General features: G+C 38.0%; 3 protein-coding genes across 6 annotated transcripts; 2 read left to right on the top strand and 1 right to left on the bottom strand.

The window, feature by feature from the left end:
- The first annotated feature begins 23580 nt into the window (after nt 1-23580).
- CALB1 (calbindin 1) lies at nt 23581-43473 on the top strand. Its single transcript, XM_045842180.1, has 11 exons — nt 23581-23822; nt 24231-24307; nt 28450-28524; nt 35414-35497; nt 35605-35661; nt 38559-38636; nt 41090-41145; nt 41235-41274; nt 41404-41457; nt 42236-42307; nt 42609-43473. Exons 1-11 carry the CDS (start codon nt 23744-23746, stop codon nt 42720-42722), a joined length of 786 nt encoding a protein of 261 aa, XP_045698136.1. The 5' UTR covers nt 23581-23743; the 3' UTR covers nt 42723-43473.
- An 8184-nt stretch (nt 43474-51657) lies between these two features.
- Nucleotides 51658-84355, bottom strand: DECR1 (2,4-dienoyl-CoA reductase 1). Of its 3 annotated transcripts, none has more exons than XM_045842178.1 (11): nt 84232-84343; nt 69343-69471; nt 66541-66743; nt 63941-63998; nt 63735-63821; nt 62704-62851; nt 58788-58887; nt 54561-54633; nt 52619-52765; nt 51913-51975; nt 51658-51812 (listed from the first exon to the last, which is right to left on the bottom strand). In XM_045842178.1, exons 3-11 carry the CDS (start codon nt 66660-66662, stop codon nt 51753-51755), a joined length of 858 nt encoding a protein of 285 aa, XP_045698134.1. In that variant the 5' UTR covers nt 66663-66743; nt 69343-69471; nt 84232-84343; the 3' UTR covers nt 51658-51752. The 3 variants fall into 3 exon arrangements, with proteins under 3 accessions (XP_045698134.1, XP_045698135.1, XP_045698133.1); XM_045842179.1 differs by lacking the exon at nt 84232-84343 and adding an exon at nt 70916-70932; XM_045842177.1 differs by lacking the exon at nt 69343-69471 and having other exon boundaries at nt 84232-84355.
- A 3424-nt stretch (nt 84356-87779) lies between these two features.
- Nucleotides 87780-141418, top strand: NBN (nibrin). Of its 2 annotated transcripts, none has more exons than XM_045842212.1 (16): nt 87780-87937; nt 88816-88946; nt 89666-89814; nt 90219-90378; nt 92762-92865; nt 97141-97258; nt 97828-98018; nt 99900-99997; nt 109310-109439; nt 110688-110957; nt 112605-113043; nt 120580-120651; nt 122072-122227; nt 125058-125171; nt 134120-134169; nt 141234-141418. In XM_045842212.1, the coding sequence occupies exons 1-16, from the start codon at nt 87901-87903 to the stop codon at nt 141262-141264; spliced, it is 2250 nt and encodes a 749-aa protein (XP_045698168.1). In that variant the 5' UTR covers nt 87780-87900; the 3' UTR covers nt 141265-141418. The 2 variants fall into 2 exon arrangements, with proteins under 2 accessions (XP_045698168.1, XP_045698170.1); XM_045842214.1 differs by lacking the exon at nt 87780-87937 and adding an exon at nt 88073-88286.
- The last annotated feature ends 2761 nt before the right edge of the window (nt 141419-144179 follow it).

The raw sequence follows: 144179 nt of genomic DNA, 5'->3' as shown, positions 1-144179 counted from the left end.
GCACAATTTACAATAGCCAAGTACTGAAAGCAACCTAAATGCCCACCAGTAAATGAGTGGATAAAAGAACTATAGTACATTTACACAGTGAAATACCACAAAGCAGAAAGAAAGAAGGAGTTTCTACCCTTTGCAACAGCATGGATAGAACTAGTGAGCATTATGCTAAGTGAATAAGCTAGGTGGTGAAAGACAAATACCATATATCACCTATAAGTGGAACCTAATCAACAAAACAAACAAGCAAGCAAAACATAACCAGAAACATTAAATTAAAGAGCAACCTGACAGTAACCAGAGGAGAGAGGGAAATTGGGGAGAAATAGGGGAAGGTCCATGAAGAAACATGTATAATGGACACATGGACAAAGCCAAAGGGGGTAGGCCCCAGGGTGGGAAGCAGGGATGGGTGGGGTGGGATGCTGAGGTGAGAAGAAAATGGAGACATCTACACTTGAAGAACAATAAAAATAAATAAAAACATTTACATTACATAAAGGCCAATGTCTTCTTTTTACCTGAGGATTATTAAATATATAAAAATTATGTTTGAGCTAAATATTAGAGATATTTTTATTTGTAACTGGTTATGGAGTTCTGAATATGCTGAAAACAATGTAAATATGCTGAAGACATGGCCTAGTCTCTGGGGCTCCTGAAGCTACTTGGATACATAGCCTGTGTCTGGCCAGTATGTCCCACTCCTCAGCCTGCTGTGGGGTCTAAGGACCACCATCCTCACTGGGCAGTCCTGTCAAAGTGGCTGTTTTCAGGACATCACAGAACTTCATATGGGAGCAGAATTTGCTTTCATCCTCAACAGTCATGGTACAGAACATCTACCCACCTGCAGAGACTGTATTTCTGATTGGTTTTTACTTTGTTTTTCCTCAAATTTTGAAATCAAATTTCCCATCCAGGTGTCTTCTAAGGTAACTTTTTTTTTAAGGCAGGAAGACAGACATATGGTGTAGGACATTGTCAGTGCTCAAGAAGCCAACCACCTAGAAACATCAATGGGAGCAGAAAAAAAGTCCCAAGAAAAATCTGCCCTCTCCAGTCCAAGGGTCAAAAAAGGGGGTTGTTTAGCAAAACAGTAAAGTTTTAGACAATAACCACCAAATTCAAACAAACATCACAAACTATGCCCCCACATCTGACTCCTACCCTGTCCTGTGGCCCACAGGGGCCCACAGGGTGGTGTCAGTGGGGGTCAAGTGGAGGCAGGACTCTCCTCCCTGCCTGGTAGCCAGCCCCATAGAGTCAGGGCAGGCAAGGGGGTGATGGAGGCCAAAGGAGAATCCGCACTTCCACCCCACCAATTGTAGTGATGCTGTACCCCACTGCCCAGAGGCTTAGTGTCATGAGAGGCCATCATACCACCGATGGCACACCACACATTTGGCCCAGAAATGGGCAAAAGGAGCTATGGCTCAGAGAGCACTTTCCTCAGTGGGCTTTGTGCCTTTGCTAGCCCCTCCCCCATCCACCCTCACTGCCTGCCATCAACCTCTCTCCTCATTAAATCTCAAATATCCTTCACATGCAGGCCCACACCCACTCCAGCACCCTTTTATCTCTATGCTTTTGTGCATGTTGTTCTTTCTGCCTAGAATACTCTCTGCCAACTCCTTATATCCATAACCATCACTAGGCCCCCAGGTCCACCTCCAAACATGCTATTGCTCAGATAATTCCTCCCTCCCTGTACTGAGATACCAATACTGTCTCTCCCATGAACCTTTCCCTGTCCCAGCAGACTGAGCTGGGGACATTCTGAACTCTCCCATAGTAGTTGGCATCATCCTTTTACAATGTATAACACATAGTGTTAAAATTATTGTTTTATTCTCTTGTCTCTAACTAAAGGATAAACCCCTTAAAGATAGAGAGCTTATGGTTTAGTGTTACATCCACATTAATTATTGAAAATTGTTCTGAAATAAAAATGTTATTAACAATTTCCAGACCAGTATTGGTTTCTCAGCCTCATTATTTTCCACAGAAAACACTTCTAATTTCATGAGGGGCACAGGTTGGAAAGTAGGATTTGCTTTAAGGAGAATCACTTTAAATTTCCCTTTAAAATGATCTGTTTCTGGAAAACACACTCACCAAGGCACTACAATATGATTTGTTTTTTGACAGGGGGATTCTCTTTGTTTGCTTTTGCTTTATTTGTTACCAATTATCTTCTCTTACCCTCACTTTCATGGAGTCCTTAAAACACTCCATTTGTTGCCCTGGCCAGTGTGCTTAGTTCATTAGGGCATAATCCAGTAAACTAAAGGGTTGTGGAGAGTCAGAGATCCATTCCCAGACCAGTGCGTGCAGGAGACAGCCAGTCAATGTTTCTCTCTCACATCAATGTTTCTCTCCCTCTCTCTCTCCCTCATTTCTCCTCTCTCTAAAATCAATGGATATGTCCTTAGGTGAGGATAAAAAAAATACTTTTTTCATCTTCCATGAAAGCATTTTGCCCAGGAGATTTATTGATTTTATGTCATGGCTGATTGAAAGAAGACACCCTGAGTCATTGAGGATGTGTTTAGCTTTAATAATCACTAAGCACCTCAAAAACACCAATTGCCTCATCATCACCCAAGGAGCTCAACAACTCAGATTCACATTGTTGTGGCAGGAATTCAGGAGTCAGGTCCCTCAATCAGCACCTCCAGCTAACAAGTCATGATCCATGAGTGGGAATTAACAACAGCCATCCAATAATCATGCAGCAACAGGTTGCATGGAATTTGCCATCACAGTGGGTATGGGGATGGTGGTTCCCCAGTCAATGATAACAGATCAGTATTAGATATAGCTTAAGATATGAATCTTTGATTTATCTGACCACTGACACATACTAATCTGAAGAGATGTTTATAACTGCATTGATCACTAACTTCTTGACCCAGCTAGCTCCCTACCAGGTACTTTCCTTATGATGTTTTTAAATTTTATAACACTGTGAGACAGATATTGCCATTTTACACATTGTAGAACTACTCTTAAACAAGGTCACAAAATTAAAAAGTAGCAAAATCAGGATTTTAAATAGGTCTTCCTCACTGCAAATCCTGGGCTTTTCCTATTATCCTATGGCTCCTAATAGAGATAATCTATTTTCATTGAGTGAATAACAGAATAGCAGTAAAAGAGGTTGATTTTTTTAATAAACTACCCATATACTCAAAAAAATTGATTGTCATACCAGATAAAGAAAGCAAAACCCAATCATATAGTGTCCAAAAGAGACATACCTTAGATTTAAAAACTATAAATAGATTGAAAGCAAGGGACAAAAAAACATATAAAATGCAAACAGTAACCATAACAGAGCTGAAATAGCCATATTAACATTAGACAAGTAGGTTTTAAAATAAGAAATATTAAAGAGACAAAGAAGAATATTTTATAATAATAAAAGCATCAATACACTAGGAATATATTATAATCATAATAATTCTACATGTATACACATTTAAGAACAGATTATCTAAATATATGAAGCAAACACTGACAAAATTGTATCCTTTATGATCAATTGATTTGCAACAAAGGCATCAAGGCAATTAAACAGGAAAAGGAAACCCTGGCTGGTATGGCTGTGGATTGAGCACTGGCCTACAAACCACAGGGTCACTGGTTCAATTGCCAGTCAGGGCAAATGCAAGCTAGGTCAGGTCCCCAGTAGGGGGCATGCAAGGAGCAACCACACATTGATGTTTTTCTCCCTCTCTTTCTCCCTCTCTTCCTCTCTGTCCAAAAATAAAACAAAATCTTTTAAAAAATAGAAAAAGGAAAGTATTTTTCTTTAATGCTAGGAGATTTTGATATCCATACATAAATGAATAAACTTAGTCCTTTAACTCACACAATACACAAAAATTAACTTGAGTGCCCATCAATAGATGAACAGATAAAAAAAGATGTAGTACATATATACAATAGACTATTATTCAGCCATTAAAAGAATAAAATCTTCTCATTTATGGCAATGTGGATGGACCTCAAGGACAGTATGCTGAGGGGAAAAAATCAGACAGAAAAAGGCATATAGAGCATAATCTCACTTACATGTGGAATCTAAAAAAAAACAAAAAACAAATGCTCATAGAGTAAAACAGAATGGTGGTGATTGCCAGAGGGGAAATTGGGGTAAGAAGTGGAAAAAAATGGGTGAAGGGGGTCAAAAGATACAAACTTCCATTTATGAAATAAATAAGTCCTGGGATCTAATGTACAGCATGGCAACTGTGGTTAAAATTATTGTATTGCATATTCGCAAGTTGCTAAGAGAGTAGATCTTAACAGTTCTCGTCCCAAGAAAAAGAATCAGTAGCTATGTGAGTTGATGGATGTTAACTAGCCTTATTTATGGAGTTGGTAATTTTGCAATATATACAAATATCAAATCATTATGTTGTACACCTGAAATGAATATAATGTTAATTGTCAGTTACATTTTAATAAAAAATTAACTCAAAAGGGTTATAGCCCTAAATATAAGAACTAGAGTTTAAGAACTAAAAGATAATTTGGGGAAAATTTTTATGACCTTGGGTTAAGCAAATATCCCTCAGATACAACCTGAAATATAAGCCTTAAATTTTTTAAAAAATTATAAACCTCATTAAAACATAATACTTTTGTACTTCAAAAGATACCATTAACAAAATAAAAAGGCAAGCTGCAGACTGGAATGAAATATTTGCACATCATATATCTCTAGTGACAGACTTACATACAGTATAAAAAGAAAAGTGAACACTTAACAAAAAGACAAATCCAACTCACAAAAAGACAAAGGCTAAACAGACATTTCATCTAAGCAGACACATGGTTGACTAACAAGAACATGAAAGACATACAATCATTATTCATAAAGGAAATGTAAATCATAAAACCACAGTGAGGTTTTTCTGCTTAATTACTTCACCTTTTACACCCAACTCCCACCCCCATCATTATAGTGATTACCAGAGGAAAAGGGGGAGTGGTAGAAGAGGATAAAGTGGGGAGAAATGGGTATGGAAGGAGACTTGACTTTGGGTAGTGAACATACAATAAAATATACAGATTGGTGTATTATAGAATTGTGTACCTGAAACTATATGATTTTATTAACCAATGTCACCCCAATATATTCAATTTAAAAAAAAGCAGAGGAATGAAGCCTTCTTTTGGCTTACCTTATATCTGCTTTTTATACAAAAAAGAAAATGACGCTTGTACAAAATTTGTTTATATAACTAATGGTGGTACTGTTCTTCATTTGAAAATTTCTATGTGGGCTACATGGGGTCATTCAGGGTTTGGGGAAAACTGCCTGTGAAGAAGGAATCTGTTATTCCAAATTTCAAGACAAAGCAAGCTTTTGCAGAGGGTACTATCAATGGCTTTCTTTTCTAGGTCATGAGTGCGTCTGCTTCTTTCTATAATTATTTAATACAACCAGTTTTGTGTGGGGTTTATGGTCTTTAATTTATATATGAGGGGATACCCAAAAGGGCAGAATTTATTTATTAAAAATTGTGTATTTATTCTTACATCTTTAGACTTTAGTTACCTTCAAAAACTCTCCACTTGATGCAATACACCTATCAAGACGATTTTACTACTACTCTAAACAGTTTTTGAACTTGTTCATTTTGAGGCCTTTTAGTGCTTCTGCTGTTTTTTGTTTCACCTATTCCACATTGGCAAAATGTTTCACTTTGAGCCCTGGTTGGTGTAGCTCAGTGATCTGAGCACCAGCCTGTGAACCAAAGGGTTACTGGTTTGATTCCCAGTCAAGGCACATGCTTTTGTTGTGGGCCAGGTCCCCAGTAGGGGTATGCAAGAGGCAACCACACACTGATATTTATCTCCCTTTCTTTCTCCCTCCCTTCACCTCTAAAAATAAATAAATACTTTTTTAAAAAAGTTTCACTTTCAGTAATTTTTTAATCAAGGGAAACAACAAAGAAAGTTGTTTGGGGCAAGATGGAGTGAACGAGGAAGGTGGGGTACAGGGGTCATGCCAGTGTTTGTCAAAAACTGCTGAACACTCAGCACAATGTAGGCAAGTGTGGTCATAAATCACCCATCATGAAATGGACAAATGCATTGAAAGAGTCTTCACAAAAAATTCACTGAAGCCAAAAGCAGCCCCTCACAACAATGCCAGCTGTCACACTGATACAGGTGGGTTCCTAGAACACTAACCTAGCAGGGGAAGCCTGTACTATAAAGGGCTTGTCCTCCAGAAGATAGTTACCATTTTGGGGCCCCCCACATCTCTATTATGTGTATAAATATGGGCTGACAAGCAAAATTATTTTAAAAGAATGCTTTATTTTTGTATTATCTTTTAATAGTAAAATCCTGGAATTCAAAAAAAAGAAAAAGAAAAGAAAAAAGGACCACAAAAATACAATGAAATACCACTACACACCAATTAGAGAAGCCATAATCAAGAAGATAGAGACAGACAACTGCTGGTAAGAATGTGGAAGAACTACCATCTTCACATTGGTAGTGGGGGCAAATGTAAATTACACCACCACTTTGTAAACAGTTTGGAAGTTTTTAAAAGTTAAATCTATCCTATAATTTTACAATTCCATCCCTGAGAATCTACCCAAGAGAAATTAGAACATATACCCACAGTGTAAGTGAATGTTCACAGCTGCATTAGTCATAAAAATCAATAACTGGAAACAACCCACATGTTCATTGACAGGTAACTGAATGAATAGGTATGCTGTATCTGACCACACAATGGGATGTTACTCAGCAACAAAGAAGAAGGGAATATTGACACATGCTATAGTATGGATGAACCTCAAAGCATTAGAAGCAGATGCAAAAATACTACACATATTCCACTGATATGAAATATCAAGAAAAATGAAATTTGTAGAGGCAGAAACAGATTGCCAGCTCCCTCTGGCTGGTGGAATGTAAGTAGACTTTTACAGCAAACAAGCTTAAGATAAATTTTGGAGGTAAGAGTAAAGTTCTGAAATTGTATTGTGGTAGTGGTTTTACACTCTATAAATGTATAAAAATTGCTGAATTATGCACTACCAGTGGGTGAACTTTTTGCTATATTTCAATAAAGCCATTAAAAAGTACTAAGCAGGCAGGATTCCTCAACATTGGTTGCATATTTGAATCACCTGGGTACTCTTATGATACATTTATGTCTGAGGCTCACTGTCCGATATTATGATTCAATATTCCTGGGTTCTGGGCATCAGAAAAATTTTTAAGGCTTTCCAGGTGATTCAAAGGTGCATTCATGGTTGAGAGCCAATGCTGTGAAGGTTTGTTCATTCTTGAAGCCCTTGACACATGGTGTGATGACCCCACCGTTCCAATTCTCTGTTAATATATTCAATAATTTACTGAATATTGATTGTATGCCGGCATGGTGTTCAACACTGAGGAGTAAAAAATAAGGAAGACCTCATCTCTGTCTCCACAGATTAATGGACCATAAACAGGGACAATCCAGTAAGTATAGCACTGTAATATTTCATAACAAAGTACAGGGTTAGTGAAAGTACAAATAAGGACTTCCAACCAAGATGGAGGCATATGTAGACACACTGTGCCTCCTTGCACAACCAAAAGAAGGACAACAACAAATTTAAAAACTAAAAACAACCAGAACTGACAGGAAATTGAACTGTGTGGAAGTCCGACAACCAAGGAGTGAGAGAAACATTCATCCAGACTGGTAGGAGGGCCAGAGGCCGGCAGCTAGGTGGAGAGAGGACTTGCAGCAAGGTGGCAGCTGGAGGACTAGGATGGCAAGGCAGTGGCTAGTGGACTCAGTGTGGTGGTGGCTGGAGGGGTGGGCAGTCCCATATTTGCATGAGGATAAACTGGGAGGAACAACTGGGGAGTGAGATAGACTGCACAACCCATGGATCTAGTGTGGGGAAATAAAGCCTCAAAGCCTCTGACTGAAAAAATGTGTGGGGGTTGAGGCAATGGGAGAAACTCCCAGCCTCACAGGTGAGTTCACTGGAGAGACCCACAGGGTCCTAGAATGTACACACACACACACACACACACACACACACACACACTGGGAATCAGCACCAGAAGGGCCCAATTTGTTTATGGGTAGCAGGGGGAAGTGACTGAAAACTGGCCAAGAGTGAAGCAAGTTGCATTGTTCCCTTTTGGATCCCTCCCTGACATACAGCATCACAACATAACCACATGGGGTGCTCCACCCTGGTGAACACCTAAGGCTCTGCCCCTTATATGTAATGGGTGTGCAGAGACAAAAAAAAAAAAAGGCCTGAAGGAAAGAACAGTTCAAAGCTCCAGAAAAAATACAACTAAGTGACAAAGAGATAGCTAACCTATCAGATGCACAGTTCAAAACACTGGTTATCAAGATGCGCCAGGAACTCACTGGGTACTTCAACAGCATTAAAAAGACCCAGGCAGCAATGAAGGTTGCATTATGTGAAATAAAGAAAAAGCTACAGGGAACCAACAGTGACAGGAAGGAAACTAGGACTCAAATCAACGGTTTGGAGCAGAAGGAAGAAGGAAACATTCAAGCAGAACAGAACAAAGCAACAAGAATTTTGGAAAATGAGGACAGACTTAAGAACCTCCAGGACAACTTTAAATGTTCCAACATATGAATCATTGGGGTGCAAGAAGAAGAGGAAAAGCAAGAAATTGAAGACTTAATTCCCATAAGACTTCCCATAAGACTATTAGCTGATTTCTCAAAAGAAATCTTGAAGGCAAGAAGGGGCTGGAAAGAAGTATTCCAAGTCATGAAAGGCAAGGACCTACATCCAAGATTACTCTATCCAGCAAAGCTATCATTCACAATAGAAGGGCAGATAAAGTACTCCCCAGATAAGGTCAAGTTGAAGGATATCATCATCATTATCAAGTCCTTATTATGTGAAATGTTAAAGGGACTTATCTAAGAAAATAAGATAAAAAATATGAACAGTAAAATGACAACAAACTCACAGCTATTAGCAACCAAACCTAAAAATAAAACCCCAAAAGTACAAATAAAAAAGAGTACCCAATTCTGAGCATTTAAAGAAAAGGTTAAGAATAGCTTAAAAGAGTGATTCTTAATCCTGAGTGATTAGAAGGAGAGGAAATGACAGCAAAAATATACAAAGCAAAGCATATTGGAAGAAAACCAAGTATTCCAGAGCAGTTGAAAAACTGGGAAACAAAAAAGACAATTGAGAGCACCTATGACAGAGAGCAAAATGAAACTGCAGAGGGTCTCAGATAGCTTGTGATGGGTAGCCACTGTAGGTGACATGGTCACATATGTCCTTGAGCAAAAGCTCCTGGCAGAATTGTGAATAAGGAATTAGAGGATGTTCCCTGAAGGCCAACATGGAACAACAAGGACCAAATTCACACACACACATATGCCCCTTTTTTTGAAAACAGAAAAAACTGTATAAAAGATATAAAACCATAGTTTTCAGACACTGGCAATCAGGTAACAGTATACAGGAATCCCAAGACAGGAGACAGGGAGGTGAACTCAACTACTGTTGTGGTGAGTGCCTGAAAAGCTCCCAGTTCATGGAGCAAGTAAGAGGAATCCAGATGGAGGATAGCAGGCATTCGAGTGGAGAGGACAATGCCAGAAGTCTGAGGAGAAACGAGGTGGCTCTAATTTTGAGGCCACAGTCCTAGAGAAGAGAAAGTTCTCCAGAGAGAAGACTAGAAACCCACAGAGGCTTCTTCTAAACTTTTGAGGTCAGTGCTGACCAGTCCATATCCACAAGAGGGCCAGATAAGGCCAGAATAATGCCGATTCTCAGAAAGCAGCCCAGAAAAACCTTGCCATTCATGAGGTAGCATCCACAAGAGGATCATATCTTAGTGCTGGGGAAGATGCAGCCTCACATCAAACACTAACCTGTCCTCAACTACAAGTCTTTAAAACAGGATCCCAACAGAGCAAAGAGCTTTCATGATCTTAGCTGTGTCCCACAACAATGATTAAGGATGCATATAGAAATACAGAAATATGCAACGCTTGATGAGATAAAGTGAATAATGTCTGGAATCCAATAAAAATTACTAGACATGGGAATAAATATGCAAATATTATCCATACTGAGGACATAAATCAATTTGTCAAACTAACCAGAAACTGACAGACACTAGAATTGGAAGATGAAGACACTGAGACATTTATAACTCTACATATATAAAAAATTAAGTAGAAACATTGAAAATATAAAACAGTCCCACTGAACTACTAGAGATGAAAACTACTACATATAAGATAAAACATACACAGATAACAGTGGATTAGGGATTGCAGGAGAAAAGATTAGCAAACTTGCATGCATAGCAATAGACAGTAAAAAAATGAAACAGAAATAAAAAGTAATTTTTAAACTAAACAGAATATCAGTAAACAGGGGAACAAGTTAAAGTAACCAATGTACATGTAAATGAGTTTCCAAAAGGATGGGGTGGGTGAAGAAATAATGATAAAAATTTTTTTGGATGGCAGAAACATAAGTGGAAGATACACTAACCTCCTCCCAGGACCAATCTGGAAATAAACTAAATTGTAGAAAAAGAATCCTGAATAACCCACTGAATACTAGCTGGAGAGAAGTCTTATAACCAAGGACAGGCAGAAGAAACCACTTAACTAAAAGACTGGTAGGGGGTGTGGAGGAGGCATGTGCTGAAGCTCCGGAGGGATATTTCAGTAGCCACGGGTTTCCCTCTGTGAAGTATGGGGTCTAAATCCCAAGCTGGGCTCCCCAGCATACAGCATGAGAGCCAGAAAGGACCCTAGATAACATCAAGCTGTGAAGAGCAGCAGGGGTTCTATTGGCCAGGGAGAGATGGCTGGCGATGCAGAGAGCCTCTTAAAGGGCCAGCACAAAAATTTTTGTCTGCAGCCACTTACCCTGGCCTCTGGCAGAGAGAAGGCAGAGTGGACTAGAGATGCTTGAAGAGAGTCTGGGGATAGTGGCCCTTGGAAGAAAACTGATAGAACAGCCACCAGGATCCCTGAGCTGTGTCATTCCCCATACTACAGAAGCCATCTTTCTCAGGAGAACACTCCTCTGCAAGAGACTTCAGCTTGAGGAGAAGTAATAGCCCCACCTGTAGGATTACCCTGCCTCACCCTGTGGTGCTTAAACTGATTACAGCTTGATTAATTTAACAGCTGATTAGTTTAACAGCTGATGCAGAAAATACAAAGAAACAGCCAAAATGGGTGGAGACAGAAACAGAAACAGACCCCAAATGAAAGAACAAGAGAATTCTCCGGAAGAACAAGATGAAATAGGGGCAAACAATTTATCAGATAGAGATTTTAGAATAATGACTGTAAGGATACTCAACAGCATGAAAAAGGACATAGAAACCATGAAAAAGGACCAGAGATAAAGAATGCAATATCTGAAATATATAATACCCTGGAAGGAATAAACAGTAGGTTTAGATGGAGAAGAGGACAGTATCAGTGATTTGAAAGACAAGGTAGAAAAAAATATCCAATCAGAGCAGCAAAAGGAAAAAACAATTTTTTAAAAAAAGAGAGAGCTTAAGAAATATTTTAGACAACATGAAGCATAATAACAACTGCACCATGGGAATACCTAAAGGAGAAGAAAGCAGGCAAGGGCTGGAGAACCTATCTGAAGAAATAATGACCAAAAACTTCCATGATCTAAAGAAGAAAAAAGATACACAAGTCCAGGAAACTCAGATATTCCAAACAAGTTGCACCCAAAGAGGCATACATCAAGACAAATCATAATTAAAATGACAAAGCTTAAAAACAAGGAGGAGATCCTTGTATTTAAAATCTATCATTTAAAATTGAAGGAGAAATAAGGAGCTTCCCAGATAAGAAAAAGCTAAAGGACTTTGTTAACACCAAACCAGTACTGCAACAAATGTTAAAGGGCTTTCTTAAGAAAAAGAAGGAAAAGGAAGAGGAGGTGGAGAAGGAAGAAGAAGAAGGAGAAGGAGGAGGAGGAGAAGTTGAAGAAGGGGAGGAGGAGAAGGAAGGAAGGAAGGAAGGAAGGAAGGAAGGAAGGAAGGAAGGAAGGAAGGAAGGAAGGAAAAGAAGAAGAAGAAGAAGAAGAAGAAGAAGAAGAAGAAGAAGAAGAAGAAGGAGGAGGAGGAGGAGGAGGAGGAGGAGGAGGAGGAGGGAAGGAGGAGGAGGAGGAACGGGAGGGGGAGGAGGAGAAGAAGAAGAAAGGGAAGAGGAGAGGAGGAGGAAGAGGAGAAGAAAAAGGGGAAGAGGAAGAAGAAGAAGAGGAGGAAGGGGAGGAGGAGGAGAAGGAAGAAGAAAGAGGAGGAGGGGGAGGAGGAGAAGAAGAAGAAGAAGAAGAAGAGATGAAGAAGACAGGAAAAGAAAACAGCCTAACAATACAATGGCACTACATACATATCTATCAAAAATCACCCTACATATAAATGGTTTCAATGCTCTAATGGAAAGACATAGGGTAGCTAAATGAATATGAAAACAAGCCCCATATATATGCTGTCTCCAAGAGGCACATTTCAGATCCAAAGATACACACAGACTAAAAGTAAAGGGATAAAGATATTTCATGTAAATGGAAAAGGAAAAAGGCTGGAGTAGCAATACTTATATCTGACAAAATAGACTTTAAACCAAGGCTATAGTAAGAGACAGAGAAGGGTACTACATAATGATAAAGGGAACAATCCAACAAGAAGATACAACCCTAGTAACATTTATGCAACTAACATGGGGAACCTAAATATGTAAAGCAAATCTTGATGGACATAAAAGGAAAGATTGACAGAAATAGTTGGGGATTTTAACACCCAATTAACTTCAATGGGTACATCTTCCAGGAAGAAAATAAAAAAGGAGACAGTGGCCTTAAATGACATACTACATCACATGAATTTAATTGTTATCTGCAGAGCATACTTTTCAAGTGCACATGGAACATTTTTCTAGGATAGACAACATGTTAGGACATAAATCAAGTCTTAATAAATTTAAGAAGATTGAAATCCTATCAAGCATCTTCTCTGACCACAATGTTATGAAACAAGAAATCAATCACAAGAAGAACACTGAAAAACATGCAAAGACATAAAAGCTAAAGAATATGTTATTAAACAATGAATAGGTCAACAATGAGATCAAGAAAGAAATTAAAAGATATGGAGAAACAAATGAAAATGAGGACACAACATTCCAAAATCTGTGGGGCGCTAGTAAAGCAATCCTAAAATGGAAATTTGTAGCATTACAGACCAATCTAAAAAAATAAGAAAAAGCTCAAATAAAAAGCTCAAACAATCTCACTTTATACTTAAAGAAACTTGAAAAAGAACAACAAAACCCAAAGTTAGCAGAAAGAAGGAAATAAAGATAAGAGTGAAAATAAACAAAATATAATCTAAAAAAAATCAATGCAAAAGATCAATGAATCCCAGAACTGGTTCTCTGAAAAAATAAACAGGATTGACAAAATATTTTTTTAGGATTGACAAATTTTTAACCAGACTCATCAAAAAAAGAGAGAAAGGACCCAAATAACTAAAATCATAAATGAAAGAGGAGAAGTAACAACTGACACCAAAGAAATACAAAAGATTATAAGAAAATATTATGAACAATTATATGCCAACACACTGGACAACCTGGATGAAATGAATAAATACTAGAAATATACATTCTTCCAAAACTAAATCTGGAAGAATCAGAGAATATTAATATACTGATCACACCTAGTGAAATTGAAACAATATTCAAAAAACTTCCGACAAACAAAAGCCCTGGACCAGAAGGCTTCACAGGTAAATTTTACCAAACATCAAGATAACCAACTCCTCCCCTTCTCAAATTATTTCATAATGTTCAAGAGGAGGAAAGGCTCCCAAACTCATTTTACAAGCCAACATTATCTTAATTCAAAAACCAGATAAAGACACTACAAAGAAAGAAAACTATAGGCCAATATCCCTGATTAACATGGACACTAAAATCCTCAACAAAATATTATCAAACTGAATACAGCAATGCATTAAAAAGACCATACACCATGATCAAATGGGATTTATTCCAGGAATGCAAAGTTGGTACAACATTTGCAAATCAATAAATGTGATTCTCCACGTAAACAAAATGAAGAATAAAAACCACATGATCATATGAATAGGTGCAGAAAAAAAGCACTTGATAAAATCCAGCACCCATTTATGATAACAACTCTCAAAAAGTAGAAATAGAGGGAACATATCTAAACATAATAAAGGCCATATATGACAAACACACTGCCAGCATCATACTCAATGGGCAAAAATTACAAGCACTCCCCTTAAGATCCAGAACAAGACAGAGATGTTTGCTTTCATCCCTCTTATTCAACAGAGTACTGGAAATCCTAGCCACAGCAATCAGACAAGAAGAAGAAATAAAAGGCATCCAAGTTAGAAAGGAAGAAATAAAACTGTCATTATTTGCAGATGACATGATACTGTACACATAGAGCCCTATAGATTCCATCAAGAAACTACTAGAACTAATAAATAATTCAGCAAAGTAGTAGAATACAAAGTTAATATCCAGAAATCAGTTGCATTTTTATATGCCAATAATGAACTAACGGGAAAATTAAGAAAATAATCCAGTTCCCAATTGCTTTAAAATGAATAAAATATCTAGGAATAAGCCTAACCAAAGATGTAAAAGTTCTATACAAAGAAAATTCTAAGACACTGAAGAAAGAAATTGAAGAACATACAAATAAATGGAAGCATATACTGTGTTCAATGATAGGTACAATTAACATCATTGAAATGTCCTTGGTACCCAAAGCAATCTATAGATGCAATAAAATTCCTATTGAGACTTCAATGATGTATTTCACAGAACTAAAACAAATATTTCAAAAGTGTATATGGAACGACAAAAGGTCCCACATTCCAACAGCATCCTGAGAAAGAAAAACAATGTTGGAGGAACCACGCTACCTAATATCAAACTATACTATAAAGCCATATTAATCAAAACAGCATGGTACTGGCATAAAAACAGGCACGTGTCAATGGAACAGAGTAGAGAGCCCAGAAATAAACCCACACCTTTATAGTTAATTAATATTTGACAGAGGAAGCAAGCACATTCAATTGGCTAAAGAAAGTTTATTCAATAAATGGTGTTGGGAAAATTGGACAGATAGGTGTGAAAAAATGAAACCAGATAACCTTCTTACACCACACACAATAATAAATTCAAAATGGATCAAAGACTTAAATGTTAGCCCCCAAACCATACAAATCCTAGAAGAAAACATAAGCAGCAAAATCTCAGACATCGCTTGTAGTAATATTTTACGTGATGTATCTCCCCAGGCAAAGGAAACAAAAGAAAAAAATAAACAAATGGGACTATATTAAACTAAAAAGTTTTTGCACAGCAAAGGAAATCATCAACAAAATAAAAACAGAACCCACAGAATGAGAGAACGTATTCCCGGATATATCTGATATCCAAAATTTAAAAAGTACTTACAAAACTCAATACAAAAAAAAATTTTTAAATGGACAAAGGACCTGAATAGACACTTCTCCAAAAGGACATGCAGATGGCCAATAGACATTTGAAAAGGTGCTCAACATCACTAATCATCAGAGAAATGCAAATTAAAAACATAATAAGATACCATCTCACACTGTCAGAATGGCTATCATCAATAAATCAACAAAGGGAATAACTAACAAATTGATAGTGACCAGAGAGGAGGGGAAAGGAGATAACAGGAGAAAAATGGGGAAAGGGCAAGCCAAGGAACATGATTAGAGGACTCATATGCATAGACAAAGGGTGGGGATTGACTATGGGAGTGAGGGCATAGGGGTGAACAAAAGGGGGAAAAGCAGGAGAACTGTAACTGAACAATTAAAAAAGAATTTAAAAAAGGAAATATCTGCCAAAATTCAAAAAAGATTAAAGAATAAAAATATGTATTTGTACACTTAAATAAATAAATAAATAAATAAACAAACAAACAATATGTGTTATCAAAGATACAGAGAAAGAGGAACACTTTTACACTGTTGGTGGGAATGCAGACTGTTGCAGCCACTGTGGAAAGCAGTATGGAGATACCTCAAAAAATAAAAAAGGGATCTGCCTTTTACCCCAGCAATCCCACTTCTGGGAATATATCAAAGGAACACAAAACACTAATTCAGAAGAACATAAGCTCCCCAGTGTTCATTGCAGCATTGTTTACAGTCACCAAGATATGGAAGCAGCCCAAGTATCCATCAATAGATGAGTGGATAAAACAACTATTGTACATTTACACAACAGAATACAGTCATAAAAAAGAAAATTTTACCATTTGTGACAGTATGGATGGACCTGGAAAACATTATGCTAAGTGAAATAAGCCAGTCAGAGAAAGACAAATACCATATGATTTCACTCATATGTGGCATCTAATGAACAAACTAAACTAACAAAGAAAATGGGGACAGACTCAAAGATGGAGAGCAGGATGACAGGTAGTATGGTGAAGGGGGTTAAGGGATGGAAGGATTGAGCAAAAAAGAAAAAGGACTCATGGACATAGACAACAGTGTGGTGACTGCTGGGAGTGGTGGGTGTAAGGGGACTAAAAGGTAATGTAAAAAAATACAATATAGATTAAATTAAAAAATAAAGTTAAAAAGGCAAGTGAGAATATAGTGGAGCCAAACAAAAACATAACCTATAAAAGAATATATTGATAAAATAGACTTTATCAAAAGTTCTGATCTTCAAAAGACAGTGCTAAGAAAATAAAAGAACAAGTAACAAACTGAGGGAAATATTTGCATATCTGTGGCTTGGAGTACTGAATAGCTATTAACAAAAATGTGAATAAAGAGCACACTGGGTGAAGTATGGTATGAGTTGGTATAATGAGTTCAATTTAAGTGTGAATTGGGTGAATTTCATAACCCAGAGTATTTTCAGCCACACTCTCACATCCATTTGCTTTAATAAGTTTTTACGTTTATGTTGAATGATTGTGCCTTTTCCCCTAAACTTTTCTCCCTACCCTCTCCTGTTCATCCTCTCTACCATCAGAAGTTAGAAAGGCAGAACACAATTTTAAAAAGATAAGACCTGCACTGAAGGTTCAGATCTATAATTAAAACTCATTTTTAAAATATTTATTGATCATGTGCTATGTGCCCAGCACTTATGGAGCAATGAAGGAAATGACAGACTTGGTCCCTGTCCTCATAGAACTTAGAATCTGGTGAGAAGAGATGTTACCAGTTAGAGTGAAGAGTATCATTGTGCAGGGTGCTGACCAGGAACAAGGTAGGCATCACTTAGGAAAATGTTCCCTGGAAAAGTGATGCTTAATTCTATTCCCATGTGATGGTTAGGGGTCAGCCCAGCTAAAAGAGGGCTTGAAGAAGCTCCTGTGAGATGGAGCAGGTATGCAAATTCCTAGAGAAAAAGGGGCCAGTACAGACAGGCCACAGAATACAACAGGGCCACCTGCTGGAGAGGGCTCAGAGAGAAGTCAGACACCAGATTTTGTGTCTTTGATCCTTGAACTGTACTACTTATTTCATTGATTAGCTAGCTAGTCATATCAATTTCCTATTACATCTTTAAAGATTATTTTTAATTCATTACATGTATTGATGAGAAATTTCCACATTGTGTACTTTTAAATTTCATAAATGTCTGTTGGGGAAAAAAGTACAACTATAAATTCAAAGATATTAACATATAATGGCTTTTTTTCTTGTCAGGTATTACCTACAATAAAAATCAAGATGTGAAAAATTTCCTGCCATTTATTAGCCAAATTAGTTCCCAAATATAGTCTCTGTTATCTGGGCCTTTAAAACCATTTTATAAATTAATTGCATAATTCAGTTGAGACGCCATACAGAAAAGACAGAGAAGCTCAAGGTACTCAGAGTTACTGTACAGACAGAATCTCAAGCTATTTGGAGTTACTGTACAGACAGAAGCCTTATCTCCTGGGAGAGACCCAGAGTGTGGTGAGAGCTATGGTGGGCAACATGGAGGAAAACATGGAGTGAAGAAAAGGCAAATTTCCCAAAGAAGAGAATGACATGAGCAAATACATACTCAAATATATAGGTGGCTCAGATCTGGAGTTGGGTACTGTGGGAACAGTGTTGGAGATAAGGATGGAAATACATCATGCAGGTCTTTAGATTCCAGGCTGAGAGATTTAGATTCTATTCTTCATGTAAATGGGTGGTACTCAATGAAATTTTTGAAGGTAACTAATTGTTTCCATCAGAGTTAAAATGCCATTAATTTAAGATATGTAATTGCAGAACACAAGTTATAAAATGAATCATCTCAGTATCAGAGACAGTAACATGAGAAAAAATAGAGTTCAGAATTCTAGAAGCTGTTGTCAATTTCAGAAGTCTAATGACTTTAGCTATCTACCCTAAAAGAAGATAATTTTTATATCTTTTTCTCTCCATAGATCAGAGAATTCTATGTCTTTAAAAAAGTGAAAATATGGTGAACATAAATGAAAATATTTGTAACAATGTTCACTAGTGTCTATAACTCAGGAGGCAAGATATGGGTTTAATGAGCCTAAGGACTTCACAATTATCCTAAGCTGGCCAGTTAGTCACCAAGAACATAATTTTCATTCAATCCACATTCTATATTTCTCACTAGATATCTATTTTTCAAATGCATACAAATACTTCTAACAAAACACCAGACCAAGTAGAATCACAAAATTGAAGGGTTGGAAAGGATCCCAGAACTTATAGTGAAATTGCCCCTTGTCATAGCCTGCAGTCAGCCTCCACTCAGTAGCCCAATGAGAACAGAGATTCTGCCTTGTCACCATGTGGTCCCTATGCTCAATAAATACTTGTGAGCCAGTGAATGTGTGTTCTTTGAGGAGAATTGTACCGCCCATACAACTCATCTGTGTGGAAGAGCTTGAATTGGTGAAATTGTTTAAACCAAACTAGAAGCCACTGAACTATCCACTAGAAGTAAACTACACTAGGGCCTTCTTATGATGTCTGCCCACCTTCCACGTGCAGACCTTGCAAATACTTGCAGGAAGTTTCTTCTCCAAGCCAAACACATATTTCATTGCACAATTTGCCACATATCTTTGTTTGCAAAACTTTCTACTGTATGCTATATGGGCTATATCTGGTCAGTTCTAAAACTTGTGTTACCCAGAATAAAATACACTTCTACCCTATTGTTGCCTACCAGGACTAGAATGGACTTTTCTGTGACTAAATTTTTCCAAGTCCTTCACACTCTTGAAAATTACTCGTACATCAAATGGTAGATGATGCTGATGAAGCCACACAGTAGGTACCACAAACTTCTCCCAGAGTCTAAATTCACCTGTTAAGAAACCCCTGTGAGGGGCTAGGATGTGGAAAGAGAGATTCATTACATCCCTCATACAATTGGCCCCACAATAGAACACTTCTGGGAGCTGTCCTTGAGGGATGCTGAGTAAGCATTCATTCAGTAACCTAGGAAGTTCTGCCTCCTACTTTGCATGGTGAATTGAACCACAGTAGCCTGACTATGAATGCAGACTTGGTAACTCAATACCTAAAATCTGAAATGAGAAATGCAGTTTAATTGCCCCAGAGATTTTTTTGTTTGTTTTGCAAATAAATTGCTTCTACTTTTATGGCAATATTTCATCACAAACCCATTCACCTTAATGTTGGGTAATGAGGTTGCTTTGCTTGCGATGTTATATTTAGAAACTCCAATCTGGGGACTTCCAGCCAAGATGGAGGCATAGGTGGATGCACCATACCTCCACGCACAACCAAGATTGGAACAACAACAATTTAGAGGTAGAATAACATCCAGCACTGACAGAAAATTGATCTCAATGGAAGTCGGACAGCCAAGAAGTTGAAATAGACCTGTTCATTCAGATCAGTAGGAGGGATGAAGATGAGCAGCCAGGAGCGGGTCTCGGCGTGGAGAGCAGAGAGAGTTGGGCGCATAAGGCATCCGGGGGCACGTAAGGCATCTGGGGCATGCAAGATCGCAGCAGGTGGACCCTGAGTATGCAAGTGGCAGCTGGCAGGCCCAGTGAGGCAGCGATTGTGGAGCAGGGCAGAGCACGCAACCCAGGATCCCAGAGAATGGACTGAGGTCCCACAGAGAACGGAGCTACCGCCATTGTTCCCTCTCAACCCCGCCCTCACATATAACGTCACCATCTAGTGACTGGGGTACCCAGCCTCAGTGAACACCTAAGGCTGCACCCCTCACCATAACAGGAGCAACCAGTCCAAAAAAAAAATACAGAGAGAGAGAGATGGCTCAAACAGAAGCACAAATCAATGCCCCAGAACTCATCCTTTTAAGTGACTAAGAGATAGCTAACCTATCAGATGCACAGTTCAAAACACTGGTGATCAGGAAGCTCACAGAATTGGTTGATTTTGGTCACAAATTAGATGAACAAATGCAGGTTACCATAGAAGAAATGAAGGAAAATGCACAGGGAACCAACAGTGATGGGAAGGAAACTGGGACTCAAAATAATAGAGTGGACCAGAAGGATGAAAGAAACAACCAAACAGGAAAGAATGGAGAAATAAGAATTAAAAAAACTGAGGAGAAGCTTAGGAACCTCCAGGACATCTCAAAATGTTCCAACATCCAAATTATACGGGTACCAGAAGGGGAAGAGGTAGAGCAGCAGATTGAAAATGTATTTGAACAAATAATAAAGGAGAACTTCCCCATTCTGGCAAAGGAAATAGACTTCCAGGAAATCCAGGAAGCTCAGAGAGCCCCAAAGAAGTTGGATCCAAGAAGAATCACACCAAGGCACATCATAATTACATTAGCCAAGGTAAAAATGAAGGAGAGAATCCTAGAAGCAGCAAGAGATAAGGGGACAGTAACTTACAAAGGAGTTCCCATCAGACTGTCAGCTGATTTCTCAAAGGAGACCTTACAGGCAAGAAGGAGCTAGAAAGAAGTATTCCAAGTCATGAAAGACAAGGACTTATATTCCAGATTGCTTTATCCAGCAAAGCTTTCATTTAGAATGGAAGGGCAGATAAAGTGCTTCTCAGATAAGGTCAAGTTAAAGGAGTTCATCATCACCAAGCTCTTACTATATGAAATGTTAAAGGGACTTATCTAAGAAAAGAAGATAAAGAAACATGTATAGTAAAAGGACAGCAAACTCCCTGTTATTAACAACCACACCTAAAGCAAAATCAAAAGAAACTAAGCAAACAACTAGAACAGGAACAGAACCACAGAAATGGAGATCACATGGAGGGTTAGCAACAGGGGAGTGGGAGGAGGAGAGGGGGGAAAAGGTACAGAGAATAAGTAGCATAGATTGTAGGTTGAAAATATATAGGGGGAGGGTAAGAATAGTATGAGAAATGTAGAAGCTAAAGAACGTATAAGTATGATACATGGACATGAACTAAAGTGGGGGATGTGGGTGGGAGAGGGTGTACAGGGTGGAGAGGAGTGAAGAGGGGAAATGGGACAACTGTAATAGCATAATCAATAATATATATATTGACAGTCTGGGACATACACCAATAATAGTTTCAAAAATAATTTTTCTATAAAATTATATTTCTTCTATTAAAATATATATGATAAAACTCTATCTTAAAAAATTAAAAACTAAACTTTAAGAAATAGTAGTGAATACAAATTAAGGGAAAATAATAACATATTTTTTTACCTGTTAGATCATACAGGAAAAAAATTAGATTATTGCCTTTTATACAAAGTTTAAAAGGCAATAACATTCATAGACTATGAGAATAAGTCACAGTCAGACTTTGTCATTTGAGGATGAATTGCTACACAGTAGAGGAAATCACCTGGAAATGTGCACTAGAATGTAAAATATGCATACGTCTGAACTAGTGATCCTACTTTTTGTATGAAGGTGTTTGTTGCAGCATTATTTGTCAAAGTAAAAACCTGAAATAACTGAAATGTATATAACTATGGCTAAACAATGAAAAATATTATTTGACTGTAAAAATATATAAATTAGATTTATATATGTTGATGTTAATACTGGAGGGATGACCTTGAATTAAAAATAAAAAGTTACAGAGTAATATAAAGACTATAGTCTTTTTTTCTGCAAAAGCAAATAACCTCCAGAACAAAAACCCCATACATGTGTAATTTTATGTTTGTTTGAGCATAAGCCTTTGATGCTGATTTCCTTAGGATGGTGAAGGCTCTAGATCTCCCCAATCAAGAGTCTCTCCACATAAACATAAAAAGAAGTAAAAAGAGTACTTGCTACTTGCACCTAACAGCAGTACAAATAATTTGTGCAGTGCAGTGTTATGGAAGAGAGAACACTATTGGGAAGACTGTTGAGACAGACCAGCTTTGAAATGATGGGTCTCTGAAACAGGATATGTATAAGAAGTTCCTCAAATCCACTACTTGGAGAGACATAGTCTCAGAAACACAAATTTGTGAGTCCTCATCCTCAATTACACAAGGATAAAAAACAGAGCTTAGTGAATTCACTTTAATTTACTTTAAATCTATATTGGCTATATTTGGATTATCTCTTGTGCCTCCACTTTGCTTTTGTACCATTGTAATCATAATATACATGTTCAGGGGACTTCAAGTTCTCAAAATATTCAAAATGAAATATTTCTTTAGAAGTATTTATGTAAAGAAATCATGTTAATATATCATTTATTATATTAGAATACATAACATGTATTTACTTAGGTGTTTTTTTCCAACTCTGATGGTAATTTCCAATTTTTGAAAAGTTCTTTAACAAGGATTGCTCAGCACAGAGAGAAGGAGTCCATGTGCTCATCCACTGACAAGGCCTTGGCTGAGTCACTAATCCATGTGGGCCACTAATCCATGAGTTTGGGCCGGATGCTTAATTTCTTTTTGCTTTATTCTCTTTCCAAATTCAAGGAGGTAAGCTGTAGGTCTTCCACATCACTTTCTTCTCTAACATTTTAAGATTTTATCACCTAATTGTATTACTTAACAATTATAATTCCACTTCAAGCAGAAAAATAACATAATCCTCTATCCCAGGTTAGCACAGCTTGTTCATATAAACCAGTTTAAGGAAAATTTATGTGATGGCCTCACAAGCACAAATTAGAGTGGGTTACTGATATAAGTAACTTCATTGTATTCATTAATCAGATCAATCTAAAACTTATGTAGCTTTCTTCTGACTTTGTTCAAATAAACACTTAAATGTCTTGGGGAGATCACACTTACACGCACACACTCACTATGAGCATTATTTATGTGGTTCCACCCTTTATCAGCTTGCCCCCTCCACCAGATAATCAAAACTTGTGCACATACATTATTTTACTAAAATATTCAGGATAGAGATGTTTTCTGGAAAAAGTGAATGTTGGGGAATGAGTGCCTGAGCTGAGATCCTCCTCCCCACCCCGCCTTCCATCCCCCACCCCACCCCACCCCCTGCCATCCCCTGCCACCCCCTGCTGCTTCCAGGGAGGGGAGGGCAAAGAAAAGGGTGATGGGCGGGCAATGGGCGGGGCAGGCAGTGGGCGGGAGATAAAGGCTGGACCAAGGGCACGGAGCTAAGCTAAACTGCTCTGGGCTGAGCAGCACCGTGGACAGCGCCCGGCCTGGGGCTCCTGCGCACTGACAAGCTCAACCTGACACACACTCCGCTGCACAATGGCAGAGTCCCACCTGCAGTCGTCCCTCATCTCAGCCTCACAGTTTTTCGAAATCTGGCTTCACTTCGACGCTGACGGTGACTATGTCCTCTCTTACCTATCTAACACCCCCGCCCCTTTGTCCCCTTCTCTGCCAGCCTCTGATCCCATTCCCCTGCTTCTTTTCTTTATTTCTCCCCCACCCCTCAGCTCCCCAATCTTACCTCCCGACTGGCGGCTGGCGGGACTGTCAACTTGGAAGTTTATATATTGCTTCTACGTTACCCTAAACCTTAAATTTCTTTCTCTCCAAGAAAGTGGAAGGGAGCAGGGATTAGGGAACACTGCTCTCCAAAGGTCCTGTGGCCATACTCAGCATCCCCACCTCTGGGTAATTCAGGTTCCAGCAGGAAAGAACTTCTGTGGTGGCCAGAAAAACAACTTTCCTGGACACTGAATGGGAAAGGGACTGGGATGTCTCACACCTGGTGCCTCTGTCTTTGCAGGAAGTGGGTACCTGGAAGGCAAGGAGCTGCAGAACCTGATCCAGGAGTTGCAGCAGGCACGGAAGAAGGCTGGGCTGGTAGGTTCAAGTTGCAAAGGAAGAGTATATAGATATTCTACCCTCTCATAAAGAGCCAGGGAGGGTCCAGTTGTTTCCAGGGCATGTAAACATCTATTGACTGAGAAAGGGTCCTTCCAAATTGTGTAGGGGAAAGAGAAGGAGAGACATACAGACAGACAAAGGGAGACAGGGAGACAAAGAGAGAGGGAAATAGAGGGTGAGAGACACACAGAGAGAGAGAGAGACAGATACAGAGAGACAGAGAGACATACAGAGAGACAAAAGGAAAGAGAGACAGAGAGAAAGAGACAGTCAAAGAGAGTGAGATTCCCTAAAGAGAAAAATCTTGCAATCTGAAACCAAAGCATTTAACAGTCCAACTTCTATACTTGCACTGCTTTAATGGTGCATAAGAGGAAAGTGTGTGTGCTGGATACCTAGCAGGTCAGCACCCCTGGGGCTGTGTCAGATTAGGTAATTTTTAACTTCTCTTTAACTGCATGAGAAGCAAGGGGGTAGAAATACATCTCTGCCCCTTGATGGTCAGGAAGCAGATCTACAGATTGTGGATCTTTTTCTATTGCTGTTTATTAGTGTTGTGATGTTGATGTGGTTGAGGAGACTGGAAGATGTCCATCTTGATCTTCCTCACTGAGAGAAAGCTAGACAACTTGCACCATGATAATAAGCAAAAATTTAACAAGAAAGGTGTTCATTTCTGTCAAAAGGGAGAAATCCAAAAGTTAGAAATGTAAAATGTAAAGCAATTGTAACAATTCAATGTTTTTAAAAAGTGATACTTTGATAATAAACATTTAATGACATTTTAAAAATAACTGATATTTGTAATTTAAGTCAGTTAATTAAACAAATGACAATTCCTACTAATTCTAAATGACTTCCTTTGGTCATAAATTAACCTGTTAAGAAAAGACGTTGTCAGCATAAAAATAAAATATACCCAGCTTTTATCATAGATGAGGTGATTGTATAAAGGAAAATAGGTTAAGAATTTTATTAATCTATTGGGATTTATGTAAGACTGCATTTCAGAAGCAGTGATGAATTTGGGCTAGTTAGATGTTAATCTTTGGCTCTTTTGACTATCATTAGAAAGAGGTTTTACATAACAAATTATGTATACAGAGTGTGGCAAAAGTAGGTTTACAGTTGTTCATATGGAAAATAAAATAACAATAATATGAAAACAAACTCTGCATTTCATATACTTGCAAACTGTAAATCTACTTTTGCCCCATTTAATGGGTGTGTGTGTGTATATATATTTATTTGTGTATATAATTTATTTATATTATAAATATATATTAAATTATATTAAATTAAATTAAATATATACTATAAATATATATATTTATACATACACATTTGGAGGAAAATATAGGTGTGTGTGACCTTTAGGCAATCATCACATTGAGTTATATATAATTATAAAATGTTATATATATATATATATACACACACACACACACACACACACACACACAACTACTAGAGATACATTTTGTTTCATATTTGATACACATCTTTGTCTAACATATTCAAAACACTCCCAGAGGACTTGAAAATGTAATGCATTACAGAAGTATTAGTTGCTAAAATCATTGACTGAATCAATATTAACCAGACAATGCTCTGGGGATTGTTTTACCCAGATTTAATATTATATAAATCTGAAAGTATAATTGAATGGGATCAAATAAAGTAGAAAATGTTTTATATATTCTTTCTCTTTACACCCTCCCTCATCTTACATGTCACCATGTAAATAAATTCATGCAATAATATCATTATAGCTCTATGTATCTTTGACTAATAAAACAAAAACAAGTTTCTTTGTCATTTAAAATATCTGGTTGAAAAACTCTTACCTGTTAAAAAATTTCAAAGTGAAATCTCGTAAGATGTTTCCAGCAGCTAAATGATTATATTTAATTTTTCTAGAAGTTATTTTAATATTGAGATTTATTTTCACCTTAGAAAATCAAATATTTAGAAACTACACATTTTTCAGGTTTCTCTTTTCCTCTTCACATTTTAGTATTTGTACTTTTTTGTAAATAATGATTTTATGTTAGGGTTTAAGGATTATAGACCTTAATTATTTTTTCTACTGCCTAGGCTCCAATTTTAGAATATTGGAAACTCTAATTATTAGATCATAATCCAACAATACCAAATCTGAGCACAGACACAGTATTATATAAAGTCACCTAGTAGCTTGATTATTGACCATTTTCTGGATTATGAATATAGTCTTTGGATAGTTAAAGTCTAAATAATGATCTGAAATGAGAGGTTCATGTACCAAAAAATAGTTCAATGTGCTACTGGCCTCATTGCAATAAACCCATTTTTATGTATTTCTTCCCTTTTTACCTTAGAACATAGATATTGACCTTATGTACAAGGTTTCCTTGCATTTTTGGCCTTAGGATAATGGGTTTTGCTGTATTAATGGAAATGTTGTTTGGTTCATCGTATGAATAATGTGAAATTTAAAAAATTTCGCTAATATTAACTATAATTAAATATAATATTTATGAAGTATAACAACCCAATGTATCTTTTACCCTTTTATACTACACATTGTATTTAGTCCTTATATCTCATTCATTTTTAAAAGCTTTAATTTATTATTATAATTATTTTCATTATGTTTTACACTATTTAAAACATTGATTTTGACATCGTTATCATCCACAAAGCTCAAAAACTAAATGTCATTTCTTCTAGTTAAGCTAGTGGTAATACAGGATTTTAAGATTTAAGAACAAATGCCTTGCCTTCTGTTTACTTTAATACACAATAGTTTGCAGTAGAACTTCCCACTATTGCCACTTTCACTTTCTTACAGTTGTTACTATAGTAAAATTTAAGAAATGCAAGTTGAAACTGATTGATACTAGAAATATTTTTTAAAAGACTGTGTTATAATTAAATTGTTTAATTACTATGTGCTACCTCAGTTCTACACACAATATTTAATTTAGCTCATAAAGGATTTTGTAAAACTTATAATAATGATATTCAGCCTCAATATAGCCCTTAAATCATACTAATCAGTCTGTCTCTGGATCGAATGGCTGGTAAATACCACTTTATTTTAGTTATGACAATAACTGAGACCTTAATTTAGTCTGCAAGGACATAGAACAGGATATTAATAAAGGCTGACCTACTTTAAACAGGCTTCAGTGAATGCAAAAGGGCTGTTTTAAATGAGCTGTGCTGGACACCACAAGTCTACATTCAACCTCCTGAATACTAGCCCTTTGTTCAGATCACCACTTCATAGTTCATAGATCTCTAACCTGTCAATATGGGGAGATATTGTATATGAAACAGAACAGATTGGGGGGGGGCGCGTAAAACCAAGTGATCAAAGAATTCACTTTATCACTCTTAAACATGTCTCATTAAACTAAAATTCATGGAAGAGAGAACATCATCTCAGAAAAAAGTGGAAAGAAGGAAACACTGGAATACTATACATGTAATCAGTGCCCTAAAATAAGATCATCAGTGTTGTCTATCTCTAATAAAAGTACAAGTTGTTTTTTTATCTGACATATTTTCTGATGTTTAATTTTTTTACTTATTCAATTAATTAATGCCACTTTTATGGTGTAATATTCTTTGCTTACAAAGTGAGTCACACTTTAATGCTCACTTTTTTTGCTTGTCTGAACTGAAAACATATATTATTACCTTCCACAGGTGAAATGTGTTAAACAAGGACAATGTTATAGGACAATTAATATAGAAATAGAAAGAATTTCTTCTGAAGCAATGTTTAAAAGTACATTAACAGTGATTATTATATTTAAATTATCTAAAGGTTGTAAACTGAATAATCCTGATGCTATTTTAAAGATAGTATATTCTCAAAACTAATAACAGAAGATAAATCATAATGACTGATTCAGAAATGATCATGATAATTATAACTCCTTCATTGGAAACCAGCAAATACTGTATATCAGTTGTCTTTAATTTTCATGAACCTAGTTAATCAACATACATAATTCTAAGGGTTCTAATTCTGGTTTTTCTTTGCAATAAGGTATTAACACCATCACAAACATAATTTGATTTGGGTTTTATTTTTACAAATTTTTACTTATTTTATCTAATTTTAGGAGTTATCACCTGAGATGAAATCTTTTGTGGATCAGTATGCACACAGAGATGATGGAAAAATAGGAATTGTAGAGGTAAGAAACATGCATTTTTCTGACACAGTTTTTATAAATGAGCTTCATTTTATTAAACTCAACTCAAACATGATATGGCAAGGCCCATTTGGAGACTCTTATTTTGCTTAAGTAACAGGTTACATTCTGTTCATAAATATAAAATAAAAAATTGTTGAGAAATTAAAGGGATCCAAGAGTTTTCAGAGTCCAGCCTAAGTTTGGCACAAGACACTTGAAACCTGGATGAGTGAAGGGTTTTGCCGGCACAAGCCAAGTGTCCAGCTCCCAGGTGCACACCCATCCCATGACCTAACCTGCCTCACTCAGTACAACACCAGCCATGTGCATGTTTCACAAGTGTTTTTTATCATTCAACAGAACAGACTTTTCTGTTAAATATAAAATGAAATGTTTGCAGTCCCTATGACAACGTTAGAGCCAAAAGCTGAGTCCTGGTTTCTGAAATTCTATGTTAATTTGTCTGTGAGCCTTAGTGAGTGAGTATGTTATGGTCTGTTTAAGGTCTCTAAAAGTTCAAAATGTGAATGTCAAATCTTATCTTTTGATGATGACTTTTGTCCATGAATCAAAGGCCAAAACCATGATCCCATATTAGTGCTTCCATATTCCCTCATTTCCAGTCTTTTAGATGCTGGTGTCTCAGCTACTCCTTAAAATCCCTCCACCTATTTTTATCTCTATTTCTATTAGAGACATTGAGTGGACAGCTTTTAGAAAAATGAATAAATTCCCATTTTAAAATATGCTGTCACAAACATAATTATGTTCTTTATATAATGTATGTTATACACATTGCATTAGTGTATTAGATTGTGACATATTTGGGATATTAACATGTAGTCACAATCTACCTTTAATTTAGAGATTGACCTTGTTTACAAATAATTAACCTAATAGGACAGCTGTGATATCAATGTGAAATACACATACTTTTAAAGAGCTACTACAAATTAAAGGACATACCATTATTATCTTTGTAATTAAAGTATTTCTCTGGAGTATGCACTTTCCTTTTGCTTATGTATAACTCATTGCTATATACAAAAATAAATTTATAATAATAAGACTTACAGATTAAGAAAAAGACAAACTGATCCAGATGTGGAATCATGGAACATAAGAAAGATAACTTTCAGATCAGCTGAAACAGAAAAGTTAAAGGGAGAGAAGTGAGGCATATAAAATGGATTGGAAGGCTTAGGTATTCCATCACATGGAACTTTTGCTAGATGGGATATCTGAGGAAAACTAGCCAAAATTCCTCATTTTAATTATGATAAAATTGAAGCCAGAAAGGTTGAATGACACATCGAAGTCCCCACTGATGGGGGTGAGAAAACCTAGATCTGACTCTGGCCCTGGAATGATTTTCATTAATCTGAGTTCATCAGCCCAGGATCAGGAGGTGGGGGTGGGGTGACAGGTGGAGAGGAGAGAATCAGGAACCTGGTGGTGGAAAGGCAGGACAGTAGGAAGGGAGGAAGGGAGGACACAAGAGAGAGAGATTACTGCAGTGGTACCTGTGAATTTCCATTTGTCCAAGACAGTTAAATCAAGGTGAAGAGAGAAGGGAGACTGGGAAAAAGACACTGAAAGTGCCGAATCACAGGAAGAAAGTGGGTTGGAGAATGGGAGCACCTACACTTACAAAACGCCTTCTGGTGTCACAGGGATGTAGTATTAAATCAAGTTCATCTCTTCTGTTTTTCAACCTGTCATAAAATGTCACCTGCCAAATAATCCAATATATAGCATGGGACACAAACACAGATATCCCAGCCAGCTATGAAGGGAAGGAAAATCTATGTTATCCAAAATTAGTACTTACCAACCCAATCACATCTTGCACCATGAGTCTGGTGTTCATAGAGAAAAAGTTGGATTTGTCTAAATGTTATCCCCATTAAATAGGTGACTTGTGGCTCATCAAAACCTAATCTGAAGCCCTGACCAGAGTAGCTCAGTTGGTTGAGCATCATCTGACAAAGCAAAAGGTTGCCAATTTGATTCCTGGTCAGGGTACATGCCTGGGTTGCGGGCGTGGTGCCCAGTTGGGGCATGAGTACAGACAACAGATCAATGTCTCTCTCACACATTGATGTTTCTCTCCCTTTACTTCTTCCTTCCCTCTCTCTAAAAATAAATACAATATTTTAAAAATAAAATCTAAATAGACCCAATGACATTCATGCAGCAGTCTGCTCTCCTGATGGGAACAGGCCAGACTGATTAGCTCTAACTGAAATATGTTATGGAAAAGATCGGGAAGGATAGTGGTTAATTTTCAAAGTTCTGTTCTGGTGAAGATGACTTGATACTTTTCAACAATGTGCTTTTCATACTTGAAAACACATACAAAGAGTGCTTTTTTTCTGAAGTTTTTAATTTCATATGTTTAAATAAATTTTAAAATTCACACATGATTAAGTAATAAAGAGTTTGTTAATATGAAGTCAAAACAGGAGAATTTAAATTCTGAGATAATTTAACAAATACCATGACAGTTAAAAATGCTCTAAATTGATGGAGACTAATGGCTCTATTTCAGAGAAAGCTGATTCAAATAATTCAAGAGGAAAATGAATGATTTAGCAGATAATGGAAATCCTCTCCAGGCTCACATTAAGTGTAGGTACTTCCTTTGGTGGGATGTAGAATCCACAAGCTTTCACCTGACCCCAGGGCATGAGTGGGAACCCACCCACCACCACTCTGCTCCCATTGTGTCTATTTGTGCAGGTCACTGAGTCCACTGAAAAGATAGACCTAAAAGCCATTTTAATCTCAAAACAGTAATAGCCTTCCCAGAGAAACAGGAATTTCCCTAGACTTCTATAGTGGGATATGACCATGTAAATTCAGACACAGTGAATATAATTTTCTGGCAGATTCCTTTTATATCTGTTAACTTGGAGAAATAACAGACAATGAAATTTGATTTAAAACTACATTTGGGATAGATTTTTTAAGTGGTAGATTAGGAAAATTTTTTTGATTGAAGGTTTTAACTGAAGGTCATGGTGGTAAAGAAGCAGGGTCTCAAAATCAAGAAAGTCAGGCTGCCTAACCTCAAATCTGGCTCAAACTAAAAGCTATGTAGTAGTAGCCCATCTGTCCTCAGAGCCTCTGTCTCCTTGGCTGTGTACAAGGGTGACATCTGAGTATTGACATCAAATGTGACAATACATGCCAAGCAAATAGGTAAACTCTGACACATTGCAAAATGCAATAAATATATTTGCTATTATTATTTAAAACAAAAATAATTCATTGGAAAACCTACTGCACTCTTCTGAATGCCAAGCTGTTTCCCCTACATCTTATATAACTTGTCAAATCAAATTGTTAAATTCAACTAGACTTAAATGTATATGAGCTGCATTTTCTTCCAAATTTCCTAGATCCCCTTTTCATTGGCTAGGAAAATCCATTTCTCTGGTTCCCAAATGAAAATTGAATACTTTGCCAATCCTTATGGAAAGAGGTCAACACACACCAGGATTGTCTTAAACATTAGGGTTATACTCTGTGTGTGCTTTGCTGTATCTCGTTCAGTCACTGTTTCTAGTGAAATTGTCCTTCTCCTTCCTGGTACTTAGAGCTACTTAGAGCAAGATCTACTCTTGCTCTATCTACTTCCTGCTCTGAACTTGTCTGCCTCCTTGTAAGATTCTTCCTAGGGTAACTGGGTACCCAGACTCCGGCACATGTTTACAGTACAGCTCCATGCCACAGCAGGGATTTCAGTTGACTCCAAACATAAAGCAAAGGTTCTAGTATATGACAGCCACAGAAGAGGGAAGTAGAGACTCACTGCAGGGCCAGCTCCCTGGGAAGCAGGCCTGCCCTAAAGATGAGAAATAAGGAGTTTTATTAGAAGTACTCTTGGGATCAGTACCTGTCAAAGGGAAATGGAAAGAGCAGGACTGGGCAGAGGGAGACACTGGGTTGTGATACAGCCCCTCAGAGGCTTCAGCAGACCCCACAGTGTGTTCAGGCTGGGAAGACCCTTCAAACATGTCTCAAGTTTTAAGTGAGAAGGTTGGGCCTTTTTTGTCCTTGTGTCTTTGGAGACACAGTTCTTTTCAGCCCAGGTCACTTCCTAGAGACCTGAAAGCTGAGACCACAGCAATGCTCCCAGCCCCTGAAAGCAGCTCTGGATGGTATGTCACAGTGTGCACCCTGCCCCACCCACAGCTCAGTAATGTCTGCAAAGGAACTGTACTTCATTTACATTAACTGTAACAGGAATCAGCAGCCTTCACTCAGTTGGTCAGTAAAATGTTGACTGAAAGGGTAGAAGGTGCTAGGCAAAGAAACAGTAAGCAAGGAACAGACCCCGTCCTCCAAGCTTGTACAAACTAGTAGGGCAGTCAGGCAAGTGGGATGTTTGCTTCCCCATACTCAGTGACAGTCCACCCATGCTCACAGATGAGTCTCTGTGTGGCCACATCCATCTGCCTTCCACTCATTACCTTGACATTGTTCACCTCATCTCCAGCCCATGAAAATGTTTTGGAGTTCATAAAAGACTAGAGAGGCAGCCTAAGGATTAAGAAATCACTGGTAATCTTGGGACAAGCAACAGGACACTTGTCTGGTCTGCAGTAACCTAGCAAATCTGAGGTAAGGCAACACTGCCTAACACCTCTACTGAGAGACCCTGCACTTCGCACATATGTTCTGAGGCATGGGGACATCATGCTGAGCAGCACACCTGAAAAAGGTGGTGTTCATTGTCACTGCAGCCCTGTGCTATCTACACAGTCACTGCTTCTCTCTCAATGGCCTGTGTCTTTTATTACCTTCTACATGTTTATGATGTCTAATGTCTACAAAATAGGGTGGTACTGTACTCAGTTTAACATGAAGAGTTCAGTGAAATTAAAAGATAGAATATGTTGTATGTAGATATAATTTTTTTAAATAATTAAAACAAGTAGGACCAAATGGCATGGGCAAAAAAATGTACACTTACACAAAAATTAAAAGCAATTTTGCCATCTCTAGGTCTGACATTCTGAAGATCTCTGAACTTCATGTGAGTTATATTAATTTTAATTTTTGAAATAAAGATGGTTAAAATTTTCCTAATTTACCTTAGGTCATTGCTTACTAGCTTATTCTTTTATTTTTTCTGTTTTCATGTATTTGGTGGATTTTGATAACTAGAACTTAAGAAAAAGTATTCCTTTTTGTTCAAAACAATGCACAATAATTATGCAAATCCAGCATAGAAAACTACAATGAGCATAGGAAAAAATTATTCACTATAAATCATGTTAAATGAGTATCTTCATAAAGTAAAAGTATCAACCAATCCACAGCATCTATGTCAGGCACATAAGGTGCTAAGTGCCCCATGGGACATTTAGGGGATGGAGATCAAGAATGACATCTGCCCTCCTGAAGTGAATATGGGGATATCCACCAAAACCTTGCAAATATATCTCATAAGTCCCATACCAACAAATACAGGAAGAATTGGCATTGGCTAGTTCCCATTTCCTAAATGAATGCTTATGTTAATGCTCAGCCAACCAATGGCCTTTGTTCAGAATAAAAAAACAAATATTTTCTGGCTGAGTCACACTAGACATCCTTATAGATGTTTGTTCCCATTCATTAGTTTCAATCCTCTTTGTAGTGTCAATAAATAGAATGGTTCTAATTTGAGATGTTATTTTAAAAATCTAAAAACAAAGTAAGTTAAAGGACCTTCTATATAGGCATAAAAGAGCTGAAATTACTTGCATATAAGGTAGACTAATACATTTTACATTAAATTTTAAATTTTTTAGTGGACCTAAATGGATGAAAATTGGAAAAAAAGTTGAGTGTCTTTTTGATAGTTTATTAGAAATTTTGAACATACACTGACCTTAAGGTTAATCTAGACCCCAGGTTCTCAGTCTGACATCCAGTGACCAGAGTCCATGCCTGAAGTTCAGGGTTTTTCAACTTCTGGAAGTTACAGATGTGGTGTGAGTGCATTCTTTAATGGTGATGATGTAGCCATTCAAATAGATTCTCACAGTCTTTTTGCACTCACTACATTTAAGAGACATTGGATTTTATGTCAACTCTTTTTAGTGGTGAGGATAGAAATAGCCCAGGGAGTTGCCAGGACCACAGCTAATTAGCAGCTGAGCCAGGAATAGAACCCAGGCTTCGGTGAGGCCATCAATCCAGTTCCCTCCCTCCATGCACACAAGAAATAAATTATATTCATCTTAGAAAGGGAGCTGGAGCCCTTTTTTCTCAAAAAAATAAAGGAGGAATTTAAGTTATGAAATGAGATCTAAGGAGACATGTTACAGGGTCACAAAAAGGAGTCTAAATTAAGCCCAAGTCCTGAATTCAAGCAACAGACCCTATCACTCCTCAGTCCCCACTATTGATCAGAGTTGTCTTCTTCACCTGTGTCCTGAGCCTTACAATTGTCTTGGGATCATCTTCCTCCTTGGACTTAAGGATGTGCTTCTCCCTAGGACCCTTTCCCCTACATTCATACTACTATTTCTTTCTTGCCACATGAAGTGCATGACCCTCATGTTTTGTTCTCTGTGCCTGAAAGGAGCCTGTGACATAGAATAGAGGGAAGGTACAAGCCACTGGCAAGACTGTATGATGTCAGAAAAGTGGAGTGGCCAGCTGCAGCCACTGCCCTCACCAGGGAACAGTCCAACATGGCAGCCAGGCTGGGAAAACCACGGCTCTCTAGGAACAAAGTATCAGGAAGGGAAAGTTGAGTCTAAACTGTTTCCTCTCCTGGTTTTCTAGGCAATGAAACTGCCCCCAAAGCACAAGTTCAAGTAAAACTGAGCAGCAGCAAATTCCACAGATTTGTTTTCAGGTTCTCAAACACTTTCTAAATCTTTTGCAGTTGGCTCACGTGTTACCCACAGAAGAGAACTTCCTGCTTCTGTTCAGATGCCAGCAGCTGAAGTCCTGTGAGGAGTTCATGAAGGTAAGAGACAGCTGTCACTGGGCCGAGGCTCAGAATGCTGCTCCTATTAGGCAGAACGTGGGCTTTGTTGTAACATTTTGGTTTTCCTTGCCCACAATTACTTACAGACATGGAGAAAGTACGACACTGACCACAGTGGCTTCATAGAAACAGAGGAGCTGAAGGTAAGCAAGTTCTTCCCTTGCAAACACAATTCTGAACTTTGCAGCTTTTTATAAACCTCCCACAAAAGAAACTGGTGTTGAGCAATGGCACATTTTCACTCACATTTTCACATTGTTAATGAAGAACCAGATCAAAAAAGAGTATTCAAGTACTTCTTCAAATTCTGTTTAGCAATGCAAGAAATTAGCAATTTATATAACACAAATTGTTATATAAAATAGATATAACAAATACTAAGCAGAATATGCCACTCCTTTTCATTGAAACTTGATAGTTATTTTATAAATTAAACAACTATATAAATAGATTTCTCTTTCAAGAGAAATAAAAATTAACAGTAATTGGATACCTACTATCTGCCAGGTACATTATATATTACTGTGTCTAACGTCCGAGTGAGCTCTGTGAGATCAGTTTTACCCCCATCAGGAAAAGGTAAGATGTAGAGTGAGCTCCTGATGGCCTCTAGAAATCAGAAGCAGGACCAGTGCATAAACCCAGCTTCACTGGTGTCATAGCCTGGACATCCATACACCCAGCCACATCTCAACAATAAAGTCCTTATAAGTATAACATATGTAATTGATCAGACTGTTGAAAAATACTACTTTAAAAATGAACATATCTGTTCATATCCACAGACTAATGAGCTGGGGAGAAGCAGGGGTATATAACAGAAAGGCCAAAAGATCTGAAATTGTTGGCCCCTGGACAAATCTTTGTATCATTCTGTCTGATTTTTACATCTGTACTATGGAGGTAACAGTACCTTCTTCTCAGATTTATTGTAAAGCTCAACATGTTGCACACAAAAGATTTTGTGAAATTCAAGGTAAAATAAATTCTACTACTCATGAACTCAATAATTTACTAGCCTTTCAGAAATATGGAAGTATCTGTTTTTTATTTCCTTATACTAATCCTAAGACTTCTCAGTCCAGGAGATCCTATTTTCACTATCTTTAAAATATAGTGATCGAAAGGAAACACATTTATATTTACTGAGCACCTACTATGTGGCAGGAACAGTATGAGGTGCTTGAACTGTATTTTAACATTCAATGCTTACAGAAAATTTGCCAAGCAGGTGTCATCATTCCCATTATACAAACAAGGAAACTGAAGTTCAGGGATATTGGATAATTTTCAAGATTACACAGCTGCCTGGGAAAAGAACCACATGTAGACCCAGAGAGAATATGAAATGATGTCCCAATATTTTTACCACCACTGGGGGCCACACCTCGCTCCTGAAAGCTGCCTCCTCTTGAGCTATGGGGAAATACAAATATAAATGCACATTCCTGGTCATGTTGGACATGGTTCAAGTGACACCTGGAACTTGGACCATTTTAAACTGCTAAGACATATTTACCTATAGCTTCTTGAAAATGTAAACATTTTAATGTGAAATCACCAAAAACAAGGTCTTTGATAAACTTGCAGTTCAGCAATGAAAAGCCCACAAGGTGACAGCTAAGCTACTGTGTTTTTATCCCATTGAACCAAAAAAAATTCTTTTGAAAATTACTTCAAGTTTATAATGAAAAGTTTAGCTCATTTCCAACACCCGACCTCAAAATATTCTAAAAGTCTCCTTCTTTGTTCTAAATTTTGTTCTCAGGAAGAGATTCTAAATAAAAGCCCTCCTCTCTGGGGATTTTGAAGATAAGTTGGCATTCTTTTTTAATGGATCTTTCAAGAAAGCTAATTTTAAGATCTATAATAGAATAAAACATCGCTTGCTCTCAGACACAACTTCAAACTTCAGTCTCGAGGTTTCTCCCAGGCTATTTTTGTGACCACCATTTTTGTCTCTGGTGAGGATTTGTAACCCAATTAATCTCTGACAAAAGCCTCTCATAAAATTCACTGCTAACAGATAGTTTTAAGTTTTCCATGCTTACTTTGGATTTGAAGTAGAATGTTTGAAGTGAAAATAAGTTTATCAACCCCCACCCCCAAATGTGTCCTCTTGCAAAAAGAACGAAGTTACATCACCCTGAAGAACTGGTACATTTGGGAGGGACAAAAACCTCTGCAGAACCTAAGATATCCTATCCTTCCATAACATCCACGCACAGATATGCTTATATTCCACAACAGCATTAGTCATTTTCCGAGAAGGAGGCAAGAATGAACTGCACTAGACAAAAATGAAAGACTGGGGTTTGCTTTTGTTGTTACATTGTCATTTCTATGGCAAGCTTTTATGAAGCTTTTACGTCTGTTTCAAAAAATTACATTCACTCTTAATCTCCAGCTGTCAAATTAACAGTCATCTTTTTCATCCTCTCCATGTTAATATTATCGCATATCCTCCAGAGATGAGAGGACATCTCTGGTGCCCAAATGTGTTAGAACCTCCTGGTGCAGTGACGACAACCTGGAGCTAATGACTATCCTCTGGAGAAAGGAACTTCATGCTGGCTGTAAATGATATACTTGAAATTAGGATTCACTGATAGTCTCTCACACAAGGTATGAAGTATAGATAAGGGCCTCATGTTCCTGCAGAGTCACTCAAGTATTGGTGAGGGTATCGATATCTAGAAATGCATCCATGGAGGTGGCTGAGTTCACAATTACTTACTCAGATTCCTACGCAGTGTACAATTCAGATACTCCATTCATTGAAACCATAAAAGCAGAGTGTCGCACAGAGTAGGACAGAGCAGCTCAGGAAAAGACAGACACCATACCTGTCAAGGGCAGCATCTCTGTTGGAATGCCAGGAGGACCACATGGTCTCATCTTCTTTCTAACCTCTTCACATAGCTCCACCCTTGAAAAGAGATTTTCTTTGCACTCTGCAGATGGTATGCTTCATAGCATGTGAAACGGAGGCCCACTGTTTGTTTCATGAAATTTACCTGAGTGTTCTCTGTTTTAACAGAACTTTCTGAAGGACCTGCTGGAAAAAGCAAACAAGACTGTTGATGATACAAAACTGGCTGAGTATACAGACCTAATGGTAAGACTGATCCTGAAAAGACTGTGGCCAAGAGCCTTGTTTATTCCCAGGCTGCAGAGAATGAAATAAATAACCGATGGTGTGGGCACCACATCGCATGGGTCTAATTTCACTTGAAAAGCTAAATATGTAAGGATTCCAAGGCTCCCTTGCAGGTTCCTTAAGGGTTAGTGCTACAGACTCAACAGAAGAGCACTTCCCTTCCTGTAGAGTTGGTAATTTTATCTATCCAAAAATCACTTGTTTTTCTTAAAAGCCAGTGTAATTATGTCACTCAATTCTATAACTTACACATATGTGTTCCATTATAGATATATAAATTATATCACTAAAACCTCATTTATTATAGAAGTTCTGAATCAATTTTATCATTATGTGGGAAATCAGAGATTTTGTTAGAGTTTACAGAGAACTTATAGCTACCTTACTCATTGAGAGACTAAAAACAGGTATTTCTACCCCTTACTCCTAATTTTTATTTTTTTGAAATATTATCTTGGTGCTTTGGGTGAGGAAATCCAAATGTAGCCTTATTCTGATATTATAGTGAAAAGTATAAGTGAGATCTATTGTGGAATGTTGAAAATAGAGCCAAGAAAACTGCTCTACACCTTGACATTTAATATTTTAGGAATGAACATCAAATAAATTTATGAAGACCCAGGTAAAATCATTCCATGATTTTGAAGTTAATTAGTTTCAAGTGGATAAAGTTTGTTAACTTCAAATGCATAAAGTTTGCTAATTTTGACTCAGGATAGCATTAGGACTAAGAGGATTTTTCCTAAACTGATTAAGCTAGTATTTTGGCAACATTATTTTGTTTACTTTTTGAAATTTAAAGTTTTATTATTCAGATCAGTACATGTTTATATGTCCATGCTTTAAGGACTGTAAAGTTACAGTGAATTCTTACCTCCAGGATTTAAACAAATGACCCAGAAAACAAAGTGCTTATATAAAAACTGTGTTATATTACATTGATTAGTCACCCTGAGAAGTAATCTTATAAAAGATTTGATTATATTTGACTAAACTGAGGTTCACTTTCAGCATGTCAGCCTATTTCGTGTGGAGAAAAAAACCTCTAGAACCTAACTGTTGCCTTATTCATTATACAGTGATATTTATTATAAAGTGGTAAGAAAGTGTCCTCATCAAAGCATCAGCATACAACTGTGTCACAGAGGGCAGAGCTAAGTGCTAACTTTTGGGAAAAGGACAATAACCTACATTTACCAATTTTCTGTATTGCACCAATCTTAAGGGATATCTATTTAAAGTAATGATTCCTTTCCAGGTAGAAATTTAAAGCAACCTTTTTAAAACCACTCAGATGGGAGTTTTCCCCTGTTGGATTGGCCTGGCATAACTGATTAAATGTCATAAACCAGTTCAAATCTGGGAAGCAAATTAATCAAGAACTAATTAAAATTTAAATATATATGTGGGGAAATATTTCCCTATGGACACTAAATGTGTGATCTGGTGTCCAGTTTCTTAGTACTGATATTAGTGTAACAATGTTAGAACTGATGATCAATGATTTATAAAACGTGTCAGTATAAGACCATGAACAAATCTGCCTCTCACCACAGAATGCCTACAGGCCCCATTCTGACCATGATTGCATTCTTTCATGAACAAAAATAATGTACTTTTTCACATATTTAGTATACATATTTGATACATTTCACACATAATTCTTCTATCCAGTATAGCATAGGAGTATTTCTACCTGCTTCCCAGTGAGGATGTGTGGGTGTTTACATCAGGTGTGTCTGGTGTATGTATGTGCCGTGGGCAGATCGGGGGCTTTAGTTTCCTTTGTCCAGCATCCAAGGGAAACCAAAACAATTACACATTACTCAACACTTCTATTCTCTAAGAATTTGTTCACAGAATGTGCCTTGTGCTTCTGTGTGTACTCTATTATGCTCTAAAAGAGAAGAACAAGTACTTATTTTTATACCATTGTTTGGAGAGTCAGGATGTGCTGTACATTGTTAGACAGCATCTTCCCCACATCTTGATACACACAGGAGTGGGTAAAAGTAGGTTTACAGTGTGAGTATATAAAACACAGAATTTATTCTTGTGCTATTATTTATTCTTATATTAGTTATTTGTTTTTTATTTATTACAACAGTAAACCTACTTTTTCCCATCCCTGTATATGCACATATTTGCAAGAAAAATAAATGACAGTATTCTATAAGCCTAGTTAATATCACTACTCATTTTGATTATTCTAAATTTTTCTGAGAAACTTTGGCAATTACATAAGTTATAGAATTGAAAATTTGCACTGAAAGTATAATAAATGCTATTTTCTACAACTTTGATATCTATATAAGTAGTTGGTAACTCAAACTGCTTTATTTTGTATTTTCTTCTCCTTCATGTAATAAACTATTCTTCAATGGCTATAATAATGACACTCTGTCTTTCAGCTGAAATTATTTGATACAAATAATGATGGGAAGCTGGAATTAACTGAGATGGCCAGGTGAGTTTAGGAACTGAGCAAATATTATCATCATAAGCTGTCCTTGTCAAAAAATCTAATCTATTAATGTTATGTTTTTCTCTCAAAAGATTACTACCAGTGCAGGAGAATTTTCTCCTTAAATTTCAGGTATTTCTCATTTTTTCTATCATAAATAGTATTTTTCTTGAACAGTTAGAATGTGGGAGAGTCACTGAGAAAAACACAAATAAAACTTACTAGCAGCATTTAACCTTTGCTTTCTTCTCTATCTTCCAGGGAGTCAAAATGTGTGGGAAGGAATTCAATAAAGCTTTTGAGCTATATGATCAGGTAAAAGTTTGTTATTACCTATAATTCTTTAGACTTTGGAAAATGCTGACTGTGAGGGAAAAAGCCTCAAATTCAAGGTTCATATTAAAAGCAACATGATCTATTAAAATCACCTAGTTGATTCATTCTCTTCATAGGAAATGTATTGTGGTGTCCCAAATTAGGCAAGTCTTGATGCTAATCCCATGCTATGACTTACCTGCTATGAGGCTTTGAGTTGGATACCAAACTCCTCTGAGCCTGTTTCCTCACTTGTAAACAAGAGATAATAACACTCACTCTGCAGGTGGGATGAGGATTAATCTGGATGAACACATCCAGTAGATTCCTCTCACCTAGTGGAAGGCACCACCGTGTGTATGCATGTGTCTGCACATGTGTATGTGTGTGTAAAGGCTTTTTGCAAGGCCACTAGTTAACCTCTGTTATTTGCTCTAAAGTCTGTACTCTGGACCAAACCACTGTGACATCAGTCCAGTCACATGGCTTCCCCAGGCCACTCATAGGAACACGGGGTAACCACTTACTTCAACAGGAGATGTGAACATTCAGTGAAGCACTAAATATGAAGTTCTTTGAGAAATTCAAAGTATGTTACAACTGTAAGGTGTTGAATGTGAGGCACTTCAAATCTATTCTGGAACCTCAGAGCAGGTCTGACAGAAGGGTTACAACACTGCCCAGGATGCAGGAGGGGGTTTTCTGAGCATTTCAGTTGTTTGCATTGCCTTTCATTGCGAGCAGGTTTGGGCAACCTGCTCTATTTCTCCTTCCTCAGGATGGCAACGGATATATAGATGAAAACGAACTGGATGCTTTATTGAGGGATCTGTGTGAGAAGAACAAACAGGTAATTAGTTACCATGCACTTACTTCCTAGGTAGACTTTACTGATCCATCCAGGCACACCACACACCACTTTTGGAACTCTTAACATTTGCAGAGGAGCAGATTCCAATTCTTATCCTGATTTGGTAACTGATCAAAAGATCTTAAAATCTTGTGATTACCCACATTTGCATAAGAACGTAATCCAGCTCCTCTCAATAGATCAATGTGAGGAAGGGTTTCCATGTCACATTTTTTCACTGGGCCTTGGTTACCTCACTTCCACATGTAACTGGACCACATGCCCTCTGTGTTCTGTGCAGGATCTGGACAGTAACAATATCCCCACCTATAAGAAGAGCATCATGGCCTTGTCGGATGGAGGGAAGCTGTACCGGACTGACCTTGCCCTCATTCTCTGTGCTGAGGACAACTAGGGTTGTGACCAAAGCCACTCACTAGTGATACACTGTGTCTAAAAATAACTGTGCACTATAAGGGAGTAGTCTGTATTTCCTTTTATATATGTAAATTTAACTGCATATAGATAACTTATCAGGGTGTGTGGCACAATCTTTTCTGCTTGTTTCTATACTGTTTGAAATGTACAGATTTTGTAACCACACTGAAAAGGAAATTGTCTATGCATAGGCCAGTCAATACAAACATTTAAAAAATAATCTGACGTATTCTTGCTTTCATACATAGACCCGGAGAAGATTTCCCTAAAAATTCCACCAGGATTATTCTCTAAAATTCTAGTCTGATGTGTTCATACAAATTTTTCCCTGAAGCATTCTTATTTCAGACAATCATAGGTCTATGCCACAAAACAGTTCTAAGTTATATTTCCAATTATTAGGAGGAAGTGCTTTTGCATCTAAAATACTTTAATATCTATCCATAGTTAGTTAACTGTGGCTCTGTGACAACAAGACTTAGTTCATCAACAACACAACTCCTGCTTGCACCCACACCCATCTACTGGTACAAGGTGATTTGGTGACAGGACAGTGCTAGACGATGCATAAATATGTCTGATTCTGTGTCTACATTTCCAATAAGCCCATTGTCAAAGAGTATGGCCTCAATCCATTTTGAAACTGTTTTCATGTGTTACAGCTGATAATTATTCTAGTAAAATGTGGTTTTGTCATATTCTGCATCATCTCTGATTAAAATATATGTGCTGAGTATCTTGGTGTCTCATTTGTGTCCTTCCTGGATTTTCTTTCCACGCAGAAGTATTCATTTCCACCAAGCATCTCTGCTGCCTCCAAAATTACTTTCTAGTTCTAACAGCTCTTCTTTTTACTACATCACTGAATCCTAATATAAAATCCACAGCACCCTGATTGATGAGTGTTACATCAATAACTGTGTATTCTGTGAATTCTCTATTTTATGTTGACATGAGAATTCAAAATAATGGTATCTCTATCTTCAAATAGTTTCAGATAAGTTAAGAATAACACAGAAAGAGAAATGCTAGTGTAACCATTCATCTTGTTTATAAAGGGAAATTTAATACATCCCTTGACCCCCAACTCACAGTCTGTGTGTCTGTTGCTGGAAGGTCCTACTTCGGGTGAGTCCCAGTGAAGGTTGTGACTCTCCCGCTGTGAAAGTCATCACATCCAGGAGTCTGCAGTCCATGGTTCTGCGTCAGCTTCAGTGACTCAATTCAAGAATTCAGTGCCAACCTTCTTAATTCATAGAAGTAACAGTAAAAAAGTGATGTGTTTCTTTTTCCTGAATGAACAGAGAGTACATCTGTCCAAAAATGGAATTTAAGAAACCATGTGGGTGGTAGGAGCTTCACTGCTGGTGAGTGAGCACTAACAATAAATAAGGAGAAAAGTGAAGCTAATCTCTTGTATTTATGTTGAAAATCTCAGTGGCACTCATCCACTACAGAAACACCTGCAACTGTGAGCTGCCAGTGCTTCATGGAAGGAGATAGGAGCCTCCAACAGGGAGGGTCATACACAGAAACATCAAATGTCCAAATATTTGGAGATTTTTATCCAGCTTTAAATGTTTCTTCATGAAGGGTTTTTACAGGAACAGGAGGAACACATAGCTTCCTCCATTTCATCACCAGGGCCCGGAACTGTCACCAGGAGGCTATGTCATAGCAGAGAGGACACGGATGGGGTGTCTGTGCTCAAGGCCCCTGTCACCATCATCTCTGGCCAAGGTGACTGTCACTCCTGAACTAAGTCTGCAAGGTGACCACAGTGATCATTACTGCACAGCTGAACCAGCACAGTGACCACCGTGACCATCACTCCCAGGCTGAGCCAGCACAGTGACTGTAGTAACCATCATTCCTGGGCCAAGGTGTCAGGCTGACTGCAGTGACTGTCACTCCTGGACAGAGCTGGCAGTGACCTCACGGACAGCTACTCACCAACAGTGACAGAGACAAATGAAGCCAGACAGGTTCACACCTGGAGCACTGTCTACAGAGGCAGCTTGAGCTGAGATGTGACCATGTGAGGGGAAGGTGCTAAGTGGGGTGAGTATGCCTGTATCCAACATGGGGGAGGCAGGTTCAGGTCCAATCAGGGAACCAAAGCCATGATGAGGGCATCTGTGCAGAGGCCATATTGCATCTGCCATGCAGTCCTTTTATTTTCATACCTTCAGCTCCCGAGGCTGTGCCCTTGAAAACCACTCTGGCTATGGAAACCTGGGCAGAACCCACATTCCACAGCTGGGAGCCTGCAGGACACCCATTGCTAGTGCAGCTCCAGTTCACTGAGGGTCACTCTCCCCTTGTGATCTCCAACAACTTAGAGCATATACAGCTGACAAAAGCTCATGTCCAAAGCATGTGCATATCACTCCACAAATTACCAAAATGCAACCAAAGGAGAAGTGGTTAAGAAAGCTGGCTCCCCACAATAAAAGGATGTCCAGGTGTTTACAGACAATGGAAGTCACTGAGGTTATCAGGGACCAGGAGAAACCGATCCTGCACCCATCACAAAGGCCAAGATTGGGATTTGGGCACTGAGGATGGTGCCATCGAGGCACAATGACACAGCCTGCTCCAGGGGATATTAGATGGGGAAGACACTGGACCAGGCAGAAGAACCTTCTTAATCTGAAAATACATCCCTCACACCAATGTCCCTACAGGTCATCAGCCCAATGGGCAAGGTAACTATATCCTGCACTCACACTGGGAGGTTGTAACAAAGAGGGTGCTAAATGAACTGCTACACAGAGAAAAGGCAGAAATGGAGAATACAGTGTGATTCCACTGCCACCGTGTTGAAAGCAGCCAGCCCTGCTGTCAGAAACAACACTGCTTTGTTTCAGGGATATAAGGGTGTTGTTGGGACACAGCAAGGCTTTGACTCCTGATGGCATTTCTTCCCTGGGCAGTGGCAACTCACATATATTCATCTTGTAATAATTCATTATTTATATTCTTTTGTTTTCTCCTATCAAGCAAAAGGTTAAACCATCCATGTATGGGACCTGCATGGAGGGGACAGTGTGCCAGGGGCAGAGCTGTCAGTATCTTCCTTGAAACCACATATTCCACATGTCCTGTCTTTAACCCAACAATTATTTATCTCACAGTGTAGAAATATAAGATCTTAGAACAAACTAAGGGACTGAGGTTGAGAATGAATCTATGAAAATATAATCATTTTTACATTTAGGGGATAAAATAACATTGATCCAAAAGAAAAATAATAGGTTTTTCCCCTGGAAAGATGTTTGTAATAGAACTGCATCTCATGAAGACCCTGTTACTTACTCTTTGTTGATTTAAATCAAGATCCCAAGAAATTGGTCCAAATGGGCAGGAGACATGACCTTGACTAACTGTGACTTTGGGCAGTCACACCTGTGGTGGTCTCAATTCACTCAACTATACAAGGGGTTGATCATAGTGTCTTCCAGGCCTTCCCAGCTCTAGAATTCTATTACTCAAAAATCACTTAAATTCCCACTGACTTAGTTTTCAACAAGAACCATAGTGAAATATCTGTTACTCCATACCTGAAACACTTCCTGGAGGTAGTTTTGTACATTAATTGTCAGATGAGTGATATTGTTACAACAATCCTTAATGTAATTTTCTAAGTATTAACTCTTCCATCAGTTCAGTAGAAGCAGGACTCTTAGCAAAGGTAGTAACTAACTGGAGTGACAAAGTTATTATTCTTAAGGTGAACACTGACATGGTTACATTCCAAAGGTGGTATGTCACAAAATACAGTGGCTATGCAAAATGTTTCTCTTTCAGACTTCTGAAGAAATTTCTTTTTTAGGGACAATTTTCAGTCAATTGATATCCCATTATCTCTTTTCTGTTTTCTCCATGCTTGTAAGCTTTGCAAAGTCATTCATCATTTGTAATAACAAATAATGAGGCAAGTGCTAAGAGATGATTAATACAAGAAAAAATTATATACAAACTCAGACAAATCAAAGTTTACATTACCACATTAAAACCCCAATAGGTTAAGAGAGGTATTCAATAACTAATAAACAAACATGTTGGAAGGAACTGTCATTTTTTACTCATAAATTGGTAGTTTGAAAGTGAAAAGATTCCATATATGTAGGTATTTGTTGAAATTGGCATTATCACATAAGCTCAGGGTATTTTAAATCCACACAAACCTTAGGAATAGCAATTTGGAAATGTATGTCAAGGGTCTTTAAAAGCTTCATAACCTTTGATTAATAATATTACTTCCAGGAATACATCATGAGGAAATAATTTCAAGTTCTAAAAATGTTTTATGGACAAGGATTTTATATATTACACTGAAAAATAAAAAATAACCTAATTCTAAAAATTTAAAGAATTAAAATATGATAAATATAAACAATAAAATATGAAAAATCATATTTATGAAAAAACAAGATCTGACATCATGCAATCTCAAATGTTCAAAAATAGAAGTTACAAAAATATTGGATAAAAACAATACTTATAAAGTTAAAAAATATGAACACAATAGTAACCAAAATAGGGACATAGCTACATCTGTAAAATTAATGGCAGGGAAGTGTGTATATTCTAGGGGAAAACAAAACAGTTAAAAGAGCTGAAGATGGTTACTATGAGAAGAGACCTTAAGAGCAGGCACTACAGAAGTACTTTTGCATAAATTATACAAATGACTTTTATATAAATACAAGTTAAATTAAAAGACAAAAGCTGAAAACAAATGTAGCAAAGTATTAACAGAAGTCTTTTTTAGAAAGTTAGTAATTAATCTTTCCTATTCTATTATATTCTCACATTGTCTACGATAACTGTGTCTCAGGAAGACAGGTGGACCCACCTTTTACATGTATGTTTTCCATTTTCCATGGTGTTTTTACTTCTTACATCTCACTTAATCCTCATAAAGAGTCCCATCAGGGGAAAAGGGGAAGGGTATACAGGAACAAGTATAAAGGACACATGGACAAAAACTGGGGGGGGGGTGGAAATGGGAGGGAGGTGGGGAGGGATGGGTGGCTGGGCTGGTAGGGCAGTAAAGGACAGAAAACTGTACTTGAACAACGATTAAAATAAAATTTTTTAAAAATCTAGCAAAAAAAAGAGTCCCATGAAGCAGACATTATAGTCCTGAATTTATAATAAAAAAAAAACAAGTGAGGTAATTTATACAAGGTCTTTTAGATAACTACTGGCACTGTATTTTTCCTACACCACAGAGGTATCTATAATTTAAAGAGGAACGATGTATACAGATGAATGTTGGAGTCCTCCCTGCCTGGTTTCAGGAAGCTGTAACCCCACTGTGACTTAAGCTAAGTGAGAGACCTCCGAACCAGGAGACACTAAGGAGACAAAACTTATTTCCCTGGCATGAACGCTGTCTGTTCTGTGCCTGGCCTCCTATGCTTGATCAGTTAGCCAATGATGGGTAAGATTTCCCATGGGGGGGAATTGTCTAAGACAGGCATGATCACGTGGAGGCTTCAGGGAAGACACTCAGGCCTGCGGAAATAACAGGGGCAGTGCAGCCCAGACCAGAGTCGGGGAACCCTCGGGGTAACCAGGCTTGGGACATAGAATACGCAAGATCCTGTGAGATCTGCCTGCTGGAAGATGCTATTGAATTAGAATTTGAAGGCACAAGCAGGAAACAAGACTAGCCTTTTAGGTCCTGTAGTGATAAAACCCCAAACTTTGCCCAGAATCCCAGAAGGAGTTCTGCCAGCACCTTTGAAAATTACCTACTTGTGGACTTCCAGCAAGATGGAGGCATAGGTGGACGCACCGTACCTCCACGCACAACCAAGATTAGAACAATTTAGAGGCAGAATAACACCCAGAACTGACAGAAAATTTATCTGAATGGAAGTCCGACAGTCAAGAAGTTGAAATAGACCCGTTTATCCAGACTGGTAGGAGGGGCGGAGACAAGCAGCCAGGAGCGGGGTCACCACGCAGAGAACAGGGCGCATAAGGCAACCGGGAGCACATAAAGCATCTGGGGTGCGCAAGATTGCAGTGGGTGGACCCTGAGTACGCAAGCGGCAGCTGGCAGGCCCAGTGAGGCAGCGATTGTGGAGCAGAGCAGAGCGCGCAACCCAGGATCCCAGAGAATGGACTGAGGTCCCACAGAGAACGGAGCTACCGCCATTGTTCCCTTTCAACCCCGCCCTCACATACAACGTCACCATCTAGCAACTGGGGTACCCAGCCTCAGTGAACACCTAAGGCTGTGCCCCTCACCATAACAGGAGCAACCAGTCCAAAAAAAAAAAAAAAAAAAGACAGAGAGAGAGAGATGGCTCAAACAGAAGCACAAAGCAATGCCCCAGAACTCATCCTTTTAAGCGACCAAGAGATAGCTAACCTATCAGATGCACAGTTCAAAACACTGGTGATCAGGAAGCTCACAGAATTGGTTGATTTTGGTCACAAATTAGATGAACAAATGCAGGTTACCATAGAAGAAATGAAGGAAAATGCACAGGGAACCAACAGTGATGGGAAGGAAACTGGGACTCAATATAATAGAGTGGACCAGAAGGAAGAAAAAAACAACCAAACAGGAAAGAATGGAGAAATAAGAATTAAAAAAACTGAGGAGAAGCTTAGGAACCTCCAGGACATCTCGAAATGTTCCAACATCCAAATTATAGGGGTACCAGAAGGGGAAGAGGTAGAGCAACAGATTGAAAATGTATTTGAACAAATAATAAAGAAGAACTTCCCCATTCTGGCAAAGGAAATAGACTTCCAGGAAATCCAGGAAGCTCAGAGAGCCCCAAAGAAGTTGGATCCAAGAAGAATCACACCAAGGCACATCATAATTACATTAGCCAAGGTAAAAATGAAGGAGAGAATCCTAGAAGCAGTAAGAGATAAGGGGACAGTAACCTACAAAGGAGTTCCCATCAGACTGTCAGCTGATTTCTCAAAGGAGACCTTACAGGCAAGAAGGAGCTAGAAAGAAGTATTCCAAGTCATGAAAGACAAGGACTTATATTCCAGATTGCTTTATCCAGCAAAGCTTTCATTTAGAATGGAAGGGCAGATAAAGTGCTTCTCAGATAAGGTCAAGTTAAAGGAGTTCATCATCACCAAGCTCTTACTATATGAAATGTTAAAGGGACTTATCTAGGAAAAGAAGATAAAGAAACATGTATAGTAAAAGGACAGCAAACTCCCTGTTATTAACAACCACACCTAAAGCAAAATCAAAAGAAACTAAGCAAACAACTAGAACAGGAACAGAACCACAGAAATGGAGATCACATGGAGGGTTAGCAACAGGGGAGTGGGAGGAGGAGAGAGGGGGAAAAGGTACAGAGAATAAGTAGCATAGATTGTAGGTAGGAAATAGACAGGGGAGGGTAAGAATAGTATGAGAAATGTAGAAGCTGAAGACCTTATAAGTATGACACATGAACATGAACTAAAGCGGGGGGGAAGTGGGTGGGAGAGGGTGTACAGGGTGGAGGGGAGTGAAGGGGGGAAATGGGACAACTGTAATAGCATAATCAATAAAATATATTTTAAAAAAAACAAAATTACCTACTTGTTTGATCTTTCCTACCAGACTGGAATCCACAAACTGTATCTGTATTCTTAATAAAAACTTAGTGACATGGGGGCTCGGGCACTCTCCACGAGAGGATGGCCATTTTGTCCCTATTTCCCCACAGGACCTGGTTGTCTCTGTGTATGTTTTTCTCGTGTTTCGAGGAGCATCCACAGCAGGGACGGATACTGCTGGCCAGTATCCTCCACAGATGAAAGCTAGAGTTAGTGTTAAAGGGATGGAGACTGCGCACCTGCATTGCAAGTGTGAGGAAAAAGGTGATATCCTAAAAGGCCAGGTCAAAGAGGGTACAGTGGGATGTCAAGGCTACTTCCTCCAACCCTAGAACACACCCACCTGGGTACACACCTAACTGCTAGTGCATGCAGTAAGGGTTTCCACGTTACCTTAGAGCATATACATTCTAACAAAGGAACTAGACTCCTTGATAGATCTGTTCAGAGGTGGCAGGATACAAGCTACTCCCCTCTTCTGGGAGGCTGGGCAGTGGGGGCAGTCAGTCTGCTGAGTATGCAATAAGTGATTCCTGCGAAATTAAAACAGATCTTTTAAAAATATAAGCTCAAAATTATAGCTACATAGACTTGAGACTGTGGCTTTCTTAATATTTGATTTCCAGGATGCCAAATATGAACTCAAATAAAATGATACACAAAAATATTTTATAAGCTTTGTGCATCTTGTCTACAAAGAGAATCTATTTTTCTTTTGAATCTGAGGTGGAATTCGATCTCCTTGGTATCAACCTTCTCTGAACTCTGGAAACAAAATGAGTTACTTCCTCCTGCATACATTACTACTGGTGGTAATTTATCACAATGTATCATAAATAATTATTTACAGATCTGTCTGTCCTGATAGAGAGGGCAAAGGCTGTAGATTAGTCATATTTTTTTTAGTACTAAATAGAATTCCTGGCTACAAATTAGGTCTTGGTAAGATTTGTTTGAATTAATACTGAGCTATTCAAAGAGAATAACTCACAAGTTCAGTGAAAAGAAACCATATAGGAAAGGCAGAGTCCATTAAATCCACCCTAGAACCTTGACTTTCTTCCTTTTGGGCTCATCACCATGGGCATGATTTAACATGTAGCTCAAATGCTACTTCCACCACTAAAAGTCTCCTCACTTTCTCAGGTCCCTTTCCTTGCACTTCCAGTTACTTTTTACCTCTATCTAAGCCTTCACTTGCTTCTCTTTTTTTTATTTTAAAAATAATTTTAAAGGGATGAGATCTCATCTCATATATCTTTGAATATACAATGTCTACCTACCACTAGCCTGGCACACAGCACACACTCAATGAATGTCAGTTAATTATTTATTAGACTTGAAAATATTCAAAAGATCAGAGGCAGAGTTGTATCATTTCCATGGCAACTAAAATCAAGGCCAGAGCAACTTAGGAGCCTTTTGTCTTCCTGATTAGTCCTTCTATGGTGTCCCACTGCTCCTTGGTGACCTGAAACAAAAAGAAAGGTCATCTTAATGTAGTTCTTGCATGTTTTTAAAGCTTAGTATTCTGGCTTCTAATATTATATTATATTCACAAAATGGATTACCTTCCTCAGGCTATTGAATTCCCCTGAAATAAATACTTCTTCTCCACCATCAAATCTAACAATCTGAAAATAAAAAATAAAAACTGAAACTGACTCCTTTTTAAAGTTTCTGAATCATTAGCCACTTTTCCACCCTCGGCACTTTCAATCACATCCCAGGTTTCAAAGGCAAAACTGATGATTAAGCCTAAATTGATTTATTTTCTTTAGAATCTTCTTTCCACCATCTCTACAATTTCAAATTATACCCAACCTTAAAGATTATATTAGCCCTGGCTGGCATAGCTCAGTGGATTGAGCGCGGGCTGGGAACCAAAGTGTCCCAGGTTCGATTCCCAGCCAGGGTACATTCCTGGGTTGCAGGCCAGAACCCCCAGCAACTGCACATTGATGTTTGTTTCTCTCTCTCTCTCTCTCTCTCTCTCTATCTCCCTCTCTTCCCTCTCTAAAAATAAATAAAAAATAAAAATCTTTAAAAAAAAAGATTATATTAAAGACACAGCTACCAAAGTCATTTTCATTTAATAAAGTTACTTTATCAATGAATTAATTCTACAGGCTAAACAATGTATATTAATATTGTTATTGAAAGCTAAATAAATATTTTAAATCATTTTTGAATTTAACATCGTCAAGATTAGTTCCAAATATGCCTCCCTCTCCCCCGACATCCACCTCCCCAAAGTGAAGAGAAAACAATGTTTACAGCCCCATTAATCCAAGAAGCATAATCGCTGCAAAGAAAAGCAGCAAGATTGGCAAGTTCTTCCACAGTCCCCAGCCGACCACAGGGGATTCTGTCGACCATTTCTTTCTCAAATGCTCCAGTGGGGTCCAGGCGGCTAAAGGCACCCTTAAAAATTAAGAAAATAGTTAGATTGCATTTTTAATGTAACCCCTTTTTGATTTAAGAAGAATTTGCATAAAATGGAATGTTACTATGGCAGCCTGCTCATACTTTAGGCTTTGTAAGCAGCAGAGAATTTTGCCAAATTCTTCCATATAACTTGAGTTCAAAACAGGTCATCTTATATAATATTGACCTAAAAAATAATCACTAGAAAGTGTAACCTTTTTAATCTTAGTTTCTTCATCTGTAAAATCAGGATACCTATGTCAGCTACCTCACACAATTGCTATAAGCATCAGATGAGATGAGAAAAAGTTATGACAGTACTCTGATATGCAAAAGCTTAGTGTGTGGGGGTTAAGGGGCCATTCTTGTTTGACTTAGCAAACACAGAAAATGACTCAAGTAGGAAATATTTAAGGGGAAATTCTTTTTCTTTTCCTTTCTCTTCAAGTAATAGGAAAGGAAGAAAACAATTTCTGCTTCCCATGATGGTGAGGAGCAGACCAGGGTAGGGTATGGATGTGCCATGAAAGAACAAAAGGCCTGGACTTTGCTGCACTAGAGCCTAGAGGTGACAGCTGCCCTCAGTGACACAAACAACCCCTGATCCAGCTGCTGTCCCTGAGTTCCACTGTCACTCTAGGAGTTTTATACTTTGGTTTTCTTTAATTGCTTTTAAACTATATGCTTGTTATTCATACCTCTACTACAAACATTGTCACAAATGTTTTTCTATGTTTCTCAGCACCTTTGCATGCAGTAGGCACTCAATAAATGTTAAATAAATAGTAAAATGCAGGGGATCCTTCCTAGATTGAGATCATACAATGAAGTTTCTTTTCAGAGAGTGCTTAGCACAGTGCCACCTTGGTCATGTGTTTAGACATAAGCTTTTGAGTTATTTTCTAGTACCTTTATTAGATTCTTTATTACCACAGTGCCAAACAAGCTATTCAATGACATTTCACTCTTTCCATCCTATAAACAGCTAAGTAAACTAATACAACCATTTCTATTTTAATATTTAATACCCCAGAACTATCTACAATCCAAATGCTCCTTAGCATTATCTTCCAATATGTTTCTATACCTGGAGCAAGTTACCAAACTTCACTTTAGCCTTCAAACGACATCTGGACTGGGATTATAAATTCCTGCTTTACATAAAAACAAAAAGTGTGAGAGTGACATCATTTGGGGTAAGGTAAGGGAGCAGAGCACCATCTGTAATGATGATTGTGAGGATCTCGAGCTGCAGAACTGTCTGCAGGATTACTGATACAGGAGAAGCGCATGCTATCAGAAAGGCTTAATCAGATGGGAGTCCCGTAACTTGAACAGTGAGTATTAAAAGTGAACAGGCAAAGACAAGGATCAAAGAAATGCTACCTAGAGAGAGACTAGTGCTCTAGGATAAATTTCTATAGCACTTCTTAAGCTATAATATACATTTCTATTATTTTTTAAAAGCATGTCATAGTCAGAATCTTTAAAACATAGTAAAAATTAAGAACTATAAGACAAAAACAGATCACTGAAGAAAATCAGAGAAAATGCCAAATAATGGCATAAAAGATCCCAGCAGATGAAGACACTGACAGTAACGGGATGGAGAGTCACAATGCTGAACCCCTGCCCCTCCTATTTCTTAGACTGGATGATGTAAAACCCTTCTTACCACCAACACTCCAAACTCAGGCTTCCTGAAAGTCCTTCACTCACAGTCTGAATATATCCACTCACATTTCATTCCTTAACCACTCAAATGGTGATAACAAGCAAAAATATGACTTACTTTGGTTTTTATGGGCCCTGGTTGAATCACATTGAATCGCATTCCATATTTACCCCATTCAGCAGCCAAAGACCTAAACATTAAACCACACAAAATTTAGACTATATGTTAAAAATAATAGTAACCACGCCAGAGACTATTACCCCAGCTGACAAATACTATTATTATCATCTCCATGTTACAGACAAGAAAGCTAAGGCACAAAGGTTCAATCATAAATCACTATGACTAGTGAGTCATCTCAGTGGCCTTGCTCCAGAGTCATGCCCTTGGTCACTATTGCACTGTCACTTACATTGTTATGTCCATAATAACTCTGCTATTCAGATTTTAGAACCAAGTACAGTATCAACACTCATCTCTTGAACAGGTATCAACATTGGGCATAAAACCATGAGAGAAGCATGGCCCCTCATGTTCTGAAGTCAGTCCTGTATTTTTAGGTTCAGTGTAATCATGACAGTACATTGGATTATATTTCCAATTTCACAAGTACTTCAGTTAAGTAAAGGATGGGCTACAAAGATGTAAAATATTGACCAAGTACATGATTAACTAGGTTTTAATGCCATTATTGGACTGCACTCAAAAGGAAACAGGAATCTAATCAAATCTTGCTAAGTGCCCTGAAACAAACATAACACCCATAACAAACATGGAACCTGAAAACAACCTGTGTGAAAAGCCTACTGGACAGAAAGGTCTTTATTATTTAACTTATTTTAGGACTATATTCATGTGTTTACACTTAATCTAGTTTCAAAAACTGGCTTAAGGTAACTTACAAGAATGTGTGTGTGTGTGTGTGTGTGTGTGTGTGTGTGTGTGTGTAATGCAAATAAGGGAGATAAGGTCATTTGAAAGTAAGAAAGAAAAAGGACCAACAATAAGGAAATATAAAGGAGCAAGGGATAGAGCTAGTGCCTAAACATATTGTGAGAGTCCACATAATCAACAACAGGAAGGTTACAAATTTGTGTTGCTCTTTCCATGATGCTACAAAGAAAGGTGAGTCCAGTCAGTTACATGATGAACAGTGCCCATAAGAAAAAGAAAACAAGCCAATTTCTCAGGGAAAGCACGCTGTTTCTGATAAATTATTTCTTAAAAAGGCATTTCTTTCAAGAAATTTTCCATGTAAAAGGAAAATTGTGTAATAAAATACTGTCTTTAAGATAACGTCCCCTTGCAATAGATATAAGGGGATATGTTTTATGAAACTGTAACATACTCATTCATATATCCTAACAGCAGCCCTTCAACGGCCAGTTCTAGAAGGAGGGGGTACATGTGCCAAACAGTCTTGTCTGACTTAATCCTCAGAAGCACTTAGAGCAATGGGTGAACTGCATGTCTTTCAGGCAAATCATACATAAAAGTTGATTTTTTGTGTGGTGCTCTCACAGATTTCATGACCGTGCCTTCCCTGGGTGAGCCCCCCATACCTACTCCAAACTGCTGGGGATGTAGTACCTTCACTCTCAGCAGAATTCCTGAGCTGAGCAAAGTCTGTAGCATCTTGTGAAATGCTAAGCTATGCAGTAAGGAGACTGTTTAGAGGAGAGGTATCCTTTCTGGTCATAAGTACCCAGGTAAGTCCACCCAATGCTGGCTCTTGACAATGAGCTGCATCTGAGGAATTGTTGTGACATGATGGAACCCACCAAGTCTGTTCACTCTGCATGTTAGGATGCCAATAAGCATAACATGTTCAACATATGTCACTATTACTTTTGTTCAACCCATAGATGTCCTGTCAGGAGTGCAGTCCCTCTTTCTTGACTGTATGATGAACCAGTTTCTATCCTGAGAAGTAAGTAATGTGTGTCATGGCTGCTTAAAGGAAGAAGTGCCTAAGTCTACCGGAGTGACCAGAGGGCTTCCCTGAGGAAGTGACACTTGAGCAGACACTTGAGAGGATAAGAAATTTGCATGAGGCCAGGGAGGACAGGATGGGAGATAACAGAAGGTAGGTTGGAGAAGAGGATAGCCAGGCATTGGGCCAGTAGGAGTAAAGGACAAAGGACAGACAGCATGCAAGATTGGGGGCCTGCCAGGCCTATCCAGGATGACTGTGTAGCACAAGTAGGAGAAGAGGGCTGCTAGGGACTTTGCTGCAGAGAGAGGCACACATTTGCTGAGCACCCATTATGGAAGATCACTATGCAGTGATACAAAAAAAGCTGCCCAGAATCAAGGTCCTGAAAGGACACAATTGAAACCTCAAACAAGATTGAAAGATCCAAACAAAACAAGTGTGATATTGTACAGTGCTGAGGTAGTTAAGTTCTAATCCTTTATTTCCAATACCATCTGACTTTAAAAAAGGTAATTATCTCTATTCAGACAAAGATTCAATTTCTGACTAAATTAATCTTCTCTTTATCTGAAACAAATGTGTATGACATTTAAATGTTAAAAAGTACATTGAGACTATAGGAAAAAAGAGAAATCATGCAGCTCTACAAAGCACTGAGCCCAGCTGTGTTCCAGATCCCACAATAATGAGTTGCAAAAGTAAGCACTGAGCCCTTCTATGTTCTGGATCTTGCTGCAGTGGGTGTGCATTGGTAACCCTGAGCCTGGCTCTGTTCTGGATCCCACCATGTTGTATGTGTGAAGGTGATAATGAGCCTGGCTATGTTCTAAATTCCACTGTAATGAGTGTGAACAGATGGCGCTGAGTCCTGCTGTGTCCTGGATCTCACCACAATGAGTGAAAAAAATGACACTGAGCCCCACTGTGTTCTGGACCCTGCTGCAATGAGAGTACCAAGGTGACACAGAATCTGACTGTGTTCCAGATCCCACTATGATAAGTATGCAAAGGTGGCACTGAGCCTGGCTGTGTTCCAGATCCTGCTGTGATTAGTGTGCAAAGGTGACCCTGAACCTGTGTTACAGATCCCAATGTGATAAGTGTGTGAAGGTGGCACTGAGCCCAGCTGTGTTCCAGATCCCACCACAAGGTGTGTGCCAAGGTAAATGACCAAATATGGCTGTGGGAAGCCAGCACTCTAATGATATATGCAAAGTTGTCCCTGATGCCCCTTTCTGTGCCCCCACTGGTTTGGTCTGTGGCCTGCATATCAGAATCAACAACACTGGACGGCATTTATTTCTTAGAGTGTTAGTCTTCCCACTAGCTTGGAATGGTTCTCAGGATACACACAATAGAAAACAATTAATTCTGTTCCAGGGAAATGAGAGAAAACATCCCAGAGGGAGTGATACAATGCAAAATATCACAGCAAATTCCAACAGGAGCAGAACCAGGCATAGAAGTGTGACACTATGTGGTGTGTTTAAGTAGGTATGGAGCAGGTGAAGGGAAACGAGAGCCCAGGATGACTGTGATGTGAGAACAGAGGCTCAGATGAGGGTGCAGCTGGTTCTGCCCTCATCACCATCATATCCTCAGAGCCCAGCACAGTGCCTGGCACACAGTAAGCACTTATCTAGTAAATCAGCAAATAAAGAGGGCCAGGGACAAGACTGTTGAGAATACCATATTGATTTTTGGCTTTAATTCCAAAGACTAATGGGAAAATGATGTAAGGTTTTAGCAAGGGAGTACATAAGCAGACACATATTTTTAGAAGATGACTCTGGTGGAAAAATGTAAATAAAACAGAAAAAGGGAGGAGTTTGGTCACAGAGAAATATATTACAGAGTTATAGTGAGCCAGATAAGCACCAGCAAGAACGTGTATCTCAACAAAGACAGTGGAAAAGGTTGGTGGTGAAGACTCAGAAAGCACTTGTGCTGCTAAGAAATGACCACAGAACCTGGCACATGGTCACTTGTCTGTGTAGCCCTGTTAATCTCACAACAAAAGGGTGAGGGTGTGTTTCAGGGGCAGGGAGGGTACGAGGGAAGGTGCATTGGGAGCAAGAAGGCTATAGTCCTGTGCTAATACAGTAGCCACTAGACACACAAGCTTTATAATTTTAATTTTAAGGTAATGAAAGTTAAATAAAATTCAGTTTATTAGTCACAGTAGCCACAGTTCACACATGGCTTTTGGGTAATGCAGAAGTACTGAGAAATTTCATTAGACAGTGCTGCTGTGGACAGCAGATGATAGGATGTCTGTTTCCTGGTAGATCCAAATTAATCTCTATTTTGCTTTTCTCCAGGTGGAGAACACAGCAGGAATTTAGTCCCACATGCTACAGAAGGGCAGTATTTATCATTCACTACAGGAGTAACATATGTGTACTCACTTGTTAAGGGCTTCCACTCCAGCTTTGGCAGAAGCACTGGGCACCACAAAGCCTGACCCAGTCCCAGCATAGATGGTGGTGATAGCAAGAAATGCTGCTCCTGGAATTTTAAAAGGACATAGAATTAACATTATACCTAAACCTGACATCACTCTTTGTTGGGAACTGCCCTGCCTGGTTTCAGAAACTGTAACCCCCCATAGCTAAGGCTCAGTGAGAGACCTTGGGACCATGAGCCACTAAGGAGACAAAGCTTACCTCCCTTGCAGAGGCATTGCCTCTGCCCTCTTTACTTCACCCTGCCTGGCCCCCAGTGCATGACTGGTTAGCCAATGATGGGTAAGATTCCTCAAGGAAGGGATGACCTAAGACAGGCATGGTCATGAAGGGGCCCTCATGGAAGGACTTGGGGGGCTATAGCAAAAGGGATATTAGACCCCCACCCCTCAGCTTTGACATAGCCTGAGTCCTCATTTTGTCAGTGAGAAGTCTCCTAATCTCTTGGCTGCCTTACTTCTCCTGCCTGACTTAAGCCTGAAACAATGACAGAGGGTGGTGCAGCCCTGTGCTGGAAAGGGTGGGTTCCTCCAGGGTGATCAGGCCTAAGAAAGAATGCATAAAATCCTATGAAACCTGCTTTGCTAAGAATGCCCTCAATTTTCTGACAAAGGTCCTAGCATGAAATGAGTTTATTTCCCAAAGTTTTATAGCCCTTTAGCTAACAGACCCTGACTCAGAATAAGCCCTCATAGTTTTTTTGTATGTTATCTATTGTTTGATCCTTACTGTCTGACAATGATTGATGAGCTTTAACTTGTATTCCTGTGCAAACTGAATCCAATAAAAGCCCATTGAGGAAAAGGCTCTTGGCCCTTCTCCTTTGAGAGATCGGCCACCTTTCCTCCCCAAGAAGATCACATCTTCGTAGACTTATTCTCATCTGAGGTAAACAGAGCCCCGCCACAGCTCTTAGCAGTATCTTTTTGGATATATCTCCTTGGGCAAGAGAAACAAAAGCAAAAATAAACAAATGGGACTATATCAAACTAAAAATCTTCTGTACAGCAAAGAAAACCATCAACAAAACAAAAACAACATACTGAATGGGAGAACATATTCACAAGTGATATATCCAAAATGGAGTTAATATTTAAAATATATAAAGAACTCATAACTTAATATCAACCCCCCAAAAAAATCCAATTTAAAAATGGGCAGAAAACCCGTATAGACATTTGTCCAAAGAGGACATACAGATGGCCAATAGACACATGAAAAGATGCTCAACATTACTAATCATCTGAGAAGTGAAAATTAAAACCACAATGAGATATCATCTCACACCTGTCAGAATGGCTATCATCAATAAAACAACAAACAACAAGTATATGGAAAGAAGGAAATCCTCGTGCACCATTGGTGGGAAAGCAGACTGGTGCAGCCACTATAGAAAACAGTATGGGGGTTCCACAAAAAATTAAAAATAGAATTACCATATGAGTCAGAAATTCCACTTTGGGAGTATATCTGACAAAAACAAAAACATTAATTTGAAAAGATACATGCACCCCATATGCACTCCTATGTTCATTGCAGCATTATTTTACAATAGTCAAGATATGGAAGCAACCTATGTTAATAGACAATTGGATAAAGAAAATGTGGTGTATACACACACACACACACACACACACACACACAGGAATATTAGTCAGCAATAAAAAAGAATAAAATCTTACAACAACCTAGACAGAGCAGAGATTTTCAATCTTTTAATCTCATGGCACATATAAACTAATTACTAAATTCTGCAGCACACCTAAAAATATATTTTTAGCTGATCTGATAAAAATTGGTATAACTTTGATTCATTTCTATTGGACAGGTATTATTGTGTTGGCTGTTGTCAATTTTTAAAATTTAACAATCTAAAGGAAAAGAGGTCATTGCCCTTGATGAAAAGGTCAGGTATTGCATGTTTTAAAAAATTCCTGTGGCACATTGGTTGAAAATTGCTGACTTAGAGCATTTTACACTAAGTAAAACAAGTCCAACAGAAAAAGACAAATACCATATAATTTCACATATACATGGAATCTAAACAACAAAACAAACAAACAAAACTGAAACAGACTCATAGAGAACAGACTAAGGGTTGCCAGAGGGGAGGGGGGTTTGAGAGACTTGGTAAAAAAGGTGAAGGGATTGAGAAGTGTAGATTTGTAGTCACAAAACAGTCACAGGGATGTAAAGTACAGCATAGGGAATATAGTCAATAACACTGAAATAACTATGTATGGTGCCAGGTGGGTACTAGACTTATTGGAGTGATTATTTGGAAGGTATACCTTTTGTCTCTAGTGATTTATGGATTAATGAAAAATTCAATATGTATCCTGTCCATGACCTTTGTAATTAAACTTTTAGTCTTTCCTTATTTCAAGTTGTATCAGTTCTTTAATAAGATTAGCTATTCTTTTCCATACTATTTATTAATATTTACATGTAATCTTGATATCCTAGTAATGAATGGATCTCAGCAGGATATTTTCAATATCCTTCCCGAAAAGAATCAGGCATGTACTTGTTAACGTTTGTGGCTAATGTCTTTAGAAGTTTCCAAAATTTCTGTTTGTTGAGTATTGTTAACTTTGCATCAGTGCTCCTTAGAAACATAATTTCACGATATCCCTAATGCTGGTTTCTCTGCTCCTGCTCAGGCCACAGATCTTCAATCCTTTGTCACTGGCTCAGCTCAAGTACATATCATCACCAAGTCCTGCCCCAGCCAGTATGCATCTGTCCTTCAGATGCTGGTGCTCTTACCTTGCTATCTCACCTGCTTCTCTTCCTTGCTATGTCACCTGCCTGCCTTCCTAGATGCCAGACCCCACCTCACATGCTTCTGATCACAGGTCACCACAGCCTGCAGCTTCTGACATACTTCAGACATCACCACACCAAGTTTCTGGGCTATTGCTCCAGTCTGGAGCATACACCATGAATTGAACTCCATGGGACAGTGGAACCAAGCCTTAAATGCTGTTAGGTCACAGCACTGATAGTCGACAGGAATCTTGGAAAAGTAAAAACTGGTTTCCATCCTTTGAAAAATCTTAGCGGATATATTTTTAATGACACACATAGAATTTTAATCCAATGTGAGGAATAAAAATAGATCCAAGTCTGTGTTAAAATGAAACAATAATGAGAGAAGAAGGGAGAGTCAGAAAAAAAGCAGGGTCACAGGGATGGGCCAGGAAAGAATAAGAGAAACAGTGAGACAAGAAAGACAGTGATGAGACACAGAGATGGAGAGAGAAACTGAGAACCAGAGAAGAGGTGGCAGAGAGAGAGATGAGTGAGATGTGGAGAAAGTCAGATGGAGGGAGAAGAGGTACAGAGACCAAGGTCCTAGGGCAGAAGGGACAGAGAGGGGTGAGCCCATGCTTCTCTCTCCCTTCTGTCACCCACCCTTCCTGAAAAATCGAAATCAAAAACAAAAAACCACTCAAACCTCAGCCTAGGTCAGATCCCCTTTGTGTGGCGGGAATAAGTGGTCTGGGTTTGAACTTCAGTGAGAGCCTGGATAAAAGGGCAGGAGTTCTTAGCACCCACACAAAGCTGGTGCCTGATTAGTGCCTTCTGTCTGTCCTGACACTCTGACGCTGTTCTGAGAACTAACCATGCTGCCCAGAGGGAGGCTGGCTAGCCCCAGGCTTCCTTGAGCCCTTAAAAAACCATGATCACAGCTCATCACAGCACATGGTAATGACTGAAGGATCTTTCCTCTCTATGAGACTATGATTGTTGGAGTGTGGATGCTGCCCCACTGACTTCTGTCAGGGCCCTAGGGCTGCACACAGAACCTGCACACAATGGGGTCCAGAGAACAGGGAAAAACACACAGTCTTACCCTTCTGTGCTCTAATTAGTTGCTTCCCAATTTCCAGGGTCACAAAGGCCGTGCCATTCAGAACTATGTCAGTAATGGTCTTCCATGCATTAGGGGACAGTCTTTCGGTGGGAGAAATGAAATTGCCTGCTGCGTTGTTTATCACAATCTAATAGAAGAATATATCGAGTTAGAAAAACTCTTAGATGAAGAGGAACATTATTCCTCAAGGGCTTCAATTTTTAAAACTTATTAACTCAACTAACACAATAAAACCTACAGTCTGCTATGAATCACCATGAGATTTGAGCCTGTGAATATCTCCTGTCATTTTACCAAATTTCAGAATCCTAATTCTTTGTCAAAATCAAGGTAGAGTCTATTATTAAGAATATAAATACAGATGAAACAACTAACATGTACCTATACATTATTTCAAGGAAGCTCAATTAAAATGACTTTAATTTTGGCATTAGTCACCCAATGAAACTTGGCTGATGACCTGTTTGTTCACTATCAGTAAAGATCCTGCTTAGCTCTACAGCAGAGTTGATATTATTGCTGTCTGGATATATCTTTAACAAAAAAAGAGCTTTCTTTGAAATTACTGGAGGAAATGGCTTCCTCCCAATATGTGAACCTAACAACAGCACTATGTCCATGTATATGGCAGGTCTTAAAAGGAGAAACCTGGACCTTCTTGTAGGTTCCTGGTTTGTGTTATTCTCACCTACAGAGGTGGTCAAGGTTATTAGGAAAGGCTAAGAGGATGAATCCTTTAAGTTAGATAACTTAAGGATACTGGGCTTTTAGATAACTATTGTTCTTAGTTCACAATCTTATTAAATAAAGTGAAATCCAGTTATTTTCTGCAGGATCGTAAATGCATTTTTTAAGTATTCCTGAAGGGCCATGGAGCAGCTGTCTCTTCTAATCTGGCCCCTGCTTTAAGCAGAGCTGGCTTCTTGATGGAATAAGATAGGTGCTTCACACAGCATCACAATGATCTCAACTGGCAATACTAGCACCAGGGCCTCATCACCACGACTCACGTCAGGGTGGCCTGCCAGTCTGATCAATTCTGACACCGTGTTTTGTACCATATCAGGATCCCGCACATCACACTGAATCGCATGAACCTGCAAAGTAACAAAGACAAAGCAATCCTACATTTTTCAGACTTCTGAAAACAAAACCGTGAGTAGATTACTTATGTTATCACTCCTAAATTTAAATTAAATAACTGTTTTTAATGTACCTTGTTTCCAGTTTGAGAAGAAATTTGTTCTGCAGTGGCTTTCAAAACATCAAACTTTCTATAAATAAGCACACGGTATTTTTGCATGAGTTCTGAGATGATGTTATATATTTTCTCTTTTTAATTCCATAAATTAAAAAAATAAAAAGAATCTATAGCTGGAAGAAATGCATTTTTGAGAAAATACAAAAGCTACAAATAAATCAGTTTGAATGAATGTATTTTTAAAAAGTTTGATTCAAACAATTTTAATGAAACTAATGTATTGAATTATTTACATTTAAATCATTTATTTTATATCTACTCATAGATTCAATTCTTTTTCCTTAATTACAATAATTTATATCTGTCCCCAAGCCTGCCTTAGAAAGAAAACACATTCATGGTATAATGTAAGCTTATATTATACTATATAAAAATCTATGCTGTGCATAAAATCTATGGTAATAGATATTAGACCAAATTTATGTATATAAATGCATTATGGGGTCTGTCCAGAAAGTATCCAGTAGTGCAATATGAAAAATTGAGACATTTATTGAAGAAGATACAAGATACAAGAAACATTGTACATAGGACAATGTCACCTCAGTCGCCTTTAGAGTAGACACCTTGAGCCCTCACAGAGTTCTCCCAGTGTCTCTTCTACTGTTCAAAATACTCTGCAAAATCTTTTTTGGATTTTTGGAATTTCCATCAGCTGTCCCATCATATTTCCCTGAATCTCACTGACAGTTAGAAATCTCTTCCCTTTCAAAGGTGACTTTAGATTTGGGAAAAACCAGAAGTCACAGGGCACCAAATCTGGGGTGGGGGTGGGGGATTGAGTCACCTGGGTGATGCGATGTTTTGCAAAAAAACTCTGCCCACAATGTGATGTATGAGCAGGTGCATCATCATGATGAAGCGGCCAATCACCAGTTGCCCATAGCTGTGGCTGTCTTCATCATATTGCATCTCTCAGCTGATGAAGAACATAGAGGTAGTACTCCTTATTAATTGTTTGGCCTGGAGGGGTACACTTGTGATGGACTACACCTTCCAAATCAAAAACCAGTTAACATGGTCTTAATCTTGCTGCAACTTTGCCACACCTTCTTCAGGTGTAGAGAACCAGGCAACTTTCATTGGAACAACTGGGCTTTTGTTTCCAGATCATAGCCATATACCCATGATTCATCTCCAGTTATGACGTTCTTGAGGAAATCTGGTTCATTGGTAGCAGCTTGAATCAAGTCATTAGCAACTGCAGCACAAGTACCTTTTGCTCTGGTAGCAAAAGCTGCTGAAGGAATTTTAACATAACACATTTCACCCAAAGGTCCTGCATCAAAATCTTGGACACAGTAGTTTTTGTAATCCCCAGATCAGCTTCTGGTTCCTGCACTTTCAGTTGCTGATCTTTGGTTGCAGCCTGTACACATTCTGTATTCTCAGGTGTTCTGCTTGTTGCAGTCCTTCCAGAACCTGGATCACTTTCAACAGATTCTCAACCATCTTTGAAGCATTTGTGCCACACTTTTATTTGCACTACATTCATTCCATAGTCCCCAAAAGGTTTCTGAATTATCTGAATAGTTTCTGCAGAAAAACATTCAAGCTTAATGCAAAATTCGATGCAGACTCATTGTTCTAATTGCTCAGTCATTTTGAATGCACTGGCCATACTGTACACATACTCACTTCAACGGCGTCAACCACCCCCACTGACAAATAGAATGAAGTCATCATTGTTCACACATGGGCACTCTAGTCTACTCTACATGCCTGCCAGGTTACATGGATGTCACACAAACTATTCTCATTATATTAACAATGGCTGGACTTTTTCTGGACAGACCTCAGTGCATATGGATTCAGAACCTTAAATTCTTTAAAGAATCATAAAAAGTAAACCATGAGTATAAATTATGTAATGTTACAAAAATATTTTAACATTTGAAAATATTACAATATAAAAACAAAAAAAATGTTCTGGCCAATTTGCACTAAAGGAAATAAAGAACATTTCTTTGGCTCCTTGTAAACTACATAGTGACTGTCAATCAGATTACTACTTACCGACTTAAAATGTTTACACTACTCAAAATAGAAGGGGTAGATTTTTAACCAGTCTCTGATGCTCTAGACTTACAGTTATAGGGACCAGGATTTGCCTCAGTAAGAATTCCTTCCATATGGTCTCACCCTTCCTACACAACCATAGATGTTTCAAAATATCTATCCATCTTATAGAAAATGGAAGGATTATATCCATTGTCCTTATACACAGCTATCAACTAAATAGTTATAATCACTACCACTGAAAACAAAACAGCCTCAATGTAGGACTTTTTAATTTTGTTTCCATGTACAGAAAAAAAAATTCTATTACTGTGTTTAGGAAATGTACTCATTAACCATCCCATAATCAATCATTATTTCTATTATCACAAGTTATAACAGGTTTTCCGAAGGAGATTTACTTAAATAATCCTAAGGACATTCATAGAAGATTAAGATGCAAGTTAAACAACTCTACTTGGCAATGTGTTTTCAATCTTGAGACACAGAACCATCTTCTAACAGGCTCTCTCCAGGTAACTTGTCAAGGGACTCACCGGCTGGCTATCACACAGTGGGCACCAAGGCTGGACAAGAGACTGGTCATTCCTCTTCCAAGGCCAGTGCCTCCCCCAGTAATGAAAGCCACTTTCCCCTGAAAACTGTTAGGTGGTAGCATCGCTTTTTGAACAGATGGAAAAAATTTAGACTGGAAAGTGTTACTGTTTTGATATAATATTTTTGTTCCATAACTGAAAAACTAAAAGAGAAAAAAAATGAATTGAAATTTACATATGTGCATTTTCACAAGAGATGAATTTAAAAAAACTTATTCTTTAATATTATTTAAATTCTTGAATTAACACAAATTCCTGTAAACATACTGGTATTGTATTTAATCAATTATTATATTTTTTATTGGAATGTTAAGTGAGATAGTGGAATGTCTAAAAGCCTGGGCTTTGAAGCAAGGTGACATAGCACAGAATTTTTTGTCCAGTCATATAACCTTCAGCAAGTTATTTAACTTCTTTGTGCTTCAGCTTCTATAAATGGAGACAATAACAGAACCTTCCCCACAGAACACTGTGAGGAATTCATGAGTTGATATAAATAAAATACCTACAACACTGTTTAGCACATACTGAGCACTGCATAAATGCTAGCATTATTTGCAGATGTTTTACTGAAATTTAATTTTAAAAAAGTAACAAAACATATTTGTCTTTTAACAAAAATATGTTGGATGAAAATGACATACTGCCATTAAACCACTGAATATCATAAAAACTTATGTATAAGATTTATTAAGTCAAATGTCTTTTTCCATGTTGCCTTCTGGATGATAAACTTAGATAAATTATTTCTGTTATATTTAAAGTGGGGTAGGGGGAATCAAACCATTTTGAACAAAAAAATATTTGCATTGCCCTGTCTTATATTTTACAGCTTACACTCTCACATTACTTGTGAAAACCACTGCCATTCTCTCATATTTGATTATAAAAGCAAACTTTAAATGTTGAGCACAATAACGATCAATAAAGAGCCAGCACTCATTAAGTGGTTACCATGTGTCAGGATTAGATATCCACCTAATATTCCCCACTCCATGAAGTAGGCATTATTTTTATCCATTGTACAAGAAGGACCCAGAAAGTTAAACAAATTGCCAGGGTTGCAGAACGAAGATTCTAATGTGGGCTATATCCAATTGCCTTATATGCCTCCCTTGTCCACTCCCTGAGCTCCTAATGCATTCATAATCACATCAAAGGCATGTGATATCTCTTGCTTAAGTCTTCTTGCAAGCCAAGTGGGCCACCACTGTCGATCCAGGATATCTAAAAATTTACTCTAAGAAAACTATTAGAAACTAGTCATTGGTTTAGAATAAGGCTGTTCATCAACAGGAAACTGCACAAGAAGATGCTTATGATATTGTAACGGGGTACATCAAAGCAAAGATCCCTGGAAAGCAAGGAACCCCAACTCAGGCAGGGGAACCCCAAATCTGGTATGAGACTGCTCCCCTTCTTGCCAGGAAAGGGAGGGGTGGGGAGAGCTGCAGAGGCTGCAGATTAAAAACCCCATGGCTTCTCCAAGGCAGAGAAGCAGAAGGCACAGCGCTTAAGGTACATTGCATAACAAAGGCAGCCATCAGCTGTAAAGGAATTAGCCTACTAACTCTGACAACCTGGCAGCTCACACCTTCCCAACAGGGAGGGGCTGTCAGAGAAGAGTCCTAGCTAGCAGCTTTGTAGGAGGAGGAGCAAAGGCAAATATGGCCAACATTGGCCCTCATTGGCCGGAAAGGTGGGCACTCTCCCTGGGGAGTCCAGGGGATTCCAGGAGAGAGGACTTTTCAAAGAGGAGATGGGGAGAAGCTCACTCTCTGGGCTTGCTCTTGGCTCTTGGCCATTGGCTATCTTGTTTTGGCTCTTGGTGCAGGCTGTTGGCTCTTGGTTTGTGGCACTTTGGCTTGGAATTTTTGGTCACAGGCGTGCTTGGACACTCTGGGTCTTGGCCCTTGCTTCCTGCACAGATCGGAAAACTTGTGAGACCTGGCAGATGCCATGCCCACCAGGGGATTAGTCTCCATAAGGTTGGAAGCCCACTCTTGGAGGCAGGGTCCCACACTGGGAGGCGTGCCTTGCTGGGCTCCAGCCTCTGGGACACTATGATCCAGTGCAGCATGGCACATGGGTCCTGGATGGCTACATAGAGACTAAGAATAGTGCACCCTAGACCCAGAGAGAGCTGCTGCAAGAAGATGGTGACTCTGAAACACACTAGTGCACATTCCAGAGAGGATGGAGATCTGTTTGCATGACTGGCTTAAGCTCCACAAGGGCAGATAAGGAAATGGGGAACTTCTGGGGTTGGTTTTGGCTTGTAATCTCTTGGGGAGCAAGAAAACTGCTGAGTCTCGTGGGAGAGAAGGGCTCAGAGCAGGAGTGCTCTTAGCCTCCCAAAATTGGAACCCTGTTAATAAAAACCTGTTTCCTTCAACACAAACCTTTGGGTCATATAATAAAGTGACAAGCAGCTGAACCCCATGTCACACGGTTACAATATGTTGATAAGTGAAGAAAGAAATACACAAGATATTCTTAACTGTAAACAAAAGTATATGTTTAAAAGTAGTAATTCACCATTTACCACATGCCAAGGTGTACTAGACTTTCAATGCTGGACCTCACAACAACCCCAGAAGGTATATTCTGTCATCACCCCCATTTTATAGATGAGGAAACTGAAGCACAGAAAGGTAAAGTCAATAACTTTTACAAATAACAGTAAGTAGTAAAGACCTGACTCAAATCCAGGACGTATGTGACTTCTGAGTCCCCTATTACCTCATATAGTTGTCATCTCTAGGTGATGAGATTGTGGATGATTACTTGCTGTTTGTTTGGTTTGTTTTTACTATTTTCAAAATCTATTCCACAAGTATAATTTGATTTTATAAACAGGAAAATATGTTACTGAAAAACAAAATTTGAGAAGGTATAAAAAACAATTGGTGAAAATATATTTGCTAATCTGGTTATGCTCCACACTGGTCATTTTATTTCCTTTGGCTTCATATTGACAAAGTAGTTTCTTTGTGTATCCTTCTGCCAAAGCATGAAATCCACACAACCCAGAGTAATCTTTCTCCACCTACATGGCAGCTTTACTTATAGTTGCCACTGCCTTCAGAGCTATTCTACTAGGATGATGAATCTGGAAATTTCCATGAGTAGGCTGGTGAGTTTGTCATTACCAAGTAATAAGGAAAAAAATGTCTTGTCATTTTCTACAGGCTCTATGATGAAGTTTTATTTATTACTGTTGATTTGTATGGGGAATTTGATGTGGTGCTTTATGAAAAATGAATTAAGCAAGATAATTGCATGCAAACCTTCTATTTTGATTTATTTTTAAATATTTCTCAATTTCCTAATAGACAGGTGAAAGGCGATACAAGTAAAAATAGACACATTTGATAATAACAATTTCTAACAAGTGTCTATACTGTAACAGATTATGACCCAGCACTGTTTCACCCACTGTATCTGATTTGATCTGATCAATACTGATCATGACTCCCCTTCCTCACAGCAAAAAGTGAGAAAGTTGATATGCTACTTTAATTCACATTACCCTCTGATAATTCACAACATATATCTGTTGAAGATTAAATTTGAGCTGTTTGACTAAAAATAAATTTATTTCAACATTAATATCCATAGAAATAAACAGACCTCACAAGATCTTATTGTATTCAAGCTCCTAATTCTGAATAAACTGAAATAGCATTTGGGCTTTTTATTTGAGTCATAACATGAATACAAAATATTCTTTCACAGATTTTCAAATCTCACTCTGGTTTTTCTGCATATAAATTGTTTTTCAGAAAGGCAGTAACACCTTTCCTATCAAGATTGAGTTTTCTGGAGCTCTTTAAATCTCTAAAATTCTTATAACAAGTCTTCCAATTTTGTCAATACAAATTTATTTTTTAGAGTTAGAAGTTCTAAAATATCCCAGAAAAAAAAATTAGCCATCATCTGCCTCCCCATCCACACTCATCACTAGCCCACATCATATAAACCATAACCCCTTTTTCATGCATCCTTACATTACAGCATCTTGGAAAGTGCTTCTACTTCTCACCCTCAAAGTCCAATTCTGAGAGTCTTGACTGTCTCTTTCCTCGAGGATGAGGACTGAGATCAATGAAATTTATTCCTAATTACCTAGTATTTTTGTTCATATAAAATGTCTAGAATAAACATCTAAAATAGAGGTAGATTAGTGATACTAGACCAAATGTCTTTTCTTAGGCTTCCCCAGTGTTTTTTAAAAATTTGGCCAATATTTCAAAACTAGAAGAATTCAGATAAAAAGCAGAAGCTCTACCAACACTGAGGTACACCCACCTACCTGGCTGAGTTCACCTGCAGAGTGAGGCTTCGTTTATCCATGGCCTCTTTTCAGCACAGGGCCTTCAGGGACCTGAGGCATGTGAGAGTGAGACTACTTGTCTAAATAAAACCCAAAGAGCCAATTCAAAAAGGGGAAAAAGCCTCATATCTTTTTACACCATAGAGAAATTTAGATGAGAAGTTTCATGCAAAAGAACTTTCTGTAAACATCACTGTTTAACATGCTAGGTATATTATTGAGAAAATCCAGTTTCAATTCTGTAAAAACCACATAATAATAGACCCTCAGATGGAAGCTATGGATCTATGTCAATATTTAAATAGCACATACCTTAGCTATTTCCTCATCACTATCATGTTACTATTATCCACAATAAAATTCCATCCCTCAAAAACATTAATGTCCTCCAGAGTCAAAAATGCAAAAATTAAGGTCCATTGGCAAGGCATTTGAGCTATAGGGCAACATGGACTCTTAACAGACCTCCTTCCCCCAGGTCCTGGGTAGGGGGTAATTTGTGTGTATCACCACTCAGCATCCCTGAGGCTTGCCAAGCACTTTCATCTTCTGGCCTTTGCTCTTGCTTTTTCTTCAGCTTTAACCATCCAATCTATTTCTCAACCAGCAGAATCAGCCTTCAAAATGAATAAGCAAGAGTATCAAAAACTCTGTTGACATTTTAAAACCAGTGCCTCTTTAAAAACGAGCCAAATGACCCCATCCCTGCACCAGGGTGACAGGCTTCCACAGTACACTGTGGCACCAAAAAGACAAAACTCTCTCGATCCCCACTAGGATGAAGTTCTGGCACCAAAAGGATTCTGCATATGCTTATTTGACTGCCTGTAATACTGATGCCAGGCTCCAATACCATCACAGCTGCAGAACAGATGAATAGAGTCTTATGCAGGCATATGATACAAATACATCTCTCTGCCACTTGTTTTAACAAGTTATTTCCAATGATTTCAAATAATGACATCTGGTAGTTAGTTTACATCTAAGAAAAGAAAATCCAAGTCTATGGACATGAGTATTAAGAAGTTACTTGCAAACAGAAAAAAACTAGGCAAAGAGCTTTAGAAGGTACTCCATACAAGGAAAGTACATACAAACATACCTAGAGCTGAATATCACATATTTAAACAAAAGAAAATACACTTCTTCTCTTACCAAATTACTGAGGTTCAAAACTTAGTAATACATGATACAAGAAACACTTATTAAACTCATTGTTACAGTCTGCTGATCTGAACTGGGAAAACTTCTTTGGAGGCCAATTTGGCAACATTTATCAAAATGTTAACTATAAATACCCTTTAAGCTTCAGGCCAAGATGGATGCATAGGTAGACATACTGTGCCTCCATGCACAACCAAATGAAGGATAATAACAATTTAAAAACAAGAAACAACCAGAACTGACAGAAAATTGAATTGTATGGAAGTCCAACACCCAAGGAGTTAAAGAAGACACATTCACCCAGACCAGTAAGAGGGGCGGAGACCAGCGCACAGAGAGGACTACTGGCAAGGCAGTGGCTAGAGGACAGGGCAGGCAAGGCAGTGGCTGGCTGGCAAGGCTACAGCAGCTGCTAGTGGAGCAGGTGGTCCCACATTCTCACGCAGATAAACTGGGAGGAACAATTGGAGATTGAGACAGATCACGCAACCCATAGCTCCAGCGCAGGGAAATAAAGACTCAAACCACTGATTGAAACATTTGTGGGGGTTGAGGCAGCCACAGGAGAAACTCCAAGCCTCACAGTAGAGTTCTTTGGAGAGACCCACAGGGTCCTAGAATGTACACACACCCACCCACCAGGAATCATTGCCAGAAGGGCCCAATTTGCTTGTGGGACGCAGGGAAAGTTACTGAAAGCCAGAAGAGAATGGAGCAAGTGCCATTGTTCCCTCTTGAACCCTTTCTTCCCATACAGCATCACAACTCAGCAATGTGGGTTACCCCTCCTGGGTGAATACCTAAGGCTCCACTCCTCACTACATAACAGGTGCATCAACACAAAAAAAATGGTCCAAACTGAAAAAAACATATCAAAGCTCCAGAAAAAATACAACTAAGAGAGCTCCAGAAAAAATACAACTAAGAGACAGCCAACCTATCAGATACACAGTTCGAAACACTGGTAATCAGGATGCTCACAGAATTGGTTGAATTTGGTTGCAAATTAGATGAAAAATGAAGGCTACGCTAAGTGAAATAAAGGAAAATGTACAGGAAACCAATAGTGATGGGAAGGAAACTGGGACTCAAATAAACGATGTGGACCAGAAGGAGGAAAAATACATCCAACCAGAAAAGAATGAAGAAATAAGAATTCAGAAAAATGAGGAGGGGCTTGGGAACCTCCAGGACATCTTTAAACATTCCAACACTTGAATTGTAGGGGTACCCCAAGGAGAAGAGGAAGAGCAAGAAATTTAAAACATAATGAAGGAGAACTTCCCCAATCTGGCAAAGGAAATAGATTTCCAGGAAGTCCAGGAAGCTCAGACAGTCCCAAACAAGTTGGACCCAAGGAGGAACACACCAAGGCACATCATAATTACATTACCTAAAACCAAAAATTAGGAGAGAATCTTAGGAGCAGCAAAAGAAAAGGAGGCAGTAACCTACAAAGGAGTTCCCATCAGACTGTCAGCCGATTTCTCAAAAGAGACCTTATAGGCAAGAAGGGGCTGGAGAGAAGTATTCCAAGTCATGAAAGGCAAGCACCTACATCCAAGATTGCTCTATCCACCAAAGCTGCATTTAGAATGAAAGGGCAGATAAAATGCTTTTCAGATAAGGTCAAGTTAAAGGAGTTCATCATCACCAAGCCCTTATTATATGAAATGTTAAAGGATTTATCTAAGAAAAAGAAAATTAAAAATATGAACAGTAAAATGACAGCAAACTCACAATTATTAACAACCACACCTAAAACAAAAACAAAAGCAAAGTAAGCAAACAACTAGAACAGGAACAGAACCACAGAAGTGGAGATCACATGGAAGGTTATCAACAGGGGAATGGGAGAGGGAAAGAGGGAGAAAAGGTACATAGAATAAGTAGCATAGATGGTAGGTAGAAAATAGACAGGGGGAGGGTAAGAATAGTATAGGAAATGTGAAGCCAAAGAACTTTTATGTATGACCCATGGACATGAACTAAAGGGGGGAAATGTGGGTGGGAGGGGATGTGCAGGGTAGAGGGGAGTGAAGGGGGAAAATGGGACAACTGTAATAGCATGATCAATAAAATATATTTAAAAAAATACCCTTTAAGCCAGTGACTCCACATTTGGGAATTTTTGCAGATATCCTCATACTTGGGAGGAAAAAGAAGTTATGTCCAAAGATATACATTAAGATGAAAATGAAATCAAAATAGCAACTCTATTTACAATCACATCAAAAAGAATAAAAGACTGGAAGATGGCAGAAAAGGAAGTGGGAACTGAACCCACTTGCTCATGCACCCAAATGGGACATCTAGACGTTCTTCTGAAGAACAGGATGAACAGCCAGAGGGATCCCAGCTTATGTGAAGTTTGGAAACCAAAGACTGCAGAGGATGTTGAAAAACAGATGGTAAGGAGATTGCACAAGAACAGTAAGGTCCTTGGGACCTGCACTGGGACCATGGCTGGTGCCAGGGAAGGTGGCTGCAGCAGGAACTTTAGAGGAGAGCGGGATCAGCAATTGTACATCACAGCTCCCTCCCCTCTGAGAGCAGGGAAGTCAGTCTGGCACCAGGAGGGATCTTTATGCTTGAAGTCAATGGGGGGATAAAGACACAGTGGGAGACACACAGAGGCAGTGTTTCTCAGCTGGGATTGTGGTTGCCAGCTGGGACAGTACCAGAGAAACTGGGGAGCCAGGTGAGGCCTAGAGATGGGAGAAGCGTTGGGCCATGATAGACCCTGACCCAGATAGTCTCAGGACTGGTCAGAGCTGAGCTCTGTGAAAAGCCAGGTGCTTGCAAAGGATGGCTGGTGCAAACAAAGGGAATTTGCTAAAAAAAAAAAAAAAAAGGCTCTCGACCCTTGTTTAAGGAACTGTCAAACTCCTCAGCTAGGCCAGTGAAAAGGGAGAAGGAGGGGTGCAATTTATTCCAAATCAAAGCACCTCATGGACTGATCAAAGTGGGCCAGCAGGGGCTCAGAGGGGTAGCAATCCCCAGAGAGATTTAATTTAATAGGGGACAAAACTGCCCTGAAGGGACTTTGCATGTGCACAACACCCAGACTAGCAAAAGAGAGGAGGGGTGAGAGTTGCTCCCACTCAGTGCACCTCAGGGACTAATCAAAATGTGGCACAAGGAGGTGGATTAAAGGTGCTGGCCTGGTGCATATGGACAGTGGGGGCTGTGTAGCACTCTGGGGGTTTGGGCTGGAGGATGGACACCTGTGAATATTGGAACACAGACCAAGCCCCCAGTGCAGAGCTACAGGAAAGGGAAAAAAATGGAGCCCAGACCCCTCTGACTGCAGCATCCAGGAAGACAAGTAGAACCCAATTGGTGGGTTTAAAGTCAGCAGGAGGCTGTTTTTCCTTTTTCTTTTTTATTTTTCAAGTGTAAGTCAATGAGACCTCCAGCTGTGAAAGGATCAAAGACAGATCCAGAGAGAGATCAGAAGGCTAACACCAACAACTGAAAAAATTCACTTCATTATCCTAAAGAACTTGCATTTTATTTTATGTTTTTATTTTTACTTTTTTGTTATTATTTTTTCATTACTTTATTTTGTTATTTCCCTCCATTCTGTGTAGCTTTCTTTTGTTTTGTTTGTTTGGTTTTATTGGTTGACTGGTTTTCTTTGTCCTACCTTTTATATTGCATTTTAATTTCTCTTCCTTCACTTGTACTCTTATAACAACCTACTCTTGGTCTTTTACTTTTTATTGTTTTTATTCAGATCACATATATCTTTTCACATTATTGTTGTTCCCATTACAACACAGCACCCTTCCCTGGTCCTGATCCATTTTACTATCTTCTTGAGCTTTATTACTATTGTGGTTAACTTCATTCCTTGTACACTAAGCCAAGTTTCTATTCCTTACTCTTAATACATCTCACCATCTAACCAAGCATAAGCACTCTGCTTTCCAGAGTCAGCTCACATTCTTTTCCCCCTTTACCAAAAGACTTAGCTCTTTTTCACCTTTAAAAAAGTGGCTAGTTGGATGAAATATCAGTTATTGCTGTCTTCTCCAAAGCACTTCCTATCTGTTCTCTACATGTTGGTACTTTAAATCCCATAGGATATTCTACTGCTGTCATAATCCACTCCATCTTCACCTTGCCCCAGACCACATACAAGTTAAGGTGGGAGTTGTCAATACCAGCAAACCCACTGGAGGAGAGAACTGACCAACAAAAGAGTCGCCGATGGGTAAAACCCAAATACAATAAAAAGACGCCCACTCAAACAGAAAAAAGGGCAACCTCAGAACATACAGACAAGGAGCTCAAAGAGGCAGCACCACTGAGTCCCACAGAACTCCTACCACAGAATTTAACCCTATGAAGACAGAGAGCAAAGCGGATTATTGGGAATTTCAGAAACAAACAAAAAGAGTCACCTAAAATGGGGAGACAAAGAAAGAACCTTCAATCAAAGAATGGAAAACTCCCCACTAAAAGAGGTAAATGAAATGGAGGCAATCAAACTATCAGATAGAGAATTCAAAAGGATGGTTATAAGGATGCTCAAGGAACTCACAGAACATTAAAAAGAACTGAGTGAGAACTACAACAGTATGAAAAAGGGAATAGAAACTATAAACAAGAACCAGAAAGAAATGAAGAATACAATTTCTGAAATAAAAAGCACACTAGAAGGAATTACACATAGGCTGGATTAAGCACAGGACTGAATTAGTGAGCTGGAAGACAAAGTGGAAATACCCAGGCAGAGCAGCTGCATGAAAAAAAGACTCAAAAAATAAGAAGACGAATTAAGGGAACTGCAAGAAAACATGAAATGCAACAACATTTGAATCATAGGATTACCAGAAGGGGAAGAAAAGAAGCAAGGGATAGAAACCCTGTTTGAAAAAACACTGACAGAAAACTTTCTGAACTCGGAGAGAGGAAAACCCATGCAAGTTCAGGAAGCGCAGAGGGTCCCAATCAAGATGAACCCAAAGAGACCTACTGCAAGACACATCACAATTAAAATATCAAGTTTTAAAGAAAAAGAGAGAATCTTAAAAGCAGCAAGGGAGAAACAAGAAGTAACATACAAAGGGGCTCCAGTAAGGCTAGCAGCTGATTTTGCAACAGAAACACTGTAAGCCAGGAGAAAATAGCAAGAAATATACCAATAATGAAAAGCAAATGCCTGCAACCCATCAAGGCTCTGAATTCAAATGGAGGGCAAAATAATGAGTTTCCCAGACAAAAGAAGGCTGAAAGAATACACCTCCACCAAACTAGCACTACCAGATATGCTAAAGGGAGTACTATAAGAAGACAAAGAAAAAGAGTGAGAGGCAGAGGAACACAGGTACAAAAGGGTAAAAATGAGTAAGTACCTACCAATAATAACCTTATGTAAATGGATTAAGTAATCCAGTCAAAAGACATAGGGTAGCTGAATGGATAAGAAAATGTGACCTGCACACCTGCTACCTACAAGAGACTCACCTCAGAACAAAATACCCACGCAGACTGCAAGTGCAGAGTTGGAAAAAAATATTATAAGTAAACATACAAAAGCCAGAGTAGCAATACTCATATCAGACAAAATAGACTTCAAAACAAAAGCCATAAAAAGAGACCCAAAAGGACACTTGATAATACTCAAGGGAAGAATGCATCAAGAAGACATAAACATAAACATATACACATCTAATATAGGAATACCCAAATATATAAGGAAAACCTTGGAGGACTTCAAGAAAGATACAGACAGCAACACACTTATCCTAGGGGATTTTAACACCTCACTGTAAACCATGGATAGATCTTCCAGACAAATTATCAACAAGGATATTGTGGCACTGGATGATGCATTAGATCAAATGGACTTAACAGACATATATCAAACCTTTCTACCCAAAGAAGCAAAATACACATTCTTTCAAATGCACATGGAACATTTTCAAAGATAGATCACACTACAGGACACAAAACAAGCCTCAACAAATTCAAGAAAACTGAAATCATATCAAGCACTTTCTCAGCCCACAAAGGCATGAAACTAGAAACTAGACCACATGGACTTAAATGATAAATGTAGAACCTTTCATCCCAAAGAAGTAAAATAAACATTCTTCCCAAATGCACATGAACATTGTCAAAGATAGACCACATAACAGCACAAAACAAATCTCAACAAATTCAAGAAAACTGAAATTATATCAAGCATTTTCTCTCACCACAAAGGACTGAAACTAGAAACTAGAAACTTTATCAACCTCAAGGAAAAAACACAAAAACACTCAAACTCATGGAGATTGAACAGAATGCTATTAAAAATGAATGGGTCAAGAATGACCATGGAAGAAATCAAAAAGTTTCTGGAAACAAATGAAAATGAACACACAACAATCCAAAACCTATGGGACACAGCAAAGGCTGTCCTGAGAGGGCAGCTAATAGCAATACAGGTCTACCAAAAAAAGATAAAAACATTTCAAATAAACAACCTAACCCTACATCTTCAAGAACTGGAGGAACAACAAACAAAGCCCAGAGCAAGTAGAAGGAAGGAAATAACAAAGATCACAGTAGAATTAAACAACATAGAGAATAAATGAACAATTCTAAGTATCAACAAATCCAGGAGCTAGTTCTTTGAAAAGATAAACAAAATTCACAAGCCTTTAAGCAGACTCATCAAAAAAAAAAAAGAGGGAGAGAGGACCCACATAAACAAAATCAGAAATGAAAGACGAAAGATTACAACTGATACCACAGAAATACAAAGGATTGTAAGAAAGTATTATGAACAACAATAAGCCCAATAATTTGAAAATCAGAGTGAAATGGATAAATTTCTAGAAAAATATAGTCTCCCAAGACTGAATGAAGAAGAGGCACAAAGTCTGAACAGAGTGATAACAGCTAGTGAAATTGAAGCAGTAATCAAAAAATTCCCAGCACACAAAAGCCCTGGACTTGATGGTTTCATAGGAGAATTTTACAAAACATTTAAGGAAGAGCTAACCCCTATCCTTCTCAGACTATTTCAAAAACTTCAAGAAGTGCAAAGACTCTCAAACTCTTTTTATAAAGCCAGCATCATCCTAATCCCAAAACCAGATAAAGATACAACAAAGAAAGACAAGTATAGTCCAAGAGTGGTGATGAACACAGACGCTGAAATCCTCAACAAAATATTAGCAAATCATATCCAGCAATACATTAAAAAGATCATACACCATGACCAAGTGGGATTCATTCTAAGGGTACAAGGATGGTACGATATTTGCAAATCAATAAATGTAATATATCACATAAACAAAAGGAAAGACAAAAATTACATGATCATATCAATAGATACAAATAATGCATTTGAAAATGTACAACATCTGTTTATGATAAAAACACTCAACAAAGTGGAAGTAGAGAGAACATACCTGAACATAATAAAGGACATATACAAGAGACCTACAGGCAATATCATACTGAATGGGCAAAAACTAAAAGCTTTCCCACTAAGATCAGGAAAAGGACAAGGATGTGCACTGTCACCACTTCCATTAAACAGTGTTGGAAGTCCTAGCCACAGCAATCTGACAAGAAAAAGAAATAAAAGGAATCCAAATTGGAAAGAAGGAAGTAAAACTGTCACTGTTTGCAGACAATATGATAGTGTACATAGAAAACCCTACAAATTCCAACAAAAAACTACTCCACCTAATAAGTAAATTTGGCAAAACAGCAGGATTCAAAGTTAATATTCAGAAATCAAAGGTATTTTTATACACCAACAATGAAATATCTGAAACAGAAATCAGAAAAAAAAAATCCCATTTGCTATAGCAACAAGAAAAATAAAGTACCCAGGAATAAACCTGGGTAAAGCACAACACTAAAGAAAGAAATTAAGGAAGACACAAATAAATGGAGAAATATACTGTGTTGATGGGTTGGAGGAATTAACTTCATCAAAATGTCCATATTACCCAAAGCAATTTATAGATTCAGCACAATCCTTGTTAAAATACTAATGACATATTTTGCAGATACAGAGCAAACACTTCAAAAATGTATATGGAACCATGAACAACCCCAAATAGCCACACTAATTTTGAGAGAGAAGAACAAAGTAGGTGGGATCACTATAACTGATATAAAACTATACTACAAGGCCACTGTAATCAAAAGATTATGGTACTGGCATAAGAATAGGCTTGTAGAACAATGAAATTGAATAGAGAGCCCAGAAAAAAAACCCAAGTCTCTGTGGCCACTTAATATTCGACAAAGAGGGCAGAAGCATAGAATTTAGTAAAAATAGCCTCATCAACAAATGGTGTTGGGAGAACTGGACAGCTACATGCAAAGAAATGAAACTCGATCACCATCTTACCTCATACACGAAAAAACTCAAGGTGGATAAAAGGCTTAAATATAAGTTATGACACCATAAAAGTCCTAGAGGAGAACATAGGCAGGAAAATCTCAGATATTCCATGCAGAATATTTTCACCAATATGTCCCCTAGAGAGAGGGACATAAAGAAAAGAATAAACAAATGGAACCTCATCAAATTAAAAAGCTTCTACATGGCTAAAGAAAACAGCATTAAAATGAAAATAGAACAAACCGTATGGGAAAACATATTTGCCAATGATCCCTCAGACAAAAATGTCCAAAATATACAAAAAAACTCACATGTCTCCACTCTAAGAAGACAAGCAACCCAATTAAAAAATGGGCAAAGGGCTTGAACAGATACTTCTCCAAGGAGGACATTCAGAGGTCTCAGAGACATATGAAAGGATGCTCAGCATCACTAGCCATCAGAAATGCAAATTAAAACCACAATAAGATACGACTTTACACCAGTCAGAATGGTCATCATTAACAAATCAACAAACAACAAGCGGTGGCAAGGCTGTGGAGAAAAGGGAAACCTAGTACACTGTTAGTGGGAATGCAGGCTGGTGTAGCCACTGTGGAAAAAAGTATGGAATTTCCTCAGAAAAGTAAAAATGAAAATTCCTTTTGACACAGCAATGCCACTACTGGGATTATACCCTAAGAATCCTGAAACACCAATTCAAAAGAACCTATGCACCCCAATGTTCATAGCAGCACAATTTACAATAGCTAAGTTCTGGAAGCAACCTAAGTGCCCATCAGTAAATGAGTGGATCAAAAAACTATGATGCATTTACACAATCGAATGGTATGCAAACAGAAAGAAAGAAGGAGCTCTTACCCTTTGCGACAGCATGGATGGAACTGGAGTACATTATGCTAAGTAAAATAAGCCAGGCATTGAAAGACAAATGCCATATGATTTCACCTATAAGTGGAACCTAATCCACAAAACAAACAAGCAAGCAAAATATAACCAAATCATTGAAATAAAAACCAAACTGACAGTAACCAGAGAGTAGTGGGGAGAGAGACAATGGAGGAAGTAGGGGAAGGTCCAGCAAGGATCATGTATAAAGGACACATGGACAAAGCCAAAGGGGTTAGGTCTGAGGGTGGGAGGTGGTGATGGGTGGGGTGCAGGGCCATGGTAGGGTGAAAATGGAGACAACCGTACTTGAACAACAATTGAAAAAAAAAGAATAAAATACTAATAAATTTAATATAAACAGTACCAGATTATAAAGACACGTGTGGTCATGGATTGGAAAACTTAATTTTGTTAATGTGGGAAAACTCTCCAATTAATCTAGATTCCATTTTTATCAAAATCCCAGTGGGCTTTTTCAAAAGTTAACATGCCTATCCTAAAATTCATTTTTATTATTATTTTTAAGTACTCAGAAATGGAAGGAACTCAAAATAGCCCCCCAAAAGTATTGCTTGTAACAAAAAGTTAGGAAACTGCATTTCCTTAGGTGATAAAACCAATCAATCAGTGCACATCCATATAACAAAATACCGTGCATGTATTAAAAGCTAGAGCTCACATGCTTAATGTAAACATTGCTGCATCTATATTGCTTATTCATTCATTCAACAAATATTTGTAGAGGAAATTGTGTTAAGGAAAATGCTCTGTTTGTTTGGTCTTTTTACATGAGGGTATCTTCATGCATATGTTGATATATACACAGAAGTTGTTGAAAGGACCACAAGAAAGAGAGAGCTTTCATAGAATAGAGAGCTCTCTATTCCACAAGAAAGTGTGAGCTGTTTATAAAAACAATGGAATATTACCATGTCCATTTTTTTAAAGATTTTATGTATTTATTTTTTAGAGAGGGGAAGGTAGGGAGAAAGAGAGGGAAACACCAATGTGTGGTTGCCTCTCATGCTCCCCATACTGGGAACCTAGCACACAACCCAGGCATGTGCCCTTGGGTGGGGATGGAACCAGCAACCCTTTAATTCTGCCGGCACTCGGCCACTGAGTCACGCCAGCCAGGCCCTTATCCATTCTTTAAGAGTTTCTAACTACCTGTTGGTTTAGATCAAAATAAATATTTTCCAGATCAAATTTACCCCGACTCAAATGCCCATAACAACTGCTTTGCAATCTGTGCCTTAGATGTAATATAAAAATGTCAGCTTGGTAAAGACTATACAATGGACAATGTTATTTTTCAAAGGATGACTCTGAAAAATGCACATCTTGGTATTCCCAAAGCAACTCATATAGTCTGTGCATACAGTATGCCTCCAATAACTACCTCCAGATTAATGTTGTCCAGTTGCTAGAAGCCATCGTCTGTGCCATGCATGCATTCTTTTCAGTGCCCAGACTACTGCCAGGGCAGCACAATAGACATGATGCACAACTGGAGGCATCTGGAAATAAAAGGGGTAGCTAGAGGAGACACTATCAATGCTCCATTGCAGAAAAAGGACAGTCCCCAGTCCCACAAAATGAGGAACTGTCCCATTCACTAATGACAAGTTTGTAAAAATTATAAAAATTAGAGTTCAAACTCCTCACCCAAATTCTGAATAAATGTTTTGTAGCTAATCACACAATTTAACATGTCACTTCTTAAATAGGGTGTGTAACAAAGTAAACATGAGGGGTCTTAACTGTATAACACAAAATGTATTTGCACACAAAATCAAGCTGCTTCACAGATATGTAGACTTTTCTTCTGGGTATTAAAACCCCGGGGCACCCACCACCCACAGCAATAGGGTCTCTCTGTCACCAAACCCCCATCCTCAAAATTTTTCTTAAGCAAAGTAATTTCAAAATTTTCCGGTTAAAATTAATTTTTAAATGTGTTCATTTTCTCCCTCTCAATCTCTACTATCTATCTAATGGTGTCAGAAGATCTGTGACCTTATTACCGTAATCCTAATGATTTGTGCTCTAAAAGGTTCTGGAGACTTTTCTACACCAGGGCTGTTGTGGGACTGAAATGAGAAAGGCCTGTCAGAAGGAATCAGAAACCCAGAAACCATTAGTTTTTCCAACAACGACCTATAACCTAAATCTTCACAGGAAAAGGAAACATCAGCAAAACCACAGCCTTGAGCAAATCTGACTATTTAAAAGAAACTTTTGTTACTTGGGAGACTCACCAAATCCTTGTGTTTACTTTATTTGGAATTTGTCCATGGTTTTCAAGAAAAGAACACCAGGGCACCCATCCTATCAAACTGTCAAAAGTAGTCTCACAGTTCGCAGGTTATTTTTGTACCTGGCTACCGAAACTGTGCTTCTTGACTATTGGGATTTCTTTTAATTTAGTTGTGCGAGGGGCTATTGTGCACACTCTCTTCCTGGCTGGATGCTGAGGTGGTATGTGGGGGTTGGGCATATGTGGGCGCCACCCAGCACCACCTCCAAATGGAGTTTCTGGACAGCGGATTTCTATTCTTCTTTCTTTCTCTTTTTATGTGAATTTATTTGTATTAATGTGTAATCGCACAGATACTACATGAAGAGTTTCCCTCATAAAAAGGACCACACAGGCCAGTGCGACCGGCCCTGTTCCTAGCCTGTCACAAGGCCGCGTGCACCTTGTCCTCTTCGAGTGGGTCAGCAAAGGACGAGGAGCGTGACGAACCTGAGAACCGCAGGCGCGACATACCCCGCGCAAGGGATTCTCCTCGCCCAGCGCCCCAGAAGCCGCCCCCAGGCCGGCAGAAGCAAGGTGCTCGGTGGGACCTAAGCTGGCTCCCCAGCTCCTCCTTACCCGCTGAGGACCAAGACCCGGAGCCAAGAAAAACCTTCCCAACAGCGCCATGGAGGAAGCAGGACGCCACAAAGAAACTACCTTCAGCTACCCAGCTTGCCTTGCACTCGACAGCGGCTGGAGGCGTGACTGATACCAGGGGGCGGAGTTTGGGCGCCACAGTGACACTGGCGGAGTACTGCTAGGGCGGCCCCTGGGGGACGCGGGGTAGTGGGCGGAGGCTGAGCGAGACTAGGAGCCTGCTGGGGCGGGCATTGGGATCTCTAGTGGACCTGGTCTGCCTGATACCTGCACCCACTACTCTGAGCTGGACGCTTCAGGGCTAGGCTCTCAGAGGCTCCTGCTCTCTCTCTCTCAGCTGTGTGTCCTAGTAGGGTATGTGGAGAGCAAGACCAATGAAATGGCATTGGTCTTGTCAAAATAGCATAAAATATATAAACAAAATGGAGTCACTCATGTCAACCAAGATGGCTGCCAGTCAGTCATGACACTTTTATTCAAAACGGAAACTACCTAAGTCATGTTAGACACATCTGGCAAGAAGACACACCCAAGATATCGCGATGCACACGTATCCAAAATATCTTTGTCTACAAAGCGGAACCCCCCATAAATAGGTTCCAGGGGAAATTCCCCACTTGCCATGAGGAATGCCAAGGCCCTTACCAAAAAACTCAGAAGGATGGAGTACATCACTTTCGAGGGTATAACTTCAGGCCTCTGGTGAGGCAGCTGAGCTCCATACACCAGAGTGCTGCTCCACGCCAAGCTGATCTCCCTTGGCATCAGCTTCCAGGGGCTCTGTGCTGCTGGCTCTGGAAGTCCTTCCTTGCAAGACACTGACAGCTCCCTTGTCCACCATGCTGTCTCCCGGACCTGCTGGCTGCGACTCTGGGACCTGGGTTCCTTTTTCCCCATTAACTGCTGTGTGTGTGTGTGCCCCCATTTACGTCTCTTAGATTGTTAGTATGTAAGTAAGCTATTAATACATGTTGCCGTTCTACTTTGAGTGACCCTGCATTCACCAAAAGCTAAGAGAATAGCATAGTTACCTTGTGTAGCTCTTGTCTATTTCTTGGTGCTAGGTTGCTTAGCAGGCAGTTAGCAAAGCAGTTGCCTGGCTGACTTTCTTGTACAGTACAAGAGAGACTGTATCATGAACATATGGCGACAGGGTGCTGTGTTGATGTCTCCTACAGACTTTGGTTTTAGCTTGGGTGCAAGACTTGAAATCCCTCTTGCCATTTGTATTCTACCACAGGTTGGGTTCACAAGTCTACAAGTGTATTGAAGGCCCTGTGAGAATGTATATCCTCCAGAAAAGCAACAAACAAACCTCTGCTAATTGTTCTGGGCTCATCATATCAGTGAAATTTAGGAATTCTGCTGTCCAGGACATGCTTTTTTTGTGTGTTCTGTTTAAGAAAAATTTACTCATTTCTTGATTATGTTTTCTTTTAAAATGTTTATTTTATGTTCATATTTAGATCTATGATCCATATGGAGTTATGTTATTGTTTGTATGTGTATGAGCTATAGGGTCAGTCTTCACTCCTTCTGCAGTGTTTACCAATATCCCCAGAATCCTTACTGGAAAAACAACCTTTCCATCATTGCTCATTCTGTATCATTACTTTTGAAAATTAAATTACTTATATGTGTGGGTCTCTTTTGGGTCTTTCTATTTTGATCCATTTGCTCATTTTCTATCCTTGTGCCAATAGAACACAGACTTAAAACTGTAACTGTACATTTCATTATTTGGTAGTGTAAGTACTTCAGCTTTGTTCTTCAAAATTGCTTTGATTATTCTCAGCCTATGCATCTCCATATATATTTTAGAATCTATCAATTTCCACTTAAAAAATCTGAGACATTGAAATTACATTGAATCACATTTTGGGAGAAATGACATCTTAATAATCCATGAATGTGGTATATTTATTTAGGACTTAATTTTTGTCAATAACATGTAACAGTAATATTTTATATCACAACTTTTAATAGATTTATTACTGAGTATTAATGCCTTTGGTGCTATTATCTATTTTATATACACAATTTTCTATTTATTTTTCTGGAATAAAGGATACAATTAAATTCTACATATAGACTTTGTATCCAGTAACCTTATTAAATTCAATTAATTCAAATAGTTTTCCAGTAGATTCTTGTAAATTTTCAGTATATGCAAGCATATATTTTGTGAATAAGATTAGTGTGTTTCTTCCTTTTTAATCCATATGCCTTTTCTTTTTATCCTTTACTGCATTGGTAGAGCATCTAATGCTGTGTTGAAAATAAGTAGCAACAGCAAATATGTCCTTGTTTCACTCCTAATGTTAGGGCAAATGTTCAATAATTCACCTTAAGTATAATAAAAGGTACAGTCCTTTCATAAATGTCCTTTATTGGATTAAGGATGTTCCCTCTATCCTTACTTTGCTGCAAGTTACTTATTTCCTTCACGAATGGATATTGAATTTTATCAAATGCTTTTTTTGCAACTATTTATACAATCATAGATCTCTCTCTCGTTCTCTCCGTTATTCTTGTGATAACATCCACCCTTTCATCTCTGGAATAAATTCCACTTACTCATGCTTTAATGTGTGACCAGACTCAATTTGCTAATTTCGTATTTAGAATTTTTGCATCTATGTTCATAACAGAGACTGGAAAACCAGGCTTTATAAGTGACATTTTTTTTCTTCTCATTACAGTACAGAATGCTTTTGAAAACCCGGGCTTCTGTCCTGCCTGGTGTTCCTCAGTGGACTGAGCGCCAGGTGTGAACCAAAAAGGTCCCCTGTTCGATACCTACCGAAGGTATATGCCTGGGTTTCAGGCCAGGTCTCCAGCTGAGGGCATGTGAAAGGCATCCAATCAACATCTCTCGCACCGATGTTTCTCTCCTCTCTTTCTCCCTCCCCTCAAATAAATAAATAAAATCTTTAAAAAAAGAAAACCAGAACTTCTACGATTAGGAATTTGTTCTAGGGTATTTATTTCGTTGTGTGCAGGATGTGAAATGGATTTGTGCAGGAAGAGGTGGCGAAAGATTAGGGGCTCTTGGAGACGGAGCAGAGCCTGCACCAATTAGATCCAAGTGAAAATGGAAAGAATTCAGCTACTGATTAAAGTATAGTATTATGAAACAGAGGTTGATTTGAACTTAAAGACGAGTGAAAATGATGTGTTGACAGGTTGAAATCCTTATCTTCACCCTAATCATCATCATCACCATCATTAGGATCCATAAAAAGAAATGACTGCAACGTAAAGAAATTGCTAACATATGGAATTACTTAAGTGGTGTGTACTAAGAAGTACTGTTTCCCTACGTTGTTTTGGATTTAATTTTTAAAGCTATTTCCATTCTCAATCAGAAAAAAAGCAGATAATCTCATATTGGCGAACACCTCAAAATGGGATCCATACTCCCAAACCCTTAACATACAGCACACTTCCATAGAGATTGCGTTATTCCCTCCTAGGTACAAGGTGACGAAACGGCGTCTAAGCGCCCTCCATTTACGTTTCCTACGCAGGCGCGGTCCCGGGAGCGCGCACGTGACGGAGCCCGCGAGTTTGCAGGCGCAGCGGCAGCGCACGTCTGTACTCTGAAGTTGCCCTGACGCACGTCGCCCGGACACTGAGACTGGATCTATGTGGAAGCTGCTGCCCGACGCGGGCCCAGCCCGAGGTGAGGAGGGAGGAAGGTGATCGAGGGTCGATTTCCCAAGAATACACCCTGGGAGAGGTCTGAGGAATACTTCCGGCTGGGTCCCCACTGTCTTGCCCTCTTCCGTTTACTGCAGGAGGCGGAGCTTCAAGGCCAGGGGGGAGCTTCTTGCATTCGGGCGGGGTGTCGGGAAGGTCGGTAGTGGAGGCGGTGAGGTCCTCAGAGTCCGCAGCGCGGTTACTAGAGGTGGTCCGGCCGCTCCGGTTACGGCTGCCCCTGCAGATTGGTGGCCCGCCGATCAAGTGTCTGGTGTAGGCTGTGGGGTGTCCAGCCGAGAGCAGACAGCTGGCACTTACTGTGAGAAGCTGAGGTAACCCGACATCTGTGTTCTGGACACCTGGGAGGTGGGTGTGACCTGCGCGTCCAAGTCACCGAGACGGAATGCTGTCTGCGTGCTGCTCAGGGTTCCCCGTTGCCCACACCGTGTTTCATCTTCTGCCACTTCCAGTTCCCGTGTTACTCAACGTTTCTCATAGCCGTTGTTTCACTTTGTATTTTCCCAAGGGACTGTCGGGTCAGTCCATCCAGTTCTAAAGGAAGCACATTGACCTTAAACTGCGCCAGGCAAATCTTATTTGCACGGGTTGCTACAGGAGGATTGTTAACACTTTAAATTTAGATGTGAATCAGAGGTCTTTCAGGCTCCACAGTGTGATTTTCCATTTAATCAGTCTTCTGTGACCTTCAGTAAAACTTTACTGGAAAAACACCTTTCATTTATAAGTGCATTGTTAACATCCAAAAAGCAAAATAAAAATATTGCATTGAAGTACTTGTTTCATGTACATGTGTGTACGTGTGTACACGTGTGCATTTATCAGTTTTCTCTTTAATTCCAGAACCTTACCGACTTCTGACGGGTGTGGAGTACGTGGTTGGAAGGAAAAACTGTGACATCCTCATTGAAAAGGATCAGTCCATCAGTCGCAGTCATGCCACCATAACCGCAGGCTTTCCTGCAACAGGCCTGGTGTGTTACTGGTTGTAATTCACTGACTCACAGTCAGGGGTCGGATCATAAAAGATTGCCATGCTGTGTGTGGGAGAATCTGCAGGACCTTTCACTTCATAAACCTGTTAGGTTTTTTTAATGTTAAAAAATTAAATATATTTTTGCAGCAGTACAAGTAGTATTTACCTACTTTGATATTTGAAGTTTCTGTTTCAGTATTTTACAGTTTATCTTAATGATTCAGAAACTCCGAGGAAGAAGAATGTATTTAGATTTATTTACTTAAGCATTCATTGAGTGCTTACAGTGTACCAAGCCTGGGGAAGCAGTGAACAGGTGCTCAGGTTTCCTGCTTTAAAGGGTTTGTGCAGCTTTGTGAATACACGTGTTTCCTCAAACAAGGTGGGATTGCACGGTAGGAACTAATTTGTTTTATTTGCAAAGATAACTGATGCTGTGCCCCACAGCTTCTTTGAATGGCATTGAGTTTGTTTGGGTTGGTTGGTTTTAATTACAACTTCGGTTGATAAAAGTACTAAAAATACCTACAAACAGCTGTGCTGGTGATAATGCTGGTGGTAATGAGAAAAAACTATTTTTAGCAAGTATGACATACTAGCAGATGCTGGATCTATTCAGTAATAGGTTTTGTGTCTATTCTTAATGGGTATAGAAAAACATTGAATATTACTGACTGGTAAAACACTTTAAATTATTTGTTGTTGTTTTTTCCCCAGAGTCAAACACATCAAATTGCTATATTGACAATAAAAGATAATTCTAAGTACGGTACTTTTGTTAATGAGGAAAAAATGCAGAATGGCCTTTCCCAAACATTGCAGACAGGGGATAGAGTTACTTTTGGAGTATTTGAAAGTAAATTCAGGTAAGAATTTTAAAAATTGATGTTAAAAGTAGAGCACTTTATTTTGCATCTATCAAATTCTAAATGACATGGAAATCTAATTTAGTTCCACCTTAGCACAGTGGTGTACTTTATACCACACGGGTCAATGGGTCTTATCAGTCATAAGAAGTGAGCAACGGGAGGAAGAGTTGAGTGAGCCCTGGGAACCTTGATTTTACGTAGGTGAAAGTATAATGTTAACTGTGATTGTTGTTTTTTCTTAATTGCAACTCCAGATAGAGGGAATGATGATTTTTATTAGTTAGAAAGTTTAGTTACACATAAAAAAGTAAAATAACACATGTGATATGACCCTCAAATTTAAAGTTAAGTTGCCGTCTCTGTATCCATAACAACTTCATGTAACTCATTTTCATTCACAGAGTGGAGTATGAGCCTTTGGTTGCATGTTCTTCTTGTTTAGATGTCTCTGGGAAAACTGCTTTAAATCAAGCTATATTACAGCTTGGAGGATTTACTGTAAACAATTGGACAGAAGAATGCACTCACCTTGTCATGGTAGCAGTTAAAGTTACCATTAAAGTAGGTAACATGCCTTGTTACTGTGTTAAAATGAGTTCTATGAGTTTAAGCTTACTCACTCACTATACACAGTTGTTTTTAAAGTCATTTAATTTAAACCCATCAGAACTATTGTAAATTTATATATGCCATCCCCATGCCTTTGTATACCATTTAGGCCAGAATATCTTTTTGGTAATGTGTTTTATTATGTGATACAACAGAAGCACATAAAATTATATTTCAGATTTTGATTTAGCATTTTTAAAAGTGATTTTAATGTTATCTGTTCATCAGGATTAACAGTGGATAGCTTGTGTTTTCAACCTAAGAGCAAAGTGATTAGAGAGCAACTGCCCGTCTTCAGAATTAGTATCTCCTGTCTCATCAAGTTGTCTTCCTCAAGTCTCTGTCATCTCATGCTCTTTTATTTGGTTTAAGACCTTAATCACAAATACTTCTTAGAAGTTCCTGTAGTTTACTATTGCCCTAATGTACTCTTAACAATGTATAGATGTTAGGTATGTGCCTTTAGAAGATGTTGATTATTCATTAAAACAGCAATATATTTTGGCATGTTTTCAGAGTCTCATATCTTCATCAGGTTTACCTTATTTTGCTGTGTATAATGAGTACTGTTTTGCCTAAAATTTTTAGGGAAAAATAAGGATGCACATTATATATGGTGTAATGATTACACAATCCTGTGTATAATGTACACAAAAACGTGGGTGCACATTATATACAGCAAAATAGGGTAATTTTATCCAAAGCTAATTGAAGAAATGGGGAGGTGGTCCATCTTTTTTTAATAGGATCATAGATATGTAGGATTGTTTTAGGTTAATATCTATAGTGAAAAACAACAAATAATTTAGATTATTTTATTAGATGATAGAAACATCTTTTAGTATCAGACATAATTAAATCAGAGCATGTGTATTAGAGCTACTGAGGTATCATAGAGGATGGCTTGCTGCTCAGATTGAACCTCATATCAAACTTGTACCTTGGCAGGGTTATCTCTGACCAAGGATCACCTCATCTTTGCAAGTTTATAAAATTGATTTATCAATTCAACAGAGTACTGATTTATGCTGTTACACCCACAGATAAGAAATCAGAATGTTCACTTACTAGTTTATAGTGGGGATGTACTCTTATAGTGATCAGAATATTTATGTGTGGACTCTTAAGATATCAAGGTACCTGAGAAACAGAAGAGGTAACCGTGCCCTTGCTTGGTGGGGATATAATATGAGCTGAGTCTGGGACAGATGTGGAAACTAACACCCATTCATCAGAGCACACACTATTCTAAGTGATTGGGACCTGCAGCCACCATATGGCTCTCCCTTTTAGAGTCCCGGATATACATCAACAAAGGCTTATAGAGCTGTCCTTTTCACTATTTCTGATCAATTATGCCAAAAAAGAAAACCTTGTTATTTTTTGGTAAATTTTCCAAAAGTACAGGTTAGCTTATGTTTTTAAAATCATTGAATGTTAGAAAAAATAGAACTTAAAAGGACATTAAGTTCAATTTTAATTTTCTGAGGAGTAAATTGAGGCACGGAGTAATAATCCTTTGCTCACGACTACATGTTTTGAAGCTTACTCGGTCCAACTTTTGCTTCATACAAGAAGTCAGTTATTTCATTTTCATTGGTGTCTTTCAGATTCCGTTCTTGAGAGACATCCCAAATTGCTCACTCATATTTAGGTAAAACCTCATGTTATTAAAAACATACTTAAATTCTTTAGCTGGATTAATTCCTAGAATTATGCTGAGCGGTTATTTTATTTTCATTGTCAGCGATGGTATTTTCTAACCTTCCTCAAATTTTGTGGATATATCTTATTTGAGGCTGATAGCTTAATTTCACTTACTACCTGAAGCCCCCACTGCATTTGTATATTCTTATTTTGAGCTTTTACCCAACCCCAGATTGTTATTCCTTTGTTTACATTTTTGAAAAGATTTTATTCCATAGTCACAATCTGTTGGAAAGGCATTTAGGCTGAAAAGGTCTTCTCTCATGTTTACCTCTTGATACTGTCTTCTCTAGGGCAGATGTTACATTGCCTCAATCCTAACTTATACTTTTTAGCATTTTAATGTTTTTAAAATTATAATACATTTTAATTGATTTTTATGTTGTTCAACCTCTCCAAATAAGTGTTTAAATTAATACTATAATTGGTAGGTTTTATAACTTAGTAATTATGTAGGGATTTGTGTACTAAGTGAAGCCGTGACTGAACTGACTTATAGATTGTGGCTTCTTTATAGAGAGATGAGAGGAGAAGAATAGAATAGCCTCTTTGAAGTCTATAACCTAAAACTTTTCTTTAAAATAAAGTAGCATGAGTATTGTATTAACATATGTTTTCTTCTTTTTAGACAATATGTGCACTCATCTGTGGATGTCCGATTGTAAAGCCAGAATATTTTACTGAATGTCTTAAAGCAGTTCAGTCCAAGAAACAGCTTCCACAAATTGAAAGGTATATTGTATACCTTAAATATAATAAAATATGACAAGATGTATGATAGCACTAATTTTATTTAGGTTAATTTCCTCATTAATGACTGAGAATGTAATGTTATAGTTCAATTTTATTAATGGAGATTTTTGTTAAAATGTTAAGAAAGGGTCCCTAGATTCTTTGTTGGTTATTTCTTATCTTGGTAAAACAGTATTATATATGTGCCAGTATTGAGAGAAACACACTGAAGGACAGTGATAGCACAGAGAGCCATTAGCAGAGCACACGAACCAGTGACAGGGTCCTGCACACGGGCACTGAGGAGTAAATTGAGGCATCTCACTAATTAGTTAGACATCTAACTAATGTGCCCTGGCAGGTGTGGCTCAGTGGATTAAGTACTGGCCAGCAAACCAAAGGGTTTCTGGTTCAATTCCAGTCAGGGCACATGTCTATGTTTCAGGCTAGGTTCCCCACTAGGGGACAAGCAAGAGATAGCTATACATTGATGTTTCCCTCTTTTTCTCCCTCTTTTCCCTTCTCTCTAAAAATAAATAAATACATTTTTTTAAGGAAAAAAAGAAGCCTTCTAGCCAGTCATTCATGTTGTGCCTGGTTCACACGGCAGATTCTTCATGGCAGGCCATCAGAGGCCATGGTCAGGAACCTTGTGCAGATCCCAAAAGTTTTAGAAGCTTTTAATTTTCAAGTCAATATATGCTTCTCATTTATTAGACCTTTGGCCAAAAAAAAAAAAAAACCAACAATATTTAAATCAAAGACATTCAAAGAGGGCTTATTTCCTCATTTTTCTTTTTATCCTCTGTCTTACTTTTGCTTCATCTAATTTTTTCTTTCTTTTGCACAGGTCTTCTGCAGGGCCCAGAGCTTTGAGGCCATCCCACCAATACTTGTGCACTACTTGCGGTTTATCCCTGCCATTATTCATTTTCAGGATTTCCCACAAATTTTCCACCCAGCAAGTCGTTGTTCACAGTCGACTTAACTGGGGGATTTTTTTAGGGTATCCAAATCCTGTCAACTATACTAGTTGTAACACAGGAGGTTGAGTCTGTGGTTCTCAGCTGTTGGTTCAGATAAGCTGAAAAATCCACAAGGGAGACTGGGTAGAATAGACATGGCCTTTATTATTTACGTTACAGTGAACTTCAGCAGTGGTAGGTTGGCAAGCAGGACCACACACCCCATGTCTCTTAAGGAGTCTGAGACTAAGGAGGCACACATCCTATTAAACTACATTACCTTAGTGTAAAGAAAAGGTCAAGAAGCAGTTCCAGGACAGAAAGCCACTCCCAAAGATAATGAGGAAGTTACAATCCATTTTTGAAACAAAACAGATTCCTTCTGCCTAGGGGCCCCCTGATTAGCCCTCAGCCATAGGAGGGGAAGGGCCATGTCCATTGACTCCACAGTTTGTTAGAGCATTGTCTTGGTAAGCCAAGGTTTCTAGTTCGATTGTGGGTTAGGTTACACACAAGAATCAACCAATAAATACATAAATAAGTGGAACAACAAATAGATGTGCCCCTCTCTCTCTCTGCCCACCTTCTCTCCCCTCCCACTTCCCTTTCTTATTCCCTCCCTCCCTCTCTCAAAAATCCATAAATGATTATTTTTTAAAGTATATGCCTGAATGTAAAAAAAATCCTTTAGAAATAAGAGGGACTTACCATTTATTTGAAATTTTTACAAAGTTTTATATTGTGGAGGGATCTCTTAACTTCTTGAAACAGCAAGCTTTGTTCTGGAAGAGAGTCCTTGCATTCATCCAAAACTTGCTGGGTATACCAACAGTGTGAGGTCCCAACCACCCTTTACCATGCCATTTCTCTAGGATGTCTGCAGTGAGAAACCTTGAGAGATGAGGCAATATCTTCCTCTCAGGACAAAAAGCAGGCCTGCTTATCGTCTGTTATAAAACTGGTTCATTCCCATGTTCATTGTAACATACCCACTATGTAGTCCTTTTGAAGGCATTCCCCTGGGATTTATTTGGGAAGGAGACATGCTGCAAACATGCTGAGGCTCGCTGCTTGTTTTGTCTCTGACCCAGGAGTCTGTATCTTCTGACAGTATCCATGAACCAGAAACAGGTTAACTTAGTGGTTTGTAATGAAATCTCAGATCCAAGAGACTGGAATGGTCTCAGTAAATGGAAGTTTAGGAAGCTTATAGAGCTGACCTTACCTAATCAATCAAAATTCAAGGCAAAGAAATATAGCACATAGTAGGAATTTTTCTTGGAGATAGACTTCATATTTGTAAGTTTGGATGTCAATATGATTCAAGCCTTTTGATATCACTAAAAAGCAATATAATAAGTAGTTTTGGAAATCATGAAATATGTCTAAGGACTAATGAAGTAAATAGCTGTCCATATGGTAAGAATGTGTTTTGTGAGAAACCACCAAATTGTCTTCCAGAGTGGCTGCACCATTTTGTATTCTCACCAGTAGTGAATGAGTTGCTCCACATCCTCATCAGCTCTTTGTGTTGTCAGTGTCCAGATTTTAGCAATTCTGATAGATGTGTGGTATCTCATTGATGGTTTAGTTTCCATTTCTCTTATGACATGCGATGGATGTCCTTACTTGGAATTTGTATGTTTCTTTGGTGAGATGCCTATTAAAGTCTTTGGCCCTTTTTTTTTAAACAATTTTTCATGTTAAATTTTTATTGCATTTGGGGAAGTAAAAATACAGTATAGGGAATATAGTCAATATTGTAATCAATATTGTAATAACTGTGGTGACAGGTGAGTATTTTAAATATCTGGGGGATCACTTTGTATAAAGTATATGATTAGCCTTTTTTTTTTTTTTTTTACTGTTTTAAGAGTTCTTTGTATATTTTGGATAACAGTCCTTTTACAAGTATTTTTTAGTCTGTAGCTTTTCTTACTCTTGATACTGTCTTTTGCAGAACAGAAATTTTTTAATTTTCATGGAGTACACCTTATTAATTATTTTTTAATATGCCTTTGGTAGTATATCTAAAAAGTTACCTCCATTGTTAAAGTTTTCAGGTTTTCTCATGTTATCATATAGGAGTTTTGCAGTTTTTTATGTGTTATATTTAGGTCTGTGATTCATTTTGAGTTAATTTTTGTGACAGTCATGAAGGCTGAGTCTAGATTTATTTTTCTGCACATGGATATCCAATTGTTCCAGCACCATTTGTTGAAAAGACTGTCTAAGCTCCATAGCTCCAGTAGCTGCCTTGCTCCTTTGTCAAAGATTAGTTATATATGTTGGTCTATATCTGACTTCTCTGTTCTCTTTCATTGAACTGTTTGTTTTTTCATCAGTATCACACTCTTGAGTACTGTAGCTTTATAGTGAGTCTTGAGTTCAGGTAGTGTTAATACTCTTAACTTTGTTCTTCAGTATTGTTGGCTATTCTGAGTCTTTTGCCTTTCCATATGAACTTTAGAATGTGTCTATTCACAAAATAACTTGCTGGTAGTTTTATTGGGTTGGCACTGAATTTATAGATGAAGTTGGAAATAACTATCAGTTCAACAGTATTGTACCTTTCACTATCCACAGACATTAGTAATTTTTACTAGAAGGCAGAGATAAGCTGAAAGGTTGGTCACTTATGAATAGCTGTAGCAAAAAGTCTGAGTATATAGAAAGTTGAAACTGGACTGATGAAAGGCTGAAAATCTGTTCATTTTTCTTCCCTATTTTCTTCTTTCCCTCATTTCCATGGATGATTAAGATGTTTTATAGCATTAAAGAGTTAAAAGATTATATTTTTAAATCTCACTTTGGAAATTTTAAACTGACAAAATACTGTAAGTCTTAATTTCCTGAGTTTCTCCAAAGAGATCTGTAACAAAACACTCATAGTAGAAATTCACAGAATTGGAGTGCAAATATTAATATGTATTGGTTCCCAAGCAAACACAAGATGCTGATAGAATTTGATCTTTATGGATGATATTTCTCTCAACCTTTTGTAATTCATTTGCCTTGAGTCATATGTATATACAATTATATCTTGTTATGATTGTCTACTCTTGGATTATGTATTTTCAGGGAATAAAGAACATTTCTGCTGTTCTCTGTGGCATGTGTTACCATATTTCTAGGAAAGCATTTGGATACTTTTTGTCATTTTGTCTCAGATAAAAACTTTTTTAAAATATTGGTATTATGTAAATTAAGCCTTTCTAGTATCTAGAAACACTCCATTTGCAAATTTAATGGCATGTGTACAGAGTAGTTTATAATTACAACATACTTTAATTTTTTTCTTTTTTAACAGTTTTTATCCACCTGTTGATGAGCCGGCCATTGAAAGTAAAAATATTGATCTGTCAAAACGGCAGGAAAGAAAACAGATCTTCAAAGGGAAAACATTTGTATTTCTAAATGCCAAGCAGGTAATGTTCTAAGCTAAATTTTCCTAAAGAAGACATTACATACTAGGACAGACTACTACTGTTTTCAGTAGTTGTTAATGCATTTTCTTTTGAGATTTTTGTGTAGAGGTTTGACATGGAATAAAAACTGTCCAGGCACTAGTGCCTACCCTTTATATTATATAATCATATACATAGATATTATAATAATTCTTAACATCTGTCAGTTGGCCTAGTAAGTTTACATAAATGTGTAAGTTGGAAGGGGAAGGGACTGGTTAAAGTTCTCACTTGCTGGGTTAGTAAACAGGTGTTGAATGTCTTTCATGTTCTGAAGTGGGGATTCCAGGAGTATTTGTCACAGGTGGGAAATCTTGCCAGTTGGCCCTGTAGACAGTATGATGTTCCAGGGCTGTGGAGGTGCCTGTGAAGCAGGGATTTTCTCAGAATGGAATTTCAGATTGTCTTCTCAAGAAGCAGGACCAATTCTATGTCAATTTTTTATTTTACTATCAAGTCAAAATCTTACAATTTTTAGATTGTACTCAATAAATTAATTGTGGCTATTTTATTACTTTTTTTATTTTTAGCATAAAAAATTAAGTTCAGCAGTTGTTTTTGGAGGGGGAGATGCTAAATTGATTACAGAAGAAATTGAAGAAGAGAGTTTCTTTTTGGCACCTGGAACTTGTGTTGTTGATATAGGAATAACAAATTCACAGACCTTAATTTCTGACTCTCAAAAAAAATGGATTCATTCAATTATAGATATGCTCCAAAGGTACTTTATTTTTCTTTATTAGTAAAAAGAAATATGCAAGTAGGTGGTTTTACAGGTGACTTCTGTAGTACTCTACATAACATTGAAAAAGTAAAGACAATAATTATTACAAAGATTGTATTATGTATGATACTTGTATTTTGTTTAAGGAATCTTTTTCTATTAATAGATCATATTATTCACCTACATATTTTACTAGTATTTTGATATTTTATTTTGAAATTTGTTTTTAATCTACCCAGAATGGATTCTGTTTATATTATAGGTCAACAATGCATGGGCACAGTTTGACTTTTCCTCCTTTACTGATCAACACCACATTAACATCCTCATGTCCAGCAGAACAAGATTTCTGTTCTTTTCTTCAGAAGCATCCTGGCTATTCTTGGCTCTTTATTTTTCTGTATGCATTTTAGAGTCATTTTTCTAAGAAACTTTGTTGGGAATTGGATTAGGAATTTCACTGAACCCACAAATCATTTTGAGGAGCATTAATGATTTTTATAATTTCTCTGTAGAGATCTTAAACACCTTTTTTTAGGTATTCCTAGATACTACATATTTTCTGGTAGATATTATATCTGTGGTATGTGTAACATAAAGACATGATATTTCTTTAAATATATTTTCTAATTGTTCACTGTTGATGGATAAGAATTCAGCTGAAATTGACATACTGTTCTTGTATCCTGCCACCTTGCTTGGCTCCCCTTGTAATTCTAGTAGTTAGTCGATAGGCTTTTTTTGTATAAATCCTATCTGTAAATAATGATATTTCTATTCCATTTTTAATAGAATGCTTCTAATACTTCCCTCTCTCTCTGTCTATGTTGTATGCCCACTGGGATCTCCAGAGCAGTGTTGAAAGAGAGTGGTGATAGTAGCCACATATGTTTACACTGTTTGCCCATCAAAGATGACAAAATGTCTATATAAGATTATTGTTAAATATGTATTTAAAATGTTTTGTTTTGATTTTATTTTATACAGCTAATCTTTATAACTAATTTTCATAGTAATATTTTCAAAAACATTAGTAGGATAGTAAAATATCAATTTTAAATTGCTTTAATTATAAGTAGGTATATGTGGTCACTTATTTATAATACTTTGTAAAATCTCTTTTTTTAGTATAATATCATTATAATCACACATACAGTTGAACTTAAAGTTAAGCTAGTCAGTACATTAAAAAAAAACAAATGTTAAAGCACCTGAAAAAGACCTTGTAAACTACTGTAGCCTCTTAAAATATTTTATAATAAGTACTAAAAAAAGAGTTTTGTAGTTCTTAAAATTTGAGGTGTAGTTTCTATATAGCATTATATTAAATTATTTTTGTTTTATAAATTCAATCATTATCCACATTATAGAATAACAGAAGGTAGATTCACCATAAGATTCCTTAACACGTGTAAATATGTAAAATGATCACTAAACTTTAAATCATAACACATAGATTCAGCTCATACGTATTTTTTGTACTTCCTTCTCTCCTCCTCCTCCCAGCTTCTTTCTCTCTTCTAAATTTTCTCTTAGGAGTTTAGTAATCATAGGTTTGCATATAAAAAATCTTTATTGCTTCATATGGGTATTATTTCCTTTTTATTCACAAAATTATAGAATTTTAAAACTGAAGACTCTGTATCCTTTGCTCTAGACCTTTATAGATGAAATAACTGAGTTAGTAAAACATGGTAGACTTGCCCAGGGTAACATTGCTCATTGAGTAAGCCAGCACTCTATATTTGAAATTCTCTCCATACCATAAAATTGTGCCTCTTGGGAGTGTTGGTGGGGAGATAGATTCAGCTTGACATCATCTTAATAAATTTGTTAGTTGGAATATATTTTCATACTTAAAGCATTTTATTCTTTTAGGCAAGGTCTTAGACCTATTCCGGAAGCAGAAATTGGATTGGCAGTTATTTTCATGACTACAGAGAATTACTGTAATCCTCAGATCCAGCCCAATACAGGTAATTAAGCATTATTTTACTGAATATTTAGCAACTTTATTATGTAAATTGATAAATAGGCTGTCTGCACATTACTGTATACTTGCTGGGGGTGACCATTTTCAACATCTTTTAAAACTCACCTTTTCCATTCAGTCACTTACTCATTTGATAAATATTTGTGTCTGCTATATACTGGGCACTATTCTAAGTCCTGAAGATACAGTAGTGAACAAAGTAAACTAGTTACCTGTTATTATGAACTTCATATTCTAAATATCAAGATTCAGACAGTTAATAGGCAAGCAGACAGACACTTCTGATAAGTTCTTTGGCCAAGTACAAAGGTAAAGCTAAAACACGGTGAGATGGTAGTGATTTGGAGCGGACTGTTGTAGGTGGTGGTCAGGAGGGTCTCACTGAGGATGTAACATTGGGGCCTCAGGCATTCTGCATACGAGTAAAGGCCACTGAGGGGATCTAGGGAGAAAGTGCCTGGGAGAAGGACCTGATCACAATGGCACCTGCAAGAGAATGGATTCCAGGATCCAGAATGGGAGTGGGGATATGAGTGGAAAACTCTCATGGAGGTCCAGATGGGAATGCCAGGGGCCTTAGACTGCAGTGGCAGCCATGGAGAAGCAGAAGTAGATTCAGGGCATATTTTAGAAACAGCTTGTAGTTTTTAGCATAAGTCAGTGGTTGCTGGTAGTGCTGTTACTGAGATGAGAGATGTAGACTGTAGTCAGCTCAGTGTTGACTCTCATAGCTGGTATAGTGGGAGGCATCAGCACTTGACCCTTTGTTATTTAAAATACATTCCTCTGCTTTCAAAAATAAGATGATGTTGCTGTCATGATGATTTATTTATTCTTTTCTGCTTGCTTTTGTACCCTAGATATTTTTATGTTTTTTCTCCCTTAGGAACTCTCTCTTCTCCTCTTTACCTCATATGAGAGCATCCATTCTGTATTGCTGTGTATATTTGTTTTTTTATAGTTACTTATTGGCAATAATTGGACTTGGCTAAAGAAGACAGCACTACCTCATCTTGCACCCAGGAGTATTGTTCACATTGTGGCCCACTGAATGGCCACCTATAGAATTGAACAGTATCTGTCCTGAGTGGCTGTACTCTGCCACCTGGCTCAGACAGGTTAGGAATTTGCTAAGCTAAATTTTGGAAGGAATGAGCGATTAGAGCAAGGGTGTCAAACTCATTTTCACCAGGGGCCACAGTTGCCTTCAAAGGGCTAAAATAATTTTAGGACTGTATAATTGTAACTACTCCTTAACTGGTAAGGAGTTGAAATTACATTCAACCCATTGAAGGCAACTGCAAGGCTGATATGGCCCCTGGTGAAAATGAGTTTGACACACCTGCATTAGAGCCTAATGACCAGGAATTGCTTAGGTGTATAGGTCATTACTAGTAATGTTTAGTAATAGTAGTGGCTCTCTCTTGAGTTTGCAGACACTGAAGCAAGCAATTTACATACGTCATCAAAATTTGGCCTGCACAATGATTCTTTAAGATAGATGACATCATCTGTACTTTATAGATTAGGGAACTGATGTACAAAGAGGTTAAGAAATTAGCCAGAGGTCACATAGCAAATCATTTGATTCATACTAACTCTTAGGTGAAAGCTATTATGATTTAATTACACTGCAGTGCAGATGGCAGATACTTTGTGAAGTTTTGAGAAATGGTGTTGAGTGATGGGGAGCAGATCTGAAAGGATAGCAGTCTGAAGAAAATTTGACAGGCTAGTATTTTATGATGGATAAGAATGCTTATTCTCCTGATATCTCTGCCCTTCCCGTTGAGCACACTAGGTATAATTTTCTGTCTGTATGTAGCTAACCTTCAGCTACAAAGTTTTAAATGCTTGTGAAGTTTCCAGTATGTCCAGATAACTTAGCTTGCTATAATTGTGCTATGTTGAGTATTTCCCCCGAAATTATGACTAACATTCCCAGAATACGTTGTTAGCGTCAAAGCTGAAGACAACTTCTCAGCCTCTTAGAGAGAAGTGCTGCAGTGTGGATACCAGAGAGAGCTATATTAGAGAAGCTGTACTACCTCAGAAATAGCATATATTATAGGTGTTGTTTTATTGATAGTGATTTCTGTTCTTTTATAGAAAAAGAAAAACCTGTCAATAATTTCAGGCTTTTGAAAACACAACACAAAACATGTTACAGCAGCCCTGGCTGGTGTGGTTCAGTGGATTGAGTGCCAGCCTGCGAACCAAAGGGTCACTGCTTCAATTCCCAGTCTAGGGCACATGCCTGGGTTGCCGGCTAGGTTCCCCAGTAGGGGGCATGCAAGATGCGACCCACACATTGATGTTTCTCTCCCTCTTTTTCTCCTGTCCTTCCCCTCTGTCTAAAAATAAATAAATAAAATCTTTTTAAAAAAATGTTAAAACAAACAGAATTGTGTGTCTGCATAGCTCCACCTGTCCCAGCCCGTTTGACAACTGTCATCTGTCTTTTAGAAAACTAGTTCTCATCTACATAAATGTTTCAGAAACATTTTTAATGCAAATTCAAATTCTCCATAATTCAAGATATTGTGGGATATGGCCAAGGCATCTTTGTTGTGGTTGTGGTTGTGGTTGGTTTGTTTTGATTGATTTTATGCTCGTGTTTCTCATACAAGTGCCCAAAACCACTGGGCTAGAATGTCTAGGGAAGAACTAACTACAGAGGAGCTTTCTTGTTTGTAAATGGAAGAGCTGCTCCTACTATAGGCTTCAGTCATTCCTCATTCTGACAAGACCTGAAGTTCTTCCTCTGCAGCTGCTGCTCCATAGGCCTGCTGCCATCCCTGCCCACAGTCATTGCCCTGTGAGAAACCTGTATGTCTGTCTGTCTGTCTTGAGGGCTGTGTAGTGCTCCCAGTAGAGGTCCTACCTCCATATTCATCTCAGTAGTTGACATTTCACTCTCCCACTGCAATCACCTTCTGTTTAAAACTTTTAATCCTCATTATCAGTAGACTAAATCCCTAACTCTCTGTCTAGACTTCTGAGCCCTCAACAGTTGAGCTTTAGCTTGTTTCTCCTTATCTTCACCGTCTTTAAAAAAAAAAACACGTTCTTACAGAACACATGTGCTCTATTGTTTATAGTCCTCATCCTCCTTGACCTTGCTCATCATGGTCTTAGAATGCCAGCACCGCTGTTCCAAATTTGATTCACTCCAGAGATGCTCCACCTCCTTCGGGGAGTTTTTCTGAGTTGTTTTCTCTCCCATCATTCTCCTCCAAGTCAGAATTAATTACTCTGTTTTCTATACCCCAGTAACTTTTATTTGCATCCTAGTTAGAGTTTCTTTCTACTTTCAAATATAACTGGCTGTTTTATGCCTCTTTCAGCTTCTGGATTGATTGTAAGCTCTTGTTAACTCTCTGACAGCACCAAGCACATCACTTGTTTGTAGGAGGTATGAATATTAATTGAACTAGGTTATTCGTACATAAAATTATATGTGCCAGTGTGGAGCAACAAAATTTTATCATCCACATTTAGATATGTATTTATGGCCACAAGGGCCCTGGATATTATCTAATCTGTCCTTTTATTAAAAGGTATGAGATCTCAAGGCCGAGAAAAGTTAAGGTTCCAGAAATACTTTATGTCCCAGCTAATCTTAAAATTTGGGTTTAGACCTCCAGCCAAGATGGAGGCATAGGTAGACACACTGTGCCCCCTCGCACAGCCAAAATAAGGAAAACAAAAATTTAGGAACTCAAAAACAACCAGAAATGACAGAAAATTAAACTGTACAGAAGTCCTACAACCAAGGAGTTAAAGTAGACACATTCATCCAGACTAGTGGATTCACAGCAGCCATGGGGGAACCTCAGGCTCACGCCTCGGCCCATCCAGTGGGCACAGGGGGACTGATGCTTTCTTCCATGGGGTCGTGGCTTCCTTGGGGTTGTCAAACACAGTTGTAATCAAGAACAGTACCACTTCAGCCAAGATGGAGGCGTAGGTGGACACACTGTGACTCCTCGCACAACCAAAATTAAGGACAATAAAAATTTAGAAACAAAAAAACAACAAGAACAGACAGAAAATTGAACTGTACAGAAGTCCCGACAACCATTCATCCAGACTGGTAAGAGGGGCAAGTGTTGCAGACCCCCGCTCGTGGGGTCCACAGCATTGTAGCTGAAACAAAAGAATTCACGTGGACTACCAAATCCTGTGGAAGAAAAGGGCTAGGGGCTTCTCTCTCAAGGGGAGCAGAAACCTCAGCCCTTGCTCTAATGAGCTTTTATTGTCTTACTAGGCACATTACAAGAAGGTCCTCATTAACTATGCACAGGCTCACTTAGGTGGTTACCTTTTAGAGAAAACAAAGAAGCCAGTGCTGCTAATCACATCACAGAAGGGGGATATTTGCAAATGAGAAGGCACAAGTGGTTGAACCAGTTACACTGGTCCTTGGAAGGTTTAGGATGGTTTTTAGGAAGTTGCTTTGAAGTAAATGTCCTCAATTCAGGGTGAGGGAGTTTTAGCAAAAAGCAAGACTCACAGAAGCCTAGGCACATTGCAGGTCTTATTCCCCATGGGAGAATCTATCTGTGGGCATGGGTCCTGTGCATCTCTGAGTGGGAGATAGGCCCATGCCACGCAGAATGGTGTACTACAGGGCAGAGTCAGTGGCTGGCGGATAGGGGTCGCAGCAGGAAAAAGCGGTGACTGGCAGACCCGGGCGCACAGGGCACAGGCGGCAGCTAGCAGACCCCAGTGGCAGGCCCCGGGCACGGGCACAGGGAAGCAACGAGCAGACCCAGTAAGGCGCACAAGGCAGCTGGCTGTCTGCAGTCACACATTCGTGCACAGATAAACCAGGTGAAAGCGGGCAACAAGACAGACTGCACAAGCCAGGGCCCCAGCACAGGGAAATAAAGCCTAAAAGCACTGATTGAAAACACTTGTGGAAGTTGAGGTGCCGGGAGAGACTCCCAGCCTCACAGGAGAGTTTGCTTGAGACACCCACAGGATCCTAGAATGTACACAAGCCTACCTACCCGGGAACCAACACCAGAAGGGCCCAATTTGCCTGTGGGAAGCAGCAGAGGGGACTGAAATCTGACAGAGAACAGAGCAAGCACCATTGTTCCCTCTCTGATCCTGCCCCCACATACAGCATCACAACCCAGCTACTGGGTTGCTCTGCCCTGGTGAACACCTAAGGCTCCGCCCCTCATGTAACAGGTGAGACCAGACCCCACCCCCCCAAGAAAAAAAATGTTTCAAATGGAAGAACAAATCAAAGATCCAGAGCCAATACTTTTAAGCAACCGAGAGATAGCCAACCTATCAGATGCACAGTTCAACCTGTCAGATGCATAGCCAGGCTATCAGATGCACTGGTGATCAGGATTCTTATAGAATTGGTTGATTTTGGTTGCAAATTAGATGAAAAAAATGAAGGCTACGCTAAGTGAAATGAAGGAAAATGTACAGGGAACCAACAGTGATGGGAAGGAAACTGGGACTCAAATCAATGGAGTGGACCAGAAGGAAGAAAAATACATCCAATCAGAAAAGAATGAAGAAATAAGAATTCAAAAAAATGAGGAGAGGCTTAGGAACCTCCAGGATATCATGAAACATTCCAGCATCCAAATTATAGGGGTACTAGAAGGAGAAGAGGAAGAACAACAAGTGGAAAAGTTATTTGAACAGATGATAAAGGAGAATTTCCCCAGTCGGGCAAAGGAAATAGACTTCCAGGAAGTCCAGGAAGCTCAGAGAGTCCCAAAGATGTTGGACCCAAGGAGGAACACACCAAGGCATATCATAATTATATTAGCCAAGGTAAAAATGAAAGTGAGAATCCTAGAAGCAGCAAGAGATAAGGAGACAGTAACCTACAAAGGAGTTCCCATCAGACTGTCGGCTGATTTCTCAAAAGAGACCTTGCAGGCAGGAAGGGGGCTGGAAGGAAGTATTCCAAGTCATGAAAGGCAAGGACCTACATCCAAGACTGCTCTTTCCAGCAAAGCTGCATTTAGAATGGAAGGGCAGATAAAGTGCTTCTCAGGTAAGGTCAAGTTAAAGGAGCTCATCATCATCAAGCCCTTATTTTATGAAATGTTAAAGGGACTTATCTAAGAAAAAGAAGATAAAAAATATGAACAGTAAAAAGACAGCAAACTCACAGTTATTAACAACGACACCTAAAACAAAAGCAAACTAAGCAAACAAATAAAACAGGAACAGAACCACAGAAATGGAGATCACATGGAGGGATAGCAACAGTGGAGTGAGAGGAGTAGAGAGGGGAAAAGGTACAGAGAATAGGTGGCATAGATGGTAGGGAGAAAATGGGGAGGGCAAGAATAGTATTGGAAATGTAGAAACTAAAGAACTTATGACACATGGACATGAACTAAAGGGGGGAATGTGGGTGGGAGGGGGTATGCAGAGTGGAGGGGAGTGAAAGGGGGAAATGGGACAACTGTAACAGCATAATCAATAAAATATATTTTTTAAAAATTTGGGTTTGTAACCCTGGCTGGTGTGACTCAGTGGATTGAATGCCAGCCTGTGAACCAAAGGGTTACTGGTTCAGTTCTCAGTCAGGGTGCATGCCTAGGTTGCAAGCCAGGTCCCCAATAGAGAGGGGCACACAAGAGGCAGCCATACATTGATGTTTCTCACCCTCTCTCACTCCCTTCCTCTCTAAAAATAAATAAATAAAATCCTTTAAAAATTTTTGGGTTTATAGACGAGTACATTTTCTGTTGTATCATTTCAGGTAGAAACAAGGTCGTAAGGAATTGGTAAAAATCTGCATTGTAATTAGTAGTATTACTTCTTTTATATATTCATAGGTAGGTCTGTGTGGGTTCCAAGTCATAGATACCTGACTTAAAATTTTAGAAGATCACACGGTATTTGTCTTTTACTGCCTGGCTTATTTCGCTTAGCTTAATGGTTTCCAATTCCATCCATGCTGTTGCATAGGGTAGGAGCTCCTTTTTTCTTTCTGCTACATAGAATTCCATTGTGTAAATGTACCATAGTTTTTTGATCCATTCATTCACTGATGGACACCTTGGTTGCTTCCAGCACTTGGCTATTGTAAACTGTGCTGCTATGAACATTAGGGTGCATAGGTTCTTTTGGATTGGTGTTTCAGGGTTCTTAGGATATAATCATAGCAATGGAGTTGCTGGGTCAAAAGGCAGATCCATTTTTAGTTTTCTGAGAAAATTCCATATTGTTATGATCTCACCTTTAATAGGAACCTAAACAATAAAACAAACAAACAAGCAAAATGTAACCAAAGACACTGAAATAGAGAACAGGCTGACAGTGACCAGAGGGAAGAGGGGAGGGAATTTCAGGGGAAAAGGGGAAGGGTTTACAGGAACAAGTAGAAAAGACACATGGATAAAAAACTGTGGGGGCGTGGAAATGGGAGGGATGTGGGGAGGGTTGCAGGGCGTGACCTTGGATGGAAGTAAAAGACAGAAAACTGTACTTGAACAACAATTAAAATAAAATTAAAAAATTTTAGAAGTTTTGAAGGTACAGAATATACATGTCTTCCTCCCTCTTTTATCTCCTACTTTCTTTGCTCCTTTTCTTCTGTGTTCAGTCATTTACTTATTCACCAAGTATTTATTGCACATTTGTTATATACTTATAATTATTCTAAACACTTGGAATAGAAAGGTACAGAGATCAGAACAAATACCTGCCTTCTGGTATTTTTAGCAAGGAGAACAATAATAATTGCAAATAATCTTATTGTTGACAAATATCACTTATCCTGGGCCATTAGAGTCCATTTATAAATGTTCTTTTTAGTGATGGTATAACCATCCATAATTATATATTTTTTGCAAATGTCTGTGCAAGCAAAAATTAGTTTTAGGGGTATGTGTGTTTAAGGAAATGCTAGTGAGCTTTTAAGGTGGTCACATAAGAAGAGAGAAGTCTTTAAATATCTGAATTTGGAATCAGTACTAAACATTTATTAAACACATCCTATGTCATGAGGACCTAACAGTGATAATTTAGTTTACATACTTAGTAAATGCCAATTTAAAAAATTTTTCAGTTAATTTAATTCCATTAACTTATATTTACGATATACCAAACATTGCACAAGGACGGGGGACTGAGAAATGAGCAGACTCTGTTCCTGCTCCCAGTCAAAAAGGGAAGTAACAGGTGAATAGTGCATTATACAGTGAGACAGTGATAGCACTCAAACTTGCACAGTGCTTACTGCTCCAAGCACTCCGAGTGCTGTCTGTGTATGTCATTTCATTTTGCCCTCAAAACAACTTTTGGGGAAAAGTGTGATAAGTCCCCCATTTTATCAATAAGGAAATTAAGGCATAGAGGGGTTAAATAATGCATATCACACAGCTGGAGATAAGTGTGTTAAAGTTTAAGTAATGATATACAGGGTGGCATGGGAGCTGAAATGAGGGGCACCTGCTTCATTCAGTACAGGCGTTCAGCAAAAGTATGCCAGGAAAGGGGCACTTGAGTTAAGTTGTTACACTAGTAAATAAAATTGTGAAGCAATCATGGTTTTCTATATTAGCCAAAAAAATTGTGTCTAAAACTTTGTATTTTTTTTTTCAAATAGTGTATTCATTGTAAAAATAAAACTTACATTGCCCTGGCCAGGGAGCTCATTTGGTTGGAATATCATCTCATACACCAAAAAGGTTGCGGGTTTGGTTCCTGGTCAGGGCACATAACTAGGTTGCAGGTTTGATACACCCAGGTGGGGTGCATATGGAGGGCAGCTGATCAGTGTTTTTATCTCACATCCCTACGTGCATGTGTGTGTCTCTTTCTCCCCCCTCCCTTCTCCCTCTTTCTCTCTTCTTTCTTTGCTTTTTCTCCTTTCCTCTCTCTTTAAAATCAGTAAACATATCCTCAGGTGAGGAATAAAAAAACAAAACACTGATTTTGATTTATGTAGATGGTAGAGTAGATATACTTTCGATGGGGAAGAAATGTAGTTTTTTTGCCTATTGACTTAAGGTATTATTTGAATTAGAATTTAAATTGATTATTTTTATTTAGGTTGACAATACTGTGAAGGATTTGATGTTCCTATAAAATGATTTAGTTTAGATAAGCTCATCACAGATGCCAACAGGCTGCTGATAGGCCATTTTGTTAAGTATTTGTTGGTGCCACTGAATGGAGACAATCATGTGCTGTCTTACCTGGTTAATTCCCTCAGCATGACACAGTCTAACAATGGTGAGTGACCAAGTGTCCTTGTGTCTAGCAGTTGTGTTCGTTCTCTCACTTGTATAATTTACAGGATCCAGGACAACGACTCCAGGGCCAAACCTTTTCCAAGGCTTATCAGTCAAAGAGAAGCTCATGCCAACTACCCCAGTGAACACTATGACATATGTAGCCAACACAGAGTCGGAGCAAGGAGCTACATGGTGAAGTTGTACTGTTAAGAAACTATCATTATAATTCTATCAAATTAAGTTAGTGTCTTGGGAAATGAGAGAGAGGGGTGCCAGAGAAAATAATGTTTTAGGACAGAGATCAGCAAACTTTCTATAAAGGACCAAACTAAATATTTTTGGCTCTATCACAGCTGCTGAACTCTGCCATTGTACCACGGGAGCAGCCACAACAACATGTGAATGATTGAGAGTGGCTGTGCTCCAAAACACTTAATGTGCAGAACATGTGGCAAGCCATCATTTGCCAGCCTGTCTTGTGATAAAGGGTTTTTTTGTTACTTGCAAATGTACTGAGAAGACTATTAAGAATTATATGCTTTATTTGTGACTAATGAAATAAGTTTCAAATGAATTTGTTTGTATTATATGATATTGCCTGTATTTGAACGTTACTTATAATTTAGGAGATACTTTATATGTATCTACCTGGCTAATCTGAATAATCAACACAGTATATTTTATTTTAAATAATCCATAATGAACTGTTCACATTGAAAGATACTTGGGATATCACTATATATGACCACATTTCAGTTTTCCTGGACCATGTTTTGTATTGAGGCCAGATATAACTTTTTAAAGAGAAACTTTTAATGTTTTGAAAGTCCCTTGAATAACAGCTTTACTTGTTTTTCTGTGAAATAAGAGTAGCAAAGACCCTGTATATTTAACCATGCATTGCAGAACTCTCTGTGTGTACATGTGCTTAAAATATTTTGCTGGCAGTCTAGAGTTGAGTTCTGTTGTACAAGCTGCTGTCTTGCTGGGATATAATGACATCAGTTCATCTAAAGTGATCTGAATAGCCTATTATATGATGTTGGAGATAATTCTTTTTCTGACTTCCCATTTTTAATTAATTTTTTGCATGGAAATAATTTATAAATCTTAAACCAAGGACAATTTACCTAGGATTCTCACCTCCTTTAATTTATAATAGGACATGAGGTTGATATCCCATGCATGCTTGGCAGTTTCCTGGCAGAGTCTGTCTGATAGTATGTGCTATAGGGGTGAAGAAAAAGGGTGTCACTCGTACTCAGGGAGTGTCGATGACACAACAGCTATTTCCTTGGGAGTGTAAAACACATTACTGAATTACTGTCTAAGTATAATTAGGTTCTAAAACTACATTGCATTTGTACTACTGAAAGGACTTTGTTTCGGGTAAGGATTGTTATAGACTTGGTTGACTTGCATTCTTTTCTTTTGCTACAGTATGGATTTGAGTGAAAGATCAAAAGAAATCAAAATCTCCAGAATGGAACAAAAATTCAGAATGTCTTCACAAGAAACATCCATTGTAAAGGAATCCCCCAAAATAATCTCTGATCATAATACTGTAATATCAGATACTCTAGTGAGGAATCCAAACTATCAGCTCTCACCAGTAAAGCTCCCAGGTGTAAATAGAAGTAGAGATCGAGCTTCCCAGCAGCTGCAGACCAACTCCATCCGAAATTACTTCCAGCTATCCACCAAAAAAAGGTACATCTTCACAGCACCTTCGTGTCTCTGAGAAACTAATGTTTATGTGATTGTAGAATAGTGTTCAGTCTGTGGAAAGCTGTGGCCTTTGACCTTGCTCCCTCACTATGGTCACTGGATGGACTCTCATTTTTTTCCTTCTTTGCCTTAGCTCATACGATGTTTCCTTGGCTACACTTGTCTTTCATCTTCCTGTTTCAACCTCTTTCACTTTCATGAGGTAGGACCTGCTCCATCAATGTTTTCTCAATTTCTAGAACTGTTAATGTCTTCTGGGTCCTCTTCTGCATTCAAGAGCTTTATCTCATTTCTTAAAACCCTCCCTTAGCTCAGTTTCTTCCTATTGCTACTGCCTTTTGTCTTTTACAAACACTGTTAAAATTCTCAGAAAAGGAGATGATTAGTTGGTGCTCCCATTTCCGTATGAGATATTTCTAAAACATCAGTATTTTATCTTTACATGACACCCTGGAAATTAACCACTGACACATCGCCAACATGAGTGGCTTGTTGGTGGCATTCAGCTCCTGAGCCATTCTCCTTGAATCCCTTCTCAGTTGTGTGGCAGTGGTCTGTCCCCGCTCTTTCCGTCTCTGACTGGCCTTTTGCTCCTTTTCTGAGGCTTCTTTCCTCCTACCACTCCTTTTTATCTGTATGATCTACCTGCAGGGTTTCATGACATTATTACAGATGGAAAAGATCTTTGGCCCTAACTCATCCTTTAAGCTTTACTTTCCCACAGGAATGTCCTGCTGTTTTTCCAAATGATAGTCCTGAAAACTTTTCTCCCCTATGACTGAATGAGTAATTCTTTTTTGTTAGGAGTTCATTTTGTCAAATCTTTTACTCTTTCTTCTCTGAGCCCTGGTAAAGCCAGTAGTTTGATTCTTACTTTGAGTGTCTTATAAATTCATCCCTTTCCATCTGTTTGTGTTACTGCCTCTTTGGTTCAAACTCTGACTACCTCACTTACTACAAAAACCCCTTGATCAGTCTTTCTAGTACCCTGACTTAGCTTAGAATTATTAAAATGTCACCTGACTTCCAGTTCAATGTGAACCCAGTAAAAACTTGGAGAAGAGAGACCTGAGCTTTTGTTTCCTCTGTGGGCCTTAGTACAATTTAAATGAATAGTGTTCATTATTTATGGAATGAGCAATACAGTGTTGTCTAGAAAATGCTTAGTCATTTTCTGTAGTCACACATCACTTGCTGTGTGTAGCCTGAAGTTTATTTTGGATTAGCCCCTCTGACTTACTGTCTTGAATCCAGCTCATTAACCCATCAGGTTTTATTCTTGTCCACAAGTCCCTACATTATAGAGTAAGCTATTGTTTCCTGGCAGTAAGTCCTTTGTCTTCTTATATTTTTCTCCATATTGATTTGTCACCTATTGCTACTTCAGCAAAGATAGACATCTCCATATTGTTTTAGCTGTATGGCTGGTCAGTCATCTCAAAATAGTAGAGTATATATGAGTTATGTACTGTTTTCAGATGTCTTTTTAAATGCAGTGATACTATTAATTAATAAAACCAAGAACATGGTGAATTAAATGTAGGACGGGTGAATATTGCCAAACTCTTAAATTACCTAGCTGTGTTCATTGTCTGTTTTTGTTCTTTCCTCTTCTTTTTTAAATCTAAGGGAAAGGGATGAAGAGAATAAAGAAATGCCATCGAAATCAGCAAAAATGGAAATGTCTTGTACTCTTCTAGAACAAACACAACCTGCTACACCCTCAATGTCGAGAAATGAGGAGCAGCATCTATCTCAGAATGAGCCAATGGGGGAAAAAACAGATAACTTATTTACAGATGTGGATTCAAAATCCACTGTAAAAAATTCTGCCAATAAATCTCTTTCTACAGAAAAACGAAGATCAGAAAAAAGGAAAATTGATGATGTAGCTGTAGAAAATGAAATATTTGAAGAGGTATTCAAGAACACAAAATTAGAGTTAGAAATTGAAGTGAAAACTCAAAAACAAAAGGAAGATGTCAAAATTAGAAAAATGCCAGGATTGGACATAGAAACAAATGGCTCTTTTAATGATGAAACGATGCCAGAAAGTAACAAAATATCTGTAAGTAACATTTTTTTTAAGATTTTATTTATTTATTTTTAGAGAGAGGGGAAGGAAGGGAGAAAGAGAGAGAGAGAAACATTGATGTGTGAGAGATATCAGTTGCCCCTCGCACAACCCACATCAGGGACCTGCCCTGCAATCCAGGCATGTGCCCTGACTCTGGTATGGAACTGGTGGCCTTTTGGATTGCAAGCCAGCACTCAGTCCACTGAGCCATACCAGCCAGGGCTGTCAGTAACATTTTTTAATGAAAAGTATTGCAAAGAGAAATTTAGAAGGTTAAAAAGTATTTAGATATTTGTACTGAAAGTATGAGCATCTATTGTTTCCTTGAAATAAAATTAGTGTCTTTAACACCCACTATTAAGTATAAGAATTTGTGGGTTGATAAGGTAAATGTTAAAAATAAAATGATTCTTCGACAGTATACAATAAATGACAGGAAATAAAACTGTTATTCATGATTGCTTAGTAGATATCCAGGCTGCACTATTGTGTCACACATTTGCCCATGAATATAAGTGTAGGTGATGCCTTAATAGAGGAAATAAAGACAGAAAAATGAAGAAAGTTAGTGGAACTAAGTATCTACTAAATAAATCTTTAGGATAAATCATGTATACATCAGCAGGAAGTTTTTTCAATTTTGACCTTTAATGTCCTATATTATTTTCTTGTATGTTGATAATTGTTTTGCCCACTTAGGTCTAAGAACCTCTTCATATTACTTTCTATTTTATACATCAGTAAGTAGCCTATCTGTAAACAATTTAGCTCATTAGGTGAGAGCACAGACCTTATGAAATAAAAATTTATTATCTGGCCTCCCACCTAGATCTGTTGGTTCTGATTCATGGTCATGTGTGGTTATCCCCTCCTATAACTCAGTACACCCAGCTTTCTTCCCAGAAAAAATTCTCTTATTGTATTGATTAGAATTCCTTTATGATCTTTACAATTCTAAAATCAGTGGCTTAAATAAGATAGTTATTTTTTCCTATAAAAGGAGCCCAGAGTAGGTAAGCAAAGCTGCTTGGCAGTCCCATGCCTTTAATTTGCTGGCAGTCTGCCTTCTTTCTTTGTGAGATGGCACCTCTTGTGTCACAGTGACTTTCCACAGAGGAAGCATGGTGCAGAGAGGATAAGGTGAAGGCCTTTCCACTTGAGTTTCTCCCCACCTTCTAAGGAGCTTCCTCAGAAACTCAACTTGATAATTTGGTTTATAGGCTGGAATTTAGTTATGGTCTGCACCACTCACCGTTTAGGAGATGCTTTAAGTTTGGCACATTGCTGTCCCTAATGAACTCATCATTGTAAGGAAGAAAGAGAATGGATACTAAGATACCCTATAGCTGGATTGAGAACTTGAGAGACAGAGGGCTCTTTTATTATCAAAGACTGAAGATCAGCTGTCAATTTACCAAGAAATTAATTAAACCAAGTGATATAAATATCCTGTAGGTCACTTGTGGAGCAAATGCCACTATAGTGGAAAGCTAGGTAAGTTAGCTTATTGTGGTGTGTGGTAAAATCTGAGGAATGATTACCTAACCAAGTTTAATAAAATTACATCTCCATAAAGATATGTTTATTCTACATCAGTTGTGAATTTACATTGTCATGTTAGCTCTAGCCTGTTCCAGAACTTGTATCCAGGCCTCTTAATATAAATGTTCTGTCTTTTTTTTAATAGTAGTTTTTCATTAACATTTATCCCCCTTATACCCCTCCTCCCACTGTTGTCCCTGTGCCCACACTGTTGTCCATGTTTCCTTTTGCCTTTTTGCTCAGTCTCTCTACCTCCTAACTGCCCCCTCCAACCAAGCTATCAGCCTGCTCTCTAACTATGAGTCTGCCTCTATTTTGCTTATTAGTTCAGTTTGTTCATTAGGTTTCACATATGAGTGATATCATGTGGTTGTCTTTCTCTGACTGGCTTATTTCACTTAGCATAATGTTCTCCAGATCCATTCATGCTGTTACAAAGGGTAAAATTTTCTTCTTTTTTATGGCCGAGTAGTATTCTGTTGTGTAAATGTCCCATAGTTGTGTTATCCACTCACCTACTGACAGTTGGTCTGCTTCCGTATCTTGGCAACCGTAAATAATGCTGCAGTGAACATAGGGGTGCTTATGAGTTAGTGTTTTGGGTTCCTTTGGATAAATTCCCAGAAGTGGAACCACAGGGTCATAAGGCAGTTCCATTTTTAATTTTTTGAGGTATCTCCATACTGCTTTCCACTGTACTAATCTACATTCCCACCAACAGTACAAAAGAGTTCCCCTTTCTCCACATCCTCACCAGCAATAGTTTGTTGATTTATTGATGATAGCCATTCTGACCAGGACAAGTTGGCATCTCATTGTGGTTTTAATTTGCATTTCTCTTAGTGATGTTGCTCATAGCAGTATTTATGATGAAACATCTCCTCAAGCAAGGGACACAAAAGAAAAAATAAACAAATGGGACTACATCAAACTAAAAAGTTTTTGCATGGCAAAGGAAACCACCAACAAAATAAAAAGACAGTCCACTGAATGGGAGGACATATTCATAGATACATCTGATAAGAGTTTAATGTCCAATATTTATAAAGAATTTATAAAACTCAACACCAAAAAAAACATGCAATCCAATTAAAAAATGAGCAAAAGACCTGAATAGACAGTTCTCCAAAGAGGACATGCTGATGGCCAGTAGACATATGAAATGATGCTCGATGTCAGTGTTTGGTTTTCAGAAAGTTAGGCCCCAGTTACATTAATGTGGTCACACATTTGAAAATGTGTTTGCCTCATGGCACCTTTTCCTCCTGTATTTATTTCTTGTTTTTTCTTATATGTTTTTCTTTTCTTTTTTTCATCATCTTGTCCTATTACTTATGTCAGTCTTTTATAATAGCCTTTTTTTTCTTTTCCTTCAGTTCTCTTCCAGATTGGTGCACTGCTCACATTGGCCACAGCTCTGTCTGGAAATGTTCCTGGTTTTAGTCACAGAATTCTTTGGTCCATCCTGTATGTCTGCTAGTTAATCTTCCTAAATACCTACTCTGCACATTCTCCCAGGGCTCATGTCACTAAGGAAGTGGGCATTAGAGCCCAGGCTTGGAGAGACAAGAAGTGCACACCACACCACACTGATATGGGGCTGCTTAGACAAGGCTTTTGTGGGCCTGAAAAGATCTTTCATTTAAATTCCGAGGTTTGAATGCTATGTAATAGCATATCGGGATATTATTTTACTTTGCATATCGGGAAAATAATATCGGGATATTATTTTACTTTGCTCTGTGATTCTGTAGCATAATTTCCTTTGCCCTTATTTTACTATTTCAGAATTCATGACATTCTGAATAAAAATATAGTACAAAATAAATAGGTCATAAAGAGTTTTAGAGAATGAATAGCAATTTGAGCCACATCTTTGGATATTCTAAAAGTTAAATTACTGTATTGTAGCACTGTAATTTTTAGTGAAAATTTTGTTACCTTACACTGAAAGTAAAAATACTTTTGTAATTTTTAAAAACTTTATTTTGAGGTAATTGTTCATACATATGTTGTTGTAAGGGATTATATATAGAGATCCCATGTACTTTTCACCCTGTTTCTTTAACTGTAACATCTTGCATAGCTAGAGTATGTGTCAGGGAGCTGACATGGGTACAATTCATCAACCTTACTCAGACAATGTGAAGTCATTTTGAATTCTTTCACTTTGTCATTTTTAATAATTTAAAATACCTGAAAGTCCTTGTGAGTGCTCATGGATTAAAGGAATTGCATCTAATATTTCTAGCTACAGAAATGGTTATCAAAAAATTATATATTAATCCTTTCATTTAAAAAACATTGCAGTTTTAAGAAGGCAAAAAATATTATACTTCTCGTTGACATCGGATTCCTTAGTTACATTTCAGAAAGGCAATTTCTAAAATATGTTGATGGAAGAAACTGCATTTTCCTATTTGGGGATTTAAACAGAGATTCTAGCATGTCTGTTTGAGTTTCTGTGAGCTGAACTAGAAAGCTATTGGCCAGATATTCCTGCTAACAGTTTATCCTGCTATAAGTAGTAGCTGTGCATGAGTCTGGGCCTTACTTTCAGTCTTCCAGCCTCCTCAAAATACAGACATGACTTGGCATCCTTGTAAACATTATTCCTCTTCCTAACAGCACCTACTGTCTACACAACATCTCTCTTTAACCTCATTCCACCTCCAATTCTAAATTAGATTTTTTCCTCTCTAATAACTGCAGCATCTTCCAAAGCCCAATGCAATAGCTACCAATCATGGGACACCATCATTTATTTACAGCATCCCTGCAATGAAGCATACTCTATGTGTTGAAGAGATTAGGAAACTGACAGTAGGAGGCATTAAGTAACTTGGCATGGTCACATAGCTTGGCATGGTCACACAGTACAAACACAGGTCTACCCTGCTGGGATTAGTCCAAGTATCTGGGTAGGGTATAGTATGATTCTTTGAGATAGGAAATACACACTTGTTTAAGGGGATGAGCAAGTTTGAAGGAGTAAGGCAGGATGGGGAGAGAAGGTGTGGGGAAGTGATTTGTTCTGCTTATGAAAACAGCTTCCAATAGGAGATGCATGTGAGAATACTCAGTAAGGGTACATGGTAGGCTTAGAATATAATTCTTAATCTCACTATTGATAGACATTAATACACTTTAGTCCCTAAGCAAGCACAAAGTACACTTGTTTTTCTGCCCTTTTCTGTCCAACTTGTTAAAATTTTTCTGTATTTTTATTATAGAATCAGTGAAACAATATGCCTCTCTATTGTATCCAAAGGGACTGGAGTTTTCACTGAAAGTATTAGAAAGCCATCTGTATAATACACTTTTGTCTAGAATTTGGTTTGGGTATATGAATGGGAAGGAGAGTATGATTATATATAGGCAGTCTCCAGTTTATTACAGATAAACATCATAAATAATTAAAGTAACTCTTTGGATTCAGGGTGCTTTAAAATGCAATTTTAAATGTAAATTTAGATAGAATCCCTTAAAAGTGTTTGTTTTGACTTTTAACTGTAAGAGTAATGCATAATAATGGACAAACATGGAAAATTAAAAGACAGTGACAATTTTGTTGATAAATTCTGACTGTAAGTAACTATAGTTAATATTTTGGTGTTTCCCTTTTTAAATCATATTTTGCAAACTTGGAATCCACTACTAATGTAATTTTGTAGCCATTTTTATGCACTTATTTTATGATCATTTCTTGTAGTAAATCTTCCTTATTTATATAACTTACATGAACTTAGATTGCTTCTAGCTCTTTGCTCTTAGGACTCTCATACTACAGTATATATTCTACATATATTTCTACTCTCATCTTACAGTTTCTCTAGGAAAGACACTTTTTCAAAAATATATTTTATTGACTATGCTATTACAATTGTCCCAATTTTTGCCCCTTTGCCCCCCTCTGCCCAATACCCCCATTCCCTTCAGTAATCCCCTCCAGTTAGTTCATGTACATGGGTCATGTATATGAAATCTTTGGCTTGTCTATTATCTATACTACTCTTAACATCCCTCTATTTTGTACCTACCATTTATGCTTCTTAATCCTGGAACCTTTCCCCCCATTCTCCTCCTCCCCCCTCCCAGCTGATAACACTCCAAATGATCCCCATAGCTATGATTCTGTTCCTGGTCTCATTGTTTGCTTAGTTGGTTTTTAGATTCAGTTGTTAATAATTGTGAATTGGTTGCAATTTTAATGGTCATTGTTTTGATCTACTTCTTTTTCTTAAATAAGTCCCTTTAACATTTCGTATAACAATGGCTTGGTGATAATGAACTCCTTTAGCTTTACCTTGTCTGGGAAGCACTTTATCTACCCTTCATTCTAAATGATAACTTTCCTGTATAGAGTAATCTAGGTTGTAGGTCCTTGCTTTTTATCACTTTGAATATTCTTGCCAGTCCCTTCTAGCCTACAAAGTTTCTTTTGAGAAATCAGCTGGTAGTCTTATGGGAACGCCTTTGTGGGTAACGATCTACTTTTCTCTTGCTACTTTTAAGATTCTCTCCTTATCTTTAACCTTTGGCATATTAATTCTGGTGTATTTTGGCGGGTCCTCTTTGGGTCCATCTTGTTTGGGACTCTCCGTGCTTCCTGGACTTGAATGTCTATTTCCTTCACCAAATTAGGGAAGTTTTCTTGCATTATTTTTTCAAATAAGTTTTTAATTTCTTGCTCTTCCACTTGTTCTAGCATCCCTGTGATTCAGATATTCATATGTTTGGAGATGTCCCAGAGGCTCCTTATACTCTCCTCATTTTTTTAAATTGTTTTTTTCTTACTATTCTGGTTGAATGCTTACTTCTTCCTTATGTTCCAAGTTGTTGATTTAAATCTCATCTTCATTCCTTCCACTGTTGGATCCCTGCAGATTTTTCTTTATTTCACTTAATGTAACTTTCATTTCTGCCTGGATCTTTTTTATGCTGTTGCTGTACCCAGTGAGTTCTTTATAACCAGTGTTCCGAACTCTGTATCTGATAGGTTGGTTATTTCCATTTTGTTTAGTTATTTTTCTGGGGTTTCATTCTTTTCTTTCATTTGGGCCATATTTCTTTGATTCCTCAATTTGGCAGCCTCTTTGGGTTTATTTCTGTGTATTAGGTAAAGCTGCTTTGACTCCCTGTCTTGGTAGTGTGTCCTATTGTCGAGAAGGCACCTATAAATTGTGTGGGGTGGAGCCTTAGGTAATTGCCAGTGCAGAGCAACCCACTTCACTGCTTTGAGGCTTTGTGGGGGATGGCTCAGACAGGAGACAATGCTGCTGCCTGGCTTCTGAAGGTTTTCCTGGCACCTGTCCTGTTTCCAGTCACTTTATGTTATTCCCTGTATGTGACTGGTGCCCTTCTAGCTGTTGCCCTGGTGCTGAATCCCACAGCGGTTGGGTCTGTGTAAGTTTCAAGTCCTAAAACTGTGCAGGCACTTTAAGCAGAGTCTCCTGAAAATCTGGCAGTTTCTTCTGGCCCCAACCCTCACCGATTTTTATAGCAAGAAGTTACGGGGATTTATCTTCTGGCATTGGAACCCTGGACTGCGTGGCCTGGCTTGGACTGGGATTCTTCTCTCCTGAGGTATCCCTCCCAATTTTTATCCACCATATGCAAATGTGGGACCACCAGTTCCACCTCTTCCCCATGCTACACTGTATCTCCATGCTTCTCTTCCTTCTCTGCATCTCTGCCTCGCCTACCCATGTAGATGAATGTGGCTTCTTTAAATCTTTGCTTATTGGACTTCTATACAGCTTGATTTTGTTATGGTTCTGGGTGTTACTTGTTTTGAGATTTAGTTGAATTTTTTTCTGTAGTTTTGCGAGGAGGTGAAGTGTGTTCACCTACATCTCCATCTTGACTGGAAGTCCTGTAGGAAAGACACGTGAAAGCCAAATTACTCTCCAAGAGTATGAATATCTGTGAGGTTTTCAGAAAGTTACCATTTTATAACTCCTTTGAACAATATTTTTTCTTTAGCAAAAAAATGAAATTGGGAAGAAACATGAGATTGAGAAAGAATTACTGTGGTCAACTAAAGAAGAACTATTGGTGAGGAAATTTTTTATTTAATTTTTATAAATGTTTGCATTATAAACCATTATCTCATGAGTTTCTGTCAGTGTTCTTACTTAGGATTTATTATTTCTCTTTCTATATTTTGGTCTCCTAATTTTGCTTTCTCTGGAATTGGATAGGTCATATTATAACCATGATAGAGCAAAAGGAATATAGAGAAAAGCCCAAGTATCATTCCTTGCCCACTACTCCATAGATAAGTGACCTTGAACAAGTCATTTTCACATTTATGAGCCTCAGGTCTTTTGTTTATAAAATAAAGTTGACACTTTCCCAACAAGGTTGTTGTTTCTATCAAGTAGAGTAATGGATATGAAAATTGTCTAAACTCTAAAATAGTACAAAAGCATGAGGCCATTGTAATTTTATTAGAGTTTCCAATTATAGTCTGTCACTATCTGAGGAACCTTTTCTTTTGACTTCTTTTTTCTTCTCTGCCTGTCTTTATCTTAGTCCCGTTAGCTACATCCCTCTGAAAATATATAAAGCAACTTGAAAAACTAAGGTGGTTAGCCTGAGCAGCTATAATAATGTTGATGTGTAACCATTAGTTAATAACAAATGATGTAAAGAACCTCAATCTGCCACAGGAAGGAATCTTCAGGCTGATTTATAACTATCCAGAATGAAACGTGGCTTTCAGTTAAGAAAAAAAAAACTAGTGTGTCCAGAATTAATTATTGATTTTTCTGAGGTGTCAAAAATAATTAAAAAATACAAATTATTGAAAATCCAAGAAACCTTAAATATGACAATGTGTGGAATGAGTTGTATAATAATCTTGAAGTACCTTTTTTATCCTTGCCCAGGGATATGTTTATTGATTTTTAAAGAGAGAGGAAGGGAGAGAGAGAGGGAAATATCAATGTGAAAGAGAAACATCAATCAGGTTGCCTTCTATATGTGCTCCCATCAGGGTTCTAACCTACAACCTAGGTATGTGCTCTGATGGGGAATCAAACTAGCAACCTTTTTGTATATGTGATGGTGCCCCAACCAACTGAGCCACCCAGCCAGGGCTGGAGTACAGTTTTAATGAGAAGCAGACAGTTCTGAGATTTCTTGCCAAGAAAATATACACAAGAAGATAAATTGTTTATTGAGATATTTACTAAAGTAGTTACTAAATTAAAAATAATTTAATATGGTTTTAGCCTGTCATAGATTAGTGTATTATAAATGTTTCTAAAGTTATCAAGTACTTGAATAAACATTTTTTCTGGTTTTGCAATAGATATGATTTGATTCCAAATACAAAGTTCTGATGCCCAACATAAACCTTTTTAATTTTTTTTTCAGCTATTTTGACTGTGTTTCTATAGACCCCTAAATGACAAGTAATTTTACTTTTTCTTCTTATTTCTTCTTATCCATCCATCTTACCCCCATTAAGAACAATGACAGACTTCAGTATGAGGATGAGATGCCTCCAAGGAAGATGTTACTGACTGAATTTAGATCACTTGTGGTTAGTACCTCTGCCTCCAGACATGTACTCAGTGTAAATGATAATTATGGTCAACTAAAGAATTTCAAAAAATTCAGAAAGGTATGTATTCCTTTAACTAAAATATCACAAGATGGCAGTGTTTAAAATACCACTGATGCTAACCAGTAACAAAAACAATTCATGTTGAAAACCGATGTTGTTTATTCCACTTAAAACAGTTAAAACGTGAACTAAGAGTTAATATATGGAATACGTAGAATGAAGCAAACTTCATTAAGACTGAATTCTTTAAAGTGTGTGTTTACCTGGTTTTCCCACTGTAATCAGCATATTGATAGGGTCCTCATAGTTCTAATAGTGATCTGAGACTACCTGAAGGGGTACTTTAACTCAGGACTTTATAAAGATAACAGATTTGTTGCCCTGGCTGGTATAACTCAGTAGATTGAGCTCAAGCCTGCAAAACAAATGGTCGAGGGTTCAATTCTGAGTCAGGGCACATGCCTGTGTTGCAGGCCAGGTCCCCAGTTGGGGGCATGTGAGGGGCAACCACACATTAATAATTCTCTCCCTCCCTTCCCCTCTCTTTAAAAAAAAATAAAATAAAATCTATTTAAAAAAAGATAACAGATTTGTTGAAAATAATGGAGCACATTCAATAAGAAAACTAGGCATTTTATTACTACATGTATAATATAAAATAAAATATGAATCTGTACCGTGAGTACTACCTTCAGACCAGAGTCCCTCCTCTTTAGGAACTGATAAAATTATTATTTTATCACTGTTCTTAAAAGAATATTTCTGATCTAGTCTATATTCTTTTGTTGTCTACTCTGGAAAATTTTCTTCCTTCTATATAAACCTACTACTGACTGTTAGCTTTTGCTTATGCATTTGATGAGAATAGATTAGTAATATTTTTGAAAGCAGTTTCTGTGGACACAACTTTTCTCTAGAATACGATCTGTATGATTCTTGTTACAACCATGAGGTATGGGAGCTTTTTCTCTCTTAATGTTAGCTACTATTAATATTTCTCAGTTAAATTAGTTTTCTACCTATTATGGCAGGCTCTATAAGGTTCTAAACTCCATTTAAGTGTCTCTTCTATTTAAGAATAGAAGATGGAAGTATCTCCATCACATGGCTCACTTCCCCTTCCCACCCCCAGCCGTGGCTCATGAAGGCTTTCTTTCATGCTTATTACTTCATGTTCAGTATGCTATTACAAAATCTCATTGCTAAATCAAAATCCAAAATGCATACTTTTTTTTTACTAAGTTACCAAAGGTAAAACAAAAATATTCACTGTTGGTACAGGAGTAGTGAAGAGAAATAAAGCAGTACACTGGTGTAAAGTACTTTGGAAAAACTTAAAACACTTAAAAATTTCCTTTTGATAAGGAATTTTTTTAGAGGAAAAAAGAAATTCAACCCAAAATTTGTAGGAAAAGGTTGATTACCTGTAATGAAAGAATTTGAGTTTTTTTAATATACCTAAATCAATGACATGGCTATATTTGTACTTTTAAAATATTGCTTAATGGTGAAACAAATTTAACATTCCCTTTCCAGTTTCTATTTTAAAAGTATGTTGAATAAATATTAAGGATATATTACTTACTCCCTAAATACAATATTACCAGTTTGCCTATTATGCATTTTCACATATTTTAAGCACTTTTTTTTATTTGTAAGCAATAAAATTTCAATTAAAAGTATAAACTGTCAACATTTTAAATATCTCTTGTTAGGCATGTATAAATTAGGAAGTTTGGATATTGCATATTCACAAGTCCTAGAAACAACATTGGCTTTGATACCTTTAGAACACAGAATACAACAAACAAAAAGTACTGGTGAGGATGTGGATAAAAGGGAACCCTAGTGTACTGCTGGTGGGAAAGCAGACTGGGGTAGTTACTTTGGAAAACAGTATGGAATCTCCTCAAAAAACTAAAGATGGAACCACCTTTTGATCCATGATCCCACTGCTGGGATTATACCCTAAGAATACTGAAACACCAGTTCAAAAGAACCCATGCACCCCAGTATTCACAGCAGCATTATTACATAGAGTCCTACATATAGTATTACATATAGCAGCATATAGTACTACAATAGCCAAGTGCTGGAAACAGCCTAAGTGCTCAGTAGTAAATGAGTTGATCAAAAAACTGTGAAACATTTACACAATGAAATACTATGCAGCACAAAGAAAAAAGGAACTCTTATCTTTCACGACAGCATAGATGGAACTGGAGAGTATTATACTAAGTGAAATAAGCCAGGAGGTGAAAGACAAATACCATATAATCTCACCTATAAGTGGAATCTAATGAACAAAACAAACAAATGAGCAAAATAGAACCAGAGAAATTGAAATAGGAACAAACTGACACTGATCAGAGAGGATAGGGGAGAGGGATAACCGGGGGAAAGAAGGGGAAGGTTCTAGTCAAGGAACACAGGGTGGGGATTGACTAAAGGAGTGGAGGCATGGACAGGGCAGGGGAGAAGAATGGGAAATACTGGGGCAACTAATTGAACAACAACAAAAAATAAATTTAAAAAGAATAATACTTTAAATTACAGTGTGTTTATTCACCTTGGGTTGCTTTAATTTGTGGATGGTGATCTAAGGTCATTTTTGAATAAAATCTCCAAAATCAAAATCTTAAATTCTCTTAGTACATAAATCATAGTTACATATCTAAATCTAAGTATAATAGTCAAAATAATAGGGCAAAGCATATGATTAGCAGTTACCACTGTTTAATGCACTGTCATTTATAGGATATATACATCTTTCATTTACACATGATTTAAAATCGTTACACATGATTTACAATCCTTGCTTATTTTTAAGCTTTTAAAAAAATGATTGTCTTAATTTGTTAATGTATTTAATCTTACTATTTAACAGGTCACGTTTCCTGGAGCAGGAAAATTTCCACAAATCATTGGAGGATCAGATCTAATAGCTCATCATGCTCGAAAGAATACAGAATTAGAAGAGTGGTTAAGACAGGAAATGGAGGTTAGTAGAAAGTGAGGACTGGTAAAATGTTTGATTTGCATTTTGATCCTTTCTGGTTTCCTTAGAGTAAATTCTTTTTTTTTTTTAAGATTTTATTTATTTATTTTTAGAGAGGGAAGGGAGGGAGATAGAGAGAGAGAGAGAAACATCAATGTGTGGTTGCTGGGGGTCATGGCCTGAAACTCAGGCGTGTATCCTGGCTGGGAATTGAACCTGGGACACTTTGGTTCCCAGCCCGGGCTCAATCCACTGAGCTATGCCAGCCAGGGACCCTTAGAGTAAATTCTTAAAACTGAGGTTGGTTATTCAGGAAAATTCCTGAGTTACTGAGCATTAAGATTAATTGATAACTTTCTATAACACTGCTTTAAGGGACTTCTAGATTTATTTGTTTAAAAAATGAGACCGAAACAATGACTTAAGTTTATATCCTCATGTAAAGGGAAAAAAAAGAGACTTAACCCACAAAAATTTAAAAGAAAACTAAAGGATAACAATTAAAAGAATGATCTTATAGTCATATGGAAGGATAGATATTAGAAATATATCAATATAGTGGGAAGGACTGGGCTTATTAAATCTATGAATTATCCTTTAACAGTTCTAAGAATTTCTCTTTTCTTGAATACTCCCTTTTTCCTGTTTTCTTTAATATTTCTTTTTGTTCTGTGTTTCTTAAAGGAATCCTCTTACTATTTTCAGTAGTGGCTATACCTTTTTACATACCTATCAATGGTGCACAAGGGTTCTAATTTCTGCACATCCTCTCCATCACTTGTTTTCTAGCTTTTTGCTAGTAACCACCTTAATGGGTGTGAGGTAGTATCTCATTTGATTATGCATTTCCCCAAGGATTAATGATGTTGAGCATATTCTTGTATGCTTGTTGGACATTTGTACATCATCTTTTGAGAAATGTCCATTCAAATCTTTCTCATTTTTAATCAGATTGTTTATCTTTTGTTGTTAAGTTCTTGGAGTTCTTTATATATTCTGAATATTCACCCCTTTTCAGATACGTGACTTGCAGATACTTTCTTCCTATCTCTGGGTTGCTTTTTCTCTTTCATTGTGTTCTTTGGTACACAGAAGTCTTAAATTTTGATATAGCCCAATTTATCTGTTTTTTTGTTTTGTTTTGTTACCTGTGTTTTGGTGTTATATTCAAGCAATCATTGCCAAATCCAATGTCAGGAAGCTTTCCTCCTGTGTTTTCTTCTAAGAGTTTTTTAGTTTTAGCTCTTACATTTAGATCCTTGATCCATTTTGAGATTATTTTTACATTTAGTGTTAGGATGGGTCTGATTTCATTCTCTCTTGTTACACTTTTACACTTTGGTTTAATGATACATGAGCACAGCATCTCGAAGGTGGGGAGGGCTTTAAAGTCAGTTATACTGCTGAAAGCTGCTTGCTGAGGGAAACTTGCCTTAATGCCTTCTTTCATGGGCAGTTGTTATCTATCTCATTTTTCTCCAAAGACTCATTTCTAACTTGTGAAAAGATAAAATAAATCATTAGATAATATTAATAGCTGAGGAGTAGTGATTTGTAATATTTAGTTTAAGTTCTTAAACATTTTGTTATGAAGTTTTCAGAATACACACCAAGCAAAGATAATAGTAAAACACCCCCCCCAGCACAGAGCTTCAACATTAGCAATGTGCCAATCTTGCTTTATCTACTCCCTTTCCAAACTTCTTTATTTTTCATTGTTTTAATCATTTTTATTGTTATTCTATTACAGTTGCCTCAATTTATCACCTTTGCCCTCCTCCACCCATCCCCCCATACCACCACTCTCACAGTCAATTCCCACAGATCTAATAAGCAAAATAAACTAACAAACAAAGTAGAACCACAGTCATGGAAACATGAAAACTGAAAGTGACCAGAGGGGAGGGGAGGAGGACAGTGGTGGAAAGAAGGGGAGAGAACTAGACAAAGAACGTATATGAATAATCTGCAATCAAACTTCTTTTCTTTCTGGAGTATTTTCAAGGAAATCCCAATCATTTTATCACCTTGCTCATATTTATATGCTTAATGCAAGCATACAGATTCCTGATCAAATACATGTTTTTCTATGTACTTTATACTTGTATAATCAATTCATATTGTTTTAAACCCTACAAGTAGGACCAGCAGCATGATTTTGATATTTGAAATTTCTTTAGAGTTTTGTAATGTTGCATATTTACTTTTTTTCTTGGTAATTTCTTCACATTGTCTTACAGTATAGTATTTATCTTCATCCAATTGTCATGTTTTCATTTAACATTTATATTTTTTCATTTCTGGGAGTCTGTTACATTCATTGCTAAATCTTTTTGTTCCCTGCTACTGTTTTTAAGCTCCTCTATTTTGTATTCTTCGCCTGATGATACCAGTACCTAAAGTGTTTGTCTTCTGTTTCTGCTAGTTCTCTCCCATGGTGCCTTGTTTCCCAGTATATTTTTTGTGATGTTTCAGTGTACACTCTTATTTTTCTTGGAACTTGATCTGTGGGAATTCCTTGTGTCCTAAGTTCAGGCTTATTTCCTCCAGAGAAGATGTGTTTGTGTCTTGCCAGTCTTGTTCTACCAATATGAGACCACATTAATCTCTCCTGTAACTTTTTTGGATCACCCAGGTAGATAATCTGTATTTGAACTAGAAGCCTGAGTCAAGGCCGGCTGGTGTTTATAAACTACGTGAGATTATCCCCTCCCCTTTTACCCTGTGCCAGGGTTCAGGATAGGCCAGTGTTTTTTGCCTTTTGTGATGCAGAGTTTATCCCTCTTTCACCCTTTAGTGCTGATGTCTTTTATTAGATTCCCTGTCTGGATTTTCTTTCATGTCACTCATTCCCATACAGACAACAGAGCAGAGCTTTGGTTTTTTAAAGTTTGCAGATACCACAGTGCTTGGCAGAAGCTGGCTGTGCTAAGTAACCTTTCAGGATTTGTATTTTGCTTTATTGTAGACTTAATGTAGTCTTCAGCAAATTGTTTTTAAAATGCTTTTATAATAAAAAAATGCTAGGAACGTCACTCAGGATATTTACTGTCAAAAAAGGAGAATAGAATCACATCTTTTTTAAAAAAAGAATAATTGGCTTTATTATTTTATAAATGTGTATTTCAGTGAATCATGTTAGTACACAAAAGAATGAAGAAGCTAAAATCTTACACCTCCAAACCCCCATTTTATGATTAAGGTGATAATGCACAGACATCTCTTTATTGAGGGACTAACAGAGGAGAGAGTGGTGGGGGTGAGAGGAGTGGCAGGAGGAAGTGAAAATGGAAGCCCTGCTGCCTTTGTGTCCCTACTCCTTCCTAGGGTGGTTTGTATCAGACTGCATATTTTGAATTTAGAAACTGTTTGTTGGCTCCCTGCTGTGAAGATTGAGAAAATTATTTGTACTTCCTCTACCTGTTTCCCCGTCTTTTTAGGTGACTCACATACTTGCAATATTCTTTTTATGCCCAAGTCAGTAACAGAGCACATGTCAGTGCTACTCATTCCTTCATTTCCTTGGAATTCAGCACTGCATTTTGATCTACTGATTCAGTCTTTTTAAAATATATTTTATTGATTATATTATTACAGTTGTCCCTTCTTTTTCTCCTCTTTATTCCCCTCCACCCTATATCCCCCTCCCACCATCATTCCCCGACCTTAGCTCATGTCTGTGGTTCAAACATAAAAGTTCTTTGTCTTATCCATTTCCCATAATATTTTTAACCTCCCCCTGTCTATTTTATACCTATCATTTATGCTTCTTATTCTCTGTACCTCTAGCGCCATTCTCTCCCTACCCCTTCCCCGCTGATAACCCTCCATGTGATTTATATTTCTGTTGATCTGTTACTGTTCTAGTGGTTTGCTTAGTTCATTTCTGTTTTTTCTAGGTTTGGTTGTGGGTAGTTGTGAGTTGTCATTTTACTGTTCATATTTTTTATCTTCTTTTTCTTAGATAAGTCCCTTTAACATTTCATATAATAAGGGTTTGGTGATGATGAACTCCTTTAACTTGACCTTATCTGGGAAGCACTGTATCTGCCCTTCCATTCTAAATGATAGCTTTGCTGGATAGAGTAATCCGATATGTTTTCATTTCAAGCCTTTCATGAGTTTGAATACTTCTTTCCAGCCCCTTCTTTGCATGCAAGATTTTTTTTTGACAAATCAGCTAGCTGATAGTTTATGGGCACTTCTTTGTAGGTAACTGTCTCCTTTTCTCTTGCTGCTGTTAAGATTCTCTCCTTCTCTTTAATCTTGGCTCATCTAATTATGATGTGCCTTGGTGTGGGCTTCCTTGTGGCCAACTTCTTTGGGACTCTCTGAATTTCCTGGACTTCTTAGAAGTCTATTTCCTTTGCCAGATTAGGGAAGTTCTCCCTCATTATGTTTTCAAGTAAGTTTTCAATTTCTTGCTGTTCCTCTTCTCCTTCTGGCACCCCTATGATTTCGATATTGGAATGTTTAAAGTTGTCCTGGAGGTTCCTAAGCCTTTCCTCATTTTTTTTTGAATTCTTGTTTCTTCATTCTGTTCTGGTTGAATGTTTATTTCTTCCTTCTGGTCCAAACCATTGATTCAAGTCCTGCTTTCCTTTCCTTCACTGTTGGTCCCCTGTACATTTTTTTTATTTCACTTTGCATAGCCTTCACTTTTTCCTCTATTTTATGACCATAGTCAACCATTTCTGTGAGCATTCTGATTACCAGTGTTTTGAACTCTGCATCTGGTATGTTGGCTATCTCTTCATCACCTAGTTGTGTTTTTTTTGAGCTTTGATATATTCTTTCGCTTGGGCCATATTTCTTTGTCTGGGCGTGCCTGTTATGTAGTAAAGGGCAGAGCCTTAGGTATTCACCAGGGCAGGGCAACCCATATCACTTGTTGTGGCACTGTATGTTGTGGAGGGGTCATAGAGAGAACAGTACTTCTTGCTCAGCTCTTGGCTGGCTTTCAGTCACTTCCTCTGCTACCCACAAGCAAATTGGGCCCTTCTGTTGCTGATTCCCAAGTGGCTGGGTTTGTGTATGTTCTAGGACCCTGTGGGTCTCTCCATCGAACTCTCCTGTGAGGCTAGGAGTTTCTCCCACCCCTGCAACCCTCACAGGTCTTTTCAGTCAGAGGTTTGAGCCTTTATTTCCCTGAGCTGTAACCCTGGGTTGTGCAATCTGTCTAACCTCCCCAATTGTTCCTCCTGGTTTATCCACATGCAAATATGGGATTTCCTGCTCTGCCAGCCACCTTTTCCAGTCCACCAGCTGCTGCCTTGCTTACCCTGGTTCTCCAGGCACCACCTAATGGGAGTCCTCTCCACCCTGGCTGCCCATCTCTGCCCCTTCTACCAGTGTGGATGAATGTTTCTTCTTTAATTCCTTGGTTGTTAGATTTCCATACAGTTCAGTTTTTTGGCATTTCTGGTTATTTTTTTATTTTAAATTTTGTGTTGTCCTTCTTTTGGTTGTGTGAAGAGGCAAAGTGTATCTACCTCTGCCTCCTTCTTGTCCAGAAGTCTGATGCAGTCTTTTTTATTTCAAGGAACTTTTTTGCTACATCTTTAAAAACATTTTTGTATTTGCTGGGTTCTCTACATGTAAGACCCAACAACCCTTTTATTAGCATGTTGGCTTTCCAGATTTATTTCTTCTGCATTCATTGTGAGTTTTCTAAGCTCTTTCACTGTGTCAGAAATTCAGAGTTGTGTCTGTGCTGTTCCTCGCCAGCAGCTATGTGAGCTTGTGACCTTAGGAAAATTATTTATTCATGCTTCCATTTCATAGCCCTTCTGCTCCATAGATTTTCTATGAAGATTAAATAAGTTATTATGTATAAAACATTTATAACAGCAGAAACAGTCAGTGTTAGCTCTTTCCAGTTTATTTAATTCTGAAATGTGTTTATGTAGCATTTGTTTCCTTTTCATTTAAGTGTGGTTTTTTAATCATCTGACTTTTCTTATTTTACTGCTTTTATGTTCTTATTCATTTGTTTATTTTTTATCCTTGAATTATTGTTTGTTGCAGACTAGGTTCTTCTTCTCTCTCAAGTTCTGGTCTAATCTCCTTTTTCCCCCTCTGGTATGCTGAGTGGCTTCACTGTTTTCTTTTGTCTTACAGCTGTTTAAGGTGACCTGTCCAGAAATTTATTTGCTATGTGAAGTGTTGTATACCATTTTATTCAGGGAATTACATTCTAAAGCCTGTTTGTAAGGTAAAAATTGAATGTAGTTGGAATAACTCCACCCTGTAGCTTGCTCATGAAGAATAAAATTATTTGGTGGGTCCACCATGCATTGTGCAGCAACTGCTTGGTCTGAGGCCCTTTCTGGGTCCTGTATTGTCTCTGTGGCCTGAAGTCTAGGACAAGGAAGGCTCAGCTGGAATTGTGGGCATTCATCCTAAGTTTGTAATGCAGACTGTACCCAGCAGGCAGAAGTGCATCATGTCCTAAAGGAGAGTTACTTAGCTCTCGGGTTGTTTGATAATGTGTCAGGGATGTTGCTCAGTGTTGGTCCCACTGACTGGCCTCCCGCCATTTATCCATCCCCCAGCCCACCTGCAGTCCTTCTCTCTTTCCTGCCCAGGTGACTTTTTTCCAAATTTGGGGTATTAGTAAGAATTCTTGGGTTTAGTTGGTTCTATAGCACCTTTGAATGGGATGAGTTAATGTCTGGAGTCTATTCCATTAGTCTTTTGGTTTTCTGCATGGCCACCTTTGTGAAGTCTGTGCATGGGGTTTGCTTCTCCTGATTAATTGTGGCTGTTGGAAGAATGGTGGTGTAACTGCTGACTTTTTCCTATTTTCTGTTTATTTCTTTAGAATTGGAAGAAAAACAGCCTGTGTTCTATATTTATTTCACCAAATCTGTCCTAGTTTTTGCTAGAGCAGTTCTGAGTGTGCTAGGAGGATTTACTCTAAGATAAAATAGACTTGACTTTCTTCTCTTATGTGGCTACACCTTCTATATGTAATGCCTTATCTCAGTGGGCTTGCTCAGCTACTCTTTTATATTCCCTGCCCCTTGTTCTTTTCAGCCCTTCTTTCTTTACTATGGCAGGCCAGTTGTGATTCAGTTCCTGAAATTTTCTTGAATTTAGTATATTTCATTTTGTGCACTAAACATGATAATTCTTTGAACGCTCTCCAAACTAATTTGAATTTTGAAAGACTGAGAGATATATTTCTCCCAAACCCAGTAATAGGAGGATTTGTATTTCTTAATACTATTTAACTTAATGTTTTTACTAAGATATATAAAATGTGGCTGATTTTTCTTATCTGATTTTTCTTTACTATATTGTAACTTTAAAATTATTATCTCCCACTAGGAAAGCTGTAAAAATATTTAGCGTTATAATAACAGCATCTTTCTTGTCAGATGATTTGTGAATATCATGTGTTTTTTCATATGTGCTCTGCTATACTTGTGAGAAAATGTGAAAAGAAATGGTGTAATTTCATTTAACATTTCAGCGTGTAAATGGAAAATAACTCTGTAAGTTTGAATCCCTATGAGTCATCCTGCAGGCCCTTTGCAAAGACAGCAGCAACGTAAGACCCTGGTTGAGAGGTGGTACTCGTGTTTTTTAGACCTGGTCAAGTCCCAGCTCTTCCAGATGACAGCCCTTTGATAATTTATTTTCCCTTATTGTTTAAAATGTAGATAATAGTATAAAAATAGTAATGAAGTTATATGAAGAGGAAATGAGAATTTTTTAAAAGATTTTTAAGATAGTATCTGGAAATCTACAAAAGTATCTGGAAAAAAAAATCTCTTAACAATAATGGTAAACAGTATCTGCATTTAAGGAACTTCTTGTCTTTGGAGAGGATGTGTGTAGATTGATGAGCATCTAGGAGCAGTGCAGCTAACATTCCATTGGAAATCCTCACAGATGTTACTTTTAAATGAAGAGGAGCACAAACTCATGAAGAGGTGAAGGACATGTATATTGAATGAATGAACTTTGAAACATGGTAAATATGGGAAGAGTAAGAAGTAATTTTGGAGGCAGAGGGAGGAACATGAAGAAAAGCAGATTGAGTCACAGATTATTTATTAGGTGTTGAGTCTGGTTTTTTGTTTCTTTTGTTAATTGTCTTTTTTTTGTGATTCAGTTTTGATTGGCATACATGGTTGATGGTTCATGAAATGGTGTTGCACAAAGACTTGACTTGGGGTGGTGAATACAATACAGTATACAGGTGATATGTTGTAGAATTGTGCACCTGAAGCCTATATAATTTTGTGAACCAGTGTCACCCCAGTAAATTCAATAAAAAGGAAAGAAAGAAGTAGGAAAGAGCCAGACTATGGAGAGTTTGTATTTTCTTTGGTCAGTGGAAGAAGTCATTAAAGGGTTTTGGTTAGCACCAAATAGGGTCATAGCTGGACTTTAAGGAAATGACATAAGTACAGGGTTTTTCCAGTCCTAACCCTAGAATGTGCTTTAGTAGTTTGGCGAGTCTGAGTTTGAAATTGCTTTGTGGGTGAGGTAATTCAGCAACAGCTTCTGGACCCTGATTTGGGATGGTGAGGAAGGACAGCCACTTCACCTGAAGAGCTGCTCTGGTTGAAGGTGGGGTAACTATTGCCCATTCAGCTCCTTCATTGGTAGTATGACCCCAAAACATTGAGGTTTCATTAAGTAAAAGGGTTCTGTTGGAAAAAATGTTTAAAAGTTCAGAGGATAACTGTATATACATCGGTTGCCTTTGTGAGGAGATTGGTTGGTGATGGTTGTTTAGTTAGAGGACTTTGCAATAATTGTGGCATGAAGCAAAAATGGAAAGATCTGTTGATTGAGACAAATGTAAAGCCAAGACTCTAGACTTGGTGCCCTCTTGGATTTGGAAATCCCAAAGGTACCTGGCCTCCTATTACAGCAATTCATTAACTATGCATGCGTTATTGAGTAAATGTTTGAAGGTATGTTAATTTTCACAGGTGCAAAATCAACATGCAAAAGAAGAGTCTCTTGCTGATGATCTCTTTAGGTAAGGTTGAATTTTATCTTTCTCATGAATTTTAGAGAGAGACATATATAATTCAGTTCTGTTCATATAGATTAAATACTTCTTTTTCTTCTGTTCTTAAAAATAAAGACTTAGTCCCTTCACCTAAAGAATGTTCTGTTTTTAACATATGTATTTCTTTTTACTATTTGAGCACCTCTTTGTTGGGTTTACTGGATTTACCTTTGAAGTTTGGGGTTCATTCAGTAAAATTTGTATGGGGGCATTCAGGTAACAAACGTTCCTGAGCCACGTGAATTTGGCTGATAAATTTGTGATATTTTGATGGGAGCAAGATGGCGGTGAGGTAGGGTTAGGGTTAGGGTTAGGGTTAGGGTTAGGGTTAGGAGCAGACTCCACTTTCCCCTACACATGGGAGAAAAACCTAGCCAATTTATGGAGGAAGAGAGCAAACAGCCAACAGTACCCCAGCATACATGAAAATAAGAGACCAAAAATTGTAGGGGACACTGAAAAAACAGACGAGTAGGTGGAAGTCGTGAACAAGAGGATACCCAGTGGAATAGGAAACCCAACAACAAAGGAACCGCCAAGAGATAACAACAGAAGAAAGTGAAAGAGGGAATGGAAACCACACAAACCTCAATCCAGGACCTATCTAGAAATACAACTAAATAGTGGAGAAACTACCCAATACAAACAGCTGAACAAGAGCAAGAGAGAATCCTCAAAACCTTGTACACAAGGAAGAACCAGCTTCAACACAACCTGTCCTCACCAGCACAACAAAATACAAGAGGTGATGAACAGAGTTACCCTCAGTTAACCAGGTAAGGAACCACCAAAGAAAGACCCAACAACAATCAAAACCCAAAGACAAACACACAGCCAACTTAAATGACAAACCAAGACCAGTGAGCCCGGGTGATCAAGGAGACTGCACCACTGAACCGCACAGGTATTCTACTATAGAAGTTCACACCATAAAACCAGGGAGACAGAAGAGATCAATTTAACAAGCTGAGGTTAACAAGAAGAGTCGCACAAACAATGGAAAGACAAAGAAACAATCCCCAAATGAAGGGAAAGGAGGAAGCCTTAGGAAGAATGCTAAATGAAATAGGGTCAACTCAACTATCAGATATTGAGTTCAGAGCAATGATTACCAGGAAGCTCAATCAACTCACACTGAGCTACCAGAAACTGCAGGGAAACTACAATGAACTCATTGCAAACTATATCAACATGAAAAAGGAAATAGAAACTATCAACAAGGGCCAAGAGGAAATGAAGAATACAATTTCTGAAGTGAAGAACACAGTAGAAGGAATCAAAAGCAGGATCAATGAAGCAGATTGGATCAGCGAGCTGGAGGACAAAGTATAAAAAAAACACCCAAAATGAACAAAAAAAGGCTCAAAAAGAATGAAGAGGGATTAAGGGAAATGCAAGGCAATATGAAACGTAATAATATTCATATAATAGCTATACCAGAAGGAGAAGAAGAAGAGCAAGGGATAGAAAACCCATTTGAAAAAGTAATGATGGAAAACTTCCCTAATTTAATGAGAGAAAAAGCCACACAAATCTAGGAAATATAGGAAGTCCCAATCAAGAGGAACCCAAAGAGGCCCACTTCAACACGCATCATAATTAAACTGGCAAAATTCCAAGACAAAAAGAGAATCTTAAAGGCAGCAAGGGAGAAACAGGAAGTGACATACAAGGGAGTCTGATAAGATTAGCAGCTGACTTCTCAATGGAAATGCCACAAACCATAAGAGAATGGCAAGAAATGTTCCAAGTAATGAGAACCAGAGGCCTGCAACCAAGGCTACTTTATCCAGCAAGGCTCACAATCAATACGGAAGGCCAAATAAGGAGCTTCCCAAACCAAAGAAGTCGAAAACCTGTCGAAATACACCTCCACCAAACTAGCTCTGCAAGACATGCTAAAGGGACTGCTTTAAGGAAAGGAAGGGAAAGGAGAGAGATAGAGGAACACATATACGAAAATGGCAATGAATTAGTACCTATCAATAATAACATTAAACGTAAATGGAGTAAATACTCCAATCAAAAGACAAGAAAGCATGACACACATACGCTGCCTACAAGAGACCCACCTGAGGACAAAAAACCTACACAGACTGAAAGTGAAGGGCTGGAAACAGATGTTCCAAGGAAATGGACAGGAAAAAAAAGCCGGCGTAGCAATACTCATATCAGACAAAATAGACTACACAAAAAGGGCCATAAAAAGAGACCCAGAGGTCACTTCATAATACTCAAGGGAAGAATCCACCAAGAAGACATAAACATTGTAACTGTATATGCACCCAACATAGAAGCACCCAAATACATAAAGAAAATCTTAGAGGACTTCAAGGAAGATATTGACAGCAACATAATTATAGTAGGGGGTTTTAATACCCCACTGTCAAAAATGGACAGCTCTTCCAAAAAAATATCAACAAAGATAATGTGGCATTCAACAATCCCTAGGTGAAACAGACTTAACTGATATATATAGAGCTCTTCATCCCAAAGAAGCTAAATACACATTCTTTTCGAATCTACATAGAACATTTTCAAAGACAGACCACATGATAGGACACAAAACAAGCTTGAACAAATTCAAAAAAACTGAAGTCATATCAAGCATTTTCTCTGACCATAAGGGACTGAAACTAGAAACCAACCCCAAGGGGAAACAAACCCAAAACACTCAAAGTCATGGAGATTGAATAGCATGCTATTAAATAATGAATGGGTCAAGAATGAAATTAGGGAAGAAATGAAAAAGTTTCTGGAAACAAATGCAAATGAACTCACCACAACCCCCAGAACTTGTGGGACACACCAAAGGCAGTCCTGAGAGGGAAGTTCATAGCAATACAGGCCTACCTAAAAAAGAAACATTTCAAACAAACATCCCAACCCTATACCTACAAGAACTCGAGGAACAACAACAAAGACAGCCCAGAGCAAGAAGAAGGAAGGAAATAACCAAGATCAGAGCAGAATAAAATGACATAGAAACTAAAAGCACAAGTTTAAGGATCAATGAATTCAAGATCTGATTCTTTGAAAAGATAAACAAAACTGACAAGCCTTGAAGCAGGCTCATCTAGAAAAAAAGAGAGAGGACTCAAATAAAACACAATCAGAAATGAAAGAGGAGAGATTACAGCTGACACCACAGAAATACAAAGGATTTTAAGAAATTACTATGAGGAATTGTATGCCAAGAAATTTGAAAACCTAGGTGAAATGGACAAATTTCTAGAAAAATATAATCGTCCAAAATTCAGTGAAGAAGAAGCAGAAAGCCTGAACAGACCAATAACAGCAGACGAAATTGAAGCAGTAATCAAAAAACTCCCAACACACAAAAGCCCTGTACCTGATGGTTTTACAGGAGAATTCGGCAAAGCATTTAAGGAACAGGTAACCCCTGTCCTTTACAGACTATTCAAAAAAAAAAAATCCAAAATGATAGAAGACTCCCAAACTCTTTTTATGAAGCCTGCATCTTCCTAATCCCAAATCCAGATAAAGACACAAGAAACAAAGAAAACTTCAGGCCAATATTGCTGATGATCATAGATGCTAAAATCCTCAACAAAATATAGGCAAACCTCACCCAAGAATACATTAAAAAGATCATACATCATGACCAAGTGGGATGCATCCCAGGGATTCAAGGATGGTTCAATATTTGCAAATCAGTAAATGTAATATAACACATAAACAAAAGCAAAGATGAAAATCATATGATCATATCAATAGATGCAGAAAAATCATTTGATAAGGTACAGCACCCATTCATGATAAAAACACTCAGCAAAGTGTGAATAGAGGGAGCATTCCTCAACATAACAAAGGCCATATGTGAGACACCTACAGCCAACATCATACTCACTGGGCAAAAACTTACAGCCTTCCAACTAAGATCAGGAACAAGACCAGGTTGGTTGTCCACTTTGCCTACTTCTGTTCAGCATAGTATTGGAAGTTTTAGCCACAGTGATCAGAGAAGAAAAGGAAATAAAAGGCCTCCAAACTGGAAAAGAGGAAACAAACTATCATTGTTTGCAGATGACATGATAGTTTACCTAGAAAATCCTATAGACTCGGCCAAGAAAACCGTTCGACTTAATAAGTGAATTTGGCAAAACAGTGGGATACAAAGTCGGTATCCAGAAATCAAAGGCATTTTTGTATTCCAGCAATGAAACATCAGAAGCAGAAATCAAGAAAAAAACCCCATTTGATATAGCAACAAGAAAAATAAAATACCTAACCAAGGAGGTAAAAAACCTGTACTCCAAAAACTACACAACACTGAAGAAAGAAATCAAGGAAGACACAAACAAATGGAATCATATACCATGTTCATGGATTAGAAGAATTAACATCATCAAAATGTCCATACTACCCAAAGCAATATACAAATTCAATGCAATCCATATTAAAGTACCAATGGAATATTTCACAGACATAGAACAAACACTTCAAAAATTTATATGGAACTGTAAACAACCCGTATAGCTGCTACAATTTTGAGAATGAAGAGCAGAGTAGGAGGGATCGCAACATCTGATACCAAACTGTATTACAAGTTCACTGTAATCAAAACAGCCTGGTACTGGCATAAAAACAGGCACATGGACCAGTGGAGCAGAACAGAGAGCCCAGTAATAAACCCAAGTCTCTATGGTTAATTAATATTCAACAAAGGGGGCAGCAACATAAAATGGAGTAAAACTAGCTTCTTTGACAAATGGTGTTGGGAGAGCTGGACAGCTTCGTGCAAAAAAATGAAACTCGAGCACCAACTTATACCATAGACAAAAATAAATTGAAGGTGGGTAAAAGATTTAAATGTAAGTCATGACACCATAAAAGTCCTAGAGGAGAACATAGGCAGGAAAATCTCAGATATTTCATGCAAAAACATTTTTACTGACATGTCCCCTAGAGCAAGGGACATAAAGGAAAGAATAAACAAACAAATGGAATCTTATCAAAATAAAAAGCTTCTGCACCGCTAAAGAAAACAGGATTAAAATTAAAAGAGAACCAACTGTATGGGAAAACATATTTGCCAGCGATACTGCAGATAAGAGTTTAATCTCCAAAATATATAAAGAACTTACACGACTCCACTCTTAAGAAAACAAGCAACCCAATTTAAAAATGGGCAAAGGACTTGAACAGACACTTCTCCATGGAGGACATACAGAGGATCCAGAGACACATGAAAAGATGCTCAGTATCACTATCAGAGAGATGCAAATTAAAGCCACATTGAGATACCATTTCACACCAGTCACAATGTCCATCACAAAGCAACAAACAACAAGTGTTGGAGAGGTTGTGGAGAAAAGGGGACCCTAGTGCACTGTTGGTGGGATTGCAGACTGTTCAACCACTATGGAAAACAGTATGTAATTTTCTAAGAAAACTAAAAATGGAACTGCCTTTTGACCCAGCAATTCCACTGGTAGGATTATATCCTAAGAACCCTGAAACACCAATCTAAAAGAACCTATGCACCCCAATGTTCATAGCAGCACAATTTACAATAGCCAGGTGCTGAAAGCAACCTCAGTGCTCAACAGTAGATGAATGGATCAAAAACTCTCTTACATTTATACAATGGAATTCTATGCAGCAGGAAGAAAGAAGGAGCTCCTACCCTTTGTGGCAGCATGGATTGAACTGAGGAGCATCGTGCTAAGTGAAATAAGCCAGGTGGTGAGACACAAATACCATATGATCTCACCTTTAACTGTTATCTAGTGAACAAAACAAACAAGCAAGCAAAACATAACCAAAGACATTGAAATAGAGAACAGGCTGACAGTGACCAGAAGGGAAAGGGGATGGAATTTCAGGGGAAAAGGGGAAGGGTTTACAGGAACAAGTAAGTATAATGGGCACATGGACAAAAACTAGGGGGGTGGAAATAGGAGGGAGGTGGGAAGGGCTGGGGGGTATGGCTGGGATGGGAGTAAGAGACAGGAAACTGTACTTGAACAATTTAAAAAATGTTTTTCTGATATTTTCAACTCTAGTTAGAGTTTATAAACGAATGGGTTTTGAATTAAGACAAGTAAAATACCACACCATGTATTGAGTTTTAATTTCACGTGCATAGATACAAGAGGCAGGATTAGAGTTTCAAAGCAGGTTCTTGTGGTAGCAGAGTTATAATGGGTGATTATAATTTAATTCTGATTTAACATATTTTCAGCATTGTTGCAAGCCCAACAAACCTTATAAAATTATTCACTCTCAAATACTCATAAAAATACTCTATTATAGGTAGATACTGGTTAGGGGATAATAACATTTTTGCAAACTTACTTAAAGGCAAAATGAAGCGTGTAATCAGTTTTTGAGTCTTTTGCAGCCAATTTGATTCTTTAATTTCATTGTTGCCAATATAAACCAATGGTCAAAACATTGACATATAATGCTGATTTTTTTTTATAAGTATTCAAATGAGACAATCTGGTTGCCCAGCTACATTTGTTTATTTGCTATAGGAGAACATTTGGGAAATAATTATATTTTAGTTTCATTATTGCTCTTTTGTGCAAGTGATATACTTTCATTCTCAGGGGAGGAAAGCAGAGAAATGTTTGAATCCATGCTGGAAGAAGTATAAACATATATTTAATTTTAAACAGTTGTTTTTAGTAATTATTTTCATGCTTTTATAGATTTTTTGTTCATGCTTTCTAAAAATATCAAAGTAACATCAAAGCGATAGATGAAAGTAAACATGTCAGTGTTTAATATCTGGTGCTAAGGACAAAGTTGGTATTCTCATTCTGTTTGCTAACATGACTATACTTTGAAAGCCCTTTAACTTTATTTCTTTATTTAAACTTTATTGTTTTTTGCCCATTACTATTTAGTCCCCTTATGCCTTCCTTCTCCCAGCAATCACCAACCACTGTTGTCCATATCCATGAGTCCATTTTCCTTTTGCTAAAGGCCCTTTAACTTTAAAAGTGAAAGAAATGCCATTATTTACCTACATATTATTTAACCCATTTCCTTCTTTGCAGATACAATCCTAATGTAAAAAGGAGACGATAACTAAGGATTTTATAAAGAAGCTGTGGAAAAACTTTTCCTGTCGAGCATTGCATCCTGTTTTCTCTGGGATACATGCATATAGTAGATACAAAGGATTTAAGTTACAAGGATCCTGTGGCCTGAATTTGTTAAATAAAATGCACAAAACTCCGTTTCTTTTGTGTGTGACAAGTAGTATGGTTTGTTGTTTTCAGCCTTTGTCACCTTACCTCTGTGGTAATTTTTTATTTTTAAATTTGTTTTTTATTTATTCGTGAGTAGTTAATATAGTCTAAAAGCATAAAAGGGTAAGGATTGAAAAGTCTCCTTTCCACCAGTGTCTTAGCTATTGGTTCCTCTCTTCAGGAAAATATCCATGGTACTCATTTTTATGAATCTTTCCAAAGATTTTCAATGCTTATTCAAATTTCTGTGACTCTCATCTTTCAATAATTTCCTACAAAATGGTAGCATAACATACACAGATTTCTGCATGTTATTGTATCTTTTCCATTATGCAAGTAGTCTTCCCTGACCTGAAGTGACCCAAATGGAATAGATTTCAGTGGTGAAGATGTCACCACATATTCTGGTACTGGAAACTGTTACAGGAGAAACCTGGTTCTTCTTGGCAATGTAGTAAAGAATTATAGATCAGCATGTCTATTAGCATGCAAGCAGAGTTTATTAGTGATATATTCTCATGGAAGAGAAACAAACAGTTATTGCTACAGTGAGGGTGAAAGGCATAGGGTCAGACCATGGCAAGGTAAGGGTGGCAAGAGTATCAGGAACATATATAGTTGGTGGGATGAAGAAGTTACATATTGATTGACAGGTAAGGGTGGTGTCAGCTTTCCCAGGAGCACTTGACTACCCAAACTTAGGTATGTGTAGGAGGTCTGGTAGTGTGAATCCTTATCTTACTCCAGACTGCATTTGGTCATGTTGTAAAATAGGCAAGTGACAGGAGGTAGTTAATTAAAGTCCGGGCAGTTACTCAAAGTTATGTATGGGATCTTTCTGCAAGCATTAGGAACTCCCTTGTAAAACAGTGACCAGAGGTAGGAAGTTAACCAAAGATGTTTTATGGGTCCCTCCTCTTCACTCTTCTAGGCCTTGGGATGAGTATATAGTTTCAAAGCTTTCTTTCTCAGATAGTGGAAACAATACATAGAATTTGAAGGGCTTACCTCCTCCTATGCTAACAAGGTGTTTCTTGTGATGTTGGAATACCTGGCAATATTATTGGACCAGGCTCAGGACTGCTGAGTTAATGGGTGAGACATGTTTACCTCCTACTCCCTGCCTTGGTTTACTATCCATCCTAAGTGCTAAAAGGTGTTTCCTGGCAACCAGGATGATAGACACTGGCCAGCAATAGCAGCACTTTCTCAGAGTTCCTCCTGTGCTATATCCTGCCTCAACTAGAGATAATATGGATGACTTTATGGTTGTCTTACTGACCTGAGTGTCTCTGTTTTGAGAGACCTAGGTTTTGTATTTGTAAAGTACAAATAGCAAGATTTCTCTCTATCTTAAAAGGAGATGGTAAGAAAAAAAAATGGATGTCTTTTTCAAGTTTTGTAATGTAACAACTTAGCTTTACATTAGAATTACAGTACAGTCTTTTTATCATTCTGAAGACTGGTACATTGTATCTTAGAAAGCAGAACAAGGCTTTGATACTCACTGAAAGCTTCCTGATGTGAAATAGGTTCTGTTACTCTGACAAGCCTACCTGTGTAGGTTGTTAGAGCATAGCATGAAAAATGGCCCATAATGTAATTTGAGCCCTGGCTGGGTCTTCGTGGAAGATGCAGTGTTCCTCTATTGGGTGTCAAGGGGAATCACAACATTTAAGTATCTGGCTAAGATAACTAAACTAGTTCTCTAAACATACTGTCATTTTCTTTTAGGAGATAGTTTCTAAATGTTTTAACTTTTTCTTGTTTCTTTGTCTTATTAGCCCTTCAAGTTTTTGTTTAGGAAACTTTTTAAATATTTATTATATGTAAAATATGCCCTCCACACACTGAATCTTTGGATTCTTGAGCAATGGTTTCTGCTCTCTGGGAAGTGACAGTCTGAGTCTTTATAATTTATTTAAGGCTATTTACCATAAGAAAGTATTTTTAAACAGATGGAAGGAGTCTCCCACTGCTTTGCATAGGCTCTGCAGTGCTGAACAGTTTCCTAAGGCTGTTAGCTCTGCCCTGTGCAACTCAAGCCAGCCCTGTTTGGGAAGCTGTACACCTTCCCCCTGGCTCTCTTGGGCATACTTTTTTCTAGGCCTTTAAGTGTTTTAGGATAAAGGGATATAAGTTGCCACCTCCCTTTCTTCATTAGATGAATGGGAACTGTATCCCCATTTCTAGCCTGGGGCTTTGGGAAATGGGGTTCAGCTCAGCTTCCTGATAGCAGGGAGAAGGTGGCCTGGCCTTGGGCCAGTATCTCAACAATCATCCATTCTCTAGAAGCATTTTTGGAGTCCCTACCCCTCTTCCCTTTCTCAGCATAGCAGTACTCAGGAATATCTTCTTTCTAGACTTTGTCCTAGTTCCACATCTGAAGCCTTGTGGTTGGTCACACTACTGGGAGTCTCCATCTACTTATTTGAATGATGATCCAAATTCCTTAAGAGGCTGAAGCAAGGTGAAGCTTAGGCAGTATTATCCCTCAAGTGTAACGGGGTTGGTTGCCTGTATAACTTGCTGTTTAATTTAATATTATCACCCTTTTTGTCAGGCTGTCGACTGTGAGTTTATAAGCAAAATAATAGTATTGAGTCACTGCTTCCTGGAAGACACAGTGAATGGCATTTTACTGCTCTGAGGTTTGGAAGTGAATGTCACTCACATATCTTTGTCATTGTACAGGCTACCCTCACAAACTAGGAGCTCACTTCTAGAGTCAGCTTTATTAGTAAATTGCAA

Source organism: Phyllostomus hastatus, unplaced genomic scaffold (genome assembly GCF_019186645.2).
Source record: "Phyllostomus hastatus isolate PE091 unplaced genomic scaffold, TTU_PhHast_1.1 phas_contig_38, whole genome shotgun sequence".
Taxonomy (NCBI): Eukaryota; Metazoa; Chordata; class Mammalia; order Chiroptera; family Phyllostomidae; genus Phyllostomus; species Phyllostomus hastatus.
This window is presented reverse-complemented; position numbering and strand designations above follow the sequence as displayed.

What these genes read in the sequence shown, in the direction of transcription:
- CALB1 (XM_045842180.1), top strand. Translation starts at nt 23,744, where the DNA reads ATGGCAGAGTCCCACCTGCAGTCGTCCCTCATCTCAGCCTCACAGTTT. An exon ending in TAGAAACAGAGGAGCTGAAG is followed by an intron (nt 35,662 to 38,558) that starts GTAAGCAAGTTC and finishes CTGTTTTAACAG; the next exon opens with AACTTTCTGAAGGACCTGCT. An exon ending in GAATTAACTGAGATGGCCAG is followed by an intron (nt 41,146 to 41,234) that starts GTGAGTTTAGGA and finishes TTCTCTCAAAAG; the next exon opens with ATTACTACCAGTGCAGGAGA.
- DECR1 (XM_045842177.1), bottom strand. Translation starts at nt 84,282, where the DNA reads ATGGCGCTGTTGGGAAGGTTTTTCTTGGCTCCGGGTCTTGGTCCTCAG. An exon ending in CAGGGCCCATAAAAACCAAA is followed by an intron (nt 52,766 to 54,560) that starts GTAAGTCATATT and finishes TTAATTTTTAAG; the next exon opens with GGTGCCTTTAGCCGCCTGGA. An exon ending in AATTCAATAGCCTGAGGAAG is followed by an intron (nt 51,813 to 51,912) that starts GTAATCCATTTT and finishes TTTTTGTTTCAG; the next exon opens with GTCACCAAGGAGCAGTGGGA.
- NBN (XM_045842212.1), top strand. Translation starts at nt 87,901, where the DNA reads ATGTGGAAGCTGCTGCCCGACGCGGGCCCAGCCCGAG. An exon ending in CGACGCGGGCCCAGCCCGAG is followed by an intron (nt 87,938 to 88,815) that starts GTGAGGAGGGAG and finishes CTTTAATTCCAG; the next exon opens with AACCTTACCGACTTCTGACG. An exon ending in CAGAAAGTAACAAAATATCT is followed by an intron (nt 113,044 to 120,579) that starts GTAAGTAACATT and finishes TTTTTTCTTTAG; the next exon opens with CAAAAAAATGAAATTGGGAA.